At 35.9% G+C, this 121896-nt stretch overlaps 1 protein-coding gene across 1 annotated transcript; it reads left to right on the forward strand.

Moving 5' to 3' along the window:
• Positions 1-30157: 30157 nt before the first annotated feature.
• Positions 30158-106831, forward strand: LOC308333948 (integrin alpha-7-like; the record flags this gene model as incomplete). Its single annotated transcript, XM_080790489.1, has 7 exons — positions 30158-30256; positions 32534-32725; positions 97324-97452; positions 98384-98497; positions 100968-101066; positions 101568-101693; positions 105313-106831. 7 exons carry the CDS (start codon positions 30158-30160, stop codon positions 105466-105468), a joined length of 915 nt encoding a protein of 304 aa, XP_080646615.1. The 3' UTR covers positions 105469-106831.
• Between the last annotated feature and the right edge of the window lie 15065 nt (positions 106832-121896).

Raw genomic sequence — 121896 nt, forward strand, 5'->3', positions numbered from 1 at the left:
AGGCAGACAGCTACTCATAGACAGACAGACAGCTACTCATGGACAATTGGACAGGCAGGAAGGCAGACAGCTACTCATAGACAGGCAGACAGACAGCTACTCATGGACAATTAGGCAGGCAGGCAGACAGCTACTCATAGACAGGCAGACAGACAGCTACTCATGGACAATTAGGCAGACAGCTACTCAGACAGGCAGACAGACAGCTACTCATGGACAATTGGACAGGCAGGCAGGCAGACAGACAGCTACTCATAGACAGGCAGGCAGACAGCTACTCATAGACAGGCAGACAGTAAGACAGCTACTCATTGACAGACAGACAAATAACTACTCATGGACAGACAGACAGACAGACAGGCAGGCAGGCAGGCAGGCAGGCAAAGAGCTACTCATGTTATGTTATTATGTTATTATAACAGCTACTCATGTTATGTGCAATAATTTGTGCAGTTATGGAAACAGCTCTTTGTGTTTATGCAAGAAAATGTAACACATTTATTTATTTACATATTGTGTGCATGCACATTGTACTTTGATACATTTTGCGAAAATAAAGCAATTGAAAGAGAGAAGTTATCAAGTATCATTAATGTCGTAATTTTATCTACTGGCCCCTGGCCCCTTGCCATTTTTGTAATGTGGCCCTATCTATGAATCTATGAATGAATGAATTTTTATGTATGCCAGCGGATGTTTATTCTGTTTATTTCCCTCTGTCAGATGCTAAAGCGGTGGAGAAGACATGTCCTGGCCCTGCTGTGGACAACAGCGTGTCCACTGGCAGAGCAGGAGCTTCGTACGGGATGGGAGAGGCCTTGACCTTCACCTGCAAACGGGGTTTCTGGCTGGACGGACCCCCGCGGGTCACATGTGGTCCTGCGGGCCAGTGGCAGCCTCGGCTTCCAAGCTGTCTGCAGTCTGTTGAACCGTCTGCTCAACCCAAACCACCGGGTGAGTTGTTGATGTTGACCCTATAGTGTGTCCCTACTCTGGGGGGAAATGGTAGGCGATGTTGATCCTAGTGTGTCCCTACTCTGGGGGAAATGGTAGGCGATGTTGACCCTAGTGTGTCCCTTCTCTGGGGGGAAATGGTAGGCGAAAATCACACAATCTACAAGCTCACAACCTGCCGCGTTTGCAACACGCTCGGAGCTTGTATATTTGAGATTGGGCTGGAAATCCAAAATATGGGAAAACAGCACATAGCTTATGTTATAATTTGTCATTCTCATGAAACAAATGTGTTTTATAAACCTATTTGTTGAGAAATGTTGTCTTGTCAAGTTCAAGTTCTTTATCAATGTCCCCGGAGGGCAATTTTATTTGCAGCAGTTCATAGAGGTTTGAAACATAAAAATCACACCCGTGTGAAGTGAGGGGTGCTAATATATTAAAGTCTAAAGGTCATTACACACTGGCGAATTGACCGGAGGGGGCTGGCTGGCTGGCTGCATGTATGATGACGCTAAACTGCCCGCACAACATGACCTCCATAATTACAGCACAGCAGAGATGACTCATATTATCATGGTTTTTAAAGCAGTGGTTCCCAAACTTTTTTCATGTAAAGGACCCCCACATTTGGCACTAATTATAGCCCGCGGACACCCCATTTGAAAATATACGCTAAGGACCCCCAATGAGAGAAGATTTCAGACCTATAAATACATTTAGATCATTTGAAACAAGCCGATCTACAAGCTCACAATGTGTCGTGAATATGCGACGCACTGTGACTGTGAGCTTGCAGATCAGCTATTTTCAAATTTTGAAAACTTGAAATGAGACATTCACATAATGTAAAGTACTTTCTACTTTTAGAACTTTAAGGTCTTTTTGATACCAATACTTAATTATTTGGAGCCTACTTTTAATCAAGTACATTTTGAATTCCAGACTTTTACGTACTTGTGACAGAGTAAGTAAAAAACTGGACCACTGGACTTCCATAATTGCAGCACAAAGATGACTCATATTTATAATGTCATGTTTAGATACAGATATAGTGCCGCCCATCGTCCAACTGCTCATTTATGGCAAACCAAAAACTGCACACCGTGAAATTCTTTAGTGACGGTTTGTCCTAGCCTGGGAAAACCCACGCTCCCTGCTGGACAACATTTCATTAGGTTTGTCCTCTGCTCCGTTTCTCTCCCAGGTTATTCCTTCTATACCAATGAATTCCCACTTCCCACTGTTTTTCGTTGATGTATAACCTCCAAAGATGTGCTTCTCGATTAAGCTATAGGCCTACATGAGTAGTATTAAGTCGATCATGATTGGTTCGACGTATATGTCGCCGAAAAAACAGATTTTCATCATTTTTTTAATATAGCCTACATACTTATGTTGTTTTTCATGATTTTCAACGATACAAAAAATAGAAAAATCATGAAAAAACCTGAAGACTACTATTATCACTCCATTCAACCACCTCATTTACTTTACTAATAGATAGACATACCAACCAAAACCCAACCTTTATTCATTGCAGCCAGCAACACCTTCCTGGATCTCAGCCAACTCCCTCCCCAGGAGTGGGGCACCCTCCCACACTGTCAGGAAATCCCAGTGGGAACTGTAACTGACTTGACTAACATTCCGTTCACCACAGCAAATCCTCCTCCTCCTCCTCCTCCGACCGACAGCAATGTGAACCGATTAATTATGTTGAACTGTCCATCAACTGTCTGTCTGTCTGTCTGTCTGTCTGTCTGTCTGTCTGTCAGTCGTGTGTGCGTGCGTGTGTGCGCGCGCATGCGTGCGGCTTCCTTCCACACAGCTGTGATCCATACACTCTGACGGACCAATGATCGACGGTGTAGACCCGGATACAGTAGGCGGGGCTTATGATTTAAAATGGAACCGCACGCGTTCCGTAGCAGTGTGTTTGGGGCGTAGCTGCAACACGGTAAGGTTTGTTTTAGAACCGCATGCGCATGGTTGTTAGCCAACATTAACTCTTTTTTTTAACACTTTTTTTTAATATTAGTGTTGTTAGAAGGACTGTTGGTTGTTTATTGTGACTCTAAAAGGACAACAATATGAGGAATGTGTTGGTACTTTTTGAGACACAAACAAATAAACAAACAAACAAACGGGTGGAAAGTAAATAATTACATCTACTGAAGTACTGTGGACAATATATTGTACTTTTATATTTTATTTGGACACTACTAGTTGTTTTGTAGATTTGGATTATTTAAAAAAAATATCCCTTTGGCTACATTGGCTACACAATTTACCACTGGGCTAGCTACAACCACATTTTGGCCATTTGGAAGTAGCTGATCTACAATCTCACAATGCATTGTGATGCAATGCATTGTGAGATTGTAGTTCTGCTATTTTCAGATTAATTTTTCTTTCAAACATTTGATATGGGACATTTCTGCGTAATGAGCTACATTTGGTCATTGTTTAAGTGCATTTTGATGCCATACCCTTTTACTTTAGTACATAATGGTAAAACAAGTTGTAACTGTGGCTCAGACACTTCACCCCTTTTGCAACCAGATCTTATTTGAATGATTTTTGAGACACACTTTCCTGGGGTTTTTATGTGTTTTTAGATATTTTAGTATTTCAAAGTGTCCATGGACTCCATGATGTCATGGACACCGTGCTCACTTCCTTCCTGAACTACAATTCCCACAATGCTTTGGGCCACTGCTCCTCCTTGTGGATAGGGGGAGGGCTGTCTTACTGAGACAACATTTAGTCCAGGAAGGAAGTGAGCCCAGTGTCCATGATGACATCATGGACTCTTTGAAATACTGAAATATCTAAACGCATAAAAACCCCAGGAAAGTGTTTTTTGTCTCAAACATCATTAAAATAAGATCTGGTTGCAAAAGAAAAATGCAAGAATTTCCTAAAGATGTGTTTTCTACAATGTATAATATCTGGATAAAGAGTAATGTTGGTGTATGTTTGTGTCTTACAGGTTGATCATGTGACCTTGGTGTCATGCGGTGACCTTGGCTGCAGTCTTCAGGAGATGGCTGGTATTGATAATAGAGTGTCTACTCGGCTGAGCTGAAACGAATAACGGTGTCAACGAACGCTCCCTGAGATTACGAGGCGTACGGTGCTCGGGACGTATTGTGCCATACAACCTACGCGGCTCTATTAATACCGGCTATCTTCAACCGAGCGACGGAAGGCCCCCCATGGTAATTACATACAGAACTTTTTAGCTTTTAGGCTTCATAAAAGAAATGGTTGCACAAGGCAGATTATAGCCCTAGAATGTGTGTAATAATGGTGACACAGCTCTGTCAGTGACTGTTATGACTTCCAAAATGTCATCCTGTAGGCCGACAACTAATTTTCTTTTCCCCTGCCATTTCAGAAAGTGAAGCGGACTGAAGGTGTGAACTCTATGCTGTTGCCACTGCTGGGTGAACTCTATGCTGTTGCCACTGCTGGGTGCTGTTATCAGTGAAGGTTAGTTAACCGTCTGATTCCTGCTGCTTGTTTAAGTGGGCTACATGCTACCATACCATAGGTTGTCTTTCGCGCCATGTATAATTTCACTTAATTTGTGTGTATAATGCCAGTCCACATCACAGTTATGTGATGTTTGTGGCGGCATGTGATTTATTTATCGTTTAACATAATTTACGGGTAAAGTCTGTCCACATCCACATCACATAATGTATGTTCTCTTGTGTCTCCTCTCTATTCTTTAATAAAGTTGTTTATTTTTTGTTGTCATAGTTTTTAATCACATTTTGCTTTATTTTATTTGGGTAATTTCTTTCTTCTTGCCTATCTTTCCCTAGTTCTTCACTAGTGTTTTATGTGATGTGGAGGTGTGTGCTTTATGTCTTGTGTCATTATGGTAGCATGTAGCCCCTTAACACTGTTTACAGCTTACTATGCTGTAGGTCTGTGTAAACTAACAAGAGGAAGCAAATGATGGCCGCTGTGTCATTTGCTTCCTTCGTTGGTGTGTGTATTTTGTTAAGTGCTGATATTGAAGGTAAGTGAGTAGTTTATTATCCTTGACTGTTGGGCAGAAACCTTGTATCTCCATAGTTCAACCTTTTGTAAATTAATTTCCTTACTTGGTCATGCTACAGTGTCACACACAAGTAGCAAATGGCCAATCTCATGAGGCAAAGATAATCCATTATTGAATATTTAACATGTAGTATTCTGTTTTTCAAACCAGTGAAGTATCAGCAAGAGCTTGTGACTAAATAATAACATTGGAACACAGATTATTATATTAATAATATTGGATCAGTTGTTTTGGTCCATAAAAGTAACCATTTTGGACGTACAAGGTTTTTACCCAACCTTCATCTTTTCTCTCTTCTTTGCTTTAATAAAGTTATTTGTTTTTGGTCTCAGAGTTTTTAATCGCATTTTGCTTTATTGTATTGTAATTTCTTATTTCTTTCTTTCCTATCTATGACACTAGTTTTTCACTAGTGTATGTGTGAGTCGGGTCATGTCTCGCGTACAGTTTCTCATTTGGAGCTGTTTCATGTAATTTACCAGTAAAGCGTCATCACGTCAGTTCACATCAGATATGAACACAGGCCGATATGTGATGTGCATTTATGTGGTTTTTTTAAAGGTGATTTTTCACAGCAATTGTGGCTAGCTCGCCATTCACGTCTGTTGGCATTGCGCCATATGAATTGTGTTTATGTTGTGTACTAATGTTCATAATATTGCTGACAAATACTGGGGCGCAAAGAATGCTGCTACCTCGTATAATTTATGTCAATCGTCCACAAATGGCATAAATTGTACAGTCTTGCCCCATGTTTCCTACATGGGACAACTAGATAGAAAAATACTTGCGCCACGGAAACCTAAAGGCCAACTGCTTGGGCAGAGACCAAGAAAATCTATTTAGTTCATGTTCATAAAGCGCTCAAAGTGCTTGAAGTGAAAAGTGCAGCAGCAAACATCTAGGTCATAAGACCATTGTTCGTGCTATATTATCAGATCTAATTTGTGAGTAAAGCTTCATTACGTAAGCCCACATCACCTATGAACACAGGCCCGGTATGTGATGTGTGTTTATGTCTTGTCTCATTTCACATTTGTGAGTAAGGCTTCATCATGTCATCCCAACATCACATAATTAACTTAGGGTTAGGGTAGGGCTAGGTATGTGATGTTGGTTGATGTGATGTATGTCTTATAATGTGCAAGCTTCATCGTGTCAGTTAACATCACATTATGTGGTGTGTATTGATGTGATTTATTTATGCTGCCATTTGCAGCTAAAACTTTGGCATTGACGATGGGCCTATGACCCAAACGTTTTCTGCTGCACTTTTCACTTTTAGCACTTTGCAGCACTTTATGAGCATGACAAAATATTTTCTTAGTTTATGTCAGGAGTTTTCCTTAAGGTATTTGTGGAGTGAGTCTTCCGGCTTTCAATTGTATAAAGATATAAGCATGGCTATCATTATAGTCAAGATTCAAATTGAGTGTGTAGGCTCTCTCTTTTTTTTAATTATATTGCAAAATTTAAACTAATGACTGATTTGGACCTGTAAATTATAAACAAAAACTAAGGCACTGGTGTGGTACTCCTGGTTTACCAGAACGGGGTTCAACTCCCTGCGGTGCCCTCAATTTGTTGTATTTACATGGTTCATTTTCTGCTCATTGTTTCCTTTTCATAGATGATAACCCCCAGGTTCTTTACTGTGTCAAAATAATATAAATTGCTCTAAGCCTGATCGTTATCGATATAAATTAATGAGCTCCATCCCTACCCATGTGTCTCCTCTTGCCTCACTTTCGTATTCTGACTTTTGTATCGCTCTCCTCCTGGGATCTTTGCTCAAAATGCCTAAACATTTATATATGGAAATTAAGTAAAAGACTGAGTTTACTACAAACTGTAGTCCTGTCCGAACCTGGAAGGACCACAGACGAGGGTTTTAAATGTATAACAATCTTTATTAAAGTAAATGGTTATAGAACAACACAAGAGAGGCAAAACGGTAAACTACGACAAGACATTTCATATAATGCAAAGCACTTAAACACAATTAAACTCCCATCACATAATAAAGCCTTTCTCTATAAAATACTAGCCTCTATTACGTGTACATAATATACTGATATATATATACAACAGTGTTTGGTTGTGCAATTAACTCGCCCTGGTGGCGTGACCACACCGAGGGGTTGGGTGGAGGGGTTCTCGTCTCACCCTCTTTACTTTGTCGGGTGACCTTTTGTCATAGAGGTTTTTAATCTAGTCTTGACTGTGCAGAGCGTGTCACCCCCGAGGACAGATGCCGGGAGAACTTAAACGCTCTGCCTCCTATTGTAACTTTTGATATTCAGGACTAAACATTTTTGTAAACTATGAACACTGTTCTGTTAAGATTGTAGGGATCGATGAGTTCTTTGAAATATTGTGGTGCCTGACCATTGTGAGCTTTATAGGTGAGGATTTTGAACTATATGTATTTAACCGGGAGCCAGTGTAGAGGCCAGTGATGGTTCTGATCACATGGTTCTCGGACCCCTAGTATAGGGTTTCCTCGTTACAGAGGAGTTCCAAATCTTTGATTGCTACTTTTTTCATTTAATATCCATTCATTCGTTCATATCATTAATGTAATAAATCACCCTAGAATCACTATTCTGAGGGGAACATTGGCAAAAAGATCTGATGCTACAAGCTCATGATTTAAGAGGATTGGAAAAAAAGCTTTCATGTCTATGCCAGGCCCAGGAAATTAATCCCAATGCATTTTTCCCATAGACATTTCAAAGTATTTATTTAAAGACCCAAGTGTCGTACAAAGCAGAGTGGTGACGAATCATGACAACAAACACAATATCTTGGCCCAAACAAAGAAGAAAAACAACAAAGTGTTGGAAGCCAGCACAGTTCAGATAATAGTATTTACATCAATATAATTTAGAATAATCAATTGATCATCATCATTGTTAGCGTTGCTATTCAGATGTAATTCAGTCAGGAAGTAGCGTAGTGATGTCTGATTTATTCTTCGTCGTACAAGTGTTATGCTTGCATGCTGGCACATTATGTTTCATCACAACAACGTCACGTTTACTTTAGCTCCTCAGTGTTAGCGTCTTCTGCATGCATCTAAGCAACCCGCATGCAGTAGCCATCATCATTGTTAGCGTTGCTATTCAGATGTAATTCAGTCAGGAAGTAGACAGCTATTTTTCTGGTTTGAGTTTGTTTTGGCTGTGTTGCTTTAGCATCGTTAGCACAGTAGCTAGCAGTAACTTGCAGCTGCAGCTGCTGAAAGTGCCCCGAAACGTGGAGAATATTCGGCAGAATCTGAAGAGTCGTCGCGCGGCGAATCTTCTTAAGAGTCTGCCGAATATTCTCCACGGTTTGCCGACTTATCTTGAGAAGTTGGCAAAAAGGGTAAATCCGCAGAGTCTTCTTGTTACCGGTGAAACTACATGTTTAAAGCCTGAATGGGAAACCGACGTTTTGCTTCCATCTAGTGTTCACCAGCAGACACTGCATGTGTCTGAAGATTATTATGAAAAACTGGAATTTTGTTTTAGGAAAGGTATTTTTGCTTTGGCAGACTTTTTATGCAGGGCGAGGGAAATAAGGCAGAATGTTTTGTTTGGGTAAAAGAAAAAAAAAAAAAGGGAATGACAACAAAACAAATCTGTTTCTTGTACACAATGCAATATTGAAGCAATGATATGGTGTGTCCTGTAAGTCCATGTGGGCTGGGCGCCTTTGGTGCATGACACAAAAATAAGGAAATCTATCTCTATCTATCTATCTTATGGATGCAGCAGTTCTTGACAAACCTTTTCATATTATATAATTTGTGAGTCCTTGTCAAGGACCCACAAATTATATAATGTATACAATATCTATCTGTCTGTCCGTCCGTCTGTCGTGTATGCGTGGGTTAGGGTTAGGGTAACCCTAACCCTTTCATCATTTTTGAGGATTTGAAAAAAATGACGAAATGACAAACGATGGGTTATAGCCCATGTTTTTTGAAATTTTGAAAAAAAAAGTTAGCCTCGTTTCTCATTTTGGACCGTGGGCTATAGCCCATATCGTACGGCATACTATAGCGCGCCGTTTTTCATCATTTTTGAGGATTTGAAAAAAATGACAAAATGACAAAAACGATGGGTTATAGCCCATGTTTTTTGAAAGTTTGGAACAAAAAGTTAGCCTCGTTTCTCATCATTTTGGACCGTGGGCTATAGCCCATATCGTACGGCATACTATAGCGCGCCGTTTTTCATCATTTTTGAGGATTTGAAAAAAATGACGAAATGACAAAAACGATGGGTTATAGCCCATGTTTTTTGAAATTTTGGAAAAAAAAGTTAGCCTCGTTTCTCATCATTTTGGACCATGGGCTATAGCCCATATCGTACGGCATACTATAGCGCGCCGTTTTTCATTTTTGAGGATTTGAAAAAAATGACGAAATGACAAAAACGATGGGTTATAGCCCATGTTTTTTGAAATTTTGAAAAAAAAAGTTAGCCTCATTTCTCATCATTTTGGACCATGGGCTATAGCCCATATCGTACGGCATACTATAGCGCGCCGTTTTTCATCATTTTTGAGGATTTGAAAAAAATGACGAAATGACAAAAACGATGGGTTATAGCCCATTTTTTTTGAAATTTTGAAATAAAAAGTTAGCCTCGTTTCTCATCATTTTGGACCGTGGGCTATAGCCCATATCGTACGGCATACTATAGCGCGCCGTTTTTCATCATTTTTGAGGATTTGAAAAAAATGACGAAATGACAAAAACGATGGGTTATAGCCCATGTTTTTTTAAATTTTGAAATAAAAAGTTTGCCTCGTTTCTCATCATTTTGGACCGTGGGCTATAGCCCATATCGTACGGCATACTATAGCGCGCCGTTTTTCATCATTTTTGAGGATTTGAAAAAAATGACAAAATGACAAAAACGATGGGTTATAGCCCATGTTTTTTGAAATTTTGGAAAAAAAAGTTAGCCTCGTTTCTCATCATTTTGGACCGTGGGCTATAGCCCATATCGTACGGCATACTATAGCGCGCCGTTTTTCATCATTTTTGAGGATTTGAAAAAAATGACGAAATGACAAAAACGATGGGTTATAGCCCATGTTTTTTGAAATTTTGAAATAAAAAGTTAGCCTCGTTTCTCATCATTTTGGACCGTGGGCTATAGCCCATATCGTACGGCATACTATAGCGCGCCGTTTTTCATCATTTTTGAGGATTTGAAAAAAATGACAAAATGACAAAAACGATGGGTTATAGCCCATGTTTTTTGAAATTTTGGAAAAAAAATTAGCCTCGTTTCTCATCATTTTGGACCGTGGGCTATAGCCCATATCGTACGGCATACTATAGCGCGCCGTTTTTCATCATTTTTGAGGATTTGAAAAAAATGACGAAATGACAAAAACGATGGGTTATAGCCCATGTTTTTTGAAATTTTGAAATAAAAAGTTAGCCTCGTTTCTCATCATTTTGGACCGTGGGCTATAGCCCATATCGTACGGCATACTATAGCGCGCCGTTTTTCATCATTTTTGAGGATTTGAAAAAAATGACAAAATTACAAAAACGATGGGTTATAGCCCATGTTTTTTGAAATTTTGGAAAAAAAAGTTAGCCTCGTTTCTCATCATTTTGGACCGTGGGCTATAGCCCATATCGTACGGCATACTATAGCGCGCCGTTTTTCATCATTTTTGAAGATTTGAAAAAAATGACGAAATGACAAAAACGATGGGTTATAGCCCATGTTTTTTTAAATTTTGAAATAAAAAGTTAGCCTCGTTTCTCATCCTTTTGGACCGTGGGCTATAGCCCATATCGTACGGCATACTATAGCGCGCCGTTTTTCATCATTTTTGAGGATTTGAAAAAAATGACGAAATGACAAAAACGATGGGTTATAGCCCATGTTTTTTGAAATTTTGGAAAAAAAAGTTAGCCTCGTTTCTCATCATTTTGGACCGTGGGCTATAGCCCATATCGTACGGCATACTATAGCGCGCCGTTTTTCATCATTTTTGAGGATTTGAAAAAAATGACAAAATGACAAAAACGATGGGTTATAGCCCATGTTTTTTGAAATTTTGAAAAAAAAAGTTATCCTCGTTTCTCATCATTTTGGACAATGGGCTATAGCCCATATCGTACGGCATACTATAGCGCGCCGTTTTTCATCATTTTTGAGGATTTGAAAAAAATGACGAAATGACAAAAACGATGGGTTATAGCCCATGTTTTTTGAAATTTTGAAAAAAAAAGTTAGCCTCGTTTCTCATCATTTTGGACCGTGGGCTATAGCCCATATCGTACGGCATACTATAGCGCGCCGTTTTTCATCATTTTTGAGGATTTGAAAAAAATGACAAAATGACAAAAACGATGGGTTATAGCCCATGTTTTTTGAAATTTTGGAACAAAAAGTTAGCCTCGTTTCTCATCATTTTGGACCGTGGGCTATAGCCCATATCGTACGGCATACTATAGCGCGCCGTTTTTCATCATTTTTGAAGATTTGAAAAAAATGACGAAATGACAAAAACGATGGGTTATAGCCCATGTTTTTGAATTTTTGAAAAAAAAAGTTAGCCTCGTTTCTCATCATTTTGGACCGTGGGCTATAGCCCATATCGTACGGCATACTATAGCGCGCCGTTTTTCTTCATTTTTGAAGATTTGAAAAAAATGACGAAATGACAAAAACGATGGGTTATAGCCCATGTTTTTTGAAATTTTGAAAAAAAAAGTTAGCCTCGTTTCTCATCATTTTGGACCATGGGCTATAGCCCATATCGTACGGCATACTATAGCGCGCCGTTTTTCATCATTTTTGAGGATTTGAAAAAAATGACGAAATGACAAAAACGATGGGTTATAGCCCATGTTTTTTGAAATTTTGAAATAAAAAGTTAGCCTCGTTTCTCATCATTTTGGACCGTGGGCTATAGCCCATATCGTACGGCATACTATAGCGCGCCGTTTTTCATCATTTTTGAAGATTTGAAAAAAATGACGAAATGATAAAAACGATGGGTTATAGCCCATGTTTTTTGAAATTTTGGAAAAAAAGGTTATCCTCGTTTCTCATCATTTTGGACCATGGGCTATAGCCCATATCGTACGGCATACTATAGCGCGCCGTTTTTCATCATTTTTGAGGATTTGAAAAAAATGACAAAATGACAAAAACGATGGGTTATAGCCCATGTTTTTTGAAATTTTGGAAAAAAAAGTTAGCCTCGTTTCTCATCATTTTGGACCGTGGGCTATAGCCCATATCGTACGGCATACTATAGCGCGCCGTTTTTCATCATTTTTGAAGATTTGAAAAAAATGACGAAATGACAAAAACGATGGGTTATAGCCCATGTTTTTTTAAATTAAAAAAAAAAAAGTTAGCCTCGTTTCTCATCATTTTGGACCGTGGGCTATAGCCCATATCGTACGGCATACTATAGCGCGCCGTTTTTCATCATTTTTGAAGATTTGAAAAAAATGACGAAATGACAAAAACGATGGGTTATAGCCCATGTTTTTTGAAATTAAAAAAAAAAAAGTTAGCCTCGTTTCTCATCCTTTTGGACCGTGGGCTATAGCCCATATCGTACGGCATACTATAGCGCGCCGTTTTTCATCATTTTTGAAGATTTGAAAAAAATGACGAAATGATAAAAACGATGGGTTATAGCCCATGTTTTTTGAAATTTTGGAAAAAAAGGTTATCCTCGTTTCTCATCATTTTGGACCATGGGCTATAGCCCATATCGTACGGCATACTATAGCGCGCCGTTTTTCATCATTTTTGAGGATTTGAAAAAAATGACAAAATGACAAAAACGATGGGTTATAGCCCATGTTTTTTGAAATTTTGGAAAAAAAAGTTAGCCTCGTTTCTCATCATTTTGGACCGTGGGCTATAGCCCATATCGTACGGCATACTATAGCGCGCCGTTTTTCATCATTTTTGAAGATTTGAAAAAAATGACGAAATGACAAAAACGATGGGTTATAGCCCATGTTTTTTTAAATTAAAAAAAAAAAAGTTAGCCTCGTTTCTCATCATTTTGGACCGTGGGCTATAGCCCATATCGTACGGCATACTATAGCGCGCCGTTTTTCATCATTTTTGAAGATTTGAAAAAAATGACGAAATGACAAAAACGATGGGTTATAGCCCATGTTTTTTGAAATTAAAAAAAAAAAAGTTAGCCTCGTTTCTCATCCTTTTGGACCGTGGGCTATAGCCCATATCGTACGGCATACTATAGCGCGCCGTTTTTCATCATTTTTGAGGATTTTTAAAAAATGACAAAATTACAAAAACGATGGGTTATAGCCCATGTTTTTTGAAATTTTGGAACAAAAAGTTAGCCTCGTTTCTCATCATTTTGGACCGTGGGCTATAGCCCATATCGTACGGCATACTATAGCGCGCCGTTTTTCATCATTTTTGAGGATTTGAAAAAATGACGAAATGACAAAAACGATGGGTTATAGCTCATGTTTTTTGAAATTTTGAAAAAAAAAGTTAGCCTCGTTTCTCATCATTTTGGACCATGGGCTATAGCCCATATCGTACGGCATACTATAGCGCGCCGTTTTTCATCATTTTTGAGGATTTGAAAAAAATGACGAAATGACAAAAACGATGGGTTATAGCCCATGTTTTTTGAAATTTTGAAATAAAAAGTTAGCCTCGTTTCTCATCATTTTGGACCGTGGGCTATAGCCCATATCGTACGGCATACTATAGCGCGCCCTTTTTCATCATTTTTGAGGATTTGAAAAAAATGACAAAATGACAAAAACGATGGGTTATAGCCCATGTTTTTTGAAATTTTGGAAAAAAAAGTTAGCCTCGTTTCTCATCATTTTGGACCGTGGGCTATAGCCCATATCGTACGGCATACTATAGCGCGCCGTTTTTCATCATTTTTGAGGATTTGAAAAAATGACGAAATGACAAAAACGATGGGTTATAGCCCATGTTTTTTGAAATTTTGAAAAAAAAAGTTAGCCTCGTTTCTCATCATTTTGGACCATGGGCTATAGCCCATATCGTACGGCATACTATAGCGCGCCGTTTTTCATCATTTTTGAGGATTTGAAAAAAATGACGAAATGACAAAAACGATGGGTTATAGCCCATGTTTTTTGAAATTTTGAAATATAAAGTTAGCCTCGTTTCTCATCATTTTGGACCGTGGGCTATAGCCCATATCGTACGGCATACTATAGCGCGCCGTTTTTCATCATTTTTGAGGATTTGAAAAAAATGACGAAATGACAAAAACGATGGGTTATAGCCCATGTTTTTTGAAATTTTGAAATAAAAAGTTAGCCTCGTTTCTCATCATTTTGGACCGTGGGCTATAGCCCATATCGTACGGCATACTATAGCGCGCCGTTTTTCATCATTTTTGAGGATTTGAAAAAAATGACAAAATGACAAAAACGATGGGTTATAGCCCATGTTTTTTGAAATTTTGGAAAAAAAAGTTAGCCTCGTTTCTCATCATTTTGGACTGTGGGCTATAGCCCATATCGTACGGCATACTATAGCGCGCCGTTTTTCATCATTTTTGAGGATTTGAAAAAAATGACGAAATGACAAAAACGATGGGTTATAGCCCATGTTTTTTGAAATTTTGAAATAAAAAGTTAGCCTCGTTTCTCATCATTTTGGACCGTGGGCTATAGCCCATATCGTACGGCATACTATAGCGCGCCGTTTTTCATCATTTTTGAGGATTTAAAAAAAATGACAAAATGACAAAAACGATGGGTTATAGCCCATGTTTTTTGAAATTTTGGAAAAAAAAGTTAGCCTCGTTTCTCATCATTTTGGACCGTGGGCTATAGCCCATATCGTACGGCATACTATAGCGCGCCGTTTTTCATCATTTTTGAAGATTTGAAAAAAATGACGAAATGACAAAAACGATGGGTTATAGCCCATGTTTTTTGAAATTTTGAAAAAAAAAGTTATCCTCGTTTCTCATCATTTTGGACCATGGGCTATAGCTCATATCGTACGGCATACTATAGCGTGCCGTTTTTCATCATTTTTGAGGATTTGAAAAAAATGACGAAATGACAAAAACGATGGGTTATGTTTTTTGAAATTTTGAAAAAAAAAGTTAGCCTCGTTTCTCATCATTTTGGACCGTGGGCTATAGCCCATATCGTACGGCATACTATAGCGCGCCGTTTTTCATCATTTTTGAGGATTTGAAAAAAATGACGAAATGACAAAAACGATGGGTTATAGCCCATGTTTTTTGAAAAAAAAAAAAAAAAAGTTAGCCTCGTTTCTCATCATTTTGGACCGTGGGCTATAGCCCATATCGTACGGCATACTATAGCGCGCCGTTTTTCATCATTTTTGAAGATTTGAAAAAAATGACGAAATGACAAAAACGATGGGTTATAGCCCATGTTTTTTGAAAAAAAAAAAAAAAAAGTTAGCCTCGTTTCTCATCCTTTTGGACCGTGGGCTATAGCCCATATCGTACGGCATACTATAGCGCGCCGTTTTTCATCATTTTTGAGGATTTTTAAAAAATGACAAAATTACAAAAACGATGGGTTATAGCCCATGTTTTTTGAAATTTTGGAACAAAAAGTTAGCCTCGTTTCTCATCATTTTGGACCGTGGGCTATAGCCCATATCGTACGGCATACTATAGCGCGCCGTTTTTCATCATTTTTGAGGATTTGAAAAAAATGACGAAATGACAAAAACGATGGGTTATAGCCCATGTTTTTTGAAATTTTGAAAAAAAAAGTTAGCCTCGTTTCTCATCATTTTGGACCATGGGCTATAGCCCATATCGTACGGCATACTATAGCGCGCCGTTTTTCATCATTTTTGAGGATTTGAAAAAAATGACGAAATGACAAAAACGATGGGTTATAGCCCATGTTTTTTGAAATTAAAAAAAAAAAAGTTAGCCTCGTTTCTCATCCTTTTGGACCGTGGGCTATAGCCCATATCGTACGGCATACTATAGCGCGCCGTTTTTCATCATTTTTGAAGATTTGAAAAAAATGACGAAATGATAAAAACGATGGGTTATAGCCCATGTTTTTTGAAATTTTGGAAAAAAAGGTTATCCTCGTTTCTCATCATTTTGGACCATGGGCTATAGCCCATATCGTACGGCATACTATAGCGCGCCGTTTTTCATCATTTTTGAGGATTTGAAAAAAATGACAAAATGACAAAAACGATGGGTTATAGCCCATGTTTTTTGAAATTTTGGAAAAAAAAGTTAGCCTCGTTTCTCATCATTTTGGACCGTGGGCTATAGCCCATATCGTACGGCATACTATAGCGCGCCGTTTTTCATCATTTTTGAAGATTTGAAAAAAATGACGAAATGACAAAAACGATGGGTTATAGCCCATGTTTTTTTAAATTAAAAAAAAAAAAGTTAGCCTCGTTTCTCATCATTTTGGACCGTGGGCTATAGCCCATATCGTACGGCATACTATAGCGCGCCGTTTTTCATCATTTTTGAAGATTTGAAAAAAATGACGAAATGACAAAAACGATGGGTTATAGCCCATGTTTTTTGAAATTAAAAAAAAAAAAGTTAGCCTCGTTTCTCATCCTTTTGGACCGTGGGCTATAGCCCATATCGTACGGCATACTATAGCGCGCCGTTTTTCATCATTTTTGAGGATTTTTAAAAAATGACAAAATTACAAAAACGATGGGTTATAGCCCATGTTTTTTGAAATTTTGGAACAAAAAGTTAGCCTCGTTTCTCATCATTTTGGACCGTGGGCTATAGCCCATATCGTACGGCATACTATAGCGCGCCGTTTTTCATCATTTTTGAGGATTTGAAAAAATGACGAAATGACAAAAACGATGGGTTATAGCTCATGTTTTTTGAAATTTTGAAAAAAAAAGTTAGCCTCGTTTCTCATCATTTTGGACCATGGGCTATAGCCCATATCGTACGGCATACTATAGCGCGCCGTTTTTCATCATTTTTGAGGATTTGAAAAAAATGACGAAATGACAAAAACGATGGGTTATAGCCCATGTTTTTTGAAATTTTGAAATAAAAAGTTAGCCTCGTTTCTCATCATTTTGGACCGTGGGCTATAGCCCATATCGTACGGCATACTATAGCGCGCCCTTTTTCATCATTTTTGAGGATTTGAAAAAAATGACAAAATGACAAAAACGATGGGTTATAGCCCATGTTTTTTGAAATTTTGGAAAAAAAAGTTAGCCTCGTTTCTCATCATTTTGGACCGTGGGCTATAGCCCATATCGTACGGCATACTATAGCGCGCCGTTTTTCATCATTTTTGAGGATTTGAAAAAATGACGAAATGACAAAAACGATGGGTTATAGCCCATGTTTTTTGAAATTTTGAAAAAAAAAGTTAGCCTCGTTTCTCATCATTTTGGACCATGGGCTATAGCCCATATCGTACGGCATACTATAGCGCGCCGTTTTTCATCATTTTTGAGGATTTGAAAAAAATGACGAAATGACAAAAACGATGGGTTATAGCCCATGTTTTTTGAAATTTTGAAATATAAAGTTAGCCTCGTTTCTCATCATTTTGGACCGTGGGCTATAGCCCATATCGTACGGCATACTATAGCGCGCCGTTTTTCATCATTTTTGAGGATTTGAAAAAAATGACGAAATGACAAAAACGATGGGTTATAGCCCATGTTTTTTGAAATTTTGAAATAAAAAGTTAGCCTCGTTTCTCATCATTTTGGACCGTGGGCTATAGCCCATATCGTACGGCATACTATAGCGCGCCGTTTTTCATCATTTTTGAGGATTTGAAAAAAATGACAAAATGACAAAAACGATGGGTTATAGCCCATGTTTTTTGAAATTTTGGAAAAAAAAGTTAGCCTCGTTTCTCATCATTTTGGACTGTGGGCTATAGCCCATATCGTACGGCATACTATAGCGCGCCGTTTTTCATCATTTTTGAGGATTTGAAAAAAATGACGAAATGACAAAAACGATGGGTTATAGCCCATGTTTTTTGAAATTTTGAAATAAAAAGTTAGCCTCGTTTCTCATCATTTTGGACCGTGGGCTATAGCCCATATCGTACGGCATACTATAGCGCGCCGTTTTTCATCATTTTTGAGGATTTAAAAAAAATGACAAAATGACAAAAACGATGGGTTATAGCCCATGTTTTTTGAAATTTTGGAAAAAAAAGTTAGCCTCGTTTCTCATCATTTTGGACCGTGGGCTATAGCCCATATCGTACGGCATACTATAGCGCGCCGTTTTTCATCATTTTTGAAGATTTGAAAAAAATGACGAAATGACAAAAACGATGGGTTATAGCCCATGTTTTTTGAAATTTTGAAAAAAAAAGTTATCCTCGTTTCTCATCATTTTGGACCATGGGCTATAGCTCATATCGTACGGCATACTATAGCGTGCCGTTTTTCATCATTTTTGAGGATTTGAAAAAAATGACGAAATGACAAAAACGATGGGTTATGTTTTTTGAAATTTTGAAAAAAAAAGTTAGCCTCGTTTCTCATCATTTTGGACCGTGGGCTATAGCCCATATCGTACGGCATACTATAGCGCGCCGTTTTTCATCATTTTTGAGGATTTGAAAAAAATGACGAAATGACAAAAACGATGGGTTATAGCCCATGTTTTTTGAAAAAAAAAAAAAAAAAGTTAGCCTCGTTTCTCATCATTTTGGACCGTGGGCTATAGCCCATATCGTACGGCATACTATAGCGCGCCGTTTTTCATCATTTTTGAAGATTTGAAAAAAATGACGAAATGACAAAAACGATGGGTTATAGCCCATGTTTTTTGAAAAAAAAAAAAAAAAAGTTAGCCTCGTTTCTCATCCTTTTGGACCGTGGGCTATAGCCCATATCGTACGGCATACTATAGCGCGCCGTTTTTCATCATTTTTGAGGATTTTTAAAAAATGACAAAATTACAAAAACGATGGGTTATAGCCCATGTTTTTTGAAATTTTGGAACAAAAAGTTAGCCTCGTTTCTCATCATTTTGGACCGTGGGCTATAGCCCATATCGTACGGCATACTATAGCGCGCCGTTTTTCATCATTTTTGAGGATTTGAAAAAAATGACGAAATGACAAAAACGATGGGTTATAGCCCATGTTTTTTGAAATTTTGAAAAAAAAAGTTAGCCTCGTTTCTCATCATTTTGGACCATGGGCTATAGCCCATATCGTACGGCATACTATAGCGCGCCGTTTTTCATCATTTTTGAGGATTTGAAAAAAATGACGAAATGACAAAAACGATGGGTTATAGCCCATGTTTTTTGAAATTTTGAAATAAAAAGTTAGCCTCGTTTCTCATCATTTTGGACCGTGGGCTATAGCCCATATCGTACGGCATACTATAGCGCGCCCTTTTTCATCATTTTTGAGGATTTGAAAAAAATGACAAAATGACAAAAACGATGGGTTATAGCCCATGTTTTTTGAAATTTTGGAAAAAAAAGTTAGCCTCGTTTCTCATCATTTTGGACCGTGGGCTATAGCCCATATCGTACGGCATACTATAGCGCGCCGTTTTTCATCATTTTTGAAGATTTGAAAAAAATGACGAAATGACAAAAACGATGGGTTATAGCCCATGTTTTTTTAAATTAAAAAAAAAAAAGTTAGCCTCGTTTCTCATCCTTTTGGACCGTGGGCTATAGCCCATATCGTACGGCATACTATAGCGCGCCGTTTTTCATCATTTTTGAGGATTTTAAAAAAATGACAAAATGACAAAAACGATGGGTTATAGCCCATGTTTTTTGAAATTTTGAAAAAAAAAGTTAGCCTCGTTTCTCATCATTTTGGACCATGGGCTATAGCCCATATCGTACGGCATACTATAGCGCGCCGTTTTTCATCATTTTTGAGGATTTGAAAAAATGACGAAATGACAAAAACGATGGGTTATAGCCCATGTTTTTTGAAATTTTGAAAAAAAAAGTTAGCCTCGTTTCTCATCATTTTGGACCATGGGCTATAGCCCATATCGTACGGCATACTATAGCGCGCCGTTTTTCATCATTTTTGAGGATTTGAAAAAAATGACGAAATGACAAAAACGATGGGTTATAGCCCATGTTTTTTGAAATTTTGAAATAAAAAGTTAGCCTCGTTTCTCATCATTTTGGACCGTGGGCTATAGCCCATATCGTACGGCATACTATAGCGCGCCGTTTTTCATCATTTTTGAGGATTTGAAAAAAATGACAAAATGACAAAAACGATGGGTTATAGCCCATGTTTTTTGAAATTTTGGAAAAAAAAGTTAGCCTCGTTTCTCATCATTTTGGACTGTGGGCTATAGCCCATATCGTACGGCATACTATAGCGCGCCGTTTTTCATCATTTTTGAGGATTTGAAAAAAATGACGAAATGACAAAAACGATGGGTTATAGCCCATGTTTTTTGAAATTTTGAAATAAAAAGTTAGCCTCGTTTCTCATCATTTTGGACCGTGGGCTATAGCCCATATCGTACGGCATACTATAGCGCGCCGTTTTTCATCATTTTTGAGGATTTGAAAAAAATGACAAAATGACAAAAACGATGGGTTATAGCCCATGTTTTTTGAAATTTTGGAAAGAAAAGTTAGCCTCGTTTCTCATCATTTTGGACCGTGGGCTATAGCCCATATCGTACGGCATACTATAGCGCGCCGTTTTTCATCATTTTTGAAGATTTGAAAAAAATGACGAAATGACAAAAACGATGGGTTATAGCCCATGTTTTTTGAAATTTTGAAAAAAAAAGTTATCCTCGTTTCTCATCATTTTGGACCATGGGCTATAGCTCATATCGTACGGCATACTATAGCGTGCCGTTTTTCATCATTTTTGAGGATTTGAAAAAAATGACGAAATGACAAAAACGATGGGTTATGTTTTTTGAAATTTTGAAAAAAAAAGTTAGCCTCGTTTCTCATCATTTTGGACCGTGGGCTATAGCCCATATCGTACGGCATACTATAGCGCGCCGTTTTTCATCATTTTTGAGGATTTGAAAAAAATGACGAAATGACAAAAACGATGGGTTATAGCCCATGTTTTTTGAAATTTTGAAATAAAAAGTTAGCCTCGTTTCTCATCATTTTGGACCGTGGGCTATAGCCCATATCGTACGGCATACTATAGCGCGCCGTTTTTCATCATTTCTGAGGATTTGAAAAAAATGACGAAATGACAAAAACGATGGGTTATAGCCCATGTTTTTTGAAATTTTGAAATAAAAAGTTAGCCTCGTTTCTCATCATTTTGGACCGTGGGCTATAGCCCATATCGTACGGCATACTATAGCGCGCCGTTTTTCATCATTTTTGAGGATTTGAAAAAAATGACGAAATGACAAAAACGATGGGTTATAGCCCATGTTTTTTGAAATTTTGAAATAAAAAGTTAGCCTCGTTTCTCATCATTTTGGACCGTGGGCTATAGCCCATATCGTACGGCATACTATAGCGCGCCGTTTTTCATCATTTTTGAGGATTTGAAAAAAATGACAAAAACGATGGGTTATAGCCCATGTTTTTTGAAATTTTGGAAAAAAAAGTTAGCCTCGTTTCTCATCATTTTGGACCGTGGGCTATAGCCCATATCGTACGGCATACTATAGCGCGCCGTTTTTCATCATTTTTGAAGATTTGAAAAAAATGACGAAATGACAAAAACGATGGGTTATAGCCCATGTTTTTTTAAATTTTGAAAAAAAAAGTTAGCCTCGTTTCTCATCCTTTTGGACCGTGGGCTATAGCCCATATCGTACGGCATACTATAGCGCGCCGTTTTTCATCATTTTTGAGGATTTGAAAAAAATGACGAAATGACAAAAACGATGGGTTATAGCCCATGTTTTTTGAAATTTTGGAAAAAAAAGTTAGCCTCGTTTCTCATCATTTTGGACCATGGGCTATAGCCCATATCGTACGGCATACTATAGCGCGCCGTTTTTCATCATTTTTGAGGATTTAAAAAAAAGGACAAAATGACAAAAACGATGGGTTATAGCCCATGTTTTTTGAAATTTTGGAAAAAAAAGTTAGCCTCGTTTCTCATCATTTTGGACCGTGGGCTATAGCCCATATCGTACGGCATACTATAGCGCGCCGTTTTTCATCATTTTTGAAGATTTGAAAAAAATGACGAAATGACAAAAACGATGGGTTATAGCCCATGTTTTTTGAAATTTTGAAAAAAAAAAGTTATCCTCGTTTCTCATCATTTTGGACCATGGGCTATAGCTCATATCGTACGGCATACTAAAACGCGCCATTTTTCATCATTTTTGAGGATTTGAAAAAAATGACAAAATGACAAAAACGATGGGTTATAGCCCATGTTTTTTGAAATTTTGAAATAAAAAGTTAGCCTCGTTTCTCATCATTTTGGACCGTGGGCTATAGCCCATATCGTACGGCATACTATAGCGCGCCGTTTTTCATCATTTTTGAGGATTTGAAAAAAATGACAAAAACGATGGGTTATAGCCCATGTTTTTTGAAATTTTGGAAAAAAAAGTTAGCCTCGTTTCTCATCATTTTGGACCGTGGGCTATAGCCCATATCGTACGGCATACTATAACGCGCCGTTTTTCATCATTTTTGAAGATTTGAAAAAAATGACGAAATGACAAAAACGATCGGTTATAGCCCATGTTTTTTGAAATTTTGAAAAAAAAAGTTAGCCTCGTTTCTCATCCTTTTGGACCGTGGGCTATAGCCCATATCGTACGGCATACTATAGCGCGCCGCTTTTTCATCATTTTTGAAGATTTGAAAAAAATGACGAAATGACAAAAACGATCGGTTATAGCCCATGTTTTTTGAAATTTTGAAAAAAAAAGTTATCCTCGTTTCTCATCATTTTGGACCATGGGCTATAGCTCATATCGTACGGCATACTATAGCGCACCGTTTTTCATCATTTTTGAGGATTTGAAAAAAATGACGAAATGACAAAAACGATGGGTTATAGCCCATGTTTTTTGAAAATTTGAAAATAAAAGTTAGCCTCGTTTCTCATCATTTTGGACCGTGGGCTATAGCCCATATCGTACGGCATACTATAGCGCGCCGTTTTTCATCATTTTTGAGGATTTGAAAAAAATGACAAAAACGATGGGTTATAGCCCATGTTTTTTAAAATTTTGGAAAAAAAAGTTAGCCTCGTTTCTCATCATTTTGGACCGTGGGCTATAGCCCATATCGTACGGCATACTATAGCGCGCCGTTTTTCATCATTTTTGAGGATTTGAAAAAAATGACGAAATGACAAAAACGATGGGTTATAGCCCATGTTTTTTGAAATTTTGAAAAAAAAAGTTAGCCTCGTTTCTCATCCTTTTGGACCGTGGGCTATAGCCCATATCGTACGGCATACTATAGCGCGCCGTTTTTCATCATTTTTGAAGATTTGAAAAAAATGACGAAATGACAAAAACGATCGGTTATAGCCCATGTTTTTTGAAATTTTGAAAAAAAAAGTTATCCTCGTTTCTCATCATTTTGGACCATGGGCTATAGCTCATATCGTACGGCATACTATAGCGCGCCGTTTTTCATCATTTTTGAGGATTTGAAAAAAATGACGAAATGACAAAAACGATGGGTTATAGCCCATGTTTTTTGAAAATTTGAAAATAAAAGTTAGCCTCGTTTCTCATCATTTTGGACCGTGGGCTATAGCCCATATCGTACGGCATACTATAGCGCGCCGTTTTTCATCATTTTTGAGGATTTGAAAAAAATGACAAAAACGATGGGTTATAGCCCATGTTTTTTAAAATTTTGGAAAAAAAAGTTAGCCTCGTTTCTCATCATTTTGGACCGTGGGCTATAGCCCATATCGTACGGCATACTATAGCGCGCCGTTTTTCATCATTTTTGAAGATTTGAAAAAAATGACGAAATGACAAAAACGATGGGTTATAGCCCATGTTTTTTGAAATTTTGAAAAAAAAAGTTAGCCTCGTTTCTCATCATTTTGGACCGTGGGCTATAGCCCATATCGTACGGCATACTATAGCGCACCGTTTTTCATCATTTTTGAGGATTTGAAAAAAATGACGAAATGACAAAAACGATGGGTTATAGCCCATGTTTTTTGAAATTTTGAAAAAAAAAGTTAGCCTCGTTTCTCATCATTTTGGACCGTGGGCTATAGCCCATATCGTACGGCATACTATAGCGTGCAGTTTTTCGTCATTTTTGAAGATTTGAAAAAAATGACGAAATGACAAAAACGATGGGTTATAGCCCATGTTTTTTGAAATTTTGAAAAAAAAAGTTAGCCTCGTTTCTCATCACGCCATTACGCCATCAAGGTACATTTTTTCTGACATTTGTAGCCAGACTCATCTATACCGTCTACTGTTTCAGCACTTGTTTTTATTAAAATTAAATTTATCCCACGATTTTGTAACCCAGTTTTTCTTATCACCCAGTGCCAATTATCTAATGTAATCCTGGGCGCTACACTTCCTCTGCCAACCTGGGGGGGCAGCGGACTGACCTCATGTCTCCTTCTATGCATGAGGAGTCCAAGCTGCTTCTTTTCACCTGACAGAGGGGAATTTCCCCGGCCGGACGTAGCGCGTGGAAGGGACACGTTATTCCGACCAGTTCCTTTCCCCTCCATCAGGCGCCCCGGCTGGCCAGAGGGAGGTAGTTTTAGAGACCAGGATTACGGCATGTTTTTGTGAGGGTATCTACCCTAGGGGACACGGGGAGAACATGCAAACTCCACACAGAAAGGCCCTATCGCCAACCCCCGCCTCGGGTATGGGCACTGATGATGCGGAGGAGGGAACACGCCGCCAGTGCCCACAGCGTCCCCAGCGGGAATCGAACCCAGGACCTTCTAGCTGTGAGGCGACAGCACTACAACTGTGCCACCGTGCCCCCCAGCACTTGTTTTTAACCACTCGGTCCGTCTACACTCTACAGGCTGACTGGCTGAAGAAGAATGGTTTCGGCGGAGGTTTTGTCTGGAGTCTGGACATGGACGACTTCACCGGCACCTTCTGTCACGCTGGAAAGTTCCCTCTGATCAGTGCCCTCAAGACTGGCCTGGGAGCCGGAGCTGGTAAACATGCACTCTCTCACCCTCACGCACACATCGTACAAATGAACCAAATGCATGCTTTAACCCATTCTGAACGGGAACCCATTTTGGTGTTTAGCATCACGTTATGCTTTAGCTATTGAAAAATAGCAGATCTAGAAGCTCATATCGCGCCACCGAGTGGCGCGATATGAGCTTGTAGGTCTGCTATTTTTGAAAAATCGAAGAGCGACTGACATTTTTAGAATCTGATCTCAGGTCAGAATGGGTTAATCAGACCAGTGTGTGTCCAGTGGAAACTTCGTATGAATCTGATCTCAGGTCAGAATGGGTTAACGTTTCTACAAATAAAAGACTCCATCGGAGATGCATCTCCTGACATACGTATATATCCATTTTGTCCCCTATAACTTTAATGCAGGTTGCACATCTCGCCAGCAACCTCTGCCACCATTCCCCAAGCCTCAGCCTCAGCCTCAGCCTCAGCCACAGCCTCAGCCCAAACCCCAGCCACAGCCCCAGCCCCAGCCCAACCCTCAGCCCAAACCTCAGCCCCAGCCCCATCCTAATGGGGGATCTGGATTCTGCGCCGGCAAGGCTGGAGGACTCTACCCAAACCCCACCAACAAGAACGCCTACTACCAGTGCTCCCAGGGACGTACCTACCAGCAGCACTGCGCTGCCGGCCTCGTGTTCGACACCAGCTGCAACTGCTGCAACTGGGCTTGAACGAGGTCACGGTTCAACGTTGTCTTAAGGGTTGTTCAGTATAGGTGTATTGGAGGTGGGCAACCCGCAAGACCATGCAGTCTTATAAATAAACTAAATTATGGGATTCAAAACAACCAGGACTGTTTCTTATCCGCCTTTCCCTGCATCCAGTTATGTCTCAACTTGATTGTTAGTACATTCTGAAAACGTTCGAACAGCACAAATGTGTTTTTATTGCAATAAAAACAGATCACCATCTTTCTTATACATATTCTCACGTACACATCAGACATCACATCGGTCAATGAAGGTGGCAGACATGAGTGTACAAAATGCATGAGATATGAGAGAGAAATACATAGTGTAGCCTACACAAGAATAGTATAAAAAACAACTTGTATTAAACCCCTAGAAAGACCACACATAACAAAAACAAACAACAAACTAAATGTATTTCTAAAGTAATTATCTATCTATCTATCTATCTATCTATCTATCTATCTATCTATCTATCTATCTATCTATCTATCTATCTATCTATCTATCTATCTATCTATCTATCTGTCTATCTATCTATCTATCTATCTGTCTTCTATCGATAGGTTTGCAATATTAACAACACTCAATAAAATATATATCACTACTGATGATGTTTGACGACTATTTCTATGTATGTAGCCTATGTGTAAATCGCTCTGGAAGCTACGCTATAATAGTTCAGCCATTGTGCTTTTAATGATAACAGTTTTATTTTTTTCCCCTTTAAAGTGCTTTCCTCCCTTAGGGTCCCTTAGGCCTACTTAAAATAATAATAATACTTATTATATTAATGATAAATTAATAGAAAGCCCAACAATCTGTATGCCTACATATTTACTGCTTCTATATTATTATTATTATTATTATTATATTGATGATAAATTAATAGAAAGCCCAAAACATCTGTAGGTCTACATATTTACTGCTTCTATATTATTATTATTATATTAATGATAAATTAATAGAAAGCCCAAAAATCTGTATGCCTACATATTTACTGCTTCTATATTATTATTATTATATTAATGATAAATTAATAGAAAGCCCAAAAATCTGTATGCCTACATATTTACTGCTTCTATATTATTATTATTATTTATTGGCTCGCTCCCTACTCTATGCTCGCTCCACATGGGACTTCCGGGACTGGGAAGGGGAAGTGACGTTACACCCATGCGTTGAAGAAGAAGAAGAAGAAGAAGAAGAAGGAAAAGTTGTTTTCAGGTGTATGTTTACTGTTTAAGGTGAGTTTTTATTATGTATTGCTTTTTTATTAATCTAATCATGCCCGTTCACACGGGTAGATTAAACGATGCGGTCTACCATTCGTTGTCAATGGAAGCCAGCGAAATCACGTTGATAGACGGAACAATGCATGATGTATAGGCATGTAGCTAGCCCTGGTCCAATGCTTACAGCGAGTGTCTCTCTCTCTGACAGAGACACTCGCTGTAAGCATTGGACCAGGGCTAGCATGTAGCTAGCCAAATCAACTCAAAACGCGTTATTGCATCATTTTATCTGCCCGTGTGAACGTGCCATTGTTGATGTTGTTATTGTAGCGATCCCAGGAACCGGAGGCAGAGACGTAGAGACATGCGTTGATACCATGTATGCATTATGTGCAAGCAAGCACCCAAACACTACGTCCATACAAAAACACAATACAATACAGGAACAGATCGACATGGTACAGGGGACAGAACAACGGCAAGTGAAGTGAGAAATGACACCGGTGATAAATACCTAAATAGTGCTGATAGTTAGTTACTCATGATTACAGATTTGAGTTGTTTTTAGCCACCTTTTCAGGTTGAATTTGAAGGTCAGATAGTTGGAGGACCGGAGGTCTCTCTTAATTCTGTAGGGAGACTGTTCCAGTGATGGGAGGCTCTAACAGAGAAGACTGTTTTACCAAACACACTACGTCTGATTGGCACTTTACAGTCCCCTCTGGTAGTTGGCTAGTTGCCCTTGTTGTTCTGTCACCACTCTCCGTTCGATCTATGAACTGTTTCAGTGGTGGAGGTGCAAGTCCATTTAAGATCTTAAAAATGAGGCAGGCATCTGCAAAGTGTTTAAAGCCGTCAAAATTAAATAAGTTGTACTTTTGAACTATATGGCAAATTTGGCAATGGTGGTAACGGTTGGGCTTTTGATCCAGTGTTTTTCATGTCTGTTTGTAAAGTGATTCTATGGGTTTTAAAGTTGTCTGATTTGTCTGTGACCAGGTTGTGAAACAGTAGGTTGTGTGTGAAAATGGCATGCATGAAGAGTTTGGCTGCATCTGTTGTTAGATATGGTCTTGTGTGTCTGAAATTGGATAAATTTAATTTGATTTTATTGGCTACATTTTTAATATATGGCAAATTTGGCAATGGTGGTAACGGTTGGGCTTTTGATCCAGTGTTTTTCATGTCTGTTTGTAAAGTGATTCTATGGGTTTTAAAGTTGTCTGATTTGTCTGTGACCAGGTTGTGAAACAGTAGGTTGTGTGTGAAAATGGCATGCATGAAGAGTTTGGCTGCATCTGTTGTTAGATATGGTCTTGTGTGTCTGAAATTGGATAAATTTAATTTGATTTTATTGGCTACATTTTTAACATGCTTTTTAAATGTCAAGTTTGAGTCTAGTGTAATTATTACAAGATATTTAAATTCTGATACTACCTGAATGCTACTACCTTCAATAAGAATGTCAGTGTCAGGGTCGTCAAAAAGTGAATGAAGATGGCGGAGACTTTGTGTTTGTGACCCTAAAAATATAATTTAAATAACTATTTTGGCATCTGCCACTTGAATTAAGGTGACTTTATTGATTGACATCAAGGGCCTCTCGTCTCGATCACCTAATTTTTTTTTGCTCAAACCCAATTACCACAATGCAATACTTTGTTTTCAAGAGTGTTATTGCTCACAATCGTCAGTAGAAATACAATTTACAAAGTTATGCAAAAGAGGTTAGAGCAGTGGTTCCCAAACCTTTTCATGTAAAGGACCCCCAAATCGACACTAATTAGCCCGTGGACCCCCATTTGAAATAACATGCCAGGGACCCCCATAAGAGAAGTTTTTACGGCTCTAGTAGTGATTCTCAACCTGTTTAATTTCAAGGACCCCCAGTTTGACATGCATTAGTCTACGGAACCAAATGGACCCTGACGGGTCCATTTCGTTCCATTTGTGTAGACTCTGAGTTACAGACCCATAATGGTCCATTTGGGTCCAAACTATAATTTAGCTGGGGACCCCCTGGAACTCCCTCAGGTACCCCTGGGGTCCCTGGACCCTACTTTTGGAACCACTAGGTTAGATAGAGGTATATATTACCTCATGTTGAACTTGCTTACGGTAAATTGCTCTGGAAACCATTTACAATTCCTAAATTGAAAATTGAGTCATTCGTTCATTGTAATTCATTGTAATTCAAATCTTATCAAGATTGTCAGAGCCAAAATACATATATTTTTTGTATAAATATACATTACCGGTACATAGTTATTTAGGAATACAGTATAATATAGTGTAGTTATGTATGTTAATTTCCTCTCTCTCTCTGTAGAGAAGCACATTGAAAGAGTAGGTTATATTATAACGTAGTCTACTATACAGATTGGAGAAATGTACATTATAATCCTTACAATGTTTAATTAGTGCTGCTTTCCCTTAAAATAATAATTGTAGAAATGCCATCTAACTGCAGGACCTGCCCCCACTGCAAGGCAAACATGCAAAACGGTAGGTAATGTATACAGTACCGTAGTCCTTTAGCATATACTGCATTTGAAATAGAATTTGACAGTACGTTTTCTTTAATAAATCACATCCCATTATAGCTAAAAGGGGATATTGAGTCTGTTAACCCATTCTGACCTGAGATCAGATTAAAATTACTTTACACCAGTGGTTCTCAAAGTGTGGTCCGGGGACCCCAGGGGTCCTTGAGGGGTTTCCAGGAGGTCCCACTGCAAGATGTTCCATATTTTATACGTTGGTTAGTCATAAATAGTCACCGTGTGTGTGTGTGTGTGTGTGTGTGTGTGTGTGTGTGTGTGTCAGTCAGGAGAACATCAGTCTATCAGATGTCAGGGTGGTGTTGGCTGGAGGGAAGCAGGCTGAGAGGAACAGAGCTGGAAACAAGATTCTGCAGCAGTCTGTGTTTACAGTAACTCCATACAAGGTGAGTAATAATTATGATCTGAATGATGATTTAAAGCAGTAGAAGTGTTAATATAGAAACTATGGGTGTGTTCTGTGTTCATTACAGTGTTTAATATAGAAACTATGGGTGTGTTCTGTGTTCATTACAGGGTGAAAGATATTCAGAGCATTTATCTGGACTCCACATTCTATGACCCACGCTTCTACCAAATACCTAGTCGGGTGAGTCGGAAGTGCGCGCACGTGTGTGTGTGCGTGCGTGCATGTGTGCGTGCGTGCGTGCGTACGTACATGTGAGTGAGAGAGAGAGACAGACAAACAGATACTAAAAGAGGCTGTGTGTGTGTGTGTGTAAGAGGTTTCTCTGTCATTGATAATGATAAGAACTATCTTGACAGAGAAAACCACCTAACTCCACTTGAGCTGTATTCGGGTAAAGTGGTGATAATATAATGACACATGCAAGTATCTGATAATATACAACGTCACAATACCAACTTTTATGAGGCAGTATTGCTTTGTTTAAAAAATATAAGGTTTTCTTCAATTTCTGAAAAATGTAAAATTAGTTTTAACATTTCCTGAAAAATGAAGATTTTGGAGTTAAGAGCTTTCCTCCCGACAGCAGAGACATATTCCATAGGGCTAGACATATGACATCATCAACTTGCGACCGGAGCAGTTCCTATTGAGTGAAAGATTCTCTATTTTAATTTAAATTTTTAGTCGTAGAGGGCAAGTATAATAATAGACAAGCTTCCGTTTTAGTTTTAATATTTCGTATTTTAACGTGATTTATTGCATTGGACCCCAATGGAAATATTTAAATAACAAGCTAGGTAGCCCAGAATTTGAGCCACGGAACCACCATTTGATGACATTTAGCCTCTCAGACCCCAAACGTACAATTTTATCCATGCTAAAGTACCAAGATAGATAGGGATCTACGTAGACGTTTGGGGTCTGACAGGCTAAATCTCATCAGTGTCTGTGGCTCAAATTCAGAATAAACATATGAGGTAGGATATACCTAACCTTAGCATGTTATTGACATAATTTCCCTTCGGGTCCAATGTCATTCATATGAGGGCCTCCCGTTAAAATATGAAGTAACAACTCTCTTATGTTAAAAACGCATGGCTTGTGTTTTGGTGTTAGCTAGTGAAAAATAGCAGATCTACAAGCTCAAAGCGCGCCACCGAGTGGCGCAATACGAGCTTGTAGGTCTGCTATTTTCTTTAAATCGAAGAACGACTGACATATAGAAACATAGCTTTTTCAGAAAACAGGTCAGATATAAATATATATAAAATATATATTCTTTTGGGGGTTCTTGACATGAAAATGTTTGAGAGCCACTGGTTTAAACCAGGGGGGCAGTCAGACGGATATTTTGTGAAGCCACTAAAAACCCATAGCCCCATAGAAGTCCATGTATTTAGGCCCAACTTCACCTAGACTGTATTACCTTAATAAACATGGTCATGAATACTTTTTGCTTCCAGTCACTAGTTTAAAGTCTAATTTCTAATGTCATAATATTCTTTTTGGAAAATGATGGTCCCATTTATTAAAAAAATGACCATAAAGTTGCGCATGTTCTGAGGGGCGTGGCTACCGTTACAGTCTATGAACGGGATCCCCCACCCACTCGAGTCAAAATAAAAACCAACGAAGAAGAAGGGGGAAGTCCCGCCTCGTTGTCTGGGCCAGCCAATGGGCCAGCTGGCCTGAACTGGGCCAAAACGGATCTAGAAAGATGGCGACTTCCATTGCAAGGACTGACAGGCTTCATTTTACGTTCACGTTAGACCCGCGGAACGCTTTGTCCATATTTTTTACAGTCTATGGTTTAAACATTAGTTCTCTGTGTGTGTGTGTGTGTGTGTGTGTGTGTGTGTGTGTGTGTGTGTGTAGGAGGCGTGTCTCCGCGGCATCAAGGAGGTGATCTCTGCGTGGATTGGTCAGAGTGTGTACCATGTGGTCTGGCTCAACTGTAAGGCTGCGTACGGATATGAATACCTGTTCACCAGTCTGGGAGACGCCTTCAACACACAGGTAGGACGCAAGCACGCACGAATGCAAAATTCATCAATATAAATCAAAAGTACCAAATATGACGTAAAACCTTAAAGGACCACTTCACCACTTTTCAACCTATCTTAATATAATAGGTCCTCAATAATAATCATGATAAAATGGCAAGATTTTCTTCTACTCAGTCTGTGTCTCATAGGAGGGCTGTGGGCAGTTTAAAAACCGTCTTCCAGTGACATCATCATTAGGCAGATTTTTTTTAAGCAAGATCTTTTTACAAAAATGTTTAGATTTTCATTATCGTGAGAATGATGGCTTCCATTTTCGCATTGCAACTTTTCAGGACTAGAAAGCCTGCAGTTTCTAGAAAAGTAGAAATGAATCGTGCCATTTTATCATGATTATTGGTGAGGACCTATTATATGAAGATTAGTGGTGCGCCGATCCGACCTAAAATTCTAGATCGGGTATCGGTGGCAATGGGCCGATCCATTATCCGATCCAGATGCCGCTCCGTTCTCCCGTTGGAACTTGAGACATGCTCCCAGCGCCCAGCGCACAGTCAAACAGCCCCCTCCCTCAGCCCCCTCCCTCCTGAGCCTTGAAGGAGCTGCGCTCACAGTCACAGCTGACAGTCACAGCTCACTGCGCTCAGTACACTAGTCTGTCTCGTTCTGTCACTTCTGTCCCCCCGCTTTGCCTCCCAAAATAATTTGCCTCCCAAAATAATTTGCCTCCCAAAATAATTTGCCAAAATAATTTGCCTCCCAAAATAATTTGCCAAAATAATTTGCCTCCCAAAATAATTTGCCAAAATAATTTGCCTCCCAAAATAATTTGCCAAAATAATTTGCCTCCCAAAATAATTTGCCAAAATAATTTGCCTCCCAAAATAATTTGCCAAAATAATTTGCCTGCCAAAATAATTTGCCTCCCAAAATAATTTGCCAAAATAATTTGCCTCCCAAAATAATTTGCCTCCCAAAATAATTTGCCAAAATAATTTGCCTCCCAAAATAATTTGCCTCCCAAAATAATTTGCCTCCCAAAATAATTTGCCTCCCAAAATAATTTGCCTCCCAAAATAATTTGCCAAAATAATTTGCCTCCCAAAATAATTTGCCTCCCAAAATAATTTGCCTCCCAAAATAATTTGCCAAATTAATTTGCCTCCCAAAATAATTTGCCTCCCAAAATAATTTGCCTCCCAAAATAATTTGCCAAAATAATTTGCCTCCCAAAGTGTAAAATAATGTTTTAGGAGCTGTTTCTCAACAACCAAAGTGTCAAATAATGGTTAGAAGCTGTTTTTCAACAACCAAAAGTGTAAAATAATGTTTTAGGAGCTGTTTCTCAACAACCAAAAGTGTAAAATAATGTTTTATGAGCTGTTTCTCAACAACCAAAGTGTCAAATAATGGTTAGAAGCTGTTTTTCAACAACCAAAAGTGTCAAATAATGTTTTAAGAGCTGTTTCTCAATAACCAAAAGTGTAAAATAATGTTTTAGGAGCTGTTTCTCAACAACCAAAGTGTCAAATAATGGTTAGAAGCTGTTTTTCAACAACCAAAAGTGTCAAATAATGTTTTAGGAGCTGTTTCTCAACAACCAAAAGTGTAAAATAATGTTTTAGGAGCTGTTTCTCAACAACCAAAGTGTCAAATAATGGTTAGAAGCTGTTTTTCAACAACCAAAAGTGTCAAATAATGTTTTAGGAGCTGTTTCTCAACAACCAAAAGTGTAAAATAATGTTTTAGGAGCAGTTTCTCAACAACCAAAGTGTCAAATAATGGTTAGAAGCTGTTTTTCAACAACCAAAAGTGTCAAATAATGTTTTAGGAGCTGTTTCTCAACAACCAAAAGTGTAAAATAATGTTTTAGGAGCTGTTTCTCAACAACCAAAGTGTCAAATAATGGTTAGAAGCTGTTTTTCAACAACCAAAAGTGTCAAATAATGTTTTAGGAGCTGTTTCTCAACAACCAAAAGTGTAAAATAATGTTTTAGGAGCTGTTTCTCAACAACCAAAGTGTCAAATAATGGTTAGAAGCTGTTTTTCAACAACCAAAAGTGTCAAATAATGTTTTAGGAGCTGTTTCTCAACAACCAAAAGTGTAAAATAATGTTTTAGGAGCTGTTTCTCAACAACCAAAGTGTCAAATAATGGTTAGAAGCTGTTTTTCAACAACCAAAAGTGTCAAATAATGTTTTAGGAGCTGTTTCTCAACAACCAAAAGTGTAAAATAATGTTTTAGGAGCTGTTTCTCAACAACCAAAGTGTCAAATAATGGTTAGAAGCTGTTTTTCAACAACCAAAAGTGTCAAATAATGTTTTAGGAGCTGTTTCTCAACAACCAAAAGTGTAAAATAATGTTTTAGGAGCTGTTTCTCAACAACCAAAGTGTCAAATAATGGTTAGAAGCTGTTTTTCAACAACCAAAAGTGTCAAATAATGTTTTAGGAGCTGTTTTTCAACAACCAAAAGTGTCAAATAATGTTTTAGGAGCTGTTTCTCAACAACCAAAAGTGTAAAATAATGTTTTAGGAGCTGTTTCTCAAAAACCAAAGTGTCAAATAATGGTTAGAAGCTGTTTTTCAACAACCAAAAGTGTCAAATAATGTTTTAGGAGCTGTTTCTCAACAACCAAAAGTGTAAAATAATGTTTTAGGAGCTGTTTCTCAACAACCAAAAGTGTAAAATAATGTTTTAGGAGCTGTTTCTCAACAACCAAAGTGTCAAATAATGGTTAGAAGCTGTTTTTCAACAACCAAAAGTGTCAAATAATGTTTTAGGAGCTGTTTCTCAACAACCAAAAGTGTAAAATAATGTTTTAGGAGCCGTTTCTTTGGCAAATTATTTTGGGAGGCAAATTATTTTGGGAGGCAAATTATTTTGGCAAATTATTTTGGGAGGCAAATTATTTTGGGAGGCAAATTATTTTGGGAGGCAAATTATTTTGGGAGGCAAATTATTTTGGCAAATTATTTTGGGAGGCAAATTATTTTGGGAGGCAAATTATTTTGGGAGGCAAATTATTTTGGGAGGCAAATTATTTTGGCAAATTATTTTGGGAGGCAAATTATTTTGGCAAATTATTTTGGGAGGCAAATTATTTTGGCAAATTATTTTGGGAGGCAAATTATTTTGGGAGGCAAATTTTTTTGGCAAATTATTTTGAGAGGCAAATTATTTTGGGAGGCAAATTATTTTGGGAGGCAAATTATTTTGGCAGGCAAATTCTTTTGGCAAATTATTTTGGGAGGCAAATTATTTTGGCAAATTACATTGGGAGGCAAATTATTTTGGGAGGCAAATTATTTTGGCAAATTATTTTGGGAGGCAAATTATTTTGGCAGGCAAATTATTTTGGCAAATTATTTTGGGAGGCAAATTATTTTGGCAAATTATTTTGGGAGGGAAATTATTTTGGGAGGCAAATTATTTTGGGAGGGAAATTTTTTTGGGAGGCAAATTATTTTGGGAGGCAAATTATTTTGGGAGGGAAATTTTTTTGGGAGGCAAATTATTTTGGGAGGCAAATTATTTTGGGAGGGAAATTTTTTTGGGAGGCAAATTATTTTGGCAGGCAAATTTTTTTGGCAAATTATTTTGGGAGGCAAATTATTTTGGGAGGCAAATTATTTTGGGAGGCAAATTATTTTGGCAAATTATTTTGTGAGGCAAATTATTTTGGGGGGCAAATTATTTTGGCAAATTATTTTGGGAGGCAAATTATTTTGGGAGGCAAATTATTTTGGGATTATTATTAATTTGCCAAAATAATTTGCCAAAATAATTTGCCAAAATAATTTGCCAAAATAATTTGCTTCCCAAAATAATTTGCCAAAATAATTTGCCTCCCAAAATAATTTGCCAAAATAATTTGCCTCCCAAAATAATTTCCCAAAATAACTTGCCTCCCAAAATGATTTGCCAAAATAATTTGACTCCCAAAATAATTTGCCCAAATAATTTGCCTCCCAAAATAATTTGCCAAAATAATTGCCTCCCAAAATAATTTGCCTCCCAAAATAATTTGCCAAAATAATTTGCCTCCCAAAATAATTTGCCAAAATAATTTGCCTCCCAAAATAATTTGCCAAAATAATTTGACTCCCAAAATAATTTGCCAAAATAATTTGCCTCCCAAAATAATATGCCTCCCAAAATAATTTGCCTCCCAAAATAATTTGCCAAAATAATTTGCCTCCCAAAATAATTTGCCTCCCAAAATAATTTGCCAAAATAATTTGCCTCCCAAAATAATTTGCCTCCCAAAATAATTTGCCAAAATAATTTGCCTCCCAAAATAATTTGCCTCCCAAAATAATTTGCCAAAATAATTTGCCTCCCAAAATAATTTGCCAAAATAATTTGCCTCCCAAAATAATTTGCCAAAATAAATTGCCTCCCAAAATAATTTGCCAAAATAATTTGCCTGCCAAAATAATTTGCCAATTAATTTGCAAATTATTTTGGGAGGCAAATTATTTTGGGAGGCAAATTATTTTGGCAAATTATTTTGGGAGGCAAATTATTTTGGGGGGCAAATTATTTTGGCAAATTATTTTGGGAGGCAAATTATTTTGGGAGGCAAATTATTTTGGGATTATTATTAATTTGCCAAAATAATTTGCCAAAATAATTTGCTTCCCAAAATAATTTGCCAAAATAATTTGCCTCCCAAAATAATTTGCCAAAATAATTTGCCTCCCAAAATAATTTCCCAAAATAACTTGCCTCCCAAAATGATTTGCCAAAATAATTTGACTCCCAAAATAATTTGCCCAAATAATTTGCCTCCCAAAATAATTTGCCAAAATAATTTGCCTCCCAAAATAATTTGCCAAAATAATTTGCCTCCCAAAATAATTTGCCAAAATAATTTGCCTCCCAAAATAATTTGCCTCCCAAAATAATTTGCCAAAATAATTTGCCTCCCAAAATAATTTGCCAAAATAATTTGACTCCCAAAATAATTTGCCAAAATAATTTGCCTCCCAAAATAATATGCCTCCCAAAATAATTTGCCTCCCAAAATAATTTGCCAAAATAATTTGCCTCCCAAAATAATTTGCCTCCCAAAATAATTTGCCAAAATAATTTGCCTCCCAAAATAATTTGCCAAAATAATTTGCCTCCCAAAATAATTTGCCAAAATAATTTGCCTCCCAAAATAATTTCCCAAAATAACTTGCCTCCCAAAATGATTTGCCAAAATAATTTGACTCCCAAAATAATTTGCCCAAATAATTTGCCTCCCAAAATAATTTGCCAAAATAATTTGCCAAAATAATTTGCCTCCCAAAATAATTTGCCTCCCAAAATAATTTGCCAAAATAATTTGCCTCCCAAAATAATTTGCCAAAATAATTTGCCTCCCAAAAAAATTTGCCTCCCAAAATAATTTGCCAAAATAATTTGCCTCCCAAAATAATTTGCCAAAATAATTTGACTCCCAAAATAATTTGCCAAAATAATTTGCCTCCCAAAATAATATGCCTCCCAAAATAATTTGCCTCCCAAAATAATTTGCCAAAATAATTTGCCTCCCAAAATAATTTGCCTCCCAAAATAATTTGCCAAAATAATTTGCCAAAATAATTTGCCTCCCAAAATAATTTGCCTCCCAAAATAATTTGCCAAAATAATTTGCCTCCCAAAATAATTTGCCAAAATAAATTGCCTCCCAAAATAATTTGCCAAAATAATTTGCCTGCCAAAATAATTTGCCAATTAATTTGCAAATTATTTTGGGAGGCAAATTATTTTGGGAGGCAAATTATTTTGGCAAATTATTTTGGGAGGCAAATTATTTTGGGGGGCAAATTATTTTGGCAAATTATTTTGGGAGGCAAATTATTTTGGGAGGCAAATTATTTTGGGATTATTATTAATTTGCCAAAATAATTTGCCAAAATAATTTGCTTCCCAAAATAATTTGCCAAAATAATTTGCCTCCCAAAATAATTTGCCTCCCAAAATAATTTGCCTCCCAAAATAATTTGCCTCCCAAAATAATTTGCCTCCAAAATAATTTGACTCCCAAAATAATTTGCCCAAATAATTTGCCTCCCAAAATTATTTGCCAAAATAATTTGCCTCCCAAAATAATTTGCCAAAATAATTTGCCTCCCAAAATAATTTGCCAAAATAATTTGCCTCCCAAAATAATTTGCCTCCCAAAATAATTTGCCTCCCAAAATAATTTGCCAAAATAATTTGACTCCCAAAATAATTTGCCAAAATAATTTGCCTCCCAAAATAATATGCCTCCCAAAATAATTTGCCTCCCAAAATAATTTGCCAAAATAATTTGCCTCCCAAAATAATTTGCCTCCCAAAATAATTTGCCAAAATAATTTGCCTCCCAAAATAATTTGCCTCCCAAAATAATTTCCCAAAATAACTTGCCTCCCAAAATGATTTGCCAAAATAATTTGACTCCCAAAATAATTTGCCCAAATAATTTGCCTCCCAAAATAATTTGCCAAAATAATTTGCCTCCCAAAATAATTTGCCTCCCAAAATAATTTGCCAAAATAATTTGCCTCCCAAAATAATTTGCCAAAATAATTTGCCTCCCAAAATAATTTGCCTCCCAAAATAATTTGCCAAAATAATTTGCCTCCCAAAATAATTTGCCAAAATAATTTGACTCCCAAAATAATTTGCCAAAATAATTTGCCTCCCAAAATAATATGCCTCCCAAAATAATTTGCCTCCCAAAATAATTTGCCAAAATAATTTGCCTCCCAAAATAATTTGCCTCCCAAAATAATTTGCCAAAATAATTTGCCTCCCAAAATAATTTGCCTCCCAAAATAATTTGCCAAAATAATTTGCCTCCCAAAATAATTTGCCAAAATAATTTGCCTCCCAAAATAATTTCCCAAAATAACTTGCCTCCCAAAATGATTTGCCAAAATAATTTGACTCCCAAAATAATTTGCCCAAATAATTTGCCTCCCAAAATAATTTGCCAAAATAATTTGCCAAAATAATTTGCCTCCCAAAATAATTTGCCTCCCAAAATAATTTGCCAAAATAATTTGCCTCCCAAAATAATTTGCCAAAATAATTTGCCTCCCAAAATAATTTGCCTCCCAAAATAATTTGCCAAAATAATTTGCCTCCCAAAATAATTTGCCAAAATAATTTGCCTCCCAAAATAATATGCCTCCCAAAATAATTTGCCTCCCAAAATAATTTGCCAAAATAATTTGCCTCCCAAAATAATTTGCCTCCCAAAATAATTTGCCAAAATAATTTGCCTCCCAAAATAATTTGCCTCCCAAAATAATTTCCCAAAATAACTTGCCTCCCAAAATGATTTGCCAAAATAATTTGACTCCCAAAATAATTTGCCCAAATAATTTGCCTCCCAAAATTATTTGCCAAAATAATTTGCCTCCCAAAATAATTTGCCAAAATAATTTGCCTCCCAAAATAATTTGCCAAAATAATTTGCCTCCCAAAATAATTTGCCTCCCAAAATAATTTGCCTCCCAAAATAATTTGCCAAAATAATTTGACTCCCAAAATAATTTGCCAAAATAATTTGCCTCCCAAAATAATATGCCTCCCAAAATAATTTGCCTCCCAAAATAATTTGCCAAAATAATTTGCCTCCCAAAATAATTTGCCTCCCAAAATAATTTGCCTCCCAAAATAATTTCCCAAAATAACTTGCCTCCCAAAATGATTTGCCAAAATAATTTGACTCCCAAAATAATTTGCCCAAATAATTTGCCTCCCAAAATAATTTGCCAAAATAATTTGCCTCCCAAAATAATTTGCCTCCCAAAATAATTTGCCTCCCAAAATAATTTGCCAAAATAATTTGCCTCCCAAAATAATTTGCCTCCCAAAATAATTTGCCAAAATAATTTGCCTCCCAAAATAATTTGCCAAAATAATTTGACTCCCAAAATAATTTGCCAAAATAATTTGCCTCCCAAAATAATATGCCTCCCAAAATAATTTGCCTCCCAAAATAATTTGCCAAAATAATTTGCCTCCCAAAATAATTTGCCTCCCAAAATAATTTGCCAAAATAATTTGCCTCCCAAAATAATTTGCCTCCCAAAATAATTTGCCAAAATAATTTGCCTCCCAAAATAATTTGCCTCCCAAAATAATTTGCCAAAATAATTTGCCTCCCAAAATAATTTGCCAAAATAATTTGCCTCCCAAAATAATTTGCCAAAATAATTTGCCTCCCAAAATAATTTGCCAAAATAAATTGCCTCCCAAAATAATTTGCCAAAATAATTTGCCTGCCAAAATAATTTGCCAATTAATTTGCAAATTATTTTGGGAGGCAAATTATTTTGGGAGGCAAATTATTTTGGCAAATTATTTTGGGAGGCAAATTATTTTGGGGGGCAAATTATTTTGGCAAATTATTTTGGGAGGCAAATTATTTTGGGAGGCAAATTATTTTGGGATTATTATTAATTTGCCAAAATAATTTCCCAAAATAATTTGCTTCCCAAAATAATTTCCCAAAATAATTTGCCTCCCAAAATAATTTGCCAAAATAATTTGCCTCCCAAAATAATTTCCCAAAATAACTTGCCTCCCAAAATGATTTGCCAAAATAATTTGACTCCCAAAATAATTTGCCCAAATAATTTGCCTCCCAAAATAATTTGCCAAAATAATTTGCCTCCCAAAATAATTTGCCAAAATAATTTGCCTCCCAAAATAATTTGCCAAAATAATTTGCCTCCCAAAATAATTTGCCAAAATAATTTGCCTCCCAAAATAATTTGCCAAAATAATTTGACTCCCAAAATAATATGCCTCCCAAAATAATTTGCCTCCCAAAATAATTTGCCAAAATAATTTGCCTCCCAAAATAATTTGCCTCCCAAAATAATTTGCCAAAATAATTTGCCTCCCAAAATAATTTGCCAAAATAATTTGCCTCCCAAAATAATTTGCCAAAATAATTTGCCTCCCAAAATAATTTCCCAAAATAACTTGCCTCCCAAAATGATTTGCCAAAATAATTTGACTCCCAAAATAATTTGCCCAAATAATTTGCCTCCCAAAATAATTTGCCAAAATAATTTGCCAAAATAATTTGCCTCCCAAAATAATTTGCCTCCCAAAATAATTTGCCAAAATAATTTGCCTCCCAAAATAATTTGCCAAAATAATTTGCCTCCCAAAATAATTTGCCTCCCAAAATAATTTGCCAAAATAATTTGCCTCCCAAAATAATTTGCCAAAATAATTTGACTCCCAAAATAATTTGCCAAAATAATTTGCCTCCCAAAATAATATGCCTCCCAAAATAATTTGCCTCCCAAAATAATTTGCCAAAATAATTTGCCTCCCAAAATAATTTGCCTCCCAAAATAATTTGCCAAAATAATTTGCCAAAATAATTTGCCTCCCAAAATAATTTGCCTGCCAAAATAATTTGCCTCCCAAAATAATTTGCCAAAATAAATTGCCTCCCAAAATAATTTGCCAAAATAATTTGCCTGCCAAAATAATTTGCCAATTAATTTGCAAATTATTTTGGGAGGCAAATTATTTTGGGAGGCAAATTATTTTGGCAAATTATTTTGGGAGGCAAATTATTTTGGGGGGCAAATTATTTTGGCAAATTATTTTGGGAGGCAAATTATTTTGGGAGGCAAATTATTTTGGGATTATTATTAATTTGCCAAAATAATTTGCCAAAATAATTTGCTTCCCAAAATAATTTGCCAAAATAATTTGCCTCCCAAAATAATTTGCCTCCCAAAATAATTTGCCTCCCAAAATAATTTGCCTCCCAAAATAATTTGCCTCCCAAATAATTTGACTCCCAAAATAATTTGCCCAAATAATTTGCCTCCCAAAATTATTTGCCAAAATAATTTGCCTCCCAAAATAATTTGCCTCCCAAAATAATTTGCCAAAATAATTTGCCTCCCAAAATAATTTGCCTCCCAAAATAATTTGCCTCCCAAAATAATTTGCCAAAATAATTTGACTCCCAAAATAATTTGCCAAAATAATTTGCCTCCCAAAATAATATGCCTCCCAAAATAATTTGCCTCCCAAAATAATTTGCCAAAATAATTTGCCTCCCAAAATAATTTGCCTCCCAAAATAATTTGCCAAAATAATTTGCCTCCCAAAATAATTTGCCTCCCAAAATAATTTCCCAAAATAACTTGCCTCCCAAAATGATTTGCCAAAATAATTTGACTCCCAAAATAATTTGCCCAAAATAATTTGCCCAAATAATTTGCCTCCCAAAATAATTTGCCAAAATAATTTGCCAAAATAATTTGCCTCCCAAAATAATTTGCCTCCCAAAATAATTTGCCAAAATAATTTGCCTCCCAAAATAATTTGCCAAAATAATTTGCCTCCCAAAATAATTTGCCTCCCAAAATAATTTGCCAAAATAATTTGCCTCCCAAAATAATTTGCCAAAATAATTTGCCTCCCAAAATAATATGCCTCCCAAAATAATTTGCCTCCCAAAATAATTTGCCAAAATAATTTGCCTCCCAAAATAATTTGCCTCCCAAAATAATTTGCCAAAATAATTTGCCTCCCAAAATAATTTGCCTCCCAAAATAATTTCCCAAAATAACTTGCCTCCCAAAATGATTTGCCAAAATAATTTGACTCCCAAAATAATTTGCCCAAATAATTTGCCTCCCAAAATTATTTGCCAAAATAATTTGCCAAAATAATATGCCTCCCAAAATAATTTGCCTCCCAAAATAATTTGCCAAAATAATTTGCCTCCCAAAATAATTTGCCTCCCAAAATAATTTGCCAAAATAATTTGCCAAAATAATTTGCCTCCCAAAATAATTTGCCTGCCAAAATAATTTGCCTCCCAAAATAATTTGCCAAAATAAATTGCCTCCCAAAATAATTTGCCAAAATAATTTGCCTGCCAAAATAATTTGCCAATTAATTTGCAAATTATTTTGGGAGGCAAATTATTTTGGGAGGCAAATTATTTTGGCAAATTATTTTGGGAGGCAAATTATTTTGGGGGGCAAATTATTTTGGCAAATTATTTTGGGAGGCAAATTATTTTGGGAGGCAAATTATTTTGGGATTATTATTAATTTGCCAAAATAATTTGCCAAAATAATTTGCTTCCCAAAATAATTTGCCAAAATAATTTGCCTCCCAAAATAATTTGCCTCCCAAAATAATTTGCCTCCCAAAATAATTTGCCTCCCAAAATAATTTGCCTCCCAAATAATTTGACTCCCAAAATAATTTGCCCAAATAATTTGCCTCCCAAAATTATTTGCCAAAATAATTTGCCTCCCAAAATAATTTGCCTCCCAAAATAATTTGCCAAAATAATTTGCCTCCCAAAATAATTTGCCTCCCAAAATAATTTGCCTCCCAAAATAATTTGCCAAAATAATTTGACTCCCAAAATAATTTGCCAAAATAATTTGCCTCCCAAAATAATATGCCTCCCAAAATAATTTGCCTCCCAAAATAATTTGCCAAAATAATTTGCCTCCCAAAATAATTTGCCTCCCAAAATAATTTGCCAAAATAATTTGCCTCCCAAAATAATTTGCCTCCCAAAATAATTTCCCAAAATAACTTGCCTCCCAAAATGATTTGCCAAAATAATTTGACTCCCAAAATAATTTGCCCAAATAATTTGCCCAAATAATTTGCCTCCCAAAATAATTTGCCAAAATAATTTGCCTCCCAAAATAATTTGCCTCCCAAAATAATTTGCCAAAATAATTTGCCTCCCAAAATAATTTGCCAAAATAATTTGCCTCCCAAAATAATTTGCCAAAATAATTTGCCAAAATAATTTGACTCCCAAAATAATTTGCCAAAATAATTTGCCTCCCAAAATAATATGCCTCCCAAAATAATTTGCCTCCCAAAATAATTTGCCAAAATAATTTGCCTCCCAAAATAATTTGCCTCCCAAAATAATTTGCCAAAATAATTTGCCTCCCAAAATAATTTGCCTCCCAAAATAATTTGCCTCCCAAAATAATTTGCCAAAATAATTTGCCTCCCAAAATAATTTCCCAAAATAACTTGCCTCCCAAAATGATTTGCCAAAATAATTTGACTCCCAAAATAATTTGCCCAAATAATTTGCCTCCCAAAATAATTTGCCAAAATAATTTGCCAAAATAATTTGCCTCCCAAAATAATTTGCCTCCCAAAATAATTTGCCAAAATAATTTGCCTCCCAAAATAATTTGCCAAAATAATTTGCCTCCCAAAATAATTTGCCTCCCAAAATAATTTGCCAAAATAATTTGCCTCCCAAAATAATTTGCCAAAATAATTTGCCTCCCAAAATAATATGCCTCCCAAAATAATTTGCCTCCCAAAATAATTTGCCAAAATAATTTGCCTCCCAAAATAATTTGCCTCCCAAAATAATTTGCCTCCCAAAATAATTTGCCTCCCAAAATAATTTCCCAAAATAACTTGCCTCCCAAAATGATTTGCCAAAATAATTTGACTCCCAAAATAATTTGCCCAAATAATTTGCCTCCCAAAATTATTTGCCAAAATAATTTGCCTCCCAAAATAATTTGCCAAAATAATTTGCCTCCCAAAATAATTTGCCAAAATAATTTGCCTCCCAAAATAATTTGCCTCCCAAAATAATTTGCCTCCCAAAATAATTTGCCAAAATAATTTGACTCCCAAAATAATTTGCCAAAATAATTTGCCTCCCAAAATAATATGCCTCCCAAAATAATTTGCCTCCCAAAATAATTTGCCAAAATAATTTGCCTCCCAAAATAATTTGCCTCCCAAAATAATTTGCCAAAATAATTTGCTCCCAAAATAATTTGCCTCCCAAAATAATTTCCCAAAATAACTTGCCTCCCAAAATGATTTGCCAAAATAATTTGACTCCCAAAATAATTTGCCCAAATAATTTGCCTCCCAAAATAATTTGCCAAAATAAATTGCCTCCCAAAATAATTTGCCTCCCAAAATAATTTGCCAAAATAATTTGCCTCCCAAAATAATTTGCCAAAATAATTTGCCTCCCAAAATAATTTGCCTCCCAAAATAATTTGCCAAAATAATTTGCCTCCCAAAATAATTTGCCAAAATAATTTGACTCCCAAAATAATTTGCCAAAATAATTTGCCTCCCAAAATAATTTGCCTCCCAAAATAATTTGCCAAAATAATTTGCCTCCCAAAATAATTTGCCTCCCAAAATAATTTGCCAAAATAATTTGCCTCCCAAAATAATTTGCCTCCCAAAATAATTTGCCAAAATAATTTGCCAAAATAATTTGCCTCCCAAAATAATTTGCCAAAATAATTTGCCTCCCAAAATAATTTGCCAAAATAAATTGCCTCCCAAAATAATTTGCCAAAATAATTTGCCTGCCAAAATAATTTGCCAATTAATTTGCAAATTATTTTGGGAGGCAAATTATTTTGGGAGGCAAATTATTTTGGGAGGCAAATTATTTTGGGAGGCAAATTATTTTGGGGGGCAAATTATTTTGGGAGGCAAATTATTTTGGGATTATTATTAATTTGCCAAAATAATTTGCCAAAATAATTTGCTTCCCAAAATAATTTGCCAAAATAATTTGCCTCCCAAAATAATTTGCCAAAATAATTTGCCTCCCAAAATAATTTCCCAAAATAACTTGCCTCCCAAAATGATTTGCCAAAATAATTTGACTCCCAAAATAATTTGCCCAAATAATTTGCCTCCCAAAATAATTTGCCAAAATAATTTGCCTCCCAAAATAATTTGCCAAAATAATTTGCCTCCCAAAATAATTTGCCAAAATAATTTGCCTCCCAAAATAATTTGCCTCCCAAAATAATTTGCCAAAATAATTTGCCTCCCAAAATAATTTGCCAAAATAATTTGACTCCCAAAATAATTTGCCTCCCAAAATAATATGCCTCCCAAAATAATTTGCCTCCCAAAATAATTTGCCAAAATAATTTGCCTCCCAAAATAATTTGCCTCCCAAAATAATTTGCCAAAATAATTTGCCTCCCAAAATAATTTGCCTCCCAAAATAATTTGCCTCCCAAAATAATTTGCCAAAATAATTTGCCTCCCAAAATAATTTGCCAAAATAATTTGCCTCCCAAAATAATTTGCCAAAATAAATTGCCTCCCAAAATAATTTGCCAAAATAATTTGCCTGCCAAAATAATTTGCCTCCCAAAATAATTTGCCTCCCAAAATAATTTGCCAAAATAATTTGCCTCCCACGCTTTGTCCATATTTTTTACAGTCTATGGTTTAAACATTAGTTCTCTGTGTGTGTGTGTGTGTGTGTGTAGGAGGCGTGTCTCCGCGGCATCAAGGAGGTGATCTCTGCGTGGATTGGTCAGAGTGTGTACCATGTGGTCTGGCTCAACTGTAAGGCTGCGTACGGATATGAATACCTGTTCACCAGTCTGGGAGACGCCTTCAACACACAGGTAGCACGCACGCACGAATGCAAAATTCATCAATAAGCTGTTTTTCAACAACCAAAAGTGTCAAATAATGTTTTAGGAGCTGTTTCTCAACAACCAAAGTGTCAAATAATGGTTAGAAGCTGTTTTTCAACAACCAAAAGTGTCAAATAATGTTTTAGGAGTTGTTTCTCAACAACCAAAAGTGTAAAATAATGTTTTATGAGCTGTCTCTCAACAACCAAAGTGTCAAATAATGGTTAGAAGCTGTTTTTCAACAACCAAAAGTGTAAAATAATGTTTTAGGAGCTGTTTCTCAACAACCAGAAGTTTAAAATAATGTTTTAGGAGCTGTTTCTCAACAACCAAAGTGTCAAATAATGGTTAGAAGCTGTTTTTCAACAACCAAAAGTGTCAAATAATGTTTTAGGAGCTGTTTCTCAACAACCAAAGTGTCAAATAATGGTTAGAAGCTGTTTTTCAACAACCAAAAGTGTAAAATAATGTTTTAGGAGCTGTTTCTCAACAACCAAAAGTGTAAAATAATGTTTTAGGAGCTGTTTCTCAACAACCAAAGTGTCAAATAATGGTTAGAAGCTGTTTTTCAACAACCAAAAGTGTCAAATAATGTTTTAGGAGCTGTTTCTCAACAACCAAAAGTGTAAAATAATGTTTTATGAGCTGTTTCTCAACAACCAAAGTGTCAAATAATGGTTAGAAGCTGTTTTTCAACAACCAAAAGTGTCAAATAATGTTTTAGGAGCTGTTTCTCAACAACCAAAAGTGTAAAATAATGTTTTATGAGCTGTTTCTCAACAACCAAAGTGTCAAATAATGGTTAGAAGCTGTTTTTCAACAACCAAAAGTGTCAAATAATGTTTTAGGAGCTGTTTCTCAATAACCAAAAGTGTAAAATAATGTTTTAGGAGCTGTTTCTCAACAACCAAAGTGTCAAATAATGGTTAGAAGCTGTTTTTCAACAACCAAAAGTGTCAAATAATGTTTTAGGAGCTGTTTCTCAACAACCAAAAGTGTAAAATAATGTTTTAGGAGCTGTTTCTCAACAACCAAAGTGTCAAATAATGGTTAGAAGCTGTTTTTCAACAACCAAAAGTGTCAAATAATGTTTTAGGAGCTGTTTCTCAACAACCAAAAGTGTAAAATAATGTTTTAGGAGCTGTTTCTCAACAACCAAAGTGTCAAATAATGGTTAGAAGCTGTTTCTCAACAACCAAAAGTGTAAAATAATGTTTTAGGAGCTGTTTCTCAACAACCAAAAGTGTAAAATAATGTTTTAGGAGCTGTTTCTCAACAACCAAAGTGTCAAATAATGGTTAGAAGCTGTTTTTCAACAACCAAAAGTGTCAAATAATGTTTTAGGAGCTGTTTCTCAACAACCAAAAGTGTAAAATAATGTTTTAGGAGCTGTTTCTCAACAACCAAAGTGTCAAATAATGGTTAGAAGCTGTTTTTCAACAACCAAAAGTGTCAAATAATGTTTTAGGAGCTGTTTCTCAACAACCAAAAGTGTAAAATAATGTTTTAGGAGCTGTTTCTCAACAACCAAAGTGTCAAATAATGGTTAGAAGCTGTTTTTCAACAACCAAAAGTGTCAAATAATGTTTTAGGAGCTGTTTCTCAACAACCAAAAGTGTAAAATAATGTTTTAGGAGCTGTTTCTCAACAACCAAAGTGTCAAATAATGGTTAGAAGCTGTTTTTCAACAACCAAAAGTGTCAAATAATGTTTTAGGAGCTGTTTCTCAACAACCAAAAGTGTAAAATAATGTTTTAGGAGCTGTTTCTCAACAACCAAAGTGTCAAATAATGGTTAGAAGCTGTTTCTCAACAACCAAAAGTGTAAAATAATGTTTTAGGAGCTGTTTCTCAACAACCAAAAGTGTAAAATAATGTTTTAGGAGCTGTTTCTCAACAACCAAAGTGTCAAATAATGGTTAGAATCTGTTTTTCAACAACCAAAAGTGTCAAATAATGTTTTAGGAGCTGTTTCTCAACAACCAAAAGTGTAAAATAATGTTTTAGGAGCTGTTTCTCAACAACCAAAGTGTCAAATAATGGTTAGAAGCTGTTTTTCAACAACCAAAAGTGTCAAATAATGTTTTAGGAGCTGTTTCTCAACAACCAAAAGTGTAAAATAATGTTTTATGAGCTGTTTCTCAACAACCAAAGTGTCAAATAATGGTTAGAAGCTGTTTTTCAACAACCAAAAGTGTCAAATAATGTTTTAGGAGCTGTTTCTCAACAACCAAAAGTGTAAAATAATGTTTTAGGAGCTGTTTCTCAACTACCAAAGTGTCAAATAATGGTTAGAAGCTGTTTTTCAACAACCAAAAGTGTCAAATAATGTTTTAGGAGCTGTTTCTCAACAACCAAAAGTGTAAAATAATGTTTTAGGAGCTGTTTCTCAACAACCAAAGTGTCAAATAATGGTTAGAAGCTGTTTTTCAACAACCAAAAGTGTCAAATAATGTTTTAGGAGCTGTTTCTCAACAACCAAAAGTGTAAAATAATGTTTTAGGAGCTGTTTCTCAACAACCAAAGTGTCAAATAATGGTTAGAAGCTGTTTTTCAACAACCAAAAGTGTCAAATAATGTTTTAGGAGCTGTTTCTCAACAACCAAAAGTGTAAAATAATGTTTTAGGAGCTGTTTCTCAACAACCAAAGTGTCAAATAATGTTTTAGGAGCTGTTTCTCAACAACCAAAAGTGTAAAATAATGTTTTAGGAGCTGTTTCTCAACAACCAAAGTGTCAAATAATGGTTAGAAGCTGTTTTTCAACAACCAAAAGTGTCAAATAATGTTTTAGGAGCTGTTTCTCAACAACCAAAAGTGTAAAATAATGTTTTAGGAGCTGTTTCTCAACAACCAAAGTGTCAAATAATGGTTAGAAGCTGTTTTTCAACAACCAAAAGTGTCAAATAATGTTTTAGGAGCTGTTTCTCAACAACCAAAAGTGTAAAATAATGTTTTAGGAGCCGTTTCTTTGGCAAATTATTTTGGGAGGCAAATTATTTTGGGAGGCAAATTATTTTGGCAGGCAAATTATTTTGGCAGGCAAATTATTTTGGGAGGCAAATTATTTTGGGAGGCAAATTATTTTGGCAAATTATTTTGGCAAATTATTTTGGGAGGCAAATTATTTTGGGAGGCAAATTATTTTGGGAGGCAAATTATTTTGGCAAATTATTTTGAGAGGCAAATTATTTTGGGAGGCAAATTATTTTGGGAGGCAAATTATTTTGGCAAATTATATTGGGAGGCAAATTATTTTGGGAGGCAAATTATTTTGGGAGGCAAATTATTTTGGCAGGCAAATTATTTTGGCAAATTATTTTGGGAGGCAAATTATTTTGGGAGGCAAATTATTTTGGCAAATTATTTTGGGAGGCAAATTATTTTGGGAGTCAAATTATTTTGGGAGGCAAATTATTTTGGCAAATTATTTTGGGAGGCAAATTATTTTGGCAAATTATTTTGGGAGGCAAATTATTTTGGCAGGCAAATTATTTTGGCAAATCATTTTGGGAGGCAAATCATTTTGGGAGGCAAATTATTTTGGGAGGCAAATTATTTTGGGAGGCAAATTATTTTGGGAGGCAAATTATTTTGGCAAATTATTTTGGGAGGCAAATTATTTTGGGAGGCAAATTATTTTGGGGGGCAAATTATTTTGGGAGGCAAATTATTTTGGGAGGCAAATTATTTTGGCAAATTATTTTGGGATTATTATTAATTTGCCAAAATAATTTGCTTCCCAAAATAATTTGCCAAAATAATTTGCCCCCCAAAATAATTTGCCTCCCAAAATAATTTGCCAAAATAATTTGCCTCCCAAAATAATTTGCCAAAATAATTTGCCTCCCAAAATAATTTGCCAAAATAATTTGACTCCCAAAATAATTTGCCCAAATAATTTGCCTCCCAAAATAATTTGCCAAAATAATTTGCCTCCCAAAATAATTTGCCTCCCAAAATAAAAATAATTTGCCTCCCAAAATAATTTGCCTCCCAAAATAATTTGCCAAAATAATTTGCCTCCCAAAATAATTTGCCAAAATAATTTGCCTCCCAAAATAATTTGCCAAAATAATTTGCCTCCCAAAATAATTTGACTCCCAAAATAATTTGCCAAAATAATTTGACTCCCAAAATAATTTGCCAAAATAATTTGCCTCCCAAAATAATATGCCTCCCAAAATAATTTGCCTCCCAAAATAATTTGCCAAAATAATTTGCCTCCCAAAATAATTTGCCTGCCAAAATAATTTGCCTCCCAAAATAATTTGCCAAAATAATTTGCCTCCCAAAATAATTTGCCTCCCAAAATAATTTGCCTCCCAAAATAATTTGCCTCCCAAAATAATTTGCCAAAATAATTTGCCTCCCAAAATAATTTGCCAAAATAAATTGCCTCCCAAAATAATTTGCCAAAATAATTTGCCTGCCAAAATAATTTGCCTCCCAAAATAATTTGCCAAAATAATTTGCCTCCCACGCTTTGTCCATATTTTTTACAGTCTATGGTTTAAACATTAGTTCTCTGTGTGTGTGTGTGTGTGTGTGTGTGTGTGTGTGTGTGTGTGTGTGTGCGTGTAGGAGGCGTGTCTCCGCGGCATCAAGGAGGTGATCTCTGCGTGGATTGGTCAGAGTGTGTACCATGTGGTCTGGCTCAACTGTAAGGCTGCGTACGGATATGAATACCTGTTCACCAGTCTGGGAGACGCCTTCAACACACAGGTAGCACGCACGCACGAATGCAAAATTCATCAATAAGATGTTTTTCAACAACCAAAAGTGTCAAATAATGTTTTAGGAGCTGTTTCTCAACAACCAAAGTGTCAAATAATGGTTAGAAGCTGTTTTTCAACAACCAAAAGTGTCAAATAATGTTTTAGGAGCTGTTTCTCAACAACCAAAAGTGTCAAATAATGTTTTAGGAGCTGTTTCTCAACAACCAAAGTGTCAAATAATGGTTAGAAGCTGTTTTTCAACAACCAAAAGTGTCAAATAATGTTTTAGGAGCTGTTCCTCAACAACCAAAAGTGTAAAATAATGTTTTATGAGCTGTTTCTCAACAACCAAAGTGTCAAATAATGGTTAGAAGCTGTTTTTCAACAACCAAAAGTGTCAAATAATGTTTTAGGAGCTGTTTCTCAATAACCAAAAGTGTAAAATAATGTTTTAGGAGCTGTTTCTCAACAACCAAAAGTGTAAAATAATGTTTTAGGAGCTGTTTCTCAACAACCAAAGTGTCAAATAATGGTTAGAAGCTGTTTTTCAACAACCAAAAGTGTCAAATAATGTTTTAGGAGCTGTTTCTCAACAACCAAAAGTGTAAAATAATGTTTTAGGAGCTGTTTCTCAACAACCAAAGTGTCAAATAATGGTTAGAAGCTGTTTTTCAACAACCAAAAGTGTCAAATAATGTTTTAGGAGCTGTTTCCCAACAACCAAAAGTGTAAAATAATGTTTTATGAGCTGTTTCTCAACAACCAAAGTGTCAAATAATGGTTAGAAGCTGTTTTTCAACAACCAAAAGTGTCAAATAATGTTTTAGGAGCTGTTTCTCAATAACCAAAAGTGTAAAATAATGTTTTAGGAGCTGTTTCTTAACAACCAAAGTGTCAAATAATGGTTAGAAGCTGTTTTTCAACAACCAAAAGTGTCAAATAATGTTTTAGGAGCTGTTTCTCAACAACCAAAAGTGTCAAATATTGTTTTAGGAGCTGTTTCTCAACAACCAAAAGTGTAAAATAATGTTTTAGGAGCTGTTTCTCAACAACCAAAGTGTCAAATAATGGTTAGAAGCTGTTTTTCAACAACCAAAAGTGTCAAATGTTTTAGGAGCTGTTTCTCAACAACCAAAAGTGTAAAATAATGTTTTATGAGCTGTTTCTCAACAACCAAAGTGTCAAATAATGGTTAGAAGCTGTTTTTCAACAACCAAAAGTGTCAAATAATGGTTAGAAGCTGTTTTTCAACAACCAAAAGTGTCAAATAATGTTTTAGGAGCTGTTTCTCAACAACCAAAGTGTCAAATAATGGTTAGAAGCTGTTTTTCAACAACCAAAAGTGTCAAATAATGTTTTAGGAGCTGTTTCTCAACAACCAAAAGTGTAAAATAATGTTTTAGGAGCCGTTTCTTTGGCAAATTATTTTGGGAGGCAAATTATTTTGGCAGGCAAATTATTTTGGCAGGCAAATTATTTTGGGAGGCAAATTATTTTGGGAGGCAAATTATTTTGGGAGGCAAATTATTTTGGCAAATTATTTTGGCAAATTATTTTGGCAAATTATTTTGGGAGGCAAATTATTTTGGCAAATTATTTTGAGAGGCAAATTATTTTGGGAGGCAAATTATTTTGGGAGGCAAATTATTTTGGGAGGCAAATTATTTTGGCAAATTATATTGGGAGGCAAATTATTTTGGCAGGCAAATTATTTTGGGAGGCAAATTATTTTGGGAGGCAAATTATTTTGGGAGGCAAATTATTTTGGCAAATTATTTTGGGAGGCAAATTATTTTGGGAGGCAAATTATTTTGGCAAATTATTTTGAGAGGCAAATTATTTTGGGAGGCAAATTATTTTGGCAAATTATATTGGGAGGCAAATTATTTTGGGAGGCAAATTATTTTGGGAGGCAAATTATTTTGGGAGGCAAATTATTTTGGCAGGCAAATTATTTTGGCAAATTATTTTGGGAGGCAAATTATTTTGGGAGGCAAATTATTTTGGGAGGCAAATTATTTTGGCAAATTATTTTGGGAGGCAAATTATTTTGGGAGGCAAATTATTTTGGCAAATTATTTTGGGAGGCAAATTATTTTGGCAAATTATTTTGGGAGGCAAATTATTTTGGCAAATTATTTTGGGAGGCAAATTATTTTGGCAGGCAAATTATTTTGGCAAATCATTTTGGGAGGCAAATCATTTTGGGAGGCAAATTATTTTGGGAGGCAAATTATTTTGGGAGGCAAATTATTTTGGCAAATTATTTTGGGAGGCAAATTATTTTGGCAAATTATTTTGGGAGGCAAATTATTTTGGGGGGCAAATTATTTTGGGAGGCAAATTATTTTGGGAGGCAAATTATTTTGGCAAATTATTTTGGGATTATTATTAATTTGCCAAAATAATTTGCTTCCCAAAATAATTTGCCCCCCAAAATAATTTGCCTCCCAAAATAATTTGCCAAAATAATTTGCCTCCCAAAATAATTTGCCAAAATAATTTGCCTCCCAAAATAATTTGCCAAAATAATTTGACTCCCAAAATAATTTGCCCAAATAATTTGCCTCCCAAAATAATTTGCCAAAATAATTTGCCTCCCAAAATAATTTGCCTCCCAAAATAAAAATAATTTGCCAAAATAATTTGCCTCCCAAAATAATTTGCCTCCCAAAGTAATTTGCCAAAATAATTTGCCTCCCAAAATAATTTGCCAAAATAATTTGCCTCCCAAAATAATTTGCCTCCCAAAATAATTTGCCTCCCAAAATAATTTGCCAAAATAATTTGCCAAAATAATTTGACTCCCAAAATAATTTGCCAAAATAATTTGCCTCCCAAAATAATTTGCCTCCCAAAATAATTTGCCTCCCAAAATAATTTGCCAAAATAATTTGCCTCCCAAAATAATTTGCCTGACAAAATAATTTGCCAAAATAATTTGCCTCCCAAAATAATTTGCCTCCCAAAATAATTTGCCTCCCAAAATAATTTGCCAAAATAATTTGCCTCCCAAAATAATTTGCCAAAATAAATTGCCTCCCAAAATAATTTGCCAAAATAATTTGCCTGCCAAAATAATTTGCCTCCCAAAATAATTTGCCTCCCACGCTTTGTCCATATTTTTTACAGTCTATGGTTTAAACATTAGTTCTCTGTGTGTGTGTGTGTGTGTGTAGGAGGCGTGTCTCCGCGGCATCAAGGAGGTGATCTCTGCGTGGATTGGTCAGAGTGTGTACCATGTGGTCTGGCTCAACTGTAAGGCTGCGTACGGATATGAATACCTGTTCACCAGTCTGGGAGACGCCTTCAACACACAGGTAGCACGCACGCACGAATGCAAAATTCATCAATAAGATGTTTTTCAACAACCAAAAGTGTCAAAATGTTTTAGGAGCTGTTTCTCAACAACCAAAGTGTCAAATAATGGTTAGAAGCTGTTTTTCAACAACCAAAAGTGTCAAATAATGTTTTAGGAGCTGTTTCTCAACAACCAAAAGTGTCAAATAATGTTTTAGGAGCTGTTTCTCAACAACCAAAGTGTCAAATAATGGTTAGAAGCTGTTTTTCAACAACCAAAAGTGTCAAATAATGTTTTAGGAGCTGTTCCTCAACAACCAAAAGTGTAAAATAATGTTTTAGGAGCTGTTTCTCAACAACCAAAGTGTCAAATAATGGTTAGAAGCTGTTTTTCAACAACCAAAAGTGTCAAATAATGTTTTAGGAGCTGTTTCTCAATAACCAAAAGTGTAAAATAATGTTTTAGGAGCTGTTTCTCAACAACCAAAAGTGTAAAATAATGTTTTAGGAGCTGTTTCTCAACAACCAAAGTGTCAAATAATGGTTAGAAGCTGTTTTTCAACAACCAAAAGTGTCAAATAATGTTTTAGGAGCTGTTTCTCAACAACCAAAAGTGTAAAATAATGTTTTAGGAGCTGTTTCTCAACAACCAAAGTGTCAAATAATGGTTAGAAGCTGTTTTTCAACAACCAAAAGTGTCAAATAATGTTTTAGGAGCTGTTTCTCAACAACCAAAAGTGTAAAATAATGTTTTATGAGCTGTTTCTCAACAACCAAAGTGTCAAATAATGGTTAGAAGCTGTTTTTCAACAACCAAAAGTGTCAAATAATGTTTTAGGAGCTGTTTCTCAATAACCAAAAGTGTAAAATAATGTTTTAGGAGCTGTTTCTTAACAACCAAAGTGTCAAATAATGGTTAGAAGCTGTTTTTCAACAACCAAAAGTGTCAAATAATGTTTTAGGAGCTGTTTCTCAACAACCAAAAGTGTAAAATAATGTTTTAGGAGCTGTTTCTCAACAACCAAAGTGTCAAATAATGGTTAGAAGCTGTTTTTCAACAACCAAAAGTGTCAAATAATGTTTTAGGAGCTGTTTCTCAACAACAGAAAGTGTAAAATAATGTTTTAGGAGCCGTTTCTTTGGCAAATTATTTTGGGAGGCAAATTATTTTGGGAGGCAAATTATTTTGGCAGGCAAATTATTTTGGCAGGCAAATTATTTTGGGAGGCAAATTATTTTGGGAGGCAAATTATTTTGGCAAATTATTTTGGCAAATTATTTTGGGAGGCAAATTATTTTGGGAGGCAAATTATTTTGGGAGGCAAATTATTTTGGCAAATTATTTTGAGAGGCAAATTATTTTGGGAGGCAAATTATTTTGGGAGGCAAATTATTTTGGGAGGCAAATTATTTTGGCAAATTATATTGGGAGGCAAATTATTTTGGGAGGCAAATTATTTTGGGAGGCAAATTATTTTGGCAGGCAAATTATTATTATTTTAGGAGCTGTTTCTCAACAACCAAAGTGTCAAATAATGGTTAGAAGCTGTTTTTCAACAACCAAAAGTGTCAAATAATGTTTTAGGAGCTGTTTCTCAACAACAGAAAGTGTAAAATAATGTTTTAGGAGCCGTTTCTTTGGCAAATTATTTTGGGAGGCAAATTATTTTGGGAGGCAAATTATTTTGGCAGGCAATTTGCTTGGGAGGCAAATTATTTTGGGAGGCAAATTATTTTGGCAAATTATTTTGAGAGGCAAATTATTTTGGGAGGCAAATTATTTTGGGAGGCAAATTATTTTGGGAGGCAAATTATTTTGGCAAATTATATTGGGAGGCAAATTATTTTGGGAGGCAAATTATTTTGGGAGGCAAATTATTTTGGCAGGCAAATTATTTTGGCAAATTATTTTGGGAGGCAAATTATTTTGGGAGGCAAATTATTTTGGGAGTCAAATTATTTTGGGAGGCAAATTATTTTGGCAAATTATTTTGGGAGGCAAATTATTTTGGCAAATTATTTTGGGAGGCAAATTATTTTGGGAGGCAAATTATTTTGGCAGGCAAATTATTTTGGCAAATCATTTTGGGAGGCAAATCATTTTGGGAGGCAAATTATTTTGGGAGGCAAATTATTTATTCTATGGTTAGAAGCTGTTTTTCAACAACCAAAAGTGTCAAATAATGTTTCAGGAGCTGTTTCTCAACAACCAAAAGTGTAAAATAATGTTTTAGGAGCTGTTTCTCAACAACCAAAGTGTCAAATAATGGTTAGAAGCTGTTTTTCAACAACCAAAAGTGTCAAATAATGTTTTAGGAGCTGTTTCTCAACAACCAAAAGTGTAAAATAATGTTTTATGAGCTGTTTCTCAACAACCAAAGTGTCAAATAATGGTTAGAAGCTGTTTTTCAACAACCAAAAGTGTCAAATAATGTTTTAGGAGCTGTTTCTCAACAACCAAAAGTGTAAAATAATGTTTTAGGAGCTGTTTCTCAACAACCAAAGTGTCAAATAATGGTTAGAAGCTGTTTTTCAACAACCAAAAGTGTCAAATAATGTTTTAGGAGCTGTTTTTCAACAACCAAAAGTGTCAAATAATGTTTTAGGAGCTGTTTCTCAACAACCAAAAGTGTAAAATAATGTTTTAGGAGCTGTTTCTCAACAACCAAAGTGTCAAATAATGGTTAGAAGCTGTTTTTCAACAACCAAAAGTGTCAAATAATGTTTTAGGAGCTGTTTCTACCAAAAGTGTAAAATAATGTTTTAGGAGCTGTTTCTCAACAACCAAAGTGTCAAATAATGGTTAGAAGCTGTTTTTCAACAACCAAAAGTGTCAAATAATGTTTTAGGAGCTGTTTCTCAACAACCAAAAGTGTAAAATAATGTTTTAGGAGCTGTTTCTCAACAACCAAAGTGTCAAATAATGGTTAGAAGCTGTTTTTCAACAACCAAAAGTGTCAAATAATGTTTTAGGAGCTGTTTCTCAACAACCAAAAGTGTAAAATAATGTTTTAGGAGCCGTTTCTTTGGCAAATTATTTTGGGAGGCAAATTATTTTGGCAGGCAAATTATTTTGGCAGGCAAATTATTTTGGGAGGCAAATTATTTTGGGAGGCAAATTATTTTGGGAGGCAAATTATTTTGGCAAATTATTTTGGCAGGCAAATTATTTTGGGAGGCAAATTATTTTGGGAGGCAAATTATTTTGGGAGGCAAATTATTTTGGCAAATTATTTTGGGAGGCAAATTATTTTGGGAGGCAAATTATTTTGGCAAATTATTTTGAGAGGCAAATTATTTTGGGAGGCAAATTATTTTGGCAAATTATATTGGGAGGCAAATTATATTGGGAGGCAAATTATTTTGGGAGGCAAATTATTTTGGGAGGCAAATTATTTTGGCAGGCAAATTATTTTGGCAAATTATTTTGGGAGGCAAATTATTTTGGGAGGCAAATTATTTTGGGAGGCAAATTATTTTGGCAAATTATTTTGGGAGGCAAATTATTTTGGGAGGCAAATTATTTTGGCAAATTATTTTGGGAGGCAAATTATTTTGGCAAATTATTTTGGGAGGCAAATTATTTTGGCAAATTATTTTGGGAGGCAAATTATTTTGGCAGGCAAATTATTTTGGCAAATCATTTTGGGAGGCAAATCATTTTGGGAGGCAAATTATTTTGGGAGGCAAATTATTTTGGCAAATTATTTTGGGAGGCAAATTATTTTGGCAAATTATTTTGGGAGGCAAATTATTTTGGGGGGCAAATTATTTTGGGAGGCAAATTATTTTGGGAGGCAAATTATTTTGGCAAATTATTTTGGGATTATTATTAATTTGCCAAAATAATTTGCTTCCCAAAATAATTTGCCCCCCAAAATAATTTGCCTCCCAAAATAATTTGCCAAAATAATTTGCCTCCCAAAATAATTTGCCTCCCAAAATAATTTGCCAAAATAATTTGACTCCCAAAATAATTTGCCCAAATAATTTGCCTCCCAAAATAATTTGCCAAAATAATTTGCCTCCCAAAATAATTTGCCTCCCAAAATAAAAATAATTTGCCAAAATAATTTGCCTCCCAAAATAATTTGCCTCCCAAAGTAATTTGCCAAAATAATTTGCCTCCCAAAATAATTTGCCAAAATAATTTGCCTCCCAAAATAATTTGCCTCCCAAAATAATTTGCCTCCCAAAATAATTTGCCAAAATAATTTGCCAAAATAATTTGACTCCCAAAATAATTTGCCAAAATAATTTGCCTCCCAAAATAATTTGCCTCCCAAAATAATTTGCCTCCCAAAATAATTTGCCAAAATAATTTGCCTCCCAAAATAATTTGCCTGACAAAATAATTTGCCAAAATAATTTGCCTCCCAAAATAATTTGCCTCCCAAAATAATTTGCCTCCCAAAATAATTTGCCAAAATAAATTGCCTCCCAAAATAATTTGCCAAAATAATTTGCCTGCCAAAATAATTTGCCTCCCAAAATAATTTGCCAAAATAATTTGCCTCCCACGCTTTGTCCATATTTTTTACAGTCTATGGTTTAAACATTAGTTCTCTGTGTGTGTGTGTGTGTGTGTGTGTAGGAGGCGTGTCTCCGCGGCATCAAGGAGGTGATCTCTGCGTGGATTGGTCAGAGTGTGTACCATGTGGTCTGGCTCAACTGTAAGGCTGCGTACGGATATGAATACCTGTTCACCAGTCTGGGAGACGCCTTCAACACACAGGTAGCACGCACGCACGAATGCAAAATTCATCAATAAGATGTTTTTCAACAACCAAAAGTGTCAAATAATGTTTTAGGAGCTGTTTCTCAACAACCAAAGTGTCAAATAATGGTTAGAAGCTGTTTTTCAACAACCAAAAGTGTCAAATAATGTTTTAGGAGCTGTTTCTCAACAACCAAAAGTGTCAAATAATGTTTTAGGAGCTGTTTCTCAACAACCAAAGTGTCAAATAATGGTTAGAAGCTGTTTTTCAACAACCAAAAGTGTCAAATAATGTTTTAGGAGCTGTTCCTCAACAACCAAAAGTGTAAAATAATGTTTTAGGAGCTGTTTCTCAACAACCAAAGTGTCAAATAATGGTTAGAAGCTGTTTTTCAACAACCAAAAGTGTCAAATAATGTTTTAGGAGCTGTTTCTCAATAACCAAAAGTGTAAAATAATGTTTTAGGAGCTGTTTCTCAACAACCAAAAGTGTAAAATAATGTTTTAGGAGCTGTTTCTCAACAACCAAAGTGTCAAATAATGGTTAGAAGCTGTTTTTCAACAACCAAAAGTGTCAAATAATGTTTTAGGAGCTGTTTCTCAACAACCAAAAGTGTAAAATAATGTTTTAGGAGCTGTTTCTCAACAACCAAAGTGTCAAATAATGGTTAGAAGCTGTTTTTCAACAACCAAAAGTGTCAAATAATGTTTTAGGAGCTGTTTCTCAACAACCAAAAGTGTAAAATAATGTTTTATGAGCTGTTTCTCAACAACCAAAGTGTCAAATAATGGTTAGAAGCTGTTTTTCAACAACCAAAAGTGTCAAATAATGTTTTAGGAGCTGTTTCTCAATAACCAAAAGTGTAAAATAATGTTTTAGGAGCTGTTTCTTAACAACCAAAGTGTCAAATAATGGTTAGAAGCTGTTTTTCAACAACCAAAAGTGTCAAATAATGTTTTAGGAGCTGTTTCTCAACAACCAAAAGTGTAAAATAATGTTTTAGGAGCTGTTTCTCAACAACCAAAGTGTCAAATAATGGTTAGAAGCTGTTTTTCAACAACCAAAAGTGTCAAATAATGTTTTAGGAGCTGTTTCTCAACAACAGAAAGTGTAAAATAATGTTTTAGGAGCCGTTTCTTTGGCAAATTATTTTGGGAGGCAAATTATTTTGGGAGGCAAATTATTTTGGCAGGCAAATTATTTTGGCAGGCAAATTATTTTGGGAGGCAAATTATTTTGGGAGGCAAATTATTTTGGCAAATTATTTTGGCAAATTATTTTGGCAAATTATTTTGGGAGGCAAATTATTTTGGGAGGCAAATTATTTTGGGAGGCAAATTATTTTGGCAAATTATTTTGAGAGGCAAATTATTTTGGGAGGCAAATTATTTTGGGAGGCAAATTATTTTGGGAGGCAAATTATTTTGGCAAATTATATTGGGAGGCAAATTATTTTGGGAGGCAAATTATTTTGGGAGGCAAATTATTTTGGCAGGCAAATTATTATTATTTTAGGAGCTGTTTCTCAACAACCAAAGTGTCAAATAATGGTTAGAAGCTGTTTTTCAACAACCAAAAGTGTCAAATAATGTTTTAGGAGCTGTTTCTCAACAACAGAAAGTGTAAAATAATGTTTTAGGAGCCGTTTCTTTGGCAAATTATTTTGGGAGGCAAATTATTTTGGGAGGCAAATTATTTTGGCAGGCAAATTATTTTGGGAGGCAAATTATTTTGGGAGGCAAATTATTTTGGCAAATTATTTTGGCAAATTATTTTGGCAAATTATTTTGGGAGGCAAATTATTTTGGGAGGCAAATTATTTTGGGAGGCAAATTATTTTGGCAAATTATTTTGAGAGGCAAATTATTTTGGGAGGCAAATTATTTTGGGAGGCAAATTATTTTGGGAGGCAAATTATTTTGGCAAATTATATTGGGAGGCAAATTATTTTGGGAGGCAAATTATTTTGGGAGGCAAATTATTTTGGCAGGCAAATTATTTTGGCAAATTATTTTGGGAGGCAAATTATTTTGGGAGGCAAATTATTTTGGGAGTCAAATTATTTTGGGAGGCAAATTATTTTGGCAAATTATTTTGGGAGGCAAATTATTTTGGCAAATTATTTTGGGAGGCAAATTATTTTGGCAAATTATTTTGGGAGGCAAATTATTTTGGCAGGCAAATTATTTTGGCAAATCATTTTGGGAGGCAAATCATTTTGGGAGGCAAATTATTTTGGGAGGCAAATTATTTTGGCAAATTATTTTGGGAGGCAAATTATTTTGGCAAATTATTTTGGAAGGCAAATTATTTTGGGGGGCAAATTATTTTGGGAGGCAAATTATTTTGGCAAATTATTTTGGGATTATTATTAATTTGCAAAAATAATTTGCTTCCCAAAATAATTTGCCAAAATAATTTGCCCCCCAAAATAATTTGCCTCCCAAAATAATTTGCCAAAATAATTTGCCTCCCAAAATAATTTGCCAAAATAATTTGCCTCCCAAAATAATTTGCCAAAATAATTTGCCTCCCAAAATAATTTGCCAAAATAATTTGCCTCCCAAAATAAAAATAATTTGCCAAAATAATTTGCCTCCCAAAATAATTTGCCTCCCAAAATAATTTGCCTCCCAAAATAATTTGCCAAAATAATTTGACTCCCAAAATAATTTGCCAAAATAATTTGACTCCCAAAATAATTTGCCAAAATAATTTGCCTCCCAAAATAATATGCCTCCCAAAATAATTTGCCTCCCAAAATAATTTGCCTCCCAAAATAATTTGCCTGCCAAAATAATTTGCCAAAATAATTTGCCTCCCAAAATAATTTGCCAAAATAATTTGCCTCCCAAAATAATTTGCCAAAATAATTTGCCTCCCAAAATAATTTGCCAAAATAATTTGCCTCCCAAAATAATTTGCCTCCCAAAATAATTTGCCTCCCAAAATAATTTGCCAAAATAAATTGCCTCCCAAAATAATTTGCCAAAATAATTTGCCTGCCAAAATAATTTGCCTCCCAAAATAATTTGCCAAAATAATTTGCCTCCCACGCTTTGTCCATATTTTTTACAGTCTATGGTTTAAACATTAGTTCTCTGTGTGTGTGTGTGTGTGTGTGTGTAGGAGGCGTGTCTCCGCGGCATCAAGGAGGTGATCTCTGCGTGGATTGGTCAGAGTGTGTACCATGTGGTCTGGCTCAACTGTAAGGCTGCGTACGGATATGAATACCTGTTCACCAGTCTGGGAGACGCCTTCAACACACAGGTAGCACGCACGCACGAATGCAAAATTCATCAATAAGATGTTTTTCAACAACCAAAAGTGTCAAATAATGTTTTAGGAGCTGTTTCTCAACAACCAAAGTGTCAAATAATGGTTAGAAGCTGTTTTTCAACAACCAAAAGTGTCAAATAATGTTTTAGGAGCTGTTTCTCAACAACCAAAAGTGTCAAATAATGTTTTAGGAGCTGTTTCTCAACAACCAAAGTGTCAAATAATGGTTAGAAGCTGTTTTTCAACAACCAAAAGTGTCAAATAATGTTTTAGGAGCTGTTCCTCAACAACCAAAAGTGTAAAATAATGTTTTATGAGCTGTTTCTCAACAACCAAAGTGTCAAATAATGGTTAGAAGCTGTTTTTCAACAACCAAAAGTGTCAAATAATGTTTTAGGAGCCGTTTCTCAATAACCAAAAGTGTAAAATAATGTTTTAGGAGCTGTTTCTCAACAACCAAAAGTGTAAAATAATGTTTTAGGAGCTGTTTCTCAACAACCAAAGTGTCAAATAATGGTTAGAAGCTGTTTTTCAACAACCAAAAGTGTCAAATAATGTTTTAGGAGCTGTTTCTCAACAACCAAAAGTGTAAAATAATGTTTTAGGAGCTGTTTCTCAACAACCAAAGTGTCAAATAATGGTTAGAAGCTGTTTTTCAACAACCAAAAGTGTCAAATAATGTTTTAGGAGCTGTTTCTCAACAACCAAAAGTGTAAAATAATGTTTTATGAGCTGTTTCTCAACAACCAAAGTGTCAAATAATGGTTAGAAGCTGTTTTTCAACAACCAAAAGTGTCAAATAATGTTTTAGGAGCTGTTTCTCAATAACCAAAAGTGTAAAATAATGTTTTAGGAGCTGTTTCTTAACAACCAAAGTGTCAAATAATGGTTAGAAGCTGTTTTTCAACAACCAAAAGTGTCAAATAATGTTTTAGGAGCTGTTTCTCAACAACCAAAAGTGTAAAATAATGTTTTAGGAGCTGTTTCTCAACAACCAAAGTGTCAAATAATGGTTAGAAGCTGTTTTTCAACAACCAAAAGTGTAAAATAATGTTTTAGGAGCTGTTTCTCAACAACCAAAAGTGTAAAATAATGTTTTAGGAGCTGTTTCTCAACAACCAAAAGTGTAAAATAATGTTTTATGAGCTGTTTCTCAACAACCAAAGTGTCAAATAATGGTTAGAAGCTGTTTTTCAACAACCAAAAGTGTCAAATAATGTTTTAGGAGCTGTTTCTCAACAACCAAAAGTGTAAAATAATGTTTTAGGAGCTGTTTCTCAACAACCAAAGTGTCAAATAATGGTTAGAAGCTGTTTTTCAACAACCAAAAGTGTCAAATAATGTTTTAGGAGCTGTTTCTCAACAACCAAAAGTGTAAAATAATGTTTTAGGAGCTGTTTCTCAACAACCAAAGTGTCAAATAATGGTTAGAAGCTGTTTCTCAACAACCAAAAGTGTAAAATAATGTTTTAGGAGCTGTTTCTCAACAACCAAAGTGTCAAATAATGGTTAGAAGCTGTTTTTCAACAACCAAAAGTGTCAAATAATGTTTTAGGAGCTGTTTCTCAACAACCAAAAGTGTAAAATAATGTTTTAGGAGCAGTTTCTCAACAACCAAAGTGTCAAATAATGGTTAGAAGCTGTTTTTCAACAACCAAAAGTGTCAAATATTGTTTTAGGAGCTGTTTCTCAACAACCAAAAGTGTAAAATAATGTTTTAGGAGCTGTTTCTCAACAACCAAAGTGTCAAATAATGGTTAGAAGCTGTTTTTCAACAACCAAAAGTGTCAAATAATGTTTTAGGAGCTGTTTCTCAACAACCAAAAGTGTCAAATAATGTTTTAGGAGCTGTTTCTCAACAACCAAAGTGTCAAATAATGGTTAGAAGCTGTTTTTCAACAACCAAAAGTGTCAAATAATGTTTTAGGAGCTGTTCCTCAACAACCAAAAGTGTAAAATAATGTTTTATGAGCTGTTTCTCAACAACCAAAGTGTCAAATAATGGTTAGAAGCTGTTTTTCAACAACCAAAAGTGTCAAATAATGTTTTAGGAGCCGTTTCTCAATAACCAAAAGTGTAAAATAATGTTTTAGGAGCTGTTTCTCAACAACCAAAAGTGTAAAATAATGTTTTAGGAGCTGTTTCTCAACAACCAAAGTGTCAAATAATGGTTAGAAGCTGTTTTTCAACAACCAAAAGTGTCAAATAATGTTTTAGGAGCTGTTTCTCAACAACCAAAAGTGTAAAATAATGTTTTAGGAGCTGTTTCTCAACAACCAAAGTGTCAAATAATGGTTAGAAGCTGTTTTTCAACAACCAAAAGTGTCAAATAATGTTTTAGGAGCTGTTTCTCAACAACCAAAAGTGTAAAATAATGTTTTATGAGCTGTTTCTCAACAACCAAAGTGTCAAATAATGGTTAGAAGCTGTTTTTCAACAACCAAAAGTGTCAAATAATGTTTTAGGAGCTGTTTCTCAATAACCAAAAGTGTAAAATAATGTTTTAGGAGCTGTTTCTTAACAACCAAAGTGTCAAATAATGGTTAGAAGCTGTTTTTCAACAACCAAAAGTGTCAAATAATGTTTTAGGAGCTGTTTCTCAACAACCAAAAGTGTAAAATAATGTTTTAGGAGCTGTTTCTCAACAACCAAAGTGTCAAATAATGGTTAGAAGCTGTTTTTCAACAACCAAAAGTGTAAAATAATGTTTTAGGAGCTGTTTCTCAACAACCAAAAGTGTAAAATAATGTTTTAGGAGCTGTTTCTCAACAACCAAAAGTGTAAAATAATGTTTTATGAGCTGTTTCTCAACAACCAAAGTGTCAAATAATGGTTAGAAGCTGTTTTTCAACAACCAAAAGTGTCAAATAATGTTTTAGGAGCTGTTTCTCAACAACCAAAAGTGTAAAATAATGTTTTAGGAGCTGTTTCTCAACAACCAAAGTGTCAAATAATGGTTAGAAGCTGTTTTTCAACAACCAAAAGTGTCAAATAATGTTTTAGGAGCTGTTTCTCAACAACCAAAAGTGTAAAATAATGTTTTAGGAGCTGTTTCTCAACAACCAAAGTGTCAAATAATGGTTAGAAGCTGTTTCTCAACAACCAAAAGTGTAAAATAATGTTTTAGGAGCTGTTTCTCAACAACCAAAGTGTCAAATAATGGTTAGAAGCTGTTTTTCAACAACCAAAAGTGTCAAATAATGTTTTAGGAGCTGTTTCTCAACAACCAAAAGTGTAAAATAATGTTTTAGGAGCAGTTTCTCAACAACCAAAGTGTCAAATAATGGTTAGAAGCTGTTTTTCAACAACCAAAAGTGTCAAATATTGTTTTAGGAGCTGTTTCTCAACAACCAAAAGTGTAAAATAATGTTTTAGGAGCTGTTTCTCAACAACCAAAGTGTCAAATAATGGTTAGAAGCTGTTTTTCAACAACCAAAAGTGTCAAATAATGTTTTAGGAGCTGTTTCTCAACAACCAAAAGTGTAAAATAATGTTTTATGAGCTGTTTCTCAACAACCAAAGTGTCAAATAATGGTTAGAAGCTGTTTTTCAACAACCAAAAGTGTCAAATAATGTTTTAGGAGCTGTTTCTCAACAACCAAAAGTGTAAAATAATGTTTTATGAGCTGTTTCTCAACAACCAAAGTGTCAAATAATGGTTAGAAGCTGTTTTTCAACAACCAAAAGTGTCAAATAATGTTTTAGGAGCTGTTTCTCAACAACCAAAAGTGTAAAATAATGTTTTAGGAGCTGTTTCTCAACAACCAAAGTGTCAAATAATGGTTAGAAGCTGTTTTTCAACAACCAAAAGTGTCAAATAATGTTTTAGGAGCTGTTTCTCAACAACCAAAAGTGTAAAATAATGTTTTAGGAGCTGTTTCTCAACAACCAAAGTGTCAAATAATGGTTAGAAGCTGTTTTTCAACAACCAAAAGTGTCAAATAATGTTTTAGGAGCTGTTTCTCAACAACCAAAAGTGTAAAATAATGTTTTAGGAGCTGTTTCTCAACAACCAAAAGTGTAAAATAATGTTTTATGAGCTGTTTCTCAACAACCAAAGTGTCAAATAATGGTTAGAAGCTGTTTTTCAACAACCAAAAGTGTCAAATAATGTTTTAGGAGCTGTTTCTCAACAACCAAAAGTGTAAAATAATGTTTTAGGAGCTGTTTCTCAACAACCAAAGTGTCAAATAATGGTTAGAAGCTGTTTTTCAACAACCAAAAGTGTCAAATAATGTTTTAGGAGCTGTTTCTCAACAACCAAAAGTGTAAAATAATGTTTTAGGAGCTGTTTCTCAACAACCAAAGTGTCAAATAATGGTTGGAAGCTGTTTTTCAACAACCAAAAGTGTCAAATAATGTTTTAGGAGCTGTTTCTCAACAACCAAAAGTGTAAAATAATGTTTTAGGAGCTGTTTCTCAACAACCAAAGTGTCAAATAATGGTTAGAAGCTGTTTTTCAACAACCAAAAGTGTCAAATAATGTTTTAGGAGCTGTTTCTCAACAACCAAAAGTGTAAAATAATGTTTTAGGAGCTGTTTCTCAACAACCAAAGTGTCAAATAATGGTTAGAAGCTGTTTTTCAACAACCAAAAGTGTCAAATAATGTTTTAGGAGCTGTTTTTCAACAACCAAAAGTGTCAAATAATGTTTTAGGAGCTGTTTCTCAACAACCAAAAGTGTAAAATAATGTTTTATGAGCTGTTTCTCAACAACCAAAGTGTCAAATAATGGTTAGAAGCTGTTTTTCAACAACCAAAAGTGTCAAATAATGTTTTAGGAGCTGTTTCTACCAAAAGTGTAAAATAATGTTTTAGGAGCTGTTTCTCAACAACCAAAGTGTCAAATAATGGTTAGAAGCTGTTTTTCAACAACCAAAAGTGTCAAATAATGTTTTAGGAGCTGTTTCTCAACAACCAAAAGTGTAAAATAATGTTTTAGGAGCTGTTTCTCAACAACCAAAGTGTCAAATAATGGTTAGAAGCTGTTTTTCAACAACCAAAAGTGTCAAATAATGTTTTAGGAGCTGTTTCTCAACAACCAAAAGTGTAAAATAATGTTTTAGGAGCCGTTTCTTTGGCAAATTATTTTGGGAGGCAAATTATTTTGGGAGGCAAATTATTTTGGCAGGCAAATTATTTTGGCAGGCAAATTATTTTGGGAGGCAAATTATTTTGGGAGGCAAATTATTTTAGGAGGCAAATTATTTTGGCAAATTATTTTGGCAAATTATTTTGGGAGGCAAATTATTTTGGGAGGCAAATTATTTTGGGAGGCAAATTATTTTGGCAAATTATTTTGAGAGGCAAATTATTTTGGGAGGCAAATTATTTTGGCAAATTATATTGGGAGGCAAATTATTTTGGGAGGCAAATTATTTTGGCAAATTATTTTGGGAGGCAAATTATTTTGGGAGGCAAATTATTTTGGCAAATTATTTTGGCAAATCATTTTGGGAGGCAAATCATTTTGGGAGGCAAATTATTTTGGGAGGCAAATTATTTTTGGAGGCAAATTATTTTGGCAAATTATTTTGGGAGGCAAATTATTTTGGGGGGCAAATTATTTTGGGAGGCAAATTATTTTGGGAGGCAAATTATTTTGGCAAATTATTTTGGGATTATTATTAATTTGCCAAAATAATTTGCTTCCCAAAATAATTTGCCAAAATAATTTGCCCCCCAAAATAATTTGCCTCCCAAAATAATTTGCCAAAATAATTTGCCTCCCAAAATAATTTGCCAAAATAATTTGACTCCCAAAATAATTTGCCCAAATAATTTGCCTCCCAAAATAATTTGCCAAAATAATTTGCCTCCCAAAATAAAATTAATTTGCCAAAATAATTTGCCTCCCAAAATAATTTGCCTCCCAAAATAATTTGCCAAAATAATTTGCCTCCCAAAATAATTTGCCAAAATAATTTGCCTCCCAAAATAATTTGCCAAAATAATTTGCCTCCCAAAATAATTTGCCAAAATAATTTGACTCCCAAAATAATTTGCCAAAATAATTTGACTCCCAAAATAATTTGCCAAAATAATTTGCCTCCCAAAATAATATGCCTCCCAAAATAATTTGCCTCCCAAAATAATTTGCCAAAATAATTTGCCTCCCAAAATAATTTGCCTGCCAAAATAATTTGCCTCCCAAAATAATTTGCCAAAATAATTTGCCAAAATAATTTGCCTCCCAAAATAATTTGCCTCCCAAAATAATTTGCCAAAATAATTTGCCTCCCAAAATAATTTGCCAAAATAATTTGCCTCCCAAAATAATTTGCCAAAATAAATTGCCTCCCAAAATAATTTGCCAAAATAATTTGCCTGCCAAAATAATTTGCCTCCCAAAATAATTTGCCAAAATAATTTGCCTCCCACGCTTTGTCCATATTTTTTACAGTCTATGGTTTAAACATTAGTTCTCTGTGTGTGTGTGTGTGTGTGTGTGTGTGTAGGAGGCGTGTCTCCGCGGCATCAAGGAGGTGATCTCTGCGTGGATTGGTCAGAGTGTGTACCATGTGGTCTGGCTCAACTGTAAGGCTGCGTACGGATATGAATACCTGTTCACCAGTCTGGGAGACGCCTTCAACACACAGGTAGCACGCACGCACGAATGCAAAATTCATCAATAAGATGTTTTTCAACAACCAAAAGTGTCAAATAATGTTTTAGGAGCTGTTTCTCAACAACCAAAGTGTCAAATAATGGTTAGAAGCTGTTTTTCAACAACCAAAAGTGTCAAATAATGTTTTAGGAGCTGTTTCTCAACAACCAAAAGTGTCAAATAATGTTTTAGGAGCTGTTTCTCAACAACCAAAGTGTCAAATAATGGTTAGAAGCTGTTTTTCAACAACCAAAAGTGTCAAATAATGTTTTAGGAGCTGTTCCTCAACAACCAAAAGTGTAAAATAATGTTTTATGAGCTGTTTCTCAACAACCAAAGTGTCAAATAATGGTTAGAAGCTGTTTTTCAACAACCAAAAGTGTCAAATAATGTTTTAGGAGCTGTTTCTCAATAACCAAAAGTGTAAAATAATGTTTTAGGAGCTGTTTCTCAACAACCAAAAGTGTAAAATAATGTTTTAGGAGCTGTTTCTCAACAACCAAAGTGTCAAATAATGGTTAGAAGCTGTTTTTCAACAACCAAAAGTGTCAAATAATGTTTTAGGAGCTGTTTCTCAACAACCAAAAGTGTAAAATAATGTTTTAGGAGCTGTTTCTCAACAACCAAAGTGTCAAATAATGGTTAGAAGCTGTTTTTCAACAACCAAAAGTGTCAAATAATGTTTTAGGAGCTGTTTCTCAACAACCAAAAGTGTAAAATAATGTTTTATGAGCTGTTTCTCAACAACCAAAGTGTCAAATAATGGTTAGAAGCTGTTTTTCAACAACCAAAAGTGTCAAATAATGTTTTAGGAGCTGTTTCTCAATAACCAAAAGTGTAAAATAATGTTTTAGGAGCTGTTTCTTAACAACCAAAGTGTCAAATAATGGTTAGAAGCTGTTTTTCAACAACCAAAAGTGTCAAATAATGTTTTTAGGAGCTGTTTCTCAATAACCAAAAGTGTAAAATAATGTTTTAGGAGCTGTTTCTCAACAACCAAAGTGTAAAATAATGGTTAGAAGCTGTTTTTCAACAACCAAAAGTGTCAAATAATGTTTTAGGAGCTGTTTCTCAACAACCAAAAGTGTAAAATAATGTTTTAGGAGCTGTTTCTCAACAACCAAAGTGTCAAATAATGGTTAGAAGCTGTTTCTCAACAACCAAAAGTGTAAAATAATGTTTTAGGAGCTGTTTCTCAACAACCAAAGTGTCAAATAATGGTTAGAAGCTGTTTTTCAACAACCAAAAGTGTCAAATAATGTTTTAGGAGCTGTTTCTCAAAAACCAAAAGTGTAAAATAATGTTTTAGGAGCAGTTTCTCAACAACCAAAGTGTCAAATAATGGTTAGAAGCTGTTTTTCAACAACCAAAAGTGTCAAATATTGTTTTAGGAGCTGTTTCTCAACAACCAAAAGTGTAAAATAATGTTTTAGGAGCTGTTTCTCAACAACCAAAGTGTCAAATAATGGTTAGAAGCTGTTTTTCAACAACCAAAAGTGTCAAATAATGTTTTAGGAGCTGTTTCTCAACAACCAAAAGTGTAAAATAATGTTTTATGAGCTGTTTCTCAACAACCAAAGTGTCAAATAATGGTTAGAAGCTGTTTTTCAACAACCAAAATTGTCAAATAATGTTTTAGGAGCTGTTTCTCAACAACCAAAGTGTCAAATAATGGTTAGAAGCTGTTTTTCAACAACCAAAAGTGTCAAATAATGTTTTAGGAGCTGTTTCTCAACAACCAAAAGTGTAAAATAATGTTTTATGAGCTGTTTCTCAACAACCAAAATGTCAAATAATGGTTAGAAGCTGTTTTTCAACAACCAAAAGTGTCAAATAATGTTTTAGGAGCTGTTTCTCAACAACCAAAAGTGTAAAATAATGTTTTAGGAGCTGTTTCTCAACAACCAAAGTGTCAAATAATGGTTAGAAGCTGTTTTTCAACAACCAAAAGTGTCAAATAATGTTTTAGGAGCTGTTTCTCAACAACCAAAAGTGTAAAATAATGTTTTATGAGCTGTTTCTCAACAACCAAAGTGTCAAATAATGGTTAGAAGCTGTTTTTCAACAACCAAAAGTGTCAAATAATGTTTTAGGAGCTGTTTCTCAACAACCAAAAGTGTAAAATAATGTTTTAGGAGCTGTTTCTCAACAACCAAAGTGTCAAATAATGGTTAGAAGCTGTTTTTCAACAACCAAAAGTGTCAAATAATGTTTTAGGAGCTGTTTCTCAACAACCAAAGTGTCAAATAATGGTTAGAAGCTGTTTTTCAACAACCAAAAGTGTCAAATAATGTTTTAGGAGCTGTTTCTCAACAACCAAAAGTGTAAAATAATGTTTTATGAGCTGTTTCTCAACAACCAAAGTGTCAAATAATGGTTAGAAGCTGTTTTTCAACAACCAAAAGTGTCAAATAATGTTTTAGGAGCTGTTTCTCAACAACCAAAAGTGTAAAATAATGTTTTAGGAGCTGTTTCTCAACAACCAAAGTGTCAAATAATGGTTAGAAGCTGTTTTTCAACAACCAAAAGTGTCAAATAATGTTTTAGGAGCTGTTTCTCAACAACCAAAAGTGTAAAATAATGTTTTAGGAGCTGTTTCTCAACAACCAAAGTGTCAAATAATGGTTAGAAGCTGTTTTTCAACAACCAAAAGTGTCAAATAATGTTTTAGGAGCTGTTTCTCAACAACCAAAAGTGTAAAATAATGTTTTATGAGCTGTTTCTCAACAACCAAAATGTCAAATAATGGTTAGAAGCTGTTTTTCAACAACCAAAAGTGTCAAATAATGTTTTAGGAGCTGTTTCTCAACAACCAAAAGTGTAAAATAATGTTTTAGGAGCTGTTTCTCAACAACCAAAGTGTCAAATAATGGTTAGAAGCTGTTTTTCAACAACCAAAAGTGTCAAATAATGTTTTAGGAGCTGTTTCTCAACAACCAAAAGTGTAAAATAATGTTTTATGAGCTGTTTCTCAACAACCAAAGTGTCAAATAATGGTTAGAAGCTGTTTTTCAACAACCAAAAGTGTCAAATAATGTTTTAGGAGCTGTTTCTCAACAACCAAAAGTGTAAAATAATGTTTTAGGAGCTGTTTCTCAACAACCAAAGTGTCAAATAATGGTTAGAAGCTGTTTTTCAACAACCAAAAGTGTCAAATAATGTTTTAGGAGCTGTTTCTCAACAACCAAAGTGTCAAATAATGGTTAGAAGCTGTTTTTCAACAACCAAAAGTGTCAAATAATGTTTTAGGAGCTGTTTCTCAACAACCAAAAGTGTAAAATAATGTTTTATGAGCTGTTTCTCAACAACCAAAGTGTCAAATAATGGTTAGAAGCTGTTTTTCAACAACCAAAAGTGTCACATAATGTTTTAGGAGCTGTTTCTCAACAACCAAAAGTGTAAAATAATGTTTTAGGAGCTGTTTCTCAACAACCAAAGTGTCAAATAATGGTTAGAAGCTGTTTTTCAACAACCAAAAGTGTCAAATAATGTTTTAGGAGCTGTTTCTCAACAACCAAAAGTGTAAAATAATGTTTTATGAGCTGTTTCTCAACAACCAAAGTGTCAAATAATGGTTAGAAGCTGTTTTTCAACAACCAAAAGTGTCAAATAATGTTTTAGGAGCTGTTTCTCAACAACCAAAAGTGTAAAATAATGTTTTAGGAGCTGTTTCTCAACAACCAAAGTGTCAAATAATGGTTAGAAGCTGTTTTTCAACAACCAAAAGTGTCAAATAATGTTTTAGGAGCTGTTTCTCAACAACCAAAAGTGTAAAATAATGTTTTAGGAGCCGTTTCTTTGGCAAATTATTTTGGGAGGCAAATTATTTTGGGAGGCAAATTATTTTGGCAGGCAAATTATTTTGGCAGGCAAATTATTTTGGGAGGCAAATTATTTTGGGAGGCAAATTATTTTGGCAAATTATTTTGGGAGGCAAATTATTTTGGGAGGCAAATTATTTTGGCAAATTATTTTGAGAGGCAAATTATTTTGGGAGGCAAATTATTTTGGGAGGCAAATTATTTTGGCAAATTATATTGGGAGGCAAATTATTTTGGGAGGCAAATTATTTTGGGAGGCAAATTATTTTGGCAGGCAAATTATTTTGGCAAATTATTTTGGGAGGCAAATTATTTTGGGAGGCAAATTATTTTGGGAGTCAAATTATTTTGGGAGGCAAATTATTTTGGCAAATTATTTTGGGAGGCAAATTATTTTGGCAAATTATTTTGGGAGGCAAATTATTTTGGCAAATTATTTTGGGAGGCAAATTATTTTGGCAGGCAAATTATTTTGGCAAATCATTTTGGGAGGCAAATTATTTTGGGAGGCAAATTATTTTGGGAGGCAAATTATTTTGGGAGGCAAATTATTTTGGCAAATTATTTTGGGAGGCAAATTATTTTGGGGGGCAAATTATTTTGGGAGGCAAATTATTTTGGGAGGCAAATTATTTTGGCAAATTATTTTGGGATTATTATTAATTTGCCAAAATAATTTGCTTCCCAAAATAATTTGCCAAAATAATTTGCCCCCCAAAATAATTTGCCTCCCAAAATAATTTGCCAAAATAATTTGCCTCCCAAAATAATTTGCCCAAATAATTTGCCTCCCAAAATAATTTGCCAAAATAATTTGCCTCCCAAAATAAAAATAATTTGCCAAAATAATTTGCCTCCCAAAATAATTTGCCAAAATAATTTGCCTCCCAAAATAATTTGCCAAAATAATTTGCCTCCCAAAATAATTTGCCAAAATAATTTGCCTCCCAAAATAATTTGCCAAAATAATTTGACTCCCAAAATAATTTGCTTCCCAAAATAATTTGCCAAAATAATTTGCCCCCCAAAATAATTTGCCTCCCAAAATAATTTGCCAAAATAATTTGCCTCCCAAAATAATTTGCCAAAATAATTTGCCCAAATAATTTGCCTCCCAAAATAATTTGCCAAAATAATTTGCCTCCCAAAATAATTTGCCTCCCAAAATAAAAATAATTTGCCAAAATAATTTGCCTCCCAAAATAATTTGCCAAAATAATTTGCCTCCCAAAATAATTTGCCAAAATAATTTGCCTCCCAAAATAATTTGCCAAAATAATTTGACTCCCAAAATAATTTGCCAAAATAATTTGCCTCCCAAAATAATATGCCTCCCAAAATAATTTGCCTCCCAAAATAATTTGCCAAAATAATTTGCCTCCCAAAATAATTTGCCTGCCAAAATAATTTGCCAAAATAATTTGCCTCCCAAAATAATTTGCCAAAATAATTTGCCTCCCAAAATAATTTGCCAAAATAATTTGCCTCCCAAAATAATTTGCCAAAATAATTTGCCTCCCAAAATAATTTGCCAAAATAATTTGACTCCCAAAATAATTTGCTTCCCAAAATAATTTGCCCCCCAAAATAATTTGCCTCCCAAAATAATTTGCCAAAATAATTTGCCTCCCAAAATAATTTGCCAAAATAATTTGACTCCCAAAATAATTTGCCCAAATAATTTGCCTCCCAAAATAATTTGCCAAAATAATTTGCCTCCCAAAATAATTTGCCTCCCAAAATAAAAATAATTTGCCAAAATAATTTGCCTCCCAAAATAATTTGCCTCCCAAAATAATTTGCCAAAATAATTTGCCTCCCAAAATAATTTGCCTCCCAAAATAATTTGCCTCCCAAAATAATTTGCCAAAATAATTTGCCAAAATAATTTGCCTCCCAAAATAATATGCCTCCCAAAATAATTTGCCAAAATAATTTGCCAAAATAATTTGCCTCCCAAAATAATTTGCCTGCCAAAATAATTTGCCAAAATAATTTGCCTGCCAAAATAATTTGCCAAAATAATTTGCCTCCCAAAATAATTTGCCAAAATAATTTGCCTCCCAAAATAATTTGCCTCCCAAAATAATTTGCCTCCCAAAATAATTTGCCTCCCAAAATAATTTGCCAAAATAATTTGCCTCCCAAAATAATTTGCCAAAATAATTTGCCTCCCAAAATAATTTGCCAAAATAAATTGCCTCCCAATATAATTTGCCAAAATAATTTGCCTGCCAAAATAATTTGCCTCCCAAAATAATTTTCCTCCCACGCTTTGTCCATATTTTTTACAGTCTATGGTTTAAACATTAGTTCTCTGTGTGTGTGTGTGTGTGTGTGTGTGTGTGTGTGTGTGTGTGTGTGTGTGTGTGTGTGTAGGAGGCGTGTCTCCGCGGCATCAAGGAGGTGATCTCTGCGTGGATTGGTCAGAGTGTGTACCATGTGGTCTGGCTCAACTGTAAGGCTGCGTACGGATATGAATACCTGTTCACCAGTCTGGGAGACGCCTTCAACACACAGGTAGCACGCACGCACGAATGCAAAATTCATCAATAAGATGTTTTTCAACAACCAAAAGTGTCAAATAATGTTTTAGGAGCTGTTTCTCAACAACCAAAGTGTCAAATAATGGTTAGAAGCTGTTTTTCAACAACCAAAAGTGTCAAATAATGTTTTAGGAGCTGTTTCTCAACAACCAAAAGTGTCAAATAATGTTTTAGGAGCTGTTTCTCAAAAACCAAAGTGTCAAATAATGGTTAGAAGCTGTTTTTCAACAACCAAAAGTGTCAAATAATGTTTTAGGAGCTGTTTCTCAACAACCAAAAGTGTAAAATAATGTTTTTTTAGGAGCTGTTTCTCAACAACCAAAGTGTCAAATAATGGTTAGAAGCTGTTTTTCAACAACCAAAAGTGTCAAATAATGTTTTAGGAGCTGTTTCTCAACAACCAAAGTGTCAAATAATGGTTAGAAGCTGTTTTTCAACAACCAAAAGTGTCAAATAATGTTTTAGGAGCTGTTTCTCAATAACCAAAAGTGTAAAATAATGTTTTAGGAGCTGTTTCTTAACAACCAAAGTGTCAAATAATGGTTAGAAGCTGTTTTTCAACAACCAAAAGTGTCAAATAATGTTTTTAGGAGCTGTTTCTCAATAACCAAAAGTGTAAAATAATGTTTTAGGAGCTGTTTCTCAACAACCAAAGTGTAAAATAATGGTTAGAAGCTGTTTTTCAACAACCAAAAGTGTCAAATAATGTTTTAGGAGCTGTTTCTCAACAACCAAAAGTGTAAAATAATGTTTTAGGAGCTGTTTCTCAACAACCAAAGTGTCAAATAATGGTTAGAAGCTGTTTTTCAACAACCAAAAGTGTCAAATAATGTTTTAGGAGCTGTTTCTCAAAAACCAAAAGTGTAAAATAATGTTTTAGGAGCAGTTTCTCAACAACCAAAGTGTCAAATAATGGTTAGAAGCTGTTTTTCAACAACCAAAAGTGTCAAATATTGTTTTAGGAGCTGTTTCTCAACAACCAAAAGTGTAAAATAATGTTTTAGGAGCTGTTTCTCAACAACCAAAGTGTCAAATAATGGTTAGAAGCTGTTTTTCAACAACCAAAAGTGTCAAATAATGTTTTAGGAGCTGTTTCTCAACAACCAAAAGTGTAAAATAATGTTTTATGAGCTGTTTCTCAACAACCAAAGTGTCAAATAATGGTTAGAAGCTGTTTTTCAACAACCAAAATTGTCAAATAATGTTTTAGGAGCTGTTTCTCAACAACCAAAGTGTCAAATAATGGTTAGAAGCTGTTTTTCAACAACCAAAAGTGTCAAATAATGTTTTAGGAGCTGTTTCTCAACAACCAAAAGTGTAAAATAATGTTTTATGAGCTGTTTCTCAACAACCAAAATGTCAAATAATGGTTAGAAGCTGTTTTTCAACAACCAAAAGTGTCAAATAATGTTTTAGGAGCTGTTTCTCAACAACCAAAAGTGTAAAATAATGTTTTAGGAGCTGTTTCTCAACAACCAAAGTGTCAAATAATGGTTAGAAGCTGTTTTTCAACAACCAAAAGTGTCAAATAATGTTTTAGGAGCTGTTTCTCAACAACCAAAAGTGTAAAATAATGTTTTATGAGCTGTTTCTCAACAACCAAAGTGTCAAATAATGGTTAGAAGCTGTTTTTCAACAACCAAAAGTGTCAAATAATGTTTTAGGAGCTGTTTCTCAACAACCAAAAGTGTAAAATAATGTTTTAGGAGCTGTTTCTCAACAACCAAAGTGTCAAATAATGGTTAGAAGCTGTTTTTCAACAACCAAAAGTGTCAAATAATGTTTTAGGAGCTGTTTCTCAACAACCAAAGTGTCAAATAATGGTTAGAAGCTGTTTTTCAACAACCAAAAGTGTCAAATAATGTTTTAGGAGCTGTTTCTCAACAACCAAAAGTGTAAAATAATGTTTTAGGAGCTGTTTCTCAACAACCAAAGTGTCAAATAATGGTTAGAAGCTGTTTTTCAACAACCAAAAGTGTCAAATAATGTTTTAGGAGCTGTTTCTCAAAAACCAAAAGTGTAAAATAATGTTTTAGGAGCAGTTTCTCAACAACCAAAGTGTCAAATAATGGTTAGAAGCTGTTTTTCAACAACCAAAAGTGTCAAATATTGTTTTAGGAGCTGTTTCTCAACAACCAAAAGTGTAAAATAATGTTTTAGGAGCTGTTTCTCAACAACCAAAGTGTCAAATAATGGTTAGAAGCTGTTTTTCAACAACCAAAAGTGTCAAATAATGTTTTAGGAGCTGTTTCTCAACAACCAAAAGTGTAAAATAATGTTTTATGAGCTGTTTCTCAACAACCAAAGTGTCAAATAATGGTTAGAAGCTGTTTTTCAACAACCAAAATTGTCAAATAATGTTTTAGGAGCTGTTTCTCAACAACCAAAGTGTCAAATAATGGTTAGAAGCTGTTTTTCAACAACCAAAAGTGTCAAATAATGTTTTAGGAGCTGTTTCTCAACAACCAAAAGTGTAAAATAATGTTTTATGAGCTGTTTCTCAACAACCAAAATGTCAAATAATGGTTAGAAGCTGTTTTTCAACAACCAAAAGTGTCAAATAATGTTTTAGGAGCTGTTTCTCAACAACCAAAAGTGTAAAATAATGTTTTAGGAGCTGTTTCTCAACAACCAAAGTGTCAAATAATGGTTAGAAGCTGTTTTTCAACAACCAAAAGTGTCAAATAATGTTTTAGGAGCTGTTTCTCAACAACCAAAAGTGTAAAATAATGTTTTATGAGCTGTTTCTCAACAACCAAAGTGTCAAATAATGGTTAGAAGCTGTTTTTCAACAACCAAAAGTGTCAAATAATGTTTTAGGAGCTGTTTCTCAACAACCAAAAGTGTAAAATAATGTTTTTTTAGGAGCTGTTTCTCAACAACCAAAGTGTCAAATAATGGTTAGAAGCTGTTTTTCAACAACCAAAAGTGTCAAATAATGTTTTAGGAGCTGTTTCTCAACAACCAAAGTGTCAAATAATGGTTAGAAGCTGTTTTTCAACAACCAAAAGTGTCAAATAATGTTTTAGGAGCTGTTTCTCAACAACCAAAAGTGTAAAATAATGTTTTAGGAGCTGTTTCTCAACAACCAAAGTGTCAAATAATGGTTAGAAGCTGTTTTTCAACAACCAAAAGTGTCAAATAATGTTTTAGGAGCTGTTTCTCAACAACCAAAAGTGTAAAATAATGTTTTAGGAGCCGTTTCTTTGGCAAATTATTTTGGGAGGCAAATTATTTTGGGAGGCAAATTATTTTGGCAGGCAAATTATTTTGGCAGGCAAATTATTTTGGGAGGCAAATTTTTTTGGGAGGCAAATTATTTTGGGAGGCAAATTATTTTGGGAGGCAAATTATTTTGGGAGGCAAATTATTTTGGCAAATTATTTTGAGAGGCAAATTATTTTGGGAGGCAAATTATTTTGGCAAATTATTTTGGCAAATTATATTGGGAGGCAAATTATTTTGGGAGGCAAATTATTTTGGCAGGCAAATTATTTTGGCAAATTATTTTGGGAGGCAAATTATTTTGGGAGGCAAATTATTTTGGCAAATTATTTTGGGAGGCAAATTATTTTGGGAGTCAAATTATTTTGGGAGGCAAATTATTTTGGCAAATTATTTTGGGAGGCAAATTATTTTGGGAGGCAAATTATTTTGGGAGGCAAATTATTTTGGCAAATTATTTTGGGAGGCAAATTATTTTGGGAGGCAAATTATTTTGGCAGGCAAATTATTTTGGCAAATCATTTTGGGAGGCAAATTATTTTGGGAGGCAAATTATTTTGGCAAATTATTTTGGGAGGCAAATTATTTTGGGGGGCAAATTATTTTGGGAGGCAAATTATTTTGGGAGGCAAATTATTTTGGCAAATTATTTTGGGATTATTATTAATTTGCCAAAATAATTTGCTTCCCAAAATAATTTGCCAAAATAATTTGCCCCCCAAAATAATTTGCCTCCCAAAATAATTTGCCAAAATAATTTGCCTCCCAAAATAATTTGCCTCCCAAAATAATTTGCCAAAATAATTTGACTCCCAAAATAATTTGCCCAAATAATTTGCCTCCCAAAATAATTTGCCAAAATAATTTGCCTCCCAAAATAAAAATAATTTGCCAAAATAATTTGCCTCCCAAAATAATTTGCCTCCCAAAATAATTTGCCAAAATAATTTGCCTCCCAAAATAATTTGCCAAAATAATTTGCCTCCCAAAATAATTTGCCAAAATAATTTGCCTCCCAAAATAATTTGCCAAAATAATTTGACTCCCAAAATAATTTGCTTCCCAAAATAATTTGCCAAAATAATTTGCCCCCCAAAATAATTTGCCTCCCAAAATAATTTGCCAAAATAATTTGCCTCCCAAAATAATTTGCCAAAATAATTTGACTCCCAAAATAATTTGCCCAAATAATTTGCCTCCCAAAATAATTTGCCAAAATAATTTGCCTCCCAAAATAATTTGCCTCCCAAAATAAAAATAATTTGCCAAAATAATTTGCCTCCCAAAATAATTTGCCTCCCAAAATAATTTGCCAAAATAATTTGCCTCCCAAAATAATTTGCCAAAATAATTTGCCTCCCAAAATAATTTGCCTCCCAAAATAATTTGACTCCCAAAATAATTTGCCAAAATAATTTGCCTCCCAAAATAATATGCCTCCCAAAATAATTTGCCTCCCAAAATAATTTGCCTCCCAAAATAATTTGCCTGCCAAAATAATTTGCCTCCCAAAATAATTTGCCAAAATAATTTGCCTCCCAAAATAATTTGCCTCCCAAAATAATTTGCCAAAATAATTTGCCTCCCAAAATAATTTGCCAAAATAATTTGCCTCCCAAAATAATTTGCCAAAATAATTTGCCTCCCAAAATAATTTGCCAAAATAATTTGCCTCCCAAAATAATTTGCCTGCCAAAATAATTTGCCAAAATAATTTGCCTCCCAAAATAATTTGCCAAAATAATTTGCCTCCCAAAATAATTTGCCAAAATAATTTGCCTCCCAAAATAATTTGCCTCCCAAAATAATTTGCCAAAATAATTTGACTCCCAAAATAATTTGCTTCCCAAAATAATTTGCCTCCCAAAATAATATGCCTCCCAAAATAATTTGCCTCCCAAAATAATTTGCCAAAATAATTTGCCTCCCAAAATAATTTGCCTGCCAAAATAATTTGCCAAAATAATTTGCCTCCCAAAATAATTTGCCAAAATAATTTGCCTCCCAAAATAATTTGCCAAAATAATTTGCCTCCCAAAATAATTTGCCAAAATAATTTGCCTCCCAAAATAATTTGCCAAAATAATTTGACTCCCAAAATAATTTGCTTCCCAAAATAATTTGCCCCCCAAAATAATTTGCCTCCCAAAATAATTTGCCAAAATAATTTGCCTCCCAAAATAATTTGCCAAAATAATTTGACTCCCAAAATAATTTGCCCAAATAATTTGCCTCCCAAAATAATTTGCCAAAATAATTTGCCTCCCAAAATAAAAATAATTTGCCAAAATAATTTGCCTCCCAAAATAATTTGCCTCCCAAAATAATTTGCCTCCCAAAATAATTTGCCAAAATAATTTGCCTCCCAAAATAATTTGCCAAAATAATTTGCCTCCCAAAATAATTTGCCTCCCAAAATAATTTGCCAAAATAATTTGACTCCCAAAATAATTTGCCAAAATAATTTGCCTCCCAAAATAATTTGCCTCCCAAAATAATTTGCCAAAATAATTTGCCTCCCAAAATAATTTGCCTGCCAAAATAATTTGCCAAAATAATTTGCCTCCCAAAATAATTTGCCAAAATAATTTGCCTCCCAAAATAATTTGCCTCCCAAAATAATTTGCCTCCCAAAATAATTTGCCAAAATAATTTGCCTCCCAAAATAATTTGCCAAAATAATTTGCCTCCCAAAATAATTTGCCAAAATAAATTGCCTCCCAATATAATTTGCCAAAATAATTTGCCTGCCAAAATAATTTGCCTCCCAAAATAATTTGCCTCCCACGCTTTGTCCATATTTTTTACAGTCTATGGTTTAAACATTAGTTCTCTGTGTGTGTGTGTGTGTGTGTGTGTGTGTGTGTGTGTGTGTGTGTGTAGGAGGCGTGTCTCCGCGGCATCAAGGAGGTGATCTCTGCGTGGATTGGTCAGAGTGTGTACCATGTGGTCTGGCTCAACTGTAAGGCTGCGTACGGATATGAATACCTGTTCACCAGTCTGGGAGACGCCTTCAACACACAGGTAGCACGCACGCACGAATGCAAAATTCATCAATAAGATGTTTTTCAACAACCAAAAGTGTCAAATAATGTTTTAGGAGCTGTTTCTCAACAACCAAAGTGTCAAATAATGGTTAGAAGCTGTTTTTCAACAACCAAAAGTGTCAAATAATGTTTTAGGAGCTGTTTCTCAACAACCAAAAGTGTCAAATAATGTTTTAGGAGCTGTTTCTCAAAAACCAAAGTGTCAAATAATGGTTAGAAGCTGTTTTTCAACAACCAAAAGTGTCAAATAATGTTTTAGGAGCTGTTTCTCAACAACCAAAAGTGTAAAATAATGTTTTATGAGCTGTTTCTCAACAACCAAAGTGTCAAATAATGGTTAGAAGCTGTTTTTCAACAACCAAAAGTGTCAAATAATGTTTTAGGAGCTGTTTCTCAATAACCAAAAGTGTAAAATAATGTTTTAGGAGCTGTTTCTTAACAACCAAAGTGTCAAATAATGGTTAGAAGCTGTTTTTCAACAACCAAAAGTGTCAAATAATGTTTTTAGGAGCTGTTTCTCAATAACCAAAAGTGTAAAATAATGTTTTAGGAGCCGTTTCTCAACAACCAAAGTGTAAAATAATGGTTAGAAGCTGTTTTTCAACAACCAAAAGTGTCAAATAATGTTTTAGGAGCTGTTTCTCAAAAACCAAAAGTGTAAAATAATGTTTTAGGAGCAGTTTCTCAACAACCAAAGTGTCAAATAATGGTTAGAAGCTGTTTTTCAACAACCAAAAGTGTCAAATATTGTTTTAGGAGCTGTTTCTCAACAACCAAAAGTGTAAAATAATGTTTTAGGAGCTGTTTCTCAACAACCAAAGTGTCAAATAATGGTTAGAAGCTGTTTTTCAACAACCAAAAGTGTCAAATAATGTTTTAGGAGCTGTTTCTCAACAACCAAAAGTGTAAAATAATGTTTTATGAGCTGTTTCTCAACAACCAAAGTGTCAAATAATGGTTAGAAGCTGTTTTTCAACAACCAAAATTGTCAAATAATGTTTTAGGAGCTGTTTCTCAACAACCAAAGTGTCAAATAATGGTTAGAAGCTGTTTTTCAACAACCAAAAGTGTCAAATAATGTTTTAGGAGCTGTTTCTCAACAACCAAAAGTGTAAAATAATGTTTTATGAGCTGTTTCTCAACAACCAAAATGTCAAATAATGGTTAGAAGCTGTTTTTCAACAACCAAAAGTGTCAAATAATGTTTTAGGAGCTGTTTCTCAACAACCAAAAGTGTAAAATAATGTTTTAGGAGCTGTTTCTCAACAACCAAAGTGTCAAATAATGGTTAGAAGCTGTTTTTCAACAACCAAAAGTGTCAAATAATGTTTTAGGAGCTGTTTCTCAACAACCAAAAGTGTAAAATAATGTTTTATGAGCTGTTTCTCAACAACCAAAGTGTCAAATAATGGTTAGAAGCTGTTTTTCAACAACCAAAAGTGTCAAATAATGTTTTAGGAGCTGTTTCTCAACAACCAAAAGTGTAAAATAATGTTTTAGGAGCTGTTTCTCAACAACCAAAGTGTCAAATAATGGTTAGAAGCTGTTTTTCAACAACCAAAAGTGTCAAATAATGTTTTAGGAGCTGTTTCTCAACAACCAAAGTGTCAAATAATGGTTAGAAGCTGTTTTTCAACAACCAAAAGTGTCAAATAATGTTTTAGGAGCTGTTTCTCAACAACCAAAAGTGTAAAATAATGTTTTATGAGCTGTTTCTCAACAACCAAAGTGTCAAATAATGGTTAGAAGCTGTTTTTCAACAACCAAAAGTGTCAAATAATGTTTTAGGAGCTGTTTCTCAACAACCAAAAGTGTAAAATAATGTTTTATGAGCTGTTTCTCAACAACCAAAGTGTCAAATAATGGTTAGAAGCTGTTTTTCAACAACCAAAATTGTCAAATAATGTTTTAGGAGCTGTTTCTCAACAACCAAAGTGTCAAATAATGGTTAGAAGCTGTTTTTCAACAACCAAAAGTGTCAAATAATGTTTTAGGAGCTGTTTCTCAACAACCAAAAGTGTAAAATAATGTTTTATGAGCTGTTTCTCAACAACCAAAATGTCAAATAATGGTTAGAAGCTGTTTTTCAACAACCAAAAGTGTCAAATAATGTTTTAGGAGCTGTTTCTCAACAACCAAAAGTGTAAAATAATGTTTTAGGAGCTGTTTCTCAACAACCAAAGTGTCAAATAATGGTTAGAAGCTGTTTTTCAACAACCAAAAGTGTCAAATAATGTTTTAGGAGCTGTTTCTCAACAACCAAAAGTGTAAAATAATGTTTTATGAGCTGTTTCTCAACAACCAAAGTGTCAAATAATGGTTAGAAGCTGTTTTTCAACAACCAAAAGTGTCAAATAATGTTTTAGGAGCTGTTTCTCAACAACCAAAAGTGTAAAATAATGTTTTAGGAGCTGTTTCTCAACAACCAAAGTGTCAAATAATGGTTAGAAGCTGTTTTTCAACAACCAAAAGTGTCAAATAATGTTTTAGGAGCTGTTTCTCAACAACCAAAGTGTCAAATAATGGTTAGAAGCTGTTTTTCAACAACCAAAAGTGTCAAATAATGTTTTAGGAGCTGTTTCTCAACAACCAAAAGTGTAAAATAATGTTTTATGAGCTGTTTCTCAACAACCAAAGTGTCAAATAATGGTTAGAAGCTGTTTTTCAACAACCAAAAGTGTCAAATAATGTTTTAGGAGCTGTTTCTCAACAACCAAAAGTGTAAAATAATGTTTTAGGAGCTGTTTCTCAACAACCAAAGTGTCAAATAATGGTTAGAAGCTGTTTTTCAACAACCAAAAGTGTCAAATAATGTTTTAGGAGCTGTTTCTCAACAACCAAAAGTGTAAAATAATGTTTTATGAGCTGTTTCTCAACAACCAAAGTGTCAAATAATGGTTAGAAGCTGTTTTTCAACAACCAAAAGTGTCAAATAATGTTTTAGGAGCTGTTTCTCAACAACCAAAAGTGTAAAATAATGTTTTAGGAGCTGTTTCTCAACAACCAAAGTGTCAAATAATGGTTAGAAGCTGTTTTTCAACAACCAAAAGTGTCAAATAATGTTTTAGGAGCTGTTTCTCAACAACCAAAAGTGTAAAATAATGTTTTAGGAGCCGTTTCTTTGGCAAATTATTTTGGGAGGCAAATTATTTTGGGAGGCAAATTATTTTGGCAGGCAAATTATTTTGGCAGGCAAATTATTTTGGGAGGCAAATTATTTTGGGAGGCAAATTATTTTGGGAGGCAAATTATTTTGGGAGGCAAATTATTTTGGGAGGCAAATTATTTTGGCAAATTATTTTGAGAGGCAAATTATTTTGGGAGGCAAATTATTTTGGGAGGCAAATTATTTTGGCAAATTATATTGGGAGGCAAATTATTTTGGGAGGCAAATAATTTGACTCCCAAAATAATTTGCCCAAATAATTTGCCTCCCAAAATAATTTGCCAAAATAATTTGCCTCCCAAAATAAAAATAATTTGCCAAAATAATTTGCCTCCCAAAATAATTTGCCTCCCAAAATAATTTGCCAAAATAATTTGCCTCCCAAAATAATTTGCCAAAATAATTTGCCTCCCAAAATAATTTGCCAAAATAATTTGCCTCCCAAAATAATTTGCCAAAATAATTTGCCTCCCAAAATAATTTGCTTCCCAAAATAATTTGCCAAAATAATTTGCCCCCCAAAATAATTTGCCTCCCAAAATAATTTGCCAAAATAATTTGCCTCCCAAAATAATTTGCCAAAATAATTTGACTCCCAAAATAATTTGCCCAAATAATTTGCCTCCCAAAATAATTTGCCAAAATAATTTGCCTCCCAAAATAATTTGCCTCCCAAAATAAAAATAATTTGCCAAAATAATTTGCCTCCCAAAATAATTTGCCTCCCAAAATAATTTGCCAAAATAATTTGCCTCCCAAAATAATTTGCCAAAATAATTTGCCTCCCAAAATAATTTGCCTCCCAAAATAATTTGCCAAAATAATTTGACTCCCAAAATAATTTGCCAAAATAATTTGCCTCCCAAAATAATATGCCTCCCAAAATAATTTGCCTCCCAAAATAATTTGCCAAAATAATTTGCCTCCCAAAATAATTTGCCTGCCAAAATAATTTGCCAAAATAATTTGCCTCCCAAAATAATTTGCCAAAATAATTTGCCTCCCAAAATAATTTGCCAAAATAATTTGCCAAAATAATTTGCCTCCCAAAATAATTTGCCAAAATAATTTGCCTCCCAAAATAATTTGCCAAAATAATTTGCCTCCCAAAATAATTTGCCTGCCAAAATAATTTGCCAAAATAATTTGCCTCCCAAAATAATTTGCCAAAATAATTTGCCTCCCAAAATAATTTGCCAAAATAATTTGCCTCCCAAAATAATTTGCCAAAATAATTTGCCTCCCAAAATAATTTGCCAAAATAATTTGACTCCCAAAATAATTTGCTTCCCAAAATAATTTGCCTCCCAAAATAATATGCCTCCCAAAATAATTTGCCTCCCAAAATAATTTGCCAAAATAATTTGCCTCCCAAAATAATTTGCCTGCCAAAATAATTTGCCAAAATAATTTGCCTCCCAAAATAATTTGCCAAAATAATTTGCCTCCCAAAATAATTTGCCAAAATAATTTGCCTCCCAAAATAATTTGCCAAAATAATTTGCCTCCCAAAATAATTTGACTCCCAAAATAATTTGCTTCCCAAAATAATTTGCCCCCCAAAATAATTTGCCTCCCAAAATAATTTGCCAAAATAATTTGCCTCCCAAAATAATTTGCCAAAATAATTTGACTCCCAAAATAATTTGCCCAAATAATTTGCCTCCCAAAATAATTTGCCAAAATAATTTGCCTCCCAAAATAATTTGCCTCCCAAAATAAAAATAATTTGCCAAAATAATTTGCCTCCCAAAATAATTTGCCTCCCAAAATAATTTGCCAAAATAATTTGCCTCCCAAAATAATTTGCCAAAATAATTTGCCTCCCAAAATAATTTGCCTCCCAAAATAATTTGCCAAAATAATTTGACTCCCAAAATAATTTGCCAAAATAATTTGCCTCCCAAAATAATATGCCTCCCAAAATAATTTGCCTCCCAAAATAATTTGCCAAAATAATTTGCCTCCCAAAATAATTTGCCTGCCAAAATAATTTGCCAAAATAATTTGCCTCCCAAAATAATTTGCCTCCCAAAATAATTTGCCTCCCAAAATAATTTGCCTCCCAAAATAATTTGCCTCCCAAAATAATTTGCCAAAATAAATTGCCTCCCAATATAATTTGCCAAAATAATTTGCCTGCCAAAATAATTTGCCTCCCAAAATAATTTGCCTCCCACGCTTTGTCCATATTTTTTACAGTCTATGGTTTAAACATTAGTTCTCTGTGTGTGTGTGTGTGTGTGTGTGTGTGTGTGTGTGTGTGTAGGAGGCGTGTCTCCGCGGCATCAAGGAGGTGATCTCTGCGTGGATTGGTCAGAGTGTGTACCATGTGGTCTGGCTCAACTGTAAGGCTGCGTACGGATATGAATACCTGTTCACCAGTCTGGGAGACGCCTTCAACACACAGGTAGCACGCACGCACGAATGCAAAATTCATCAATAATATGTTTTTCAACAACCAAAAGTGTCAAATAATGTTTTAGGAGCTGTTTCTCAACAACCAAAGTGTCAAATAATGGTTAGAAGCTGTTTTTCAACAACCAAAAGTGTCAAATAATGTTTTAGGAGCTGTTTCTCAACAACCAAAAGTGTCAAATAATGTTTTAGGAGCTGTTTCTCAACAACCAAAGTGTCAAATAATGGTTAGAAGCTGTTTTTCAACAACCAAAAGTGTCAAATAATGTTTTAGGAGCTGTTTCTCAACAACCAAAAGTGTAAAATAATGTTTTATGAGCTGTTTCTCAACAACCAAAGTGTCAAATAATGGTTAGAAGCTGTTTTTCAACAACCAAAAGTGTCAAATAATGTTTTAGGAGCTGTTTCTCAACAACCAAAAGTGTAAAATAATGTTTTAGGAGCTGTTTCTCAACAACCAAAGTGTCAAATAATGGTTAGAAGCTGTTTTTCAACAACCAAAAGTGTCAAATAATGTTTTAGGAGCTGTTTCTCAACAACCAAAAGTGTAAAATAATGTTTTAGGAGCCGTTTCTTTGGCAAATTATTTTGGGAGGCAAATTATTTTGGGAGGCAAATTATTTTGGCAGGCAAATTATTTTGGCAGGCAAATTATTTTGGGAGGCAAATTATTTTGGGAGGCAAATTATTTTGGCAAATTATTTTGGGAGGCAAATTATTTTGGGAGGCAAATTATTTTGGCAAATTATTTTGAGAGGCAAATTATTTTGGGAGGCAAATTATTTTGGGAGGCAAATTATTTTGGCAAATTATATTGGGAGGCAAATTATTTTGGGAGGCAAATTATTTTGGCAGGCAAATTATTTTGGCAAATTATTTTGGGAGGCAAATTATTTTGGGAGGCAAATTATTTTGGCAAATTATTTTGGGAGGCAAATTATTTTGGGAGTCAAATTATTTTGGGAGGCAAATTATTTTGGCAAATTATTTTGGGAGGCAAATTATTTTGGCAAATTATTTTGGGAGGCAAATTATTTTGGGAGGCAAATTATTTTGGCAAATTATTTTGGGAGGCAAATTATTTTGGCAGGCAAATTATTTTGCCTAATATTTATTTGCCAAAATAATTTGCCTCCCAAAATAATTTGCCAAAATAATTTGCCTCCCAAAATAATTTGCCAAAATAATTTGCCTCCCAAAATAATTTGCCAAAATAATTTGCCTCCCAAAATAATTTGCCAAAATAATTTGACTCCCAAAATAATTTGCTTCCCAAAATAATTTGCCAAAATAATTTGCCCCCCAAAATAATTTGCCTCCCAAAATAATTTGCCAAAATAATTTGCCTCCCAAAATAATTTGCCAAAATAATTTGACTCCCAAAATAATTTGCCCAAATAATTTGCCTCCCAAAATAATTTGCCAAAATAATTTGCCTCCCAAAATAATTTGCCTCCCAAAATAAAAATAATTTGCCAAAATAATTTGCCTCCCAAAATAATTTGCCTCCCAAAATAATTTGCCAAAATAATTTGCCTCCCAAAATAATTTGCCAAAATAATTTGCCTCCCAAAATAATTTGCCTCCCAAAATAATTTGCCAAAATAATTTGACTCCCAAAATAATTTGCCAAAATAATTTGCCTCCCAAAATAATATGCCTCCCAAAATAATTTGCCTCCCAAAATAATTTGCCAAAATAATTTGCCTCCCAAAATAATTTGCCTGCCAAAATAATTTGCCAAAATAATTTGCCTCCCAAAATAATTTGCCAAAATAATTTGCCTCCCAAAATAATTTGCCTCCCAAAATAATTTGCCAAAATAATTTGCCTCCCAAAATAATTTGCCAAAATAATTTGCCTCCCAAAATAATTTGCCAAAATAATTTGCCTCCCAAAATAATTTGCCAAAATAATTTGCCTCCCAAAATAATTTGCCTGCCAAAATAATTTGCCTCCCAAAATAATTTGCCAAAATAATTTGCCTCCCAAAATAATTTGCCAAAATAATTTGCCTCCCAAAATAATTTGCCAAAATAATTTGCCTCCCAAAATAATTTGCCAAAATAATTTGACTCCCAAAATAATTTGCTTCCCAAAATAATTTGCCTCCCAAAATAATATGCCTCCCAAAATAATTTGCCTCCCAAAATAATTTGCCAAAATAATTTGCCTCCCAAAATAATTTGCCTGCCAAAATAATTTGCCAAAATAATTTGCCTCCCAAAATAATTTGCCAAAATAATTTGCCTCCCAAAATAATTTGCCAAAATAATTTGCCTCCCAAAATAATTTGCCAAAATAATTTGCCTCCCAAAATAATTTGCCAAAATAATTTGACTCCCAAAATAATTTGCTTCCCAAAATAATTTGCCCCCCAAAATAATTTGCCTCCCAAAATAATTTGCCTCCCAAAATAATTTGCCAAAATAATTTGACTCCCAAAATAATTTGCCCAAATAATTTGCCTCCCAAAATAATTTGCCAAAATAATTTGCCTCCCAAAATAATTTGCCTCCCAAAATAAAAATAATTTGCCAAAATAATTTGCCTCCCAAAATAATTTGCCTCCCAAAATAATTTGCCAAAATAATTTGCCTCCCAAAATAATTTGCCAAAATAATTTGCCTCCCAAAATAATTTGCCTCCCAAAATAATTTGACTCCCAAAATAATTTGCCAAAATAATTTGCCTCCCAAAATAATATGCCTCCCAAAATAATTTGCCTCCCAAAATAATTTGCCAAAATAATTTGCCTCCCAAAATAATTTGCCTGCCAAAATAATTTGCCAAAATAATTTGCCTCCCAAAATAATTTGCCAAAATAATTTGCCTCCCAAAATAATTTGCCTCCCAAAATAATTTGCCTCCCAAAATAATTTGCCAAAATAAATTGCCTCCCAATATAATTTGCCAAAATAATTTGCCTGCCAAAATAATTTGCCTCCCAAAATAATTTGCCTCCCACGCTTTGTCCATATTTTTTACAGTCTATGGTTTAAACATTAGTTCTCTGTGTGTGTGTGTGTGTGTGTGTGTGTGTGTTGTGTGTGTGTGTGTGTGTAGGAGGCGTGTCTCCGCGGCATCAAGGAGGTGATCTCTGCGTGGATTGGTCAGAGTGTGTACCATGTGGTCTGGCTCAACTGTAAGGCTGCGTACGGATATGAATACCTGTTCACCAGTCTGGGAGACGCCTTCAACACACAGGTAGCACGCACGCACGAATGCAAAATTCATCAATAAGATGTTTTTCAACAACCAAAAGTGTCAAATAATGTTTTAGGAGCTGTTTCTCAACAACCAAAGTGTCAAATAATGGTTAGAAGCTGTTTTTCAACAACCAAAAGTGTCAAATAATGTTTTAGGAGCTGTTTCTCAACAACCAAAAGTGTCAAATAATGTTTTAGGAGCTGTTTCTCAAAAACCAAAGTGTCAAATAATGGTTAGAAGCTGTTTTTCAACAACCAAAAGTGTCAAATAATGTTTTAGGAGCTGTTTCTCAACAACCAAAAGTGTAAAATAATGTTTTATGAGCTGTTTCTCAACAACCAAAGTGTCAAATAATGGTTAGAAGCTGTTTTTCAACAACCAAAAGTGTCAAATAATGTTTTAGGAGCTGTTTCTCAACAACCAAAAGTGTAAAATAATGTTTTAGGAGCCGTTTCTTTGGCAAATTATTTTGGGAGGCAAATTATTTTGGCAGGCAAATTATTTTGGCAGGCAAATTATTTTGGGAGGCAAATTATTTTGGGAGGCAAATTATTTTGGCAAATTATTTTGGGAGGCAAATTATTTTGGGAGGCAAATTATTTTGGCAAATTATTTTGAGAGGCAAATTATTTTGGGAGGCAAATTATTTTGGCAAATTATATTGGGAGGCAAATTATTTTGGGAGGCAAATTATTTTGGCAGGCAAATTATTTTGGCAAATTATTTTGGGAGGCAAATTATTTTGGGAGGCAAATTATTTTGGGAGGCAAATTATTTTGGGAGTCAAATTATTTTGGGAGGCAAATTATTTTGGCAAATTATTTTGGGAGGCAAATTATTTTGGCAAATTATTTTGGGAGGCAAATTATTTTGGGAGGCAAATTATTTTGGCGAATTATTTTGGGAGGCAAATTATTTTGGCAGGCAAATTATTTTGGCAAATCATTTTGGGAGGCAAATTATTTTGGGAGGCAAATTATTTTGGCAAATTATTTTGGGAGGCAAATTATTTTGGGGGGCAAATTATTTTGGGAGGCAAATTATTTTGGCAAATTATTTTGGGATTATTATTAATTTGCCAAAATAATTTGCTTCCCAAAATAATTTGCCAAAATAATTTGCCCCCCAAAATAATTTGCCTCCCAAAATAATTTGCCAAAATAATTTGCCTCCCAAAATAATTTGCCAAAATAATTTGACTCCCAAAATAATTTGCCCAAATAATTTGCCTCCCAAAATAATTTGCCAAAATAATTTGCCTCCCAAAATAAAAATAATTTGCCAAAATAATTTGCCTCCCAAAATAATTTGCCTCCCAAAATAATTTGCCAAAATAATTTGCCTCCCAAAATAATTTGCCTCCCAAAATAATTTGCCAAAATAATTTGCCTCCCAAAATAATTTGCCAAAATAATTTGACTCCCAAAATAATTTGCTTCCCAAAATAATTTGCCAAAATAATTTGCCCCCCAAAATAATTTGCCTCCCAAAATAATTTGCCAAAATAATTTGCCTCCCAAAATAATTTGCCAAAATAATTTGACTCCCAAAATAATTTGCCCAAATAATTTGCCTCCCAAAATAATTTGCCAAAATAATTTGCCTCCCAAAATAATTTGCCTCCCAAAATAAAAATAATTTGCCAAAATAATTTGCCTCCCAAAATAATTTGCCTCCCAAAATAATTTGCCTCCCAAAATAATTTGCCAAAATAATTTGCCTCCCAAAATAATTTGCCTCCCAAAATAATTTGCCAAAATAATTTGACTCCCAAAATAATTTGCCAAAATAATTTGCCTCCCAAAATAATATGCCTCCCAAAATAATTTGCCTCCCAAAATAATTTGCCAAAATAATTTGCCTCCCAAAATAATTTGCCTGCCAAAATAATTTGCCAAAATAATTTGCCTCCCAAAATAATTTGCCAAAATAATTTGCCTCCCAAAATAATTTGCCTCCCAAAATAATTTGCCAAAATAATTTGCCTCCCAAAATAATTTGCCAAAATAATTTGCCTCCCAAAATAATTTGCCAAAATAATTTGCCTCCCAAAATAATTTGCCAAAATAAATTGCCTCCCAATATAATTTGCCAAAATAATTTGCCTGCCAAAACAATTTGCCTCCCAAAATAATTTGCCTCCCACGCTTTGTCCATATTTTTTACAGTCTATGGTTTAAACATTAGTTCTCTGTGTGTGTGTGTGTGTGTGTGTGTGTGTGTGTGTGTGTGTGTGTAGGAGGCGTGTCTCCGCGGCATCAAGGAGGTGATCTCTGCGTGGATTGGTCAGAGTGTGTACCATGTGGTCTGGCTCAACTGTAAGGCTGCGTACGGATATGAATACCTGTTCACCAGTCTGGGAGACGCCTTCAACACACAGGTAGCACGCACGCACGAATGCAAAATTCATCAATAAGATGTTTTTCAACAACCAAAAGTGTCAAATAATGTTTTAGGAGCTGTTTCTCAACAACCAAAGTGTCAAATAATGGTTAGAAGCTGTTTTTCAACAACCAAAAGTGTCAAATAATGTTTTAGGAGCTGTTTCTCAACAACCAAAAGTGTCAAATAATGTTTTAGGAGCTGTTTCTCAACAACCAAAGTGTCAAATAATGGTTAGAAGCTGTTTTTCAACAACCAAAAGTGTCAAATAATGTTTTAGGAGCTGTTCCTCAACAACCAAAAGTGTAAAATAATGTTTTATGAGCTGTTTCTCAACAACCAAAGTGTCAAATACTGGTTAGAAGCTGTTTTTCAACAACCAAAAGTGTCAAATAATGTTTTAGGAGCTGTTTCTCAACAACCAAAAGTGTAGAATAATGTTTTATGAGCTGTTTCTCAACAACCAAAGTGTCAAATAATGGTTAGAAGCTGTTTTTCAACAACCAAAAGTGTCAAATAATGTTTTAGGAGCTGTTTCTCAACAACCAAAAGTGTAAAATAATGTTTTAGGAGCTGTTTCTCAACAACCAAAGTGTCAAATAATGGTTAGAAGCTGTTTTTCAACAACCAAAAGTGTCAAATAATGTTTTAGGAGCTGTTTCTCAACAACCAAAAGTGTAAAATAATGTTTTAGGAGCTGTTTCTCAACAACCAAAGTGTCAAATAATGGTTAGAAGCTGTTTTTCAACAACCAAAAGTGTCAAATAATGTTTTAGGAGCTGTTTCTCAACAACCAAAAGTGTAAAATAATGTTTTAGGAGCTGTTTCTCAACAACCAAAGTGTCAAATAATGGTTAGAAGCTGTTTTTCAACAACCAAAAGTGTCAAATAATGTTTTAGGAGCTGTTTCTCAACAACCAAAAGTGTAAAATAATGTTTTATGAGCTGTTTCTCAACAAACAAAGTGTCAAATAATGGTTAGAAGCTGTTTTTCAACAACCAAAAGTGTCAAATAATGTTTTAGGAGCTGTTTCTCAACAACCAAAAGTGTAAAATAATGTTTTAGGAGCTGTTTCTCAACAACCAAAGTGTCAAATAATGGTTAGAAGCTGTTTTTCAACAACCAAAAGTGTCAAATAATGTTTTAGGAGCTGTTTCTCAACAACCAAAAGTGTAAAATAATGTTTTAGGAGCTGTTTCTCAACAACCAAAGTGTCAAATAATGGTTAGAAGCTGTTTTTCAACAACCAAAAGTGTCAAATAATGTTTTAGGAGCTGTTTCTCAACAACCAAAAGTGGCAAATTATTTTGGCAAATCATTTTGGGAGGCAAATCATTTTGGGAGGCAAATTATTTTGGGAGGCAAATTATTTTGGCAAATTATTTTGGGAGGCAAATTATTTTGGCAAATTATTTTGGGAGGCAAATTATTTTGGCAAATTATTTTGGGAGGCAAATTATTTTGGCAGGCAAATTATTTTGGCAAATCATTTTGGGAGGCAAATCATTTTGGGAGGCAAATTATTTTGGGAGGCAAATTATTTTGGCAAATTATTTTGGGAGGCAAATTATTTTGGCAAATTATTTTGGGAGGCAAATTATTTTGGGGGGCAAATTATTTTGGGAGGCAAATTATTTTGGGATTATTATTAATTTGCCAAAATAATTTGCTTCCCAAAATAATTTGCCAAAATAATTTGCCCCCCAAAATAATTTGCCTCCCAAAATAATTTGCCAAAATAATTTGCCTCCCAAAATAATTTGCCAAAATAATTTGACTCCCAAAATAATTTGCCCAAATAATTTGCCTCCCAAAATAATTTGCCAAAATAATGTTTTAGGAGCTGTTTCTCAACAACCAAAAGTGTAAAATAATGTTTTAGGAGCCGTTTCTTTGGCAAATTATTTTGGGAGGCAAATTATTTTGGCAGGCAAATTATTTTGGCAGGCAAATTATTTTGGGAGGCAAATTATTTTGGCAAATTATTTTGGGAGGCAAATTATTTTGGCAAATTATTTTGAGAGGCAAATTATTTTGGGAGGCAAATTATTTTGGGAGGCAAATTATTTTGGCAAATTATATTGGGAGGCAAATTATTTTGGGAGGCAAATTATTTTGGGAGGCAAATTATTTTGGGAGTCAAATTATTTTGGCAAATTATTTTGGGAGTCAAATTATTTTGGCAAATTATTTTGGCAAATTATTTTGGGAGGCAAATTATTTTGGGAGGCAAATTATTTTGGCAAATTATTTTGGGAGGCAAATTATTTTGGCAAATTATTTTGGGAGGCAAATTATTTTGGCAAATTATTTTGGGAGGCAAATTATTTTGGCAGGCAAAATAATTTGCCAAAATAATTTGCCTCCCAAAATAATTTGCCTCCCAAAATAAAAATAATTTGCCAAAATAATTTGCCTCCCAAAATAATTTGCCAAAATAATTTGCCTCCCAAAATAATTTGCCAAAATAATTTGCCTCCCAAAATAATTTGCCAAAATAATTTGCCTCCCAAAATAATTTGCCAAAATAATTTGACTCCCAAAATAATTTGCCAAAATAATTTGACTCCCAAAATAATTTGCCAAAATAATTTGCCTCCCAAAATAATATGCCTCCCAAAATAATTTGCCTCCCAAAATAATTTGCCAAAATAATTTGCCTCCCAAAATAATTTGCCTGCCAAAATAATTTGCCAAAATAATTTGCCTCCCAAAATAATTTGCCAAAATAATTTGCCTCCCAAAATAATTTGCCAAAATAATTTGCCTCCCAAAATAATTTGCCAAAATAATTTGCCTCCCAAAATAATTTGCCAAAATAATTTGCCTCCCAAAATAATTTGCCAAAATAAATTGCCTCCCAAAATAATTTGCCAAAATAATTTGCCTGCCAAAATAATTTGCCTCCCAAAATAATTTGCCAAAATAATTTGCCTCCCACGCTTTGTCCATATTTTTTACAGTCTATGGTTTAAACATTAGTTCTCTGTGTGTGTGTGTGTGTGTGTGTGTGTGTAGGAGGCGTGTCTCCGCGGCATCAAGGAGGTGATCTCTGCGTGGATTGGTCAGAGTGTGTACCATGTGGTCTGGCTCAACTGTAAGGCTGCGTACGGATATGAATACCTGTTCACCAGTCTGGGAGACGCCTTCAACACACAGGTAGCACGCACGCACGAATGCAAAATTCATCAATAAGATGTTTTTCAACAACCAAAAGTGTCAAATAATGTTTTAGGAGCTGTTTCTCAACAACCAAAGTGTCAAATAATGGTTAGAAGCTGTTTTTCAACAACCAAAAGTGTCAAATAATGTTTTAGGAGCTGTTTCTCAACAACCAAAAGTGTCAAATAATGTTTTAGGAGCTGTTTCTCAACAACCAAAGTGTCAAATAATGGTTAGAAGCTGTTTTTCAACAACCAAAAGTGTCAAATAATGTTTTAGGAGCTGTTCCTCAACAACCAAAAGTGTAAAATAATGTTTTATGAGCTGTTTCTCAACAACCAAAGTGTCAAATAATGGTTAGAAGCTGTTTTTCAACAACCAAAAGTGTCAAATAATGTTTTAGGAGCTGTTTCTCAATAACCAAAAGTGTAAAATAATGTTTTAGGAGCTGTTTCTCAACAACCAAAAGTGTAAAATAATGTTTTAGGAGCTGTTTCTCAACAACCAAAGTGTCAAATAATGGTTAGAAGCTGTTTTTCAACAACCAAAAGTGTCAAATAATGTTTTAGGAGCTGTTTCTCAACAACCAAAAATGTAGAATAATGTTTTATGAGCTGTTTCTCAACAACCAAAGTGTCAAATAATGGTTAGAAGCTGTTTTTCAACAACCAAAAGTGTCAAATAATGTTTTAGGAGCTGTTTCTCAACAACCAAAAGTGTAAAATAATGTTTTAGGAGCTGTTTCTCAACAACCAAAGTGTCAAATAATGGTTAGAAGCTGTTTTTCAACAACCAAAAGTGTCAAATAATGTTTTAGGAGCTGTTTCTCAACAACCAAAAGTGTAAAATAATGTTTTAGGAGCTGTTTCTCAACAACCAAAGTGTCAAATAATGGTTAGAAGCTGTTTTTCAACAACCAAAAGTGTCAAATAATGTTTTAGGAGCTGTTTCTCAACAACCAAAAGTGTAAAATAATGTTTTAGGAGCTGTTTCTCAACAACCAAAGTGTCAAATAATGGTTAGAAGCTGTTTTTCAACAACCAAAAGTGTCAAATAATGTTTTAGGAGCTGTTTCTCAACAACCAAAAGTGTAAAATAATGTTTTATGAGCTGTTTCTCGTCAGCGTATGGTAAATGCAAAGTAAACACGGGGCTACTTGAAATAAAAAACGTGGCTCTTGTGTGTGTCCCCACCAGGCGGGCAGGAAGGGCCGTTCCCACCCTGAGGAGGAGGAGCCAGCCAGTCAGGTCATCACCAAAGGCAGCGCGGGAAGAAGAACCACGCCATCGGTCGCTGCTTCAGAGAGACGCAAGTCTCTCACACTGGTAAGACCACGGCCATCATTCAAACCAAGACAAGTCTCTCACACTGGTAAGACCACAGACATCATTAAAACCAAGACAAGTCTCTCACACTGGTAAGACCACGGACATCATTAAAACCAAGACAAGTCTCTCACACTGGTAAGACCATGGACATCATTAAAACCAAGACAAGTCTCTCACACTGGTAAGACCATGGACATCATTAAAACCAAGACAAGTCTCTCACACTGGTAAGACCACAGACATCATTAAAACCAAGACAAGTCTCTCACACTGGTAAGACCATGGACATCATTAAGACCAAGACAAGTCTCTCACACTGGTAAGACCATGGACATCATTAAAACCAAGACAAGTCTCTCACACTGGTAAGACCACAGACATCATTAAAACCAAGACAAGTCTCTCACACTGGTAAGACCATGGACATCATTAAAACCAAGACAAGTCTCTCACACTGGTAAGACCATGGACATCATTAAAACCAAGACAAGTCTCTCACACTGGTAAGACCACGGACATCATTAAAACCAAGACAAGACGCAATGAGGATGAGGTTATTACATCAAATGTTCACTTGCGCCATCCATCGGCACACAAGTTGCACCAACCCTGTTTTTAAAGGGATAGTTTGATGCCCCCCAAAATGATGACTCACCCCATTTGATGACTCCATTATGCTCCCTGTGCGCTCCCTGAGACACAAAGAGAGAGAGAGAGAGAGAGGGGGGGGGGGGGGGGGGGGGGGGGGGGGATCTGAGTCCCAGCCCATGTGCACAAAATAATGAGAGATGAGGAAGCAAATAAATGAGGATCAAGTCTCTCTCAAGTCTGTGATGAATTGAATACACAGGACCGCCATGGAAAGAAGAGACTGTCTCTTGGGGTCAGCTCGCTGTGTCCTCATCCTGTGTTTTGTGTCTCCTACCAGGACTGTCTGTTGGGGTCAGCTCGCTGTGTCCTCATCCAGTGTCCCCTGCAGAGCTTCTCTGGCAAGGCTGTCCTCAACATCCACGCCAGGCTGTGGAACAGCACCTTCATTGAGGTGAGAGATGATTACACGGCTGTCTGTCCATTCTAATTAACCCATTTAGTTGAGACCTGAGGATGATTCTACAAATGTCTACTAAATCAGTTTTCTGGGAAACTCATGTTTCTATATCAGTGGTTCTCAAACTATTTCATGTCAAGGAGCCCCAAAAATATATGTAATTGGCTGCCGACCCCCATCTAAAAAATATGTTGTTCCAGGGACCCCCCAGAAGCAAAAATTTCAAAACGTTCGCGCTGAAAGAATATATATTCAAAGATTTGCACCACATTTTCACGATTTAAAAAAAATAGTAGACCTACCAGTGCCGCGCTATGAGCTTGTAGATCTGCTATTTTTCAATAGCTAAAGTAGAACATAATGTTTAAAACACCAAAAGGGAAATTAGAATATCTACTGTAATCCATTTTATTTCAATTCAGGAGAGAAACTGGTTTGAAATGGTTTACCTTGCAATAACATCCCATCTTCTTTGAGAGAATGTATACGTATTTAATTGCGACTGCAGGTTGCATTTGCTATGGAATCGTGCATTCTTCGTCAATTTGTTGGTTCGTTTGTTGGTCACCCCGACCTGGGCCCCCATATATGGTGCCCAGGTCTCGTGACATCAAGTGACATCATCAGGGATAAAGATGTGGAGACCCTGATGTCATAGTAAATGCCACCTGCTGTCACAGTTAAGCCCATATATGGAGATCCCTGGTGTCATCAATATCGGCCAGCAACTCTACATCTGACCTCAAACCCATTTGACTTATACCTGTCCATTCAAATTTCAAACTCTGAACGTTATTAGTGTAGCTGCGCCCGGCAGCCGGCGAAAACTAGAGTTCTCGTCAGGCTTGAAAATGAAGGCCCGCGGCCCTACCTGGGCCCTCATCAAACCCTGTACAGTGTACACTGAAGAGAATGTCCCCACTATCACCCTTAGAGGTTCTGCATGACATTCCATATGTCGATCTGACCTCATCAAACCTCATTTACACTCACGACATGCTGCTTATATGACCAGAAGAACACTCAACTCATAAACTGAAGCCAAGGTGACACCTAGAGGAGAAATTAAGGAATGTAACTGAGGGAAGGAAGCATTAAATGGAATAGTGACCGCTAGTGTTGGGGAAGTTACTTTGAAAGCGTAGCTTGTAAAGCTACAAGTAGCTCACCATGGCAGTAGCTTGATCAAGCTACATAGCTACCCCTGGAGAAATGTAGCTTGTAAAGCTACAGCTACATGGAAAAAGTAGCTCAGCTACTTTTTATTTTTCAGCGTTAAATTGAGAATGTACATGCGGTGCATATGAAACAAAATATAATATCCTACAAAAAAGTCACATGCCACGATGCCAGCTGAAATATGCCTCTCAACGGTTTTATTTTAAAAAAAGACTTAGAGACTTACACAAATAAAAGAGGATCTGTTGAGGATACTGTGTGTTATACATGGCATTTGATCGTCAATGTTAACACATCTTAACTGTAAAAAAAAAAGAGACCCTTGTATAATGAGATAACTACACCTACATTATAACTAAACAACTGTTACATGATGACATTTGATCGTCAACATTTGAGACCCCTGTTCTAGACAGATTTTCCCCCATTAAAGAAAGGATAAACAATTAGAGGCAGCTGTTGGCTTGTCAAGCGCTGACATGCCCTCAAAGCAATCAGAAAAAGGAACTTGATTTTTCAAAGGGGGTTCTAGTACAATAATTAACACAGCAACTAATGGTCAAAATGAATATATTTATTTCATGTTATTGCCCAAAATTGTAGCTTGTAACTTGAGTAGCTAAGCTACCAAAAATGACCCAAAAAGTAGCTGAGCTACTTGACGAGGTACACCAATATGAATGTAGCTAAGCTACCACAAGCTACAGCAAAATGTAGCTAAGCTACGTAGCTCAGCTACATGTAGCTTAATACTCCCCAACACTGCCGCTGCCTATGCAACACAACAATGCAGGGACTAGACTACCCTTATTGCATAATGGGTGTATGTCAGTGTTGTTTTCGTCGACTGACAAAAAATGTTTGTCGACTACATTTTTCCACTTAAATGAAAACTAAGCTATGACGACTAAAACTAAGACTAAATATATTGACAATTTCGTCAACAAATAAAAACTAGACAATTAGTTGCATGCTGAAAATAGCCGATCTACAAGCTCACAACGCGTCGCAGCGTGAGCTTGTAGATCAGCTATTTTCAGCAAGTCATTACGACGGCACCAAGGCGCGCCCAAATACATTTTGTTCGACTAAATCAACTCTAGATTTAGTCGACTAAAACTAGACTAACACTAAAACATTCCAGGTGACTAAAATGTGACTGAAACTAAATGAAAACTATTCAAGAGACTGTCTATGACTAAATCTACAATCAAAATTTGCTGCCAAAAACAACACTGGTGTATGTATGTTGTATGGTTTCTTTATCTCTGTCTGCCTCTTCCAGGAGTTTCCAGCCGTCAGTGCTCTGGAGCTGATTGTCAGAGCCAACATCACCGTCAAGTCCACCGTCAAACATCTGATCCTCAAGGACGCTGCGTCGCAGGTACTGACCATGCAGTGTTGATTTGTCAACTGTGCCGAAAAATGTTCGTCGACTACCTAGTTTTCACTGACGAAAACTAAATGGAAACTGAATGAAAACTAAGGTGTGATGACTATAAGACTAAGACTATAATATATTGACAATTTCATTAACAAAGAAAAACTAGACTAAAATGTTAGGAAGGGACTAGTGGACCTTTTCACCAGAGGAGAAAAACTGGCAAAAACAACACTGGTATACTGACTATGTTTTGTTGATGCACCATTCATGAATTAATCTTCAATTATAGTCCATACCCGGGGATTGTGCTGCATCCAAATGATATGCAGGCTTGTGCGTGTGCACGTGCTCGCGACTGCGCGCTATGTGTGTGAGTGCGACAACCCTGGTCAGTTACGACCGTGGCGTGGAGGCTTGCGTGCGAGTGATATTGGCCCTATTCCGACCATTAGGTTAGTGCAATTGCTCAAGCCACCAGTGTTGTTTCCCTCATCCCACCAGGTTTCGGTGATGATCTACCCAGAGCCAGGACTGGCTGACCAGTACCAGATCCCCTGGTGGGTCATTCTCATCGCTGTGCTGCTAGGAATCCTGCTCCTGACCCTGCTGGTCGCAGCACTGTGGAAGGTAACACACACACACACACACACACACACACACACACACACACACACACACACACACACACGGCGTGCACACGTAATCTGTAAAGACTTCAGTGAAGGTGACTTCTGATGTGTATTCTGCAACAATGATTATTTTTTTTATCTTTAAAGATAATGAGAACCCCCCCCTAAAGTGCAGAGAGGACAGTTAAAGGACAACTTTAGCTTTTTTCAACCAAGGTTGATGTTTTAGGTTGAATTATATTACGGAAGAAAATGAACTTTTACAAAATATTCTAATTCATTGAGATGGACCTGTATGTGTGCACGTCCTTCCTTTCCTTTCCTGTCATTTCCCCCAGGCCATTTCAGCACTCTTTGATAGGACAATTATTTCTCCTTGATTCCTCTTCTGTCATTTAAACGGTTTATATTTTCCAGCTCACTCTGGTTTGTTTCTCCCTTTTGCTTGTATTCATGTACGTCTTCTCTGTCTCATTTCCTTGAATTTACTATTTAGTATTCATATATTTTTCCTTCCTCTCTCTGTATTTCTCCTTCTCAACTTCATCTGGGGACCCGATATTCCGACCTTCCTACTTTCCCTCCTCCATTGCTCCATCAATAATTCCCGTCCGTCCGTCCGTCCATCCATCCATCCATCCACCCACCCATCACTCCACCCATCACTCCACCCACCCATCACTCCACCCACCCATCACTCCACCCATCACTCCAACCACCCATCACTCCACCCACCCATCACTCCACCCATCCACCCACCCACCCATCACTCCACCCACCCATCACTCCACCCATCCACCCACCCACCCATCACTCCACCCACCCATCTTTCCTCCTGTACTCTTCCCTTCCCGTTCACCTCACCTCTCCGTGGCCATCTGGGATGGATCATCCTAGTGTGGGTTCTTCAAGCGCACTGAGCCTCGCCGCCACTATGACACAGAATACTACCGCGCCCACCTCGGGGTGCAGCCTTCGGAGGCGGAGAAGCAGGTGTCAGAGCTATAGGGTCTCAACCACCCCTCCCTCCCTCTCTCCCTCCCTCCCGGACCACCACCCACCAAAACAAACCCTGTACTCTGGCCTGCCTGCTCTCCCCTCCAACCCTCTCCCCCCCAAGCGGTAAACATCCTCACCCCGCCTATACCCACAGCATACCAGCCTCACCCTCGCCCTGACGTGCCTGACGTGTGTTGGTGATTAACCCATTTTAGGCGGGAACCCCTTTTGGTGTTTTAAGCGTAATACTTTAGCTATTGAAAAATAGCAGAAGCACAAGCTTTGAACTTGTAGGTCTGCTGTTTTTTAAATATTGTGAAATTGTGCCTCAAATCTTTGAATATATATTCTTTCAGAGTTTCATTTTTAACTCAAAGCTTTGCTTCCGGGAGGTCCCTGGAACAACATATTTTCAGATGGGGGTCGGCGGCATATTATATATTATTTTTGGGGTCCTTGACATGAAATACAGTATTGTGAACCACTGATATAGAAACATGAGGTTTTTCAGAATAAAATAATTTTTTAAATGTCGATTACTACAATTACCATAATGCTTTGCTGCACTCTCCCCACCTTGTGGAGAGGGAGAGGGCTGTCACACAGCCTGGGCACACTTGAACTCCCATGCGCGGCCAAAGGAAGCTGTGTTTTGCATCATTTCCGGGATTTTAGACAGCTGGTGTATGGAAATGAAGCTCCACCCACGCGGCAGAATGACACTGGGGCAAGCTTTTCCGGGAATCTGGCTCCCACTGGAGCTTCATTTCCATCCACCAGCCAAGGAAGCTCTGAGAAGGAAGTGAAGTGGTCACGTGACTGGGCTGCGCCATGACACTTTCATGGACACTTTCATGGGAGCCAAACTACCCGGAGGTTTGGCAGAATGCACTGGATGAGAGCTCAGTGACCAGCTCATGAACAAACATTATTTATGAACAATTGAGACCTTTTGTAAAGTAATCACTTCTGGACAATAACAATAAGACATGTAACACATTATTGTCTGCTGTGTTGTTATTCGATGTGTACACTGTTTAATTTTTATAGAGGTATGGTATCTCTATAAAAAGATACCATAAAGTACATTTCTGAACGCACCAAGTATTGCGAGACTTCCCACCGTTTCCTGTCTGGCAGCCAAATATCGCGATACTTCGGAGCCAGAAACGATACCTGCTGCTGTTTAGATCCTCGGATAAAATTATATACTGTGCACTCTGTGCACATCGAAAAGTAAGTGATTAGAAAACAACCTGTGATATGTCTTCTGTTATTTTCCAGAAGTGATTACTTTACAAAAGGTCTCAATTGTTCATGAATAATGTTTGTTATGAGCTGGTCCAGTCGGCTCCATTCACTGCCATGTATTCATTGCACTTCCTGTGTGAGTTTGACTCCCATGAAAGTGTCCATGAAAGTGTCATGGCGCAGCCCAGTCACGTGACCACTTCCCTTCCTTCTCAGAGCTTCCTTGCCACCAGCTGTCTAAAAACTCGGAAATTACACAAAACACAGCTTCTTCTGTCCGCATGGAATCTGAAGTGTGCTCCGACCCTTACGGAGACAACACGTAGTCCAGGAAGGAAGTGAGACCAGTTGAACGCAATTGAACTTTAGGCCTACCAAGGCTACTTAAACTATTTAGCTTTAGTCCAGTGTTAGCCAACTAAAAATTTACACTGGCATAAAAGGAACTAAAACATAATTGCCCAGAATCTTCTTCAACAAAGATGGCGAAAGCAAACATTATTTGTTCTGTACTTACATACATACAATTGTATGGTACAAAACACTGAAGTCCTTAATTCAACCAGAAAACTAACCCTAACCTCAGTGAAACTATGGTTAAACCTAACCATGACCCTAACCTGTAAAACCAGCGCCCCCTCAGCAACCATCGACTCCCAGGCTCCGCCAAAGAGTGTCTCCCGTGACTTGACACTGGTTCATTCTGGCAATTCCTCTATGAGCCGTTTACCATTGAAACAGCCTTCTTCTAGCTGTGCTTCAAACCAGCATCATGGAATGGCTAATCAAAACAAATAATTCAGCTGCATTAAAAAAAAGTTTTTTCAGCGATTCTCTTAGTTTTAAGGGTAACTGTTGTATAATTGCAATATTACACTTGAGGGGGTGGTTTAACGTCATTAATGCACTTCTGTGTTGCTGCAGAATCGCAGGCGTGCATTAATGACATTAAACCACCCCCTCGAGTGTAATATTGCTTAATTCACTTCCCCCCCTCCTTTCTGTGTGTTTTCAGTCTGTGCAGTGTGCACGTCTCACACCAAACTGGCTCTTGTCATAATGATGGCAGAATGAACTTGTCAAAAGGTCTCAAGTTTTTGTCCACGTTAATAGTGTGTGTTTTGTTTTCTCCTAATGGGTGTTTTAGCACGTTTAGCACGCGAGTATACACTTCTGGACCGAAGCTGAATTTATTAAAATGACAACGCATGTGGATGTTCTGTTTGGGTTTTATTCGTGTGTTACTGAATGATCACTGATCACCTTGCCTCTGGCTCAGCAACATTTAATGGAAATTAAGCTGTTGCACTCAGTGATTCTCTTCTCTTCTTTTTGTCTTTCTTTTCTTCCTTTCCACGCAACAACAGTGTGGCTTTTTCCGGCGGCGCCAGTACCAAGAGAAAGTGCCTCAGTACCACGCGGTGAAGATTCCTCGTGAGGACCGGCCACAGTTCCAGACCGAGAAGTCAGGAGTGGTCCATAAAAAGGAGTGGGCCACGCACTGGAGCGACGGGACCTCTTAGAATGCTCGGACCCCCCCCACTGAGTCAATCAATTTAAAAACACTATGTCACTATCTCCCTTTGCAGCACAATTAACTGGCTGGAAAAAAAGGTGCACCTAGAACTGATGACACCCTTAAATGCGGGTGCACGTCGTGATGCGTCAGTAACTTGTGTGTGTCGGTGCCGCGGTACACGTCGACTGGATCTATCGGATGGTCTATATTTGTACTGTGCATCTGCGTTGGTGTTTTACAGTAAATGCCGGCGCTTCGACGACGTCAATACTTCCCAGTCTAGCTATAGCTGCTCGATAATGTTTTATAGCCCGCAAATGGAGCACTGATGCTCAAATGGACCTCAACGACTGGCATCAATAATGACAGACACACCAGAGGACAACAGAAGCGCACACAAACAAAAGCTCGCACCTCACGCACTCACGCATGCATACGCGCACACACACACACACACACACACAGGAGCATGTTGATCCCCTTGAACAAGAAGCCATGAAGGGCTTCTTGCCTTAACTACTGTAAGACTGAGATGGGCAAAACAAAAAAAATACATACTTTTTTTTTCTTTTGTTGATAATGTTTGGGGATTTCCTTTTACATAGAGCTGGTTAACATTAGGAAGTGGTGATATAAAATATCAGATAATCTTAGAGGTTATTAACTAATGTCTTTTCATCTGGGCTCTCTGATATGCTGTCAAAGTTATAACGATAAGTTGACCTGGTCATGCACCTACCACAAACACCCATTTAAGGACATGGAATGTCATCTCAAAGAGGATGCGGTTTTTCTTTTTTTCTTTCCCCCTTTTTCTCCCTCCACGTTCCACTTCAAGACGTGAGTGGGATGTGCTGTATGCCAACAATGGAGGGTATGCGCATGCATAAAGTGAATGGCAAATCGAGTGCAACGTGAGTGGCAAAGTGATTTTAGCATCGTTTAATGTTTAATGCAATCGCATAAGACTTTTTTGTTTGGATGTTTTGGGCTGTCACGGCCAGCAAGTAGATTTTTGCCACTCAGTAGCGTTCCCACTTAATTTCCGTGTTTGATGATGATGTCACGCGCATATCCTCTATCCACTGCCTGAGTGAACTTGAATAAGAACAGGAGAACCATATAGCCTAACAGATACTGTACTGCCGCCGTGACGTTAGTGCTGTTTTCAGATGAAACCCACACACATGTAACTCAAAGGTGGACGGGGAAAAAGACAAAGAAAAACAAATGTCCAAATCACTAGGCTTACTGTTTGGAACCTTTTTTTATGTTTTATCCCACAATTTTGTAACTCATTTTTTCACCATTGTCGATTATCTAATGTAATCCTGGGCGCTACACTTCCTCTGCCAACCTGGGGGGGGGGGGGGTCCAAGCTGCTTCTTTTCACCTGACGGGAGAGTTTCCCCGGCCGGACGTATAGCGCGGAAGGAACATGTTATTCCGACCAGTTCCTTTCCCCTACATCAGGCGCCCCGGCTGGCCAGGGGGAGGCAGTTTAGGGACTACTGTTTGTAAACTATACAGTGGGTTTTCTGTGAATTACTCTGAAGGGTCATTGTGTACTTGTTCAGTGCAAACATAACTATTTGAATTAATGAACCAAGTTATAATGCTTTCATTGGACAGCAGCACCAATAGCCCCTTTTAATTTACTTTTCCTTCCTTTCTATTTGTACAAATAGTTTTCAAGCTGTAAAGTGGATTGGACTAATCTGTGTGCAGCACGGCCCCAGCGGCGGCAACATTATTTCAACTGGCCAGGATAACTTTGTACATTACTGTTGTGTCGATACTCTAATGTAGCCTATAGGCCTAACTGTATACAAGTGCCTTATGTTAAAACTGGCATCATTTGTTCTAGTTAAATAGCAAAAAAAAGAAAAAGTATATGCTACATTAGTTGGGATCGGATGGTCACTCGATGGAATAATAAGGATTTCACCAAGATTCAAGCAATGCGAGAGAAGATTCTGTGGAGAGAAATGTGATCCCTCGGGCTGGAATCACACTGTCGCATTGCTTTAGATCTGTTAAAGCATGATATGAAGGGTCGGCTTGTTGTTTAGGTATTGCTGGACAATCTTGTATTATAGTTAGGTAAAGTTAGCTTAAGTTGTGGAAAATCTGCAAAAGAAAAGCTTACCACTAGCTTTCTTCACAGATGTGTTCATGAAGGTGTCTACACTCACATATAAATTAGTTCCAACCCAACTCCCTTGGGAAACTTTGTGACAGCTGCTGAAAGTTGGGGTACCATTATCAACCAATATAAGGCAAAGAATTCAAATTCAAATTTCATTATACTTTAAGTAGCATGTGACATGTCAAAATAGGGGGTTTTCAAGATTCTGAATCCATTGCAAAGATTAGTTTTGCACTAAAAACACGCCTCTGTCTAAAAATGCCGATAGTCGTCATCACAAATGTGATGAGGTCAGCACATTTGCGCACGAATTTAGCCCAAGGAGTATTTTCGTGCAAAACTCATGCTTGGAATGGATTGAGCATCATGAAACCCCCCTAGTTTGACATGTCACATGCCCCAACTTTCAGCAGCTGTCACAAAGTTTCCCAAGGGATGTGATTGTAGACACCTTTATGAACACATCTGTGAAGAAAGCTAGTGGTAAGCATTTCTTTTGCAGATTTGCCACAACTTGAGCTAACTTTACCTAACTATTAGCTGCATGAAGCTCATATTGCTGTTCTGATAACCCCCCCCCCCCCCCCTTCTCCCTTCCTTTTTTTGTGTCTGTGATTCAATGTTTTATTTATTTTTTGGATTGGCTGCACTGTTTTAACACTGTAAATAAAAATAAATGGAGAAATTTTAAAACCATTAGGATAAATGTGTTAATGGCATGTTGAAAATAATTTGTTCCAGGATCATCATGGACGAGTCAGGACTCAGGACGACAAAGTGATTGACAGTACACTGATAGACGTGTGATGTTATGTAAAACCTGCAGTTCACTATAAGATCCACAAGATGGTGGTGCCAACCTTCTATTCTGGCTATTATCTGATCTAGTACTGAACAAAGACGTCAAACTACTCTGACATGTTATAAACAAAAACTAATGGAACATCTGATGTGTAAAAGTATCACTGTAATCTAACATAACTGTTTGATACAGAAGACTCATGCCAACTAGGGGTTTTTCATGACTCTGAATCCATTAAAAGCATTACTTTTGCACAAAAAGCACTTTTGGGTGACACTACAGCTCTTGTCATGATTTCTGGATACAAAATGCAATCATATTCACCACAAATAAATAAATCTGAATGAAGTTATCTTTAATTACATTATTATAAGTAATACTATTAGAGTTGTACTATTACTCGAACGAAAATAAAAGCTTGGGGGGGGGGGGGGAGATGCAATGCAAATGAAAGACATATACTGTGTATCCCTATTCCCTGACATAATTTTATAGCTAAACGGACAGAATTCTATTTTATTTGAATGATGAAACCCAGCTGCCATTAATAGTTGGAAATGGAAATGGAAATTGCGGAAATGGAAATTGCGGAAATGGTGGAAATGGAAATTGTGGAAATTGTGGAAATTGCGGAAATGGTAATTGCGGAAATTGCGGAAATGGTGGAAATGGAAATTGCGGAAATTGCGGAAATGGAAATTGAGGAAATTGCGGAAATGGTAATTGCGGAAATTGCTCTTCACTTATAGCTATCTATTTTCAGGTAGATTGTTTTATTTTACTCAGTCAGCCATATCACTACTCATTTTTTTTCATGAAAAAGGTCATAGCTGGGTAATCTATTTTCAGGCAAATTGTGTTTATTGTATTTTATTTTACTCAGCCATAACAATTTATTTTCTGTTAACCAACTTGCTGGCTGGCAGGCAGGCAGACAGCTACTCATAGACAGGCAGACAGACAGACAGCTACTCATGGAGAATTGGACAGGCAGACAGCTACTCATAGACAGGCAGACAGACAGCTACTCATGGAGAATTGGACAGGCAGGCAGACAGCTACTCATGGACAATTGGACAGGCAGGAAGGCAGACAGCTACTCATAGACAGACAGACAGCTACTCATGGACAATTGGACAGGCAGGAAGGCAGACAGCTACTCATAGACAGGCAGACAGACAGCTACTCATGGACAATTAGGCAGGCAGGCAGACAGCTACTCATAGACAGGCAGACAGACAGCTATTCATGGACAATTAGGCAGACAGCTACTCAGACAGGCAGACAGACAGCTACTCATGGACAATTGGACAGGCAGGCAGGCAGACAGACAGCTACTCATAGACAGGCAGGCAGACAGCTACTCATAGACAGGCAGACAGTAAGACAGCTACTCATTGACAGACAGACAAATAACTACTCATGGACAGACAGACAGACAGGCAGGCAGGCAGGCAGGCAGGCAAAGAGCTACTCATGTTATGTTATTATGTTATTATAACAGCTACTCATGTTATGTGCAATAATTTGTGCAGTTATGGAAACAGCTCTTTGTGTTTATGCAAGAAAATGTAACACATTTATTTATTTACATATTGTGTGCATGCACATTGTACTTTGATACATTTTGCGAAAATAAAGCAATTGAAAGAGAGAAGTTATCAAGTATCATTAATGTCGTAATTTTATCTACTGGCCCCTGGCCCCTTGCCATTTTTGTAATGTGGCCCTATCTATGAATCTATGAATGAATGAATTTTTATGTATGCCAGCGGATGTTTATTCTGTTTATTTCCCTCTGTCAGATGCTAAAGCGGTGGAGAAGACATGTCCTGGCCCTGCTGTGGACAACAGCGTGTCCACTGGCAGAGCAGGAGCTTCGTACGGGATGGGAGAGGCCTTGACCTTCACCTGCAAACGGGGTTTCTGGCTGGACGGACCCCCGCGGGTCACATGTGGTCCTGCGGGCCAGTGGCAGCCTCGGCTTCCAAGCTGTCTGCAGTCTGTTGAACCGTCTGCTCAACCCAAACCACCGGGTGAGTTGTTGATGTTGACCCTATAGTGTGTCCCTACTCTGGGGGGAAATGGTAGGCGATGTTGACCCTAGTGTGTCCCTACTCTGGGGGAAATGGTAGGCGATGTTGACCCTAGTGTGTCCCTTCTCTGGGGGGAAATGGTAGGCGAAAATCACACAATCTACAAGCTCACAACCTGCCGCGTTTGCAACACGCTCGGAGCTTGTATATTTGAGATTGGGCTGGAAATCCAAAATATGGGAAAACAGCACATAGCTTATGTTATAATTTGTCATTCTCATGAAACAAATGTGTTTTATAAACCTATTTGTTGAGAAATGTTGTCTTGTCAAGTTCAAGTTCTTTATCAATGTCCCCGGAGGGCAATTTTATTTGCAGCAGTTCATAGAGGTTTGAAACATAAAAATCACACCCGTGTGAAGTGAGGGGTGCTAATATATTAAAGTCTAAAGGTCATTACACACTGGCGAATTGACCGGAGGGGGCTGGCTGGCTGGCTGCATGTATGATGACGCTAAACTGCCCGCACAACATGACCTCCATAATTACAGCACAGCAGAGATGACTCATATTATCATGGTTTTTAAAGCAGTGGTTCCCAAACTTTTTTCATGTAAAGGACCCCCACATTTGGCACTAATTATAGCCCGCGGACACCCCATTTGAAAATATACGCTAAGGACCCCCAATGAGAGAAGATTTCAGACCTATAAATACATTTAGATCATTTGAAACAAGCCGATCTACAAGCTCACAATGTGTCGTGAATATGCGACGCACTGTGACTGTGAGCTTGCAGATCAGCTATTTTCAAATTTTGAAAACTTGAAATGAGACATTCACATAATGTAAAGTACTTTCTACTTTTAGAACTTTAAGGTCTTTTTGATACCAATACTTAATTATTTGGAGCCTACTTTTAATCAAGTACATTTTGAATTCCAGACTTTTACGTACTTGTGACAGAGTAAGTAAAAAACTGGACCACTGGACTTCCATAATTGCAGCACAAAGATGACTCATATTTATAATGTCATGTTTAGATACAGATATAGTGCCGCCCATCGTCCAACTGCTCATTTATGGCAAACCAAAAACTGCACACCGTGAAATTCTTTAGTGACGGTTTGTCCTAGCCTGGGAAAACCCACGCTCCCTGCTGGACAACATTTCATTAGGTTTGTCCTCTGCTCCGTTTCTCTCCCAGGTTATTCCTTCTATACCAATGAATTCCCACTTCCCACTGTTTTTCGTTGATGTATAACCTCCAAAGATGTGCTTCTCGATTAAGCTATAGGCCTACATGAGTAGTATTAAGTCGATCATGATTGGTTCGACGTATATGTCGCCGAAAAAACAGATTTTCATAATTTTTTTAATATAGCCTACATACTTATGTTGTTTTTCATGATTTTCAACGATACAAAAAATAGAAAAATCATGAAAAAACCTGAAGACTACTATTATCACTCCATTCAACCACCTCATTTACTTTACTAATAGATAGACATACCAACCAAAACCCAACCTTTATTCATTGCAGCCAGCAACACCTTCCTGGATCTCAGCCAACTCCCTCCCCAGGAGTGGGGCACCCTCCCACACTGTCAGGAAATCCCAGTGGGAACTGTAACTGACTTGACTAACATTCCGTTCACCACAGCAAATCCTCCTCCTCCTCCTCCTCCGACCGACAGCAATGTGAACCGATTAATTATGTTGAACTGTCCATCAACTGTCTGTCTGTCTGTCTGTCTGTCTGTCTGTCTGTCTGTCTGTCTGTCTGTCTGTCTGTCTGTCTGTCTGTCTGTCTGTCTGTCTGTCTGTCAGTCGTGTGTGCGTGCGTGTGTGCGCGCGCATGCGTGCGGCTTCCTTCCACACAGCTGTGATCCATACACTCTGACGGACCAATGATCGACGGTGTAGACCCGGATACAGTAGGCGGGGCTTATGATTTAAAATGGAACCGCACGCGTTCCGTAGCAGTGTGTTTGGGGCGTAGCTGCAACACGGTAAGGTTTGTTTTAGAACCGCATGCGCATGGTTGTTAGCCAACATTAACTCTGTTGTTTTTTTTAATATTAGTGTTGTTAGAAGGACTGTTGGTTGTTTATTGTGACTCTAAAAGGACAACAATATGAGGAATGTGTTGGTACTTTTTGAGACACAAACAAATAAACAAACAAACAAACAGGTGGAAAGTAAATAATTACATCTACTGAAGTACTGTGGACAATATATTGTACTTTTATATTTTATTTGGACACTACTAGTTGTTTTGTAGATTTGGATTATTTAAAAAAAATATCCCTTTGGCTACATTGGCTACACAATTTACCACTGGGCTAGCTACAACCACATTTTGGCCATTTGGAAGTAGCTGATCTACAATCTCACAATGCATTGTGATGCAATGCATTGTGAGATTGTAGTTCTGCTATTTTCAGATTAATTTTTCTTTCAAACATTTGATATGGGACATTTCTGCGTAATGAGCTACATTTGGTCATTGTTTAAGTGCATTTTGATGCCATACCCTTTTACTTTAGTACATAATGGTAAAACAAGTTGTAACTGTGGCTCAGACACTTCACCCCTTTTGCAACCAGATCTTATTTGAATGATTTTTGAGACACACTTTCCTGGGGTTTTTATGTGTTTTTAGATATTTTAGTATTTCAAAGTGTCCATGGACTCCATGATGTCATGGACACCGTGCTCACTTCCTTCCTGAACTACAATTCCCACAATGCTTTGGGCCACTGCTCCTCCTTGTGGATAGGGGGAGGGCTGTCTTACTGAGACAACATTTAGTCCAGGAAGGAAGTGAGCCCAGTGTCCATGATGACATCATGGACTCTTTGAAATACTGAAATATCTAAACGCATAAAAACCCCAGGAAAGTGTTTTTTGTCTCAAACATCATTAAAATAAGATCTGGTTGCAAAAGAAAAATGCAAGAATTTCCTAAAGATGTGTTTTCTACAATGTATAATATCTGGATAAAGAGTAATGTTGGTGTATGTTTGTGTCTTACAGGTTGATCATGTGACCTTGGTGTCATGCGGTGACCTTGGCTGCAGTCTTCAGGAGATGGCTGGTATTGATAATAGAGTGTCTACTCGGCTGAGCTGAAACGAATAACGGTGTCAACGAACGCTCCCTGAGATTACGAGGCGTACGGTGCTCGGGACGTATTGTGCCATACAACCTACGCGGCTCTATTAATACCGGCTATCTTCAACCGAGCGACGGAAGGCCCCCCATGGTAATTACATACAGAACTTTTTAGCTTTTAGGCTTCATAAAAGAAATGGTTGCACAAGGCAGATTATAGCCCTAGAATGTGTGTAATAATGGTGACACAGCTCTGTCAGTGACTGTTATGACTTCCAAAATGTCATCCTGTAGGCCGACAACTAATTTTCTTTTCCCCTGCCATTTCAGAAAGTGAAGCGGACTGAAGGTGTGAACTCTATGCTGTTGCCACTGCTGGGTGAACTCTATGCTGTTGCCACTGCTGGGTGCTGTTATCAGTGAAGGTTAGTTAACCGTCTGATTCCTGCTGCTTGTTTAAGTGGGCTACATGCTACCATACCATAGGTTGTCTTTCGCGCCATGTATAATTTCACTTAATTTGTGTGTATAATGCCAGTCCACATCACAGTTATGTGATGTTTGTGGCGGCATGTGATTTATTTATCGTTTAACATAATTTACGGGTAAAGTCTGTCCACATCCACATCACATAATGTATGTTCTCTTGTGTCTCCTCTCTATTCTTTAATAAAGTTGTTTATTTTTTGTTGTCATAGTTTTTAATCACATTTTGCTTTATTTTATTTGGGTAATTTCTTTCTTCTTGCCTATCTTTCCCTAGTTCTTCACTAGTGTTTTATGTGATGTGGAGGTGTGTGCTTTATGTCTTGTGTCATTATGGTAGCATGTAGCCCCTTAACACTGTTTACAGCTTACTATGCTGTAGGTCTGTGTAAACTAACAAGAGGAAGCAAATGATGGCCGCTGTGTCATTTGCTTCCTTCGTTGGTGTGTGTATTTTGTTAAGTGCTGATATTGAAGGTAAGTGAGTAGTTTATTATCCTTGACTGTTGGGCAGAAACCTTGTATCTCCATAGTTCAACCTTTTGTAAATTAATTTCCTTACTTGGTCATGCTACAGTGTCACACACAAGTAGCAAATGGCCAATCTCATGAGGCAAAGATAATCCATTATTGAATATTTAACATGTAGTATTCTGTTTTTCAAACCAGTGAAGTATCAGCAAGAGCTTGTGACTAAATAATAACATTGGAACACAGATTATTATATTAATAATATTGGATCAGTTGTTTTGGTCCATAAAAGTAACCATTTTGGACGTACAAGGTTTTTACCCAACCTTCATCTTTTCTCTCTTCTTTGCTTTAATAAAGTTATTTGTTTTTGGTCTCAGAGTTTTTAATCGCATTTTGCTTTATTGTATTGTAATTTCTTATTTCTTTCTTTCCTATCTATGACACTAGTTTTTCACTAGTGTATGTGTGAGTCGGGTCATGTCTCGCGTACAGTTTCTCATTTGGAGCTGTTTCATGTAATTTACCAGTAAAGCGTCATCACGTCAGTTCACATCAGATATGAACACAGGCCGATATGTGATGTGCATTTATGTGGTTTTTTTAAAGGTGATTTTTCACAGCAATTGCGGCTAGCTCGCCATTCACGTCTGTTGGCATTGCGCCATATGAATTGTGTTTATGTTGTGTACTAATGTTCATAATATTGCTGACAAATACTGGGGCGCAAAGAATGCTGCTACCTCGTATAATTTATGTCAATCGTCCACAAATGGCATAAATTGTACAGTCTTGCCCCATGTTTCCTACATGGGACAACTAGATAGAAAAATACTTGCGCCACGGAAACCTAAAGGCCAACTGCTTGGGCAGAGACCAAGAAAATCTATTTTGTTCATGTTCATAAAGCGCTCAAAGTGCTTGAAGTGAAAAGTGCAGCAGCAAACATCTAGGTCATAAGACCATTGTTCGTGCTATATTATCAGATCTAATTTGTGAGTAAAGCTTCATTACGTAAGCCCACATCACCTATGAACACAGGCCCGGTATGTGATGTGTGTTTATGTCTTGTCTCATTTCACATTTGTGAGTAAGGCTTCATCATGTCATCCCAACATCACATAATTAACTTAGGGTTAGGGTAGGGCTAGGTATGTGATGTTGGTTGATGTGATGTATGTCTTATAATGTGCAAGCTTCATCGTGTCAGTTAACATCACATTATGTGGTGTGTATTGATGTGATTTATTTATGCTGCCATTTGCAGCTAAAACTTTGGCATTGACGATGGGCCTATGACCCAAACGTTTTCTGCTGCACTTTTCACTTTTAGCACTTTGCAGCACTTTATGAGCATGACAAAATATTTTCTTAGTTTATGTCAGGAGTTTTCCTTAAGGTATTTGTGGAGTGAGTCTTCCGGCTTTCAATTGTATAAAGATATAAGCATGGCTATCATTATAGTCAAGATTCAAATTGAGTGTGTAGGCTCTCTCTTTTTTTTAATTATATTGCAAAATTTAAACTAATGACTGATTTGGACCTGTAAATTATAAACAAAAACTAAGGCACTGGTGTGGTACTCCTGGTTTACCAGAACGGGGTTCAACTCCCTGCGGTGCCCTCAATTTGTTGTATTTACATGGTTCATTTTCTGCTCATTGTTTCCTTTTCATAGATGATAACCCCCAGGTTCTTTACTGTGTCAAAATAATATAAATTGCTCTAAGCCTGATCGTTATCGATATAAATTAATGAGCTCCATCCCTACCCATGTGTCTCCTCTTGCCTCACTTTCGTATTCTGACTTTTGTATCGCTCTCCTCCTGGGATCTTTGCTCAAAATGCCTAAACATTTATATATGGAAATTAAGTAAAAGACTGAGTTTACTACAAACTGTAGTCCTGTCCGAACCTGGAAGGACCACAGACGAGGGTTTTAAATGTATAACAATCTTTATTAAAGTAAATGGTTATAGAACAACACAAGAGAGGCAAAACGGTAAACTACGACAAGACATTTCATATAATGCAAAGCACTTAAACACAATTAAACTCCCATCACATAATAAAGCCTTTCTCTATAAAATACTAGCCTCTATTACGTGTACATAATATACTGATATATATATACAACAGTGTTTGGTTGTGCAATTAACTCGCCCTGGTGGCGTGACCACACCGAGGGGTTGGGTGGAGGGGTTCTCGTCTCACCCTCTTTACTTTGTCGGGTGACCTTTTGTCATAGAGGTTTTTAATCTAGTCTTGACTGTGCAGAGCGTGTCACCCCCGAGGACAGATGCCGGGAGAACTTAAACGCTCTGCCTCCTATTGTAACTTTTGATATTCAGGACTAAACATTTTTGTAAACTATGAACACTGTTCTGTTAAGATTGTAGGGATCGATGAGTTCTTTGAAATATTGTGGTGCCTGACCATTGTGAGCTTTATAGGTGAGGATTTTTAACTATATGTATTTAACCGGGAGCCAGTGTAGAGGCCAGTGATGGTTCTGATCACATGGTTCTCGGACCCCTAGTATAGGGTTTCCTCGTTACAGAGGAGTGCCAAATCTTTGATTGCTACTTTTTTCATTTAATATCCATTCATTCGTTCATATCATTAATGTAATAAATCACCCTAGAATCACTATTCTGAGGGGAACATTGGCAAAAAGATCTGATGCTACAAGCTCATGATTTAAGAGGATTGGAAAAAAAGCTTTCATGTCTATGCCAGGCCCAGGAAATTAATCCCAATGCATTTTTCCCATAGACATTTCAAAGTATTTATTTAAAGACCCAAGTGTCGTACAAAGCAGAGTGGTGACGAATCATGACAACAAACACAATATCTTGGCCCAAACAAAGAAGAAAAACAACAAAGTGTTGGAAGCCAGCACAGTTCAGATAATAGTATTTACATCAATATAATTTAGAATAATCAATTGATCATCATCATTGTTAGCGTTGCTATTCAGATGTAATTCAGTCAGGAAGTAGCGTAGTGATGTCTGATTTATTCTTCGTCGTACAAGTGTTATGCTTGCATGCTGGCACATTATGTTTCATCACAACAACGTCACGTTTACTTTAGCTCCTCAGTGTTAGCGTCTTCTGCATGCATCTAAGCAACCCGCATGCAGTAGCCATCATCATTGTTAGCGTTGCTATTCAGATGTAATTCAGTCAGGAAGTAGACAGCTATTTTTCTGGTTTGAGTTTGTTTTGGCTGTGTTGCTTTAGCATCGTTAGCACAGTAGCTAGCAGTAACTTGCAGCTGCAGCTGCTGAAAGTGCCCCGAAACGTGGAGAATATTCGGCAGAATCTGAAGAGTCGTCGCGCGGCGAATCTTCTTAAGAGTCTGCCGAATATTCTCCACGGTTTGCCGACTTATCTTGAGAAGTTGGCAAAAAGGGTAAATCCGCAGAGTCTTCTTGTTACCGGTGAAACTACATGTTTAAAGCCTGAATGGGAAACCGACGTTTTGCTTCCATCTAGTGTTCACCAGCAGACACTGCATGTGTCTGAAGATTATTATGAAAAACTGGAATTTTGTTTTAGGAAAGGTATTTTTGCTTTGGCAGACTTTTTATGCAGGGCGAGGGAAATAAGGCAGAATGTTTTGTTTGGGTAAAAGAAAAAAAAAAAAAGGGAATGACAACAAAACAAATCTGTTTCTTGTACACAATGCAATATTGAAGCAATGATATGGTGTGTCCTGTAAGTCCATGTGGGCTGGGCGCCTTTGGTGCATGACACAAAAATAAGGAAATCTATCTCTATCTATCTATCTTATGGATGCAGCAGTTCTTGACAAACCTTTTCATATTATATAATTTGTGAGTCCTTGTCAAGGACCCACAAATTATATAATGTATACAATATCTATCTGTCTGTCCGTCCGTCTGTCGTGTATGCGTGGGTTAGGGTTAGGGTAACCCTAACCCTTTCATCATTTTTGAGGATTTGAAAAAAATGACGAAATGACAAACGATGGGTTATAGCCCATGTTTTTTGAAATTTTGAAAAAAAAAGTTAGCCTCGTTTCTCATTTTGGACCGTGGGCTATAGCCCATATCGTACGGCATACTATAGCGCGCCGTTTTTCATCATTTTTGAGGATTTGAAAAAAATGACAAAATGACAAAAACGATGGGTTATAGCCCATGTTTTTTGAAATTTTGGAACAAAAAGTTAGCCTCGTTTCTCATCATTTTGGACCGTGGGCTATAGCCCATATCGTACGGCATACTATAGCGCGCCGTTTTTCATCATTTTTGAGGATTTGAAAAAAATGACGAAATGACAAAAACGATGGGTTATAGCCCATGTTTTTTGAAATTTTGGAAAAAAAAGTTAGCCTCGTTTCTCATCATTTTGGACCATGGGCTATAGCCCATATCGTACGGCATACTATAGCGCGCCGTTTTTCATCATTTTTGAGGATTTGAAAAAAATTACGAAATGACAAAAACGATGGGTTATAGCCCATGTTTTTTGAAATTTTGAAAAAAAAAGTTAGCCTCGTTTCTCATTTTGGACCATGGGCTATAGCCCATATCGTACGGCATACTATAGCGCGCCGTTTTTCATCATTTTTGAGGATTTGAAAAAAATGACGAAATGACAAAAACGATGGGTTATAGCCCATTTTTTTGAAATTTTGAAATAAAAAGTTAGCCTCGTTTCTCATCATTTTGGACCGTGGGCTATAGCCCATATCGTACGGCATACTATAGCGCGCCGTTTTTCATCATTTTTGAGGATTTGAAAAAAATGACGAAATGACAAAAACGATGGGTTATAGCCCATGTTTTTTTAAATTTTGAAATAAAAAGTTTGCCTCGTTTCTCATCATTTTGGACCGTGGGCTATAGCCCATATCGTACGGCATACTATAGCGCGCCGTTTTTCATCATTTTTGAGGATTTGAAAAAAATGACAAAATGACAAAAACGATGGGTTATAGCCCATGTTTTTTGAAATTTTGGAAAAAAAAGTTAGCCTCGTTTCTCATCATTTTGGACCGTGGGCTATAGCCCATATCGTACGGCATACTATAGCGCGCCGTTTTTCATCATTTTTGAGGATTTGAAAAAAATGACGAAATGACAAAAACGATGGGTTATAGCCCATGTTTTTTTAAATTTTGAAATAAAAAGTTAGCCTCGTTTCTCATCATTTTGGACCGTGGGCTATAGCCCATATCGTACGGCATACTATAGCGCGCCGTTTTTCATCATTTTTGAGGATTTGAAAAAAAATGACAAAATGACAAAAACGATGGGTTATAGCCCATGTTTTTTGAAATTTTGGAAAAAAAATTAGCCTCGTTTCTCATCATTTTGGACCGTGGGCTATAGCCCATATCGTACGGCATACTATAGCGCGCCGTTTTTCATCATTTTTGAGGATTTGAAAAAAATGACGAAATGACAAAAACGATGGGTTATAGCCCATGTTTTTTGAAATTTTGAAATAAAAAGTTAGCCTCGTTTCTCATCATTTTGGACCGTGGGCTATAGCCCATATCGTACGGCATACTATAGCGCGCCGTTTTTCATCATTTTTGAGGATTTGAAAAAAATGACAAAATTACAAAAACGATGGGTTATAGCCCATGTTTTTTGAAATTTTGGAAAAAAAAGTTAGCCTCGTTTCTCATCATTTTGGACCGTGGGCTATAGCCCATATCGTACGGCATACTATAGCGCGCCGTTTTTCATCATTTTTGAAGATTTGAAAAAAATGACGAAATGACAAAAACGATGGGTTATAGCCCATGTTTTTTTAAATTTTGAAATAAAAAGTTAGCCTCGTTTCTCATCCTTTTGGACCGTGGGCTATAGCCCATATCGTACGGCATACTATAGCGCGCCGTTTTTCATCATTTTTGAGGATTTGAAAAAAATGACGAAATGACAAAAACGATGGGTTATAGCCCATGTTTTTTGAAATTTTGGAAAAAAAAGTTAGCCTCGTTTCTCATCATTTTGGACCGTGGGCTATAGCCCATATCGTACGGCATACTATAGCGCGCCGTTTTTCATCATTTTTGAGGATTTGAAAAAAATGACAAAATGACAAAAACGATGGGTTATAGCCCATGTTTTTTGAAATTTTGAAAAAAAAAGTTATCCTCGTTTCTCATCATTTTGGACAATGGGCTATAGCCCATATCGTACGGCATACTATAGCGCGCCGTTTTTCATCATTTTTGAGGATTTGAAAAAAATGACGAAATGACAAAAACGATGGGTTATAGCCCATGTTTTTTGAAATTTTGAAAAAAAAAGTTAGCCTCGTTTCTCATCATTTTGGACCGTGGGCTATAGCCCATATCGTACGGCATACTATAGCGCGCCGTTTTTCATCATTTTTGAGGATTTGAAAAAAATGACAAAATGACAAAAACGATGGGTTATAGCCCATGTTTTTTTAAATTTTGGAACAAAAAGTTAGCCTCGTTTCTCATCATTTTGGACCATGGGCTATAGCCCATATCGTACGGCATACTATAGCGCGCCGTTTTTCATCATTTTTGAGGATTTGAAAAAAATGACGAAATGACAAAAACGATGGGTTATAGCCCATGTTTTTTGAAATTTTGAAATAAAAAGTTAGCCTCGTTTCTCATCATTTTGGACCGTGGGCTATAGCCCATATCGTACGGCATACTATAGCGCGCCGTTTTTCTTCATTTTTGAAGATTTGAAAAAAATGACGAAATGACAAAAACGATGGGTTATAGCCCATGTTTTTTGAAATTTTGAAAAAAAAAGTTAGCCTCGTTTCTCATCATTTTGGACCATGGGCTATAGCCCATATCGTACGGCATACTATAGCGCGCCGTTTTTCATCATTTTTGAGGATTTGAAAAAAATGACGAAATGACAAAAACGATGGGTTATAGCCCATGTTTTTTGAAATTTTGAAATAAAAAGTTAGCCTCGTTTCTCATCATTTTGGACCGTGGGCTATAGCCCATATCGTACGGCATACTATAGCGCGCCGTTTTTCATCATTTTTGAAGATTTGAAAAAAATGACGAAATGATAAAAACGATGGGTTATAGCCCATGTTTTTTGAAATTTTGGAAAAAAAAGTTATCCTCGTTTCTCATCATTTTGGACCATGGGCTATAGCCCATATCGTACGGCATACTATAGCGCGCCGTTTTTCATCATTTTTGAGGATTTGAAAAAAATGACAAAATGACAAAAACGATGGGTTATAGCCCATGTTTTTTGAAATTTTGGAAAAAAAAGTTAGCCTCGTTTCTCATCATTTTGGACCGTGGGCTATAGCCCATATCGTACGGCATACTATAGCGCGCCGTTTTTCATCATTTTTGAAGATTTGAAAAAAA

Source organism: Protomyctophum bolini, assembly GCF_963924005.1.
Source record: "Protomyctophum bolini genome assembly, chromosome: 2".
Classification (NCBI taxonomy): Eukaryota; Metazoa; Chordata; class Actinopteri; order Myctophiformes; family Myctophidae; genus Protomyctophum; species Protomyctophum bolini.